The sequence below is a fragment of the Cydia pomonella genome, chromosome 4, assembly GCF_033807575.1.
Source record: "Cydia pomonella isolate Wapato2018A chromosome 4, ilCydPomo1, whole genome shotgun sequence".
NCBI lineage: Eukaryota > Metazoa > Arthropoda > Insecta > Lepidoptera > Tortricidae > Cydia > Cydia pomonella.
This window is the reverse complement of record NC_084706.1, coordinates 4,551,890-4,684,760: the sequence shown is the minus strand read 5'-3', so window position 1 is coordinate 4,684,760 and position 132,871 is coordinate 4,551,890. Positions and strand designations below refer to the sequence as shown.

Genomic DNA, 132,871 nt, shown 5'->3' with positions numbered 1-132,871 from the left:
AAAGCTTAAGATAATTGGTGTTTACCTAACCTTCAACTTTTAATAGATACCTATTTTCTAATTCAACATCTAAAAAAGTATGTTTATTGCATAAATTTATCTTTCGCTTTGCTATGGTGTCATCATATGCAATTTGTTATGTACAAATATATATGGCGTGGCGTATCAGAGTTCGGATACCAACAGGGCGAGATTCCGACACTTCACAACCCACATAGACCACGAGGCGAGGCCGAAGGCCAAGCTGGTGGACGGTACGATATGGACACGTCTCAATGGTTAAGTCTGTTTGATACGAAACGGAGGGTTTTGAAGGAACAACGCCACCGTGTTCAATATCTTGTTTAACATAGGTACCTACATAACTGGTGTGCCATGTGTGTGCTATATCTAGGATGAAGGAGAGATCTTGGCTCTCTGGGACCCACTTATAGGCTATGTTAAATCCGAACCCACGCACCGAAGGCTCGATAGCCTTCGCGGCTATGTGAAGGTGGAAAACCAAGTTCCGTGTAGCCGCCGTGCAGGTCAGGATCTCGACGACTCAAAAAAAATTTTTAATTTGTAGTATAAACTGATATGATCCAAAGATACTGGTTTACAGGGGTTTAATTGCCAAAACGGGCCTTAACCCTTTTCCAGGCCGCACCAATCTACAAGGTTTTCCCAAAAAATCCAAATATATTCCAATTAATCCTGCTTTGATGATTCATTTGACGAAAAGTAAGATTTCCTGAAAGTGTAATGTAATTTGAACCTTAAATCGGAATGCTAAAGTTGAAATTCTAATGGCGCGTATGTGGTCGATAAATCGTACTATGCCTGAAAAAGGGTTAAATGTAGAAAGTGGTTGATTGTATGGAGGATGATGAAAGAGTGATTTGCAATATTTGATCAGTAAAATGGAACACAAGAAATAACGAAATATCGACGACGGTCGGCCGCCATTTATGTGACGGTGCGTAGTTAGTGACCCATGCTGACCAAAATTCATCATTACTTGGGTATATAATAAATATCATACACCAATAAAACTTATATTTTTGTAAAGCTAATGAAATGCCTCGTATATTTTGTAATTAAATTAATTGCGGTATAGTTATAATTTATTGAGTTAGAAGCATGTTTTTTCAGTACTTATGCCATCCATGCACGGTAATTATCGTCTATTTTCAAATATTTTGTAAACTTCTAAAGTTATGACTACGGTTATTAAGAAACAATAATAGTAAGTTTAATTATGTTTGTAGGTATGTGTGACACTTTATTGCACATAAACAGGTTAACATAAAACAGACAAAACTAAACAAGAGAAACAAATGTTATGTACAAAGGCGCCCTTACTCCTAAAAGGGATCTCTTCCAGCTAACCTTTGAGAAAATGCGAAAGGATCAAACACTAACAGATGAAAGATAAATCAATATTAAGAGTAGCAATATGAGAATGTTACTATGAGTAGGACGAGAGCATTCAATAATAATAAAATAAAATAAAAAGTAGAAAACCCGTAGGATGAATACACAAACTATAACATATACATAAACCTATAATATATGTATATATATATACATAAAAAGTGCTCAGTTCTAATATCAGGAGTCTAATAACCACAACTTTTTCAACTTCTCCTTGAAGAATGTTCTCCTTTAATAATATGATCTTGCATAATATTTTCTTCTTTTTCTTTTTTAATTAAAATTAGTAGTGACTAACTAAAAAAATATTTTAGGGAATTTTCTTAGTTTTTCGACTTCAGTTAAAAAATGGGCCAGTATATTTAACACTCAGGTTTGAAATATACTCTTCAACATATTCCAGCTAAGTGGTTAGGATCTTGAATATTTACATTACGCTGGGCTCGATGGGGCGACGACGATCGTAGGAACTTACATCGACTAACGACAAACGTAAAGTAAATATGTGTCGGGATCAGTGTTGCCAGATCTCCCGATTTTCCAGGAGATCTCCTGGTTTCGGGGTGTATCTACTGATCTACTGTTTTTTCCAAATAGCGTGAAATTAAAATTTTATATGGAATACGGGCCCTTCGCGCCTATTTTTAGGGTTCCGTAGCCAAATGGCAAAAAACGGAACCCTTATAGATTCGTCATATCCGTCTGTCTGTCCGATTATGTCACAGACACTTTTTTCCGAAACTATAAGAGCTATACTGTTCAAACTTAGTAAGTGGATGTATTCTATGAACCGCATTAAGATGTTCACACAAAAATAGAAAAAAACAATAAATTTTGAGGGTTCCCCATACTTAGAACTGAAACTCAAAAAATCTTTTTTCATCAAACCCATACGTGTGGGGTATCTATGGATAGGTCTTCAAAAATGATATTGAGGTTTCTAATATAATTTTTTTCTAAAATGAATAGTTTGCGCGAGAGACACTTCAAAAGTGGTAAAATGTCCCCCCCCCCCCCGTAACTTCTAAAATACCAGAATTAAAAAACTAAAAAATATATATGATATACATTGTCATGCAAACTTCCACCGAAAATTGGTTTGAACGAGATCTATTAAGTAGTTTTTTTTAATACGTCATAATTTTTTTTTTCATCAAACCCATACGTGTGGGGTATCTATGGATAGGTCTTCAAAAATGATATTTAGGTTTCTAATATCATTTTTTTCTAAACTGAATAGTTTGCGCGAGAGACACTTCCAAAGTGAAAAAATGCGTGAAACCCCCCCCCCCCCCCCTTAACTTCTAAAATAACAGAATGAAAAATCTAAAAAATATATATGATATACATTACCATGCAAACTTCCACCGAAAATTGGTTTGAACGAGATCTAGTGAGAAGTTTTTTTTTAAATACCTACGTCATAAAATTAAAAAAAAATTTTTTTCATCAAACCCATACGTGTGGGGTATCTATGGATAGGTCTTCAAAAATGATATTTAGGTCCCTAATATCATTTTTTTCTAAACTGAATAGTTTGCGCGAGAGACACTTCCAAAGTGGTAAAATGTGTGTCCAAAGTGGTAAAATGTTGAACAAGATCTAGTAAGTAGATTTTTTTTTAATACGGCTTAAATGGTACGGAACCCTTCATGCGCGAGTCCGACTCGCACTTGGCCGCTTTTTTAAAAGTTATCTAATGCTTTCATTTTGTGCACTACATATAAATCATATAATGCGCTCAGATTAATTGCGCGTACTCAAAACATTGCAAAAAAGAACGTCGAGCATCTGAAGACGAGCATCTCAATTCTCAACTGTCAACTATTCTGCAATTTTTCAAACGTAACTTTGTTTTACGTGATTCACAGTTTTAATTATAACACGTTTCTGATAACGAATGTCACTACCTAAAATAAATAAACTTCCTAGCAGTTGCCATATGAGGTTACATTCCAAAATCAGTACAACAAATGCGGCAAAAATAAACAAGGAACCAGTTTGAGTCATTAATTTGGCAAGCAAGTCATGTCCATACGAATGGATATGAAATGACAAACGGTGTGACGCTTGTGTGTGAGCTAGGTGGCGACAGATGTGCCAGTCTCAGAGTCTGCTATATGCGGTCACCGGCGTAAGTCACCCGACCAGGAATAAATGACGAGATTATTCTTTATTATGTTGACAATTAGTCCACCGTTTCATATCACGACATGCTCTGCCAGCGTACCCGCACCTGTCGGCTTATTAATATTTTTCTAAAAATAACTCTGCGTACATATATCTAGATTATGATTGTACCTATATTTATTCGCGTACTCAATTTTTACATTGTAAATATGAGCTCTTTGGGCTTAGATTTAATGTCATTCATAGCGTAGCCTACTGATCCAAGCCTGGTAAGGGCTTTTATTTTTCTCATGAGCGCGGAATTTTTAATTTCGTCGCCTCGTACCTATTCATTACACAAGCCTTATTATTGAGTCCCACGCTAGGTCAATATGTTTAAAGTTGTTCCATAATATTGGTTAGATTTAGGTATTTAAGTATCATTGCTTCTAGGTAAGTAAAAATTAGCTTAATCCGTAATCTGTCTCAGTGCCTACCCTGAGATAACAAGTTCACTAGATACCTAGTGAATCGCCGCCTTCAAAAACTAAGTAATTACCAGGATGGTTATTAATTTTCTTATTATTAGGTATTAATTACTTTTTGGCAGAAAATTGCTTTACGACGGGATAGAGACTGGACAAGGATAGGGGTGGGTTATATAAAAATATTTTCTTACCTCCTGCTCGACAATGCCAAATTATATATATATATATCATGCAAACCTTACCAAAGCAAATCATTATAGCCCTTGGCTTTAACCGGGTAGTAATGTTGTACTGAATTTCATTATAACCCGCCGGGTGATTTCACTTCTCATAGTTCTTATTGTTATGTTTTTAAAGTCTAATTTCGCGAAGCCCGTACGGCGGCACCCGTGGCGTGCGGCCGCCGCTCTGATTTGAAAATCGAAATTATTAAATCGAAAATCGTACTGGCCACCACAAGCTGAATATTGTTTATGAAGAATAAATAAATTGGAAAAAAATGTCTTTCCACAATTGGACAAATGTATCAACATTCATTTTCATTTTTGATTTATTGTTTCTAGTAGCCTTAGTTTTTTTTATTGTTTCGCAGGAGGTAAGCAGTGCCGGATTAAGACATTTTGGTGCCCTAAGCATTTCTAGACCATGGTGCCCCCTCATCAAGATTACATTGAATTTTCTTGGGAAATTGAGTGACGTTTATTGCCGCATTACTTCTGAGAATAGAATTTTCAATTCGTCACATCATTTTATCACGGAAATTGACAGAACTGCAGTAGTAATGTTCCAAGAGTAGGTAAGGTCAAGTGTAAGCAAATTCGAAGACCGTGCTTCGCATAAGTCCGGAGGCCGAGCCAACCATGGTCCAAGTGTAAGCGAAGACGTAAGACATGGGCAGTATTCCGCACAGGATTTTGCAACCTCTAGAGCTTTCCTGCGAAGCTCATTCATGTGAGGGCAAAGGCCGAGCTTCAGTAGGGGCTTAGCCATTGGCCATTGGTTTTAGTCAGAACAAGTACCAATGGCCACAAATGTCTTAAATAGCAAATTATTGTTTACGAAAACGGAACTTAATAGGGTAAGTTTTAAAATTACCTCTGACCCGACGTTTCAAGGACGGCGTTGTCCCCATGGTCTCGGAGAAGACTGTGTAAAGTCGCCATCATTATTTTGACGTTGGAGGTAATTTTAGAACTTAATCAAACGCGAATAAGTCCCGTTTTCTTAAATAATAATGTGTCACAATTAGGCCAATACAATTAGATTTTTTCGACCTAAAAATACGTGTAATCTGAGTTTGCTCCATTCCAGGAGGTGTGCATAAATGTTTCCTCTTTTTCAGTTGTTTTGGTTGTAAATCGAAAAACGGTACGGCCGACGGAAAATTTGTTCTAATTACGAGTATTATTAAAATTGATATCTGAGGATCCGAAATGTAATTTAACTATGTTCTTGCAATAAAATATATTGATTGGTTGATTGATTGATTTAAGGTACCTTAATATGTATTCGTAGTACCTAAATTGTAAAAAAAGGTCGATATTTTTATTTTTGGTAAAATCATGTTAATAATCCGAAAACGCTTTCTTACCAGTGTCTGATCCACCAAGTGCTATTGTAATTGATAGTGGGTTCCTTCTACATCGAGTGGTTTGGCAATCCAAAGGAAAAAATTATCTCCTAAGGATCACAAAATGTTTGCACACCTCCTGGGATTGAGCAAACTGGGATTACACGCATTTAGGACCAAATAAATCAAGCAGCAACTCGGCCTGGCCGACACATCTGGTGTGCAAGAGACCAAAATACGCTACAAAATCGGTAATCTACGTCGAGAAAATCGGTTGGCCACAAGCCCGACGGTAAGATTTTTTGGCCATGAGTTTTGATGGCCTCCTCGTAAGGTTGGAGATGTGCTTACGTGTCCTCACTCTCTTACGACCCTTCGTTATTAGATGGGTACTTGCACACGTATCAAGAAGTTTCGTGTACATAAGTACTACACTACGACTGCGATGCTGATGCAGCCTGCGCGTTTTTTTTTTTCCTATGATTTTGGTGCCCCCCTAGACGTGGTGCCCTAAGCAAGTGCTTATTTTGCTTAATGGTTAATCCGGCACTGGAGGTAAGAAAAGTGAAGTATATTCCTCGCCCTCGGAGATGAAGCTGTTTTTGTCTTGGGCGCGCTTGAATCCCTCACTGCACTCAGGACTCAGTCTTAATTCCCTCGCTTCGCTTGGGAATTAACTAATAACCCCCTCGCTACGCTCGGGAGTTAAATCTGAGTCCTTCCTTGCGTTCAGGATTCAATATGGCGCCCGTGACATAAAACAGTACTTTATCCCCTTGGTGTATAATCTACTAATTGTACTTTTCAGTGGGTTGGGTGGGTGGGTTGAAGGCGGTTCCCTTTTTTTAAATGATATGAAATTAAGTTATCTTGGTTTTGCTTTTTTTCTATTTTGTATTATCTTTTTTATATTTTAAATATCATGAATAGTAAGTACATAAGTTGTTAAAATCAATTTCGTGCCTCGTAGTCGTAATAACGGATATTTGAGGCAACCTAATGGTCGCTACAGAGGGCCTACCGCGAACCACGTTCGACGTGTTGCCTCCCTGTCACACTTACGTACAAATGTACAAGTGCGTCAGAGAGACACGTCGAACGTGGTTCGCGGTAGGCCCTCAGGTTACTAAGCGTGGAGAATACACTTAAAAAGGTAAGACTGCACTCCTTATAAGGTGCTAAAATCTCTGCACCAGCGCATCCCTTTTATGGGCCGTTATTAGATCATCGTAAACATTGAAACCATATGTTGCAGTTGATCGTTTTGGTATGATTCAAAATACTTGCTTGCTTCAAATAACAAACAATGACTCATTTGAAGATAGCAAAATGTGTAACCTACCTTCGTGTTAAGCTTTAATTTAAAAAGTCGGCCAAGAGCATGACGGGGCATGCTCATTGCTCAGTGTAGGATTCCGTATTTACCAATCTGTCAGTCAGAATAGGCTTAACAAGCGCTATCTTTAAGTATCATGTACAATTGTACATTACAAGCATAAGGGAGTACAGTCAGCATCAAAAGTAGCGGATCAAATAACGCTTCATAAGTATCTACCATTCTGCGACAGCTTAACAAAAAGTAATGTATTTAATATAGAACAACTAAGGCCAATGCATTCCACGACTCTTCTCTTTCCGAACAGACTCAATTAACAATATTTATAGAGGTAATTTAGTGGTTGTAGTCGTGATAAACCATAGTTAACAATTTTGTTTTAAATATGAAAGTGTTTACTATTTTTATTCAATGTAAGCAGTCGCCGTACTCTATGGACGCCTGCAACTACAGGGGTGTTATCTACGCGTTTAAAAACCCTTTAAAAACCTATAGATTTCTAGATTACCATGGTGAAACAGACTCATTAAATAAATCGCGAATGTTGAAAAATCCTGAAATGAAACCATGAACCTGACAGACAAGAAAAACTTTGAAAATCATATGCGCACACAATTCATACATAGTGCGGGTTTTTAAGGAAAATAGACATAATCTGGCATGTATAAAGCCCATTTAGGGGTTGACCGACCGAATCACTAAGTGCCACTTATAATAATAATTCGTAAAGCTGTGGCAGATTGCACATTAAGAAAATAATATACCAACGTGCCCACGAGGTATCTTCTTGATCATATTAAATATGTAATAAAAGAATATAGTCAATATAGTCTTTAAATTTTAAAGACAAAATTGCCGATTATAATTTATCATCTTCCTCGCGTTGTCCCGGCATTTTGCCACGGCTCATGGGAGACACTAGTTTCACGAAAACGACTGCCATCTGACTTTCCAACCCAGAGGGTAAACTAGGTCTTATTGGGATTAGTCCGGTTTCCTCATGATGTTTTCCTTCACCGAAAAGCGTGTGGTAAATATCAAACGATATTTCATACATAAGTACCGAAAAACTCATTGGTACGAGCCGGGGTTTGAACTCGCGACCTCCGGATTGAAAGTCACACACTCAATACCGCTAGGCCACCAGCGCTTTTCTAGGCCACCATCGCTTCTAACTATTTTGTTCAAATTGCCGATTATTATAATTTTTTAGAATTCGCCTAGTTTCAGAGTTAAAACCAGTTAATTTTATTGTCACTTAGTGCAAAGCGCCTTTTTAATGGCGATGTTGCCATTTTGGGACCTTTTTTATTTTATTTTTTTTTTCCAGAGGGGAAAATGCATTCCGCATACCACCCGGGTGCGGGGGGTGACCCGAGTGGTTATGTGGGACTCCCGTCTAGGCTAATGAGGCCCACGGTATACCCACTAAAAACCCCCCATATGCCACCTCGCCGCCTTATTGGTGGGGTTACGGGAACACTTGCGTACTCATCCGCGACCCCACCGGCGGCAGCCGCCCGCGAGCGGCTCCATCGCGGATGCCCGAAGGCCCTTCACGCGAGGCGCGCCAGATGGTTCGACGCGCCTTCCTCCTCGGCCTCCGTCCTGCAGTGTAGCGGACCCCCCCGAGCCCGCCACAAGGAGGCCACGGGCGCCAGAAAACTCCCCAGCGCCCGGCGGCAGATGAGGTCCATGGTTCTGCCGCAAACCACAACTCGGCTGCAGAGGACAGGGAGAACGGCACACCGTAACACCGACACTCCTCTTCCTCTGCAGCCCCACCAACGCCGCTACAGCGGAACGGCCCCGCCAAGGTCGCAGGGGATAGGGAGAGTGGCGCATCGTGATACCATCACGCCTCTTCCCCTGCGATCCCACCTCGGCCGTCGAGGATAGGGAGAACGGCTAACCGCAATACCGACACTCCTCTTCCTCGACGGTCCACCTCCAACGCGTCACAAGCGGGCTTATCAAGCCTACTTGGAGCGTCCTCCTCGGGCCAGCCCGCACCTCAAACAGGCCGGCCCTGGTTGCCTCTTCGCTTCACCGTGGGAGGCCAAGCCACGGCTACTAAGCCCCTCCACCACGACAAGGTGGGCAACCCTCGGGGGGCGCCATTTTGGGACCTAACCCAACTATCCTTATTGATTGATAGGTGACAAAAACTAGGTTTTACAAAAAAAAGTTAAAATCTTTTCAGTGTCAGTTTTACAAATAGCATTAACATTTTATGTACAAATACAGACAAAAAAAAATTTCTTTATTGGGGAAACAAATAGACATAGTCAGATGATACAAAAAAGAGGATATTGGTTATTACCCAACTTATGATAGTTTTTTGTTTACAAGATATCAAACAAAATATTTACTTTTAAGGCGCCCAAGTAGGCCTAATATTATGCAGGACGACAGTACCTACACACATGTAGATGTGCACGCACACATACATAGTTCGATTCGGATCCAAATTAGAGATAGCGCTTCGAAATAAGTTTCCTTAAAATGCTTCAAGAGGGCTCTCTTTACCTATAAGTATACTTACTTTACTCTTTGGCTATAACTGATGCTATGGAAGGTGGGTAAGGAATGAAATCTCCATGGACCAAAAAGTATCATCAAAAAACCTTAAATAGGTGGCGCTATAATACCTAGAATACTTGAACAAAAAAATCAAATCATAGACAGCGCACTTCACTCCGTTAATAACACCTAGGTTCTTAGCTACTCTAGCGCTACTCTTGAGAGGTTTGGAACTATTACTCGTATTTATAGCTAACAGCTGGACACTTTTGCAACAGATCTACCATAAGAGATCTCACTCCTTTTAATTCCACACTCCATAACTGATGCTATCAGCTATGACAGTTATTTTCAAAAAACCTCACGGTTTCGGTGAAGTTCAGCTTTATGGCAATGCTAGAAAGACGTTGACGACGGCAATTTTGCTGTTGTATATGTACGAATAGAATCCGACCAAGACAAGTCTGCAACGATTTTGATAACACACGCAGAGCAAGTGTTATTTTAAACCTCAATTTTCTATGAAATTACAGGTAAAAATACCACTTTTTTTTTTATTTATACTACGTCGGTGGCAAACAAGCATACGGCCCGCCTGATGGTAAGCAGTCTCCGTAGCCTATGTACGCCTGCAACTCCAGCACTTGCTCTGCGTGTGCTATCAAAATCTTTCCAGACTTGTTGGTCTGATTCTACTTATCTTATCTTAACCTCTATATTCTTCAATATAATATATCGAATTACGGAAAAGAACAATATGTCATTATTCCCGTTTCATTTAAACTCAATATTACGTCTATTTCCGTAATAAAATGCGTATTTATTTAATTCGCATTTTATTTACATAATATTCTGTAAGACATATGCGATGGGCCCAAAATTTACATATAAAGAGAATTAATTGTATCCTGTTCCCTAAATAAGCATAAGGATTCTCAAAACGAAATGTAGGTATTTTGCCAGACAACATGCTTCCAACACAATATCTGAGAACATCGCTATTTCTGTACCCAACTTTATAACACGCAACATTAATTTTATGGCAATGAAACGCTTTCCGAAAAACGTTTTTCTTAACATTTTTCCTGGCGCTCTTTCAAACTAGTCCATATCTCGATCTCATTTCTTTGTAACCACCTGCTCGGAAAGACAATCACCCACGATCGCACGTCAATTACTTTTACGTTACTTTTAAATAGGTACTATGTTTTAGTAAAAATATTGCTGGCAACGGATGAAAAACAAACTTATTTACCGGAACAATTGTGCGGATCAGAATTCAACAGCTTTTAGTGTTTTTCGTAACTTTTAGGACTATTCAGTGCTATTAAGCTGTGTGTCATGCCATCTCGTAAGCTCCTGCTGAGCTTTAGCTGTGAGAATGTATATGTGGCCATAAATAATAATAAACATCGGTCACCGAAACGACTGAAATGATTTACCTGCCTCTATAACCTCATTTAACATGATTCTCAATAACTTTAATATTAAATTACTTAGTTCGAAATGTAAACGTAGTTTTAACTCTTCATTGATTTTGACGTTTAATTGTTTAATCGAATATTTATGAGTCATTTTCCATCGGAAGGCCTATGATAACAATCGATTGCGATTTTATAACAACGAATGGTGGATTCGGTATTGAATAACATTCAGGTGTTTACGAGTCGGTCCGCAGGTGTGGTAGCTCTTCATGGATACGCGTGGGCCGGGGCTAAAATAACATGAAAACGGCGACGCAAGCCGGTTAGTCAGCGGACTCCTCTGGCCAGCATTACTCACTCGCCGCCGTGGGTAGTCTCACTCCCACGCCATATCAAAATTTCATACCCCACTTTTAGATGTACGCACCGTCTAGTGAAACGACTTTCGGATGTCAATTCTTCAGATGCACTGGGAGTGCAAATTGTGCAAGGGAGAATTGAAAACTCCTGAAAACTTTGTGCCCTACCTAATAGTTCCTTCACCAAACACCTACTGATGATGCTTGAATTTTCTTTTTAGGGTTCTGTAGTCAACTTGGAACCCTTATAGTTTCGCAATATCCGTTTGTCTGTGTGTCCGTCTGGGGCTTTGCTCTGATTGTTATTGTTAGAAAACTGCAATTCAACTGGAATTTGACATGTTTCAAAAAGAAAAAAAAGTGCCCCCGCCCCTCTAACTTCTGAACCATGGTTTCAAAAATATGAAAAAAAATGTGAAAGTAGAGCTTAATAAAGACATTCAATGAAAACTATAGCGAATATGATCAGTTAAGCCGTTTTGAGTTATCGCAAAAAGTCTTCCCTTTTTAGTAAAAAAACGTACAGAAAGCTGCGAAGGCCCTATAAATTGCATGTTATCTACATGACATGACATTACATATACATGATGTTACTATAAATGTTGTATTGACTTGTAAAAGAGCCCTTGAGGCCTACTTACATAATATTTTTTGAATTTCGAATCATTTTATATAATACTCTAATTAACCAAGACGGTTACAATGTTGTAAGTACATTATTTTTCAGGTAGGCTTCAAATGGCTTCAAAGGCGTCAAATTTTATATAAATTTCTCGATAAATCCATTTCTGGGGACTACGTTTGTATGGAGAAAACGCCGTCCACTTTCGTCATAACATTACTTTTTTGTTAACCGTTTGTTATTTCTAACAGGAACTATTTCTAAAGTCCGATCTACATGTTGAGCCGATGCCCCGGCGAGTCTGCGGGACCGAGTTATGCGTTCGAATGTAGGATGCGGGTAACCAAGGTAGGCTCACCTCGTCGATTATAGCTCAATCCAGATGCTCGGCCATCTACGACGATCTATGGGATGCCGTTGTGATTTACAAGGAGCAAGCCTTAGCCTTATCAACCTCATTCCATTTTGTAACTGCGACTGAATACACATCATTTGCTATCAGAACTAAAGTGTAAATTATAAATATGTTTAAAAATAACTAATCTCGAAGGCAACCAACGTAAAAATATATGATCTTGATGCTGGAATTAACCGCGACCTCAAGCTCGACATATCATTTCCATAGGTAAATTTATTGGGTATACTCCATATTTTGGGAATAAACGAGAATCGCCGAAAAGTTGGCACAACCGTGCCAGACAGAAGTGAGGAAACTATATCAGTTAATCCGTAAGTACTTATTCCGTCGGCAAATTCCATCGATCTCGTAAACAAACAGACAGACGTATTGATGAGACGACCGGCTTTTGTGTTCAGGATTTCAGTAAGCCGCGCCCATTTCAGAAGTAAAAAAAACGTGCTGAAACCGGATAATATTGCTGCTCGTTCCAACCCAAAATAGAAGCATTTGAACAATTTGATTTCCTGTTTCTGGTATTCTAATCGTCTGTTGCGTAACACGCCGCTGTCATGACATATATCTTATTCAGTCTGATGATTTTAGAGTAATAACGGGCTTCGTCAGACTTTTTCGTAGACGCTGCTTTGTAAGTACCTATAGGTATCCATATTTTTTTGGGATCATAAAGGCATTATTTTATATTCCAATATGAGTATGATTCTTTTATGAAAGTGCATCCTACTGAGTCGGTGTGTAAATAGATACGTACGATGATGAAGAAACAAAGGTGACTTAAAAAAATCAAAAACATTTATAAGCATCATCAATAAAAGTAGTTATTCCAAATTAATTAGGGAACACCTGTAGGTTGGTTCAAAGAGACACGTTTTCAATAAATTAGGTAAGTGCCGACCTAAGTCTGGAAAACTAAGTAATATAAGAATGAGCTGAAGGTGAAAATAGAATTAGATAGTTTAGTATTTTGGTAAGTAAATCAGTAGCAGGATTAAATCATGGTTTTTACGATTTATTTTATGAGTTTTACTAGTTATCAACAAACCAAAACCTGGCAATAAAAATAAAAATGACGCAGCTATCTAATATCCAGTATTTTTAAATTATAGATACATTGGTATAAGTTATATATTTCATTTGAACTCGAATTACACACCAAGGCAAACACGCACCTTGATCAATTATTTAGGTTAGCTTTTTCTCAGTTTAGTAAAAGTTTTATGTAAAACTGGAGAGACTGGATAGATAATGTTGTCTATTGATATAAAATTCTTTTTTTTTAAATCTAACTTTCTTCCTAGAAACGTTTTGAACACGTGTTTCTTGCAGCACGCTCTCACCTGCAGCGCTACCTAATGTACCTAGTACCTATGCCCAAATTCCTTGATATCGAAGGAAAACAATCAAACTATTAATCTTTGATTTCATGTAGGTAATTTATGCTGTATTTAGTTGTAGTGTATAGTTTTGGTATATTTTACCGTTGATGATTAATTAATTTTGTTCAATATTTCGACCTCATGTAATTTTAAGTAGAAACACTACCTCTTATGTTTATTATATACAGGCTGTTTATTTATGCACTTACAATAATTTACGGGGTGAATATATAGGTCATACTGAGTAATTTTTACTTCGGGACCAACCTCGAAATCGCGAAATAAAAATTGGCGGTTTCATACATTTTGACTGTCTGACCTTGACTTATTCTATGGGAAAGTAATCCCAATAAGTCCCATAGTAAAAGTTGCTCAGTATGACCGATATATTCAGCCTGTAAATTATTGCAGATGACTAAAATAAACATCCGGTATACATAGTCGTTAGTGTTTCTACTTACCTACTATGAATATTTAGAGACATGACATTCATAAATCAGAAATTATTTCATTGCATCGATACAGTATGGGGATGTAACAATACAATACAGTGTTACAGTTCATGTATCTTCCACGCAAGCGTGCAAATTTATAATCAGTAAATTATATTTATTTTTAATTTACCATATCGTTAGAAAGATTGTGTATTTGTTATATTTTATGTATATTCTTTAAGTTGTCCGAATTGTAGGAAAAGCTCTTAAGTAATTTAAAGATAAAGAACAACTTAAGATTAAATGAAAGAGTATAAGAAAATGTAGTCTTAGTACTCTGTACATTTTATGAGCTTCCTGTAAAATTGCAATTTAACAACCTGACAACAGACTATTATAGGTCAGGTGGCAGACGCATGAAAATAGCACCAACTCGCGGAAATTGGCGCTATTTTAAATGAACTGCTCATAACTCAAACTCTTCAGTCTTGATACATGTGGGTAGGTAGGTCGTTCTTTGTTTTTTTTTAATCATATTATTATTATAGCAGTCTTTGCTGCATGGATAATTTAAGTAAGTAACCTAATAATTAACCTAGTAAGTAACCTAGTAATTTAAGTAGTAACGAGGGGGGGGGGGCGGGTTTAGGGTCGGCAACGCGCATGTAACTCCTCTGGAGTTGCAGGCGTACATAGGATATGGAGACTGCTTACCATCAGGCGGGCCGTATGCTTGTTTGCCACCAACGTAGTATAAAAAAATAAAATAAAATAAATAAATAAATAATAGCTCACCAAACAAAGCCCGTGATGCATAGAGGTGACGCTAACGTAATTGTTTAAGGGTCTCTTTTTAATTTTTCGTAAGCAACACGTAAACTGACCCATAGCAGATGATGATGCAACAATGCGAAAAAGATGTGCCTCCCTGGTGCGCAGGGTGAGAGCTAGCACCAACAGTATCCTGAAAATGATCTCGAGCAGACTGGACTGTCCGTACATGAATCGGTGCTGTGCAGTCTCAAGTGGAAGCCATCAGTGCTGATCCAGGAATAGACGCCAGTTTAATTTAATTTAATTTGATTTAATTCACATTATTATTATAAACCTACCTACTAACCTTAGTTATAAGGAAATCAAAAAAATATGTAACTAACAATATGTGGATCCTAGTTATCTATATAAATACAGAACTTTATTATATTATTATTATCTCTTTATTTATCTTGGGTCTTAAGTAAAATACAAAAAATCATACAAAAAGAATACAAAATCGATATAAACACATATTAAAAAAACCTAACCTAGGGTGCCGCCAGCAGCGGGGCAGGGCCGCAGAGAGAGGAACCGCCGCACTATCCGCGTCGTGTCCAAGATCACCTAGCGAGAGTCTCTCAAGGTGTTTGTCGAGACTCTTCGCTATGAGACCGTTTGCTGAAACGACTATCGGGACAATGATCGTCGAATCAACATCCCACATGGCGGTTATCTCGTGAGCCAAGTCTAGGTACTTGCTGGACTTCCTTCTCGGCGTTCATGAGATTCTCATCATGTGGGATGGTGATGTCAACGAGCATGGCCCGATGTTGCGATCGATCTGTCAGCACGATGTCAGAATTATTGGCTACAATATAGTCCTGTCAGTGATGATATATCGATCCCAATAGAGCGTGGCACGACCATTTTCGGGAACTGGCGCAGGTGAGTACTTCGAGGTCCACAAGGCCGTATAGAAGAGCAAGCTGCTGGTCGATAATCCTATGGCTACGAACTTATGTCTGTGCAAGTACTCGGCGTTAGCAAAATGAGGACAACCAGAAATGATATGCCTAAGTGACTCTCCGGGACGGCGGCATGCCCGACAAATGTCGACCGTACCGTCTTTCAGGATATATTTCCGATAGTTGTTCGTGATCATAACTTCGTCTGCAATTGCACAGACAAAACCATCGGTTTCTCCGGAGAGGTCCCCGAATCGTAACCAGTTCACCGACGCGAGCCGGTCCACGTCGGGTCCCGTGAGGGCCTTGTAGAACCGCCCGTGTAGCACCTTACTCTCCCATGCCGCCTTGCGGTCCGCAGTACTTAGTACCACAGGTTTGTGCTAGTTCTCGTTTGCCAAGTAGATCGGCGTGAGGTTCCTGTCTACTGCCACCACATCACGATGCATCCCACACTGGTTGTTAAGGAAACAATTCCTTAGATTGCACACCTCGCAGTTGTGGAGATCTTTGGCGTTTAGGAAGCCTCGACCTCCACACTTCCGTGGGATGTATAATCTCATAACTGACGCGCGTGGGTGTAGCATACGATGTGTGGTGAGCAGTAGCCGGACCCTCCGATCCAGGGCATCCAGCTTGGTCTGAGTCCACCTTAGTATGCTGAAGGAGTATGTGAGTAGGGGCATTACCTAGCCGTTGAAGGCGCGCACTTTGTTGCCTCCTGACAAAAGACTGTTAAGAATTTTTGTGAGCCGACTGAAAAAGCGCTCCTTCACCGACCATCTAATACCCTCGTCCTCAATATCCAACGACTGTGACATACCAGGCAAAAAAAAAACCACACTGGCTAATGCGATTTTGGTACGCTAATTTCTATATAGTATTTTATTTTTCTTGAAAAAATCTTGGATAAATGTAGGAATTAAAACTTCAGTATTTTTTCTTGCTTTCTAGAAGAGCGACACCAACAGTATAATTTTTTTTTTCAAAATAATCCTGTTGCATACTAGAAAATAGAAAAATAAAGGATAAGGGACCTATACCCATACCAGATAATTTAGTCGCAAATCAATTTGTGTAAGAATGTCCCTATAATATTTATTTATTTACTGCGGGTGTCTCATAAATAATGTCGGTAAACGAAACTGAACATTGACAGTTTCGTTAATTAAATAATAATATAAAAATAAAAAGCGCATCGTATTCTATAATGTTACCCAAACGTTCAGCAAGCTCTGTGAGTTCTTGATAAAACCATTCTTTGGGCTTAGATGCAAAACACTGTCGTACTGCACTTTCAACATCTTTTGTCTCGATTTTTTCCCGGGATTAATTATTCCATGGATCTGAATAAATAGTAATCAGATGATGAAAGGTCCGGACTAAATGCTGGATGTGGCAGGAGTTCAATACCACCAAGTTCATTGATCTTAGACCGTGTGACTTTCGCAGTATGTGGCAGGGGCGTACCTACCGCCGTATCTGCCGTATCAATTATACGGGGCCCTCGGGCCACGGGGGCCCCCAACGTGCGTCTTTGTGAGAAATCTTTACCTTTCCTAAGGGCCTCCAAACAATTTTTATACGGGGCCTCGACAAGGCACGCTACGCCACCACAGATGTGGTCTATAAGGTCCGACCGAGATCTCGGTCTCGGTCTCGGTCTCGGCATTCTCGGCCAAAAATCGAGCCGAGATCTCGGTCTCGGTTCTCGGCCAAAATTGGCCGAGATTCCTGCCGAGACCGAGACTACGCAATGAACTAAACTAGCCATTGGTGATTTTGAATTTACCGCGCACGAGCGTCCGTTTCTAAGCCACCCGTTAGTTGCATCGCCCGGTTGGTGTGACGTTTTTGGTGATTGTGATTGGTTTCGTACTTACCTACATTTTAGGCCAATTACTTATCAAATACTACCTGTTGGGATCGGACAGGCGCGGTTGGAAGTAATGACTTGGTCATTTGGTTCTTTTCGTTTTGTGGTTGTTGTTATTGCGGAAGAGTTAATAAATGACTGTATATTGTTATCGAGATGTAACTTAAATTAACTTGATGTGAGTGGAAGATGACACTGGATATTTTGATACTTAATATATTTGTGTTTACGGGGAAAAGCATAGCAGTAGGTGAGTACAATACGATACCGGAGGTGGATTACTGTTGTGGAAAATTAGACATAATTTCGTGCGAACTTTGCGGATGCTACTCAATAGAATTTTGACGAAACTCGCGGTGTGGTTGTTGTTGGGTCATAGGTTGATTTTCATTTGATGTGGCTTATGTGGCCAGCGAACATCTTTTTAGTAAGGCTGGTCAGTTAAACGACGAGAGTCGTCACAGTTTAACGGACCGTAACGCTGAAAAATTACCTTTTTTGGGTTATAATATAGAACTGTTTCATTTTCGTACATCATTGTTATTGTACCTCTTTTTGTGCACATCCGTACTGACAAACCCGGCCAAGTGCGTATCGGACCACGCATAATGGAGGGTTCCCTACCTTCATACAATACAAAAAGCCGTACAAGCAAACAAGCGTATGTTGGTGGCACTTTCGTCGCGTTGTTTTAATCAGAAGATCAGATGATTAAGCTTTTATTATTTAAATATTTTCCGATTTGTTGCTCTCCCAGTTCAAAAGTTAGAGGGGAGGGGACACCCTATTATTGGCTTTCGGAGTGATTATTTCCAAAATATTTAATCAAAAAAGGTTTTTAGCAATGTTGTTATTTTTAAAGACCTATCTAATGATGTGCCACATGTTACTTTTATTTGAATTTTTACTTTTAGTTGCATGTATGGAGTGCCCCCTTGATTTTTTTTCTAAAGTACTAAGTAGCGATTCACATAATACACCTACGTTCCAAATTCGTAATAAAATATATCGTATAGTTTTCGAGTAAAATGACATACGGACAAACAGACGGACGTGACGAAACTATAAGGGTTTCGTTTCTACGGAAGCCCAAAAATACTATTAATTAGCGCTAAGAACTGATTATGATAACTTTTTTCTGATAAATCGTCGAATTTCGACTATTAAAACATTTTTAGTGCAAAATTCGTGTTTTTTCTTCTATTTTATAAATTCTCGGTCTCGGTCTCGGTCTCGGCCGAGAATGCCATTGAATCTCGGTCTCGGTCTCGTTCTCGGCCGAAACGCAAAAAGCGTTCTCGGTCGGACCTTAGTGGTCTAGCATTGTCTTGTTGTAAGAGCACCCGTTTTCGATCTACTAAACCAGGATCTTTTTGCGATAAAACCTCATACATTCGTGTCAGTTGGCCAGAATATATCTCAGTAGTTCGTCCCTCTGGAATTATCTCAAAACATACTAAACCTTTATAATTCCACTACACACATCATAACAAGACTTTTGACTCGAATCGACTTCTTTTCGTGATAGGTTTATAGGTTCAGGTAATTGATTCCTGTCGAACCACTGATGTGCCGTGTCTGGGTTGTTAGTATAAATCCATTTTTCATTACAAGTAACGATTCATTTGAGAAAGCGATCGCCTTGCGGCAGGGCAAATAAATATTTTTTTGCAAACCTCTACTCGTTGTTTAGGCTGAACTTCGTCTAATTCATGGGTTATACTATCCGCCAACTTTTATAGGTCTTACCTAATGATTTTGAGTGGCGATGTAGGTATAGTATCTTTAGAAGGGCCAAGTCAGTCCAACAATCGACGAGTGCTTGTACTGGGTTAGTTTTCAACAGCGGCTTTACTAGCCTCAATATCCCATACGGGTGGCCGACCAGAGCGCGGTCGATCTTCAAGAGTCAAATCTCCACTATTAAAATGATTAAACCCGTTGCCGTTGGTTTACGTTCTGTGCCGTACGTTCATTTAACACGTCTTCCCCTTCAACTTCACATATCTTTCTTGCTGCCGTGGCTGCTTTGTATTGTATTATTATTCGTTTACCTTGTTAGAGTTCGAAGTGAAATCGAATGGTGGATTAATAAATGTAAATATTATAGGCACTGATGCCGACGTTCTCGGCGAATTTATGACGTAGAGATTAATTATTTAGGTACACTTGCAATTACTCAATGTATTATTAACATTTTTTTTATTTGTGGTCTACCGTAGGTATCTAATTTTCGAAAAAATAAACAATATGCGTAAAGTCTGGTTTTAAGTATTACTAACATAAGGATAATATTGACTAAAACTGTTATTTTTTATTAAGTATTTACATTTGCGCGTCGCCTCTATGAGGAGCTGTCAAAGCGCCTTATAGAGGCTTCTGGTGACCAGAGGGCTGGCCAATATTTTGCCCAACGGATTAGCATTGCCATCCAGTTGGGCAATGCGGCCAGCCTTCTGGGCACCCTACCGAGCGACTTCGACTAAGACCAAATTTTTAATTTAAGTGTTTTTATTATGTTGTGAGAAAATAAATCAATAAGTATTTACATTCTAATTTATAATTGTTGTTTTGTTTTTTGATTCATCGGTAACCTTAACATGGCGCTATAGGCTTGCCTCGTAAGTAAGATTCTAATAACGATATAAAATGTACTCAGGTTATAATAATGCTCACCTGTGACTACAAGATGTAGATAACAGCGACCCATAACTCCTATATTCGACTGTAAGTCATACAAGGGAGTTAAGTAACATTAGCGATACAAGAAACTTTAAAAATCTTTTTCATTTCTCATTCTCTGAAAGTGAGTCATTGTTATTCTATGAAGTGTGCAGAAAGTGATACGTTACTTCACTAGAGCATTTTACAAACCAAGAACGTTTTTTTTACGATAACCTGAAGTTGTCTCGCGCTAATTTTAGGGGCCGCACCCGTTAGCGCGAAGGATATATATTATTTACCTACAATTCTCAAATCTGAGAAGGGGCTCACCTCCCCATCCTCTTAATACGACTACGATTGCATAACTGACAATCCATTTCTGCACCAAATAACAAAGTACTAACGAATCCAATAATACCCGTTCTATTTCGATTCGTCTCATTATTGGCGCGGGAAACGGAATAGGAAACTAAAACAAAAAAAAAAGAAAGCGGGGTTCCTGCGCGAGCGCCGGTAGGGTGATTCCCAGTAGTTGCCACAGTCGTATAACTTGGTATCCAGAATTAGATTGAGTCCGGGGTCAAATACCGATACTATTTTATATAGATTTTTTTCCCCGGTAACATGATATGCGCAGGCGCGGCGCTGCCGCGCCGTCTGATTTCAGCCGGCGCGCCGCCGCTGCAATTTTTTTCGTCGGCACCCACCTCTAATTGGGCCCCAGTTGCAATAACATTGTTTTAAATGATAAACTAGCAGACTTAGCGTAGCTATGTAAATAAGCGCGAGTGAGATGCAATGACGCCAATGACAGCATACAAATTCGATAACAAATCAACAACAGATTTTTGAAAATCTGAAATCAGCTCCAGTTATTTTTTCACAAACTATTCAAAATCTCAAACATCGCTCACAGTCCGGCCGATTAAGCCATTCAGCGCTTAACACAACACGTAATTTTGCCTCTACGAAGTATTTTCGCTGCATACCGGAAACACATGTTATCAGCTACAACTTAGCGGTACGACCGTAGCTTAGCGGTGAAAGGTGTCAAATAGTCGCAATTGAACTCTATGTGACTGGAAAAAGAGTAGAAAATGTGGAGATGGTAATTGCTGGCTCATAATTGTTTAGTCATCAGTGAACTCTATGTCATTGGTTTAAGGATGGGAATAGCATGTAGGTAATGCTGGGAATAACCCGCCGGACATGCGTTCACATGTGCCGGGTTATTTTGGACGCCGACACGGCTCTGGAATAGGTATCTGCACTGGCTGGAGTTTTCAGGCCACCCAGATGACAGCTGTGTTTTCGTGTGACTAGTAAAACGTTTGAAAAACTATTATAACATGACTACGGAGATTTTTCGTACAGAATCTACTCTTTTACGAAAGTCGGTTAATAAATAGGGATGTTGGAAAATTGTGGGTGTGAACCCTTCATTGTGCTGTATGGTATATAGAATAGTCAAAATCGTTCTGAAAAATGCTAAAAGATGACTAAACATTCGGTCAGATCTGTATCATATACGGATAAGAGGTGAATCTGGGGCCAGTGGGGCCACCTGAATCGATAGACACCCAAGCCCCGTGGGACAATGGGAGACAACAACACCAACAACACATGTTCATAGACTGTACAAATGTAAATACCTAGGTACCTACACATCCCCTTTATTGCACACCCTAGAATTAAACAATAAATTAGTAGGTAGCACAGTATAAACATCAGTAAACAAGAGGCGGTTTTACTGACTTTTCTTTTGCATATGTCATTCGCATGCAACTACTGGGGGTCTAGCCAACGTGACAATCGTTGATAACACGCCAATCGAAACTTAAATAATGAACATATCGAAATCGAGTATGAAAATTGTCTCCACTGAACGCCATTATTTATCGTCGTTTTATTCCAGAATCGATTGAAATCAGGAAACACTCCAGAAATTTTAAGATAGATAGGGAAGATAGTTTTAGCTTATTGCCAACTTGGGGACTAGCCAGAGGTCTACGGCGCTCGCTCTCATCAGAACGACGGAGATGTTTACCTAAACTTCTCCGTCCCTTAATGTAACGTCATATAGCCTATAAGCCTCTGGCGAACAATCCAAAAGATTCGATTGATACCTCTTTTATCATATTGAGTCTATTTTATCTTATAATTAGTACTTAAGATATCTCATAACCATCTCTCATAATCTCAACCGATCATATTCAAAATATTTTTGGGGGAAAGTATTTGTTAATGGTTTATTTTCTGAATTATTTTCAATTTTTTTGCACGCACGGTTCAAAAGTTATTTTTTTACTTTCGAAACGATTATTTCCAAAAGTAGTTACTTAATTACTTAAAAAAGTACTCACTTGTCACTATGCCTGTCACTTTCACGCTTACATACTTGTTAGAACGTGACAGGCATGGTGGCAAATGATAAAGAGCCGACCATCTTAGACTCACTCACTAACAAGTCACTTTCTAAGAAGTATGTATGCGCGAAAGTGACGGGCATAGTGACAAGTGATAAAAATGGAACGATACTGCTGCCGCTGGAGCTATAACTTTTAATAGCGCTCAAGGTAATGCCGGGAGGTTGAGATATTCTCGAAGGTAAGATGAAAAGGCTAGCTTTGAAACATGCCTTCAAAATTTTGAAAAATTTATATCGCAATTTTAATTGTGTGTTACGACAAACATGTCAAATGACACTCTGACGTCTAAACGATGTCATTCAGTTATTGTGAATTTCGCTTGTACTTTTCCGTACACCAACCTGCATACATCTGCGAAGAAATTCAAAGGTGTATGTGAAGACCCCAATCCGCATTGGACCAGCGTGGGGACTATAGCCCGAGCACTCTTGCGTATGAGAGGAGGCCTGTGCCCAGCAATGGGACGTATATAGGCTGAATTTTTTTTTTTCTCCGTACATGTATTGGCGCGAGAGAGACGCACGATAACTAAATGATATCATTCAGATATCATTCTGATGTCTGTACATTCGAATTTGTCTGTTTATCTCAATAACAACCGCATAAATCTTTCCGCTACCTACAAATAAAAAATATACCTAAACACTGAATCAAGGACTATAAATATTACTAAATGAAAAGCCACTCGGCTCCATTCGAAGAATGATTAGGACACGTTTTTCGATATTTTAAAGATCGATAACTAAATAAACGACATGTCAAAATTGACGTTTATTTCGATTCCGCTGTGATCCCAATAAGATCTATCTACGATATTTCTAACGTCAAAGTGACATTGGTTGCCCGAATCGAGCTGCTTCTGTCAATTATACGACATACAAACGATATCTAAATGAGAAATTATCTAAACCAGAACTTATCGTTATCGTATTTCATTCTTCGGATCGGGCCGACTGTAACAAGGAGATTTCTGTCTTTGTAGTTCAAAATGTATTATTATGCAAGTTTTACAGTTGTAATGATATAGCTATAACGTAGGCGGATCATTAATAATCATAAGTCCGTTATTTGCTAGGCAATGATATCCGTCACTCAAGCCATCAAAATATGATTTAATTTCAGCGGAGTGCACTTCAGAAGGTTTTTCCTTGAAGATAAATTATTGAAAAGGGAGAATTACTGAAGTCTTAAAGGTTTTATTGCATAAGAATATATCAAGGAAACTAAAAAAATATGCTATTTTAAATGCTGTCTGAAAACATTAGCTAACCATATATCAATCAGTAAAATTGTTAACCTATAACAACGATTGTGCTTACTTACTTAGATACGGACAGAAAATTAACACACATCCTATTCTGTTGAAGATAGTACCTGGAAGGATATTTCTGAATGCAACCAATAAAAATAGGATGAAATTTGGGTTGATAGTTTTTAACAACATCTACGCGAACAAAATCTAATAGGGATTTATGTAAATAGATGAAGTAATGCAAGGAAAAAAAAATCATTAATTAGTATTACTATTTATATAAATACCGAACTATTTGAGAACAATTTGATAAAATGTAATCCTTAAGACAAATGACCCGTATTATGAAGAACATAATATTAATTAAGGTCGAAATCGAAAAGCTGCAAATTGCAACGCCCTCGCGCGGCGGCTGCTCCACGACCGTCGCTATAATTAACTTCGGCAATTAGTTATCCACATCGAAATGTTCTAAGAAACCAACCAAATTAGAATACCATGAACTACAGGAAACGTCCTGAGTCCAAACAATGCGTGTTAACTATTAGGTAACTAAATCGTTGACATGTATGTGACTGGGCTATGCGCGTATTGGAGAGCGTAAGTGAAACTTGGTGAAACCTAATCCTACTAAATAATAAGATTAATGAATTAATTCACGTGAGAGACATGAAAACTACTTAGTTACTTATTTTTACAATACCATTTTACTTAAAATAAACTGTATTCATTAACCTAGCACTCACCGTTTGCCTTTAATTGATGAACTAATTACAATTAGATATTAAACGATTTGTACTTACATTTTACTGCAGATGACTCCATCTGTCGGCAAGGGTTCAAAACAATAGAGTACTATTTATTAAAGCTCCATCTGTCGGCAAGGGTTCAAAACAAAAGTCCTTTTTATTACAGCTCCATCTTACGGAAGCGAGAATATTTAAAAGTAATCTAGTAACACACATTTGCGCCATCTGTCAGAGATAGTGCGGAGGTGCGTGAGGCTCGGCTGCCTTAGTTCAATTGAACGTTTCAACGTCGAGCCTCTATCAAATCTAAAAATAATACAAGCCTAAGGTTTACGCGGCATCTAAAGGTTATTTGCGGAACATGAACAGCAAGCGTTCATGTACAAGTATGTCCACAGTGACGCTGGCTGTTGGTGGCTATTTTCGGCATTACTATGTAAGCATGTAAGCTGATCAGGTTTCAGAGTGCACACAGAAGATGGCGGGTGCGTCCTGTTTACGAACATGCAAATTGGTGTAGCTCATAAACAGACAAAATTTGTACATTTGTATTTCAAAAACTGATGAAAAAATGGCATTTTATCCACATCTGTGGAAAAGTATTTTAATGTAACTTTTGAGATCTTTGCTGATGTTGTTCGGTAAAATTGACTTTATGTTGATTTTGAAAGATAAATACATATTTAATAATATTCATTTGAATTGTAATGTTTTACATTCAGTATTTTCTTTGCGTTGGTGTGGTTAATAATGTTGTTTCACTCGGGAGCAAAGTTTGTTAAAACCTCGTGCCTTGAAATCCTAGCAACGCTCAAGACTCTACCTACTTAATTTTGCAGTCTTTCGTTTGCACATGTATCAATATTAGAGGTAAAACAAATAATTATTGTAGCCAAAAATTCGATTAACTTTTTATGATGTCGATAACTATTTTAAATAGGTACCGTAAAGTGGGGCTAATTGTGAACTACGGGGCTATTTGGAAAAGTAAAATATAAGTTTGCCGTGGTAGAAACGTAGATCTTCGTCTGACAATAGTTAATCTAATGTTATATCTTATATCAATTGGTTACTGGGCACAATGACGCCGAGGAATTGAGACACGTGCTTATTTTTTTTGTAGTGTATTCCTGGAAAATCAGTGCATTTGAACCTCGTCCTACTTGTATTCAAATGTTGGTTTGTGGTAGGTACCTATGCCTTTTTGCTTAAATATATGGCTTTTTCATATCAAATGCAGATATTGAAGGTATGACACCCTCTATTAAGCGTAGCCCGATAGGCATTTGGCCGGTTTTTTGGGCTAATTGCAAATAACTGATGTACAGCTACGTACTAAAAAAAAATATAAAGTGGAAAGTAAAAACATATATATTTACAAAAACATCACTTAGTATAAACTTTTACAGTACATATGGGGCTACTTTATAGTACTAGTGCGAGAAGTAGCATATTACGTTACTGTGTCGAACATTTAAAGGGCCATATGTACTGTAAAACGTTGTACGATACATGTGCGAATAGGTAATTCGCAACTCGTGTCGATTTAAAACATTCCCTTCGGTCGTGTTTTAATTTATCGCCACTCGTTTCGAATTTCCTATTTTTCGCACTTGTATCGTAATGTACTATTATAGTATTTCTTGATATCAGAGTGGAATTTGTACAATAAATCCATTTAAAACCAAATTTTAATTGATTATCGTAAATAAACAAACGTAGGGGTCGATGGGTACGGCTGTAACAATTTTACTTCAATCGCTTTTATTATTGCAGTTACAGCTCTAAGAAATAAAGATAATTTTATACTGAAAAATACTCTTTTGGGTTAACATTTAGTTTAAAGTAAATATTATTGGGTTAACATTTAGTTTAAAGTAACCTATTAGCAGTAGTTTTTCTTCAGCAAGTCATTTTCCAAACTGTGTGTGATTGTTACAACCGTCCCCATACTGTGGTCGGTTGTAACAGTGATGGGGGACGGTTGTAATATATCAAAATGAAACTTAAAACCAGTAATTTTGTTTAAATTCTATACCGAAAATATCACATGAAACGATTTAAATACCATTTAGTTTTAGGTACATCTTTAATACTTACTTTACTTTTTTCTTTTATACTTTTTTTTCTTTTATAGGTATTGTTTAAAATACAAATTACAATCTAGTTTTTAATTTTTGTAGCAATAAAGGTTCCAAATTCATAAACAGATTAAAATATGCTAGATTTTAACAAGTTATTAAGAAATTCCATACTTTTTTGTTTTGAGACGTCGAAATGTATCTACACTGCAAGTTATAATCGGATTCCAAAATATAACACTTAGCGGTCTCAGGTCCTTGAAAATACCATTTTGACGACCGGTCTGGCCTAGTGGGTAGTGACCCTGCTTATGAAGCTGATGGTCCCGGGTTTCCTCCTAAATAAATCCTGGTAAGAGCATATATTTGTGTGATGAACACGGATATTTGTTTATGAGTCATGGGTGTTTTCTATGTATTTAAGTATTTATAATTATATATTATATACACCGTGTTTTTATTGAATTCCGTTAACTTCGGGGTATCGGTAAGTACATTTAAGGAAACTAAATGGCATAAGTAGTTAATTTTGAAAAAAAAATATATGGTATTTTGTTATTTTTATTTTCTAATAAAAAGTCATTAAATGTTGCAAAACAATTGAAGATTGTGACATATCAATGTATACACTCGAACTAAACACTAATCAATATGTAAACGGACTCTAAGGCAAGTGTACACGCTCGTAAGGGCCTTATAAGATAAAAATTAAATATTGATTATCTCCGAAATGGAGTTAATTAGAATACCGGTTTCTTTGAGAAAGTTACATAATTTAAGCTCAGGAATGCACATGCACCCTTGAAATTAACGCAAATAAAAAAAAAACACGGTGTATATCGTTGTCTAAGGTACCCACAACACAAGCCTTATTGAGCTTACTGTGGGACTTAGTCAACTTGTCTAATAATGTCCTATAATATTTATTTATTAATTTAGAAGCGATTCTTTGAGAAACGTGATGTTTCTACTATGATTGGCTCTTCTTATCAAGTTTGGGTCCTATTGTTGTTCGTGTCCCCGTGTTGTGCAATTTAGTTAAGTTCGGTATAGTGTTGTCGTTAAAGAATATAAGGAGAAATCGACTGAAGGTGAAGTGCTACCATGTCGCTGCTATATTGCTAATACTTGAGTGATATGAGGCTACACCTATGTCTTATTTTAAAACATCTCATGGCATTGTAATATTTGATAATGGTCGCAACATCGCCACGGAAACCTTCCACATAAGTATCAATGACTATGATAGCCAAGTGGTTTTGATAGCTATGTCACCTCTTGTAACTTTCTCGAATAGAATCAAGTCTCTTAACTTTCTATTCATTATTTGGGCACCAAATTTCAAGATTTTAAAAAGAGGTTCTCAATTCGGTTGTCTGTTTATTTACTTTCTAATTTTGGTTGCTTCATAACACCGTCAATGACAGATTGTTCCCATCAAGCATTTACATTTGATGATGTGGAACTACTGATGATGATCAGAATGGAACTTTTCAACGATGCAATAGTTCACGTTTGGCTATTTTTTCTTTTCATTGTGTTTTGATTTCGAGTTTTTCGAATCTGGATCCGAATCTGGACTTTAAACTGAACCTAGAAACTTAACTGAACTTGGAACTGGATCTGTACTTATCTAAAAAAGTTTTAAACCTATGTGTTGAGGCTAATTGAATAATATAAAATGCATTTCAAACTGTTCTGAGAAGTCGTTTTTTTTTATTCAAGTTTGAGTTAAGTTCCGGAGTGTGTAGGTAAATACGATGTGTAAGTGTAAGATTGTAGGTTGGTAGATATACATATAATTTAGAATCAATATTTTCTGGGTATCCGCAAAATTTCCTGTGTTGCTCTACCTGCGTTCTTGTCCTCGGTGAATGGTGCTCCGAGCCTTATAGGGAAAATATTAGATTCCTCCATTGGATCTATGGAGGCCGCACACTGCTCCGAGGCCAAGAACGTTTGGTCTATAACCTGCCCTAACACGGATCCGCCTGCCAATCCTTGCTCGCAGAAGCAATGAGACGAGCCGCTCTGTCAACAAGTACGGAAAAACCTTTTAGATACGTCAACTAGTTCGACAGACCGAGATCGTCTCCTTGCGACTGCGGAGTGGGAGTCGGGTCTGTGGCTGCAGGCACTACCCTCTCCAAATATTGGCACTTTTTTGTATGACACCACCTTCCGCCTGGCAGCTAGCTCACGTTTAGGGGCATTAACTAACCAGCCATATCGCTGTCAATGCGGCGGCATGGTGGACATCCTAGGCCAACATGGCCTCTCGTGCGTCCAAAGCGCTGGAAGAATTCCCCACCACGCCAGTATCAGTGATGTCATCCGTCGGGCCCTTGTTCGTGCCAGAGTGCCGGCAGTACTTGAGCCTAGCGGTCTAGCCAGGGACGATGGCAAGCGACCCGTCGGAATGACACTGGTGCCTGCGTTGAAACCTTGGGACCATGGGGGCCAAATGCGCGTCGGCTTTATAAAGATTTGTCGGCGCGCCTAATAGAGGCCTCGGGTGACGGGTGAGCGTATAAATATATCGCCATACAGCGTGGAAATACGGCCAGCCTTCTAGGCACCTTGCCCATTGACGGCGATTTGGGCCAAATTTTTTATCTTTAGTTTAAGTACTTAATAACTTTAATTATGTTTGTTTATTTCTTTGTTTTTGGATATTAAAATATAATCTTTTCTCTAAGTATGCTAGTTTTTCCAGTACAATTCTGGACTTATCTAAAAACCAAGCATTTGCATTTAGATAGGGCTATTTGGTAAAATGGAACTGTTCATGAAGACCAGAATGGAACGCCTTTAAGACAAAAGTTTTTCTTAGTCTTGAGGCAAAGTAATTGAAGATGTAAATGCCATATTTCAAATTGTTTTGATAAGTATAGTTTTTTTGTATTAAAGATTATGTTGTTTGAGTTTAGTTCCGTAGTGTGTAGGTAATGAGGTGAGTAAGTAGGTAAAGGTGTAAGATGCAGGTGGGTACTCGTAGTTATAATTAAAAATCGTACTTTTCACTATGCATGAGATTCTCATTCGGTATGTACACGAAACTTTTGATCTGTAATAATTGGTACAATGCCTTAAGGGCCTATTTTAGATTTAAGCTAGTTATATTATAGTAATCCACTGTATATATCCATCATGTATATTGTTATTGCAAATATTTAGTTGGGTTAGGTTGATGTAGTTTGGGTCAAGTAAGATGATGCTGAAGTTCTCATTTTTTATTACAAAATAAATAATAAAATGGAAATAAATAACTAATTAATACAAAGGTAGGTACTTATGCTAACCACTTAGGCATGTAATACAAAAATATGTTTGATTCTGGAACGAATATTCATGGTTTCAGTAGCATTATAGTTTTTGTATAAAAGGCAAAAACCCTGCTACAATTTCAAGAGATTACACACACACAATAGCGTCCTAAAATACACTTATCTTTGTATGAGATTGCTTATAAATAATATCACTTGGTCCTTCGAAGGATGGCGCTCACTTGCCGAGGAGGATCTTGCGGCCGGCTCCAATGTTCTGTCCGGCTTGGGTAGCGCCCTTGTTGGAGCCCGCCTGCAGGCCGACGATGGTCTGGCCGGCGTTCAGGACCTCGTCGGAGAACTCGCGCTTGCACTCGTCAGCGGGCTTGGGGCCTAGGTTGGGGCCGGTCCACTCGGGGTGTCTGTAGGTCTGTAAACAATACGTGTATTATTAGACCGGTACCGACTCACAATGCGGTCAAGACTTTATATCACTTTCACAAGACTTAAAGAATCCCCACTTGGCCTCCACGCAACCACGTGGCCTTGGGTATTTATGAAAACTGAGGTAACGTTTCACGAAAGTCGTAAATTTTGAAATTGGCAATGTTCCAACTTCAGATCTAACCGTATCTTACGGTGAGCAGTCTGTAATCGAGTAATTCGTTTCGTTGCGATACAATTTTCTATTTTGGGAAGAATATGTTTACAAGATTATGGATTACTGAGTAATAAACTTGAATGTTTAAGTCGTGTAGTTGATGGTCTCGCACTGAGTATTTAAATAGATCCAGGGTGATATAATCGGATCACGCCTTTGCGGATGATGTCACTGGAAGGTTTGAGAAGGTTTTCCATGCTCACCTCGCGGCCAAGGGCGAACAGTGTGCTGACGACTTGCGCGATGTCCTTCTTCTCCCAAAGGTCGACGGTCTGGAATACGTCAATGTCGGGGACACCGTACGCTTTGATGGCCGCCTGGAAGCTAAACAAAAAATACAGATTAGCCAAAAAATTCTCAATACGATATCGAGCGTAATACCTCGAGTTGTTGAGATTACGGGATGGTCAAAGCCGTCCCTCCAAGCTTTTTATTTATGGTAAGAAAAATCTCGTCTTGAGTAGTTTTATATTGACTTACAATATTCAAAAGGCAAGATTTTGTTGCAATGTATTACCTGATAGTAAAGAATATGATCAGGTGAGACTAGGACCGAGAACTGGTGAGCTTCTAATAAAAAAAATGAGTAGAATGTTGGGAAAGTGCAGGTCATAAAATAATTTTCTTACTTGGTGATGTTCTCCATCATCTTGAACTGTCCGCCGGAGGTGTTGATCTTGGGGACGGCGCCAGGTTTCAGCTTGTTGATGAGCTGGCACAGGACGGTGCCGTCCTTGAGCACATCTTCGAACGCATCGTTGGGGGGGAACTTGGCTCCCAGGACGGTTTCGATCCAGGTCTGGCACTCCTTCTCACGTTCAGGGTCACGCTTGGAAGCGAGCTGAAATGTTTACGATTATGATAATATATAAATAGTAGAAGGTCTAACAAAAATTTGCTCTAACCCGTTGCTGATTCTTAGATTGTCCATAAAATAAATATGCACTTGTATCAAAGTTATCCAAATTGGCATCTAATGCGATAGTAGATATCTGGTAAGTAGATAATAAAAACACGGTGAGATTAAATCTAGAAGTAAATAAAAAATATATCTTGTGAGAAAATGTCGTAAATTTTTTGAAGTAGCCACTTTGATGAAATTGACTTATTTATTCACCGTATTATGTGTTCTGAAAATAGGTGGACTTATTATTTTTGAAAGGAAAAAACGATTTGATTTTATAATTTTTTGCCAGTATGAGTGTGTTTGTATGAATAATGATGCTGACCTTAGCGCGGACTTGGCGTTCCAGAGACATGTTGTGTGGTTGTGTGTGTGTGCTGCTGAGAGGTAGCGAGCCGTTGGCAATCTCCGCTAAACTGAACTCCTGTAAGCCGAGTCAACGTATTTATAGTGCGTACAGGCTACGTTTCTTCTGGAAAACTCCCGCGCCGCCCAACCCGATCGAACGAAATAAACTTCTGACTCAACAACCTTATTGGTATCACACTTGCAACACATTATTTTATTTGGAATGTAATAATTTTAACTTCGGAGTATTTATACTTCAGTTTTATTTTGAGGTCTTTGTTTAGTTTACGGGTAGGAATATTTTACGCCGACACCGTTACAGTAGGTGATATGGCTTTCATAATTTCCGCATGATTTCTGCGAAAAGCATCGATGTATAGGCAAACAGGTCAAGTCAGTTCAAGTCAAATGATTAAGTAGTACCTACACTAAAATGATTCGCTGAAAACATGTGCAGGTGTACATGCTTGAAATATGTACAGTCAGCGCCAATAGTAGCGGATGAAACAACGCGCCTAAAGTACCTGGAACCCTGGAATACTTTTCCTAATAGAGATGAATCTCTACAGTTCATAGCCAAAAGTATCTGTTGCATTATAATTGTTGTACTTATAAGAGACATAAGGTCAATACGGGTAAGTGTGTGTTTACACATTCATTAGTGTTTATTGCGAGTTCATACATTTGCCACAAAGCACAAGTACCTAGCTAGTATACTCTCAATAAACACTAATCAATGTTTACACAGGCCCCAATGAAGTCCAGCTACACTTAGCCCTATGCCACACTTACCCGTTCTGACTTTTTATAATTTTATTAAGCGGTTAGAGAATGGTGGCTACTTTTGATACTGCCTGTACAGGTGTTTTAACAAAAGGTAAACTTTTTCCATATAAGAAAGCTCGTGAATTTACTCAAAATCTAGAAATATCTACTTTTATGACATCGTTTTGTGACAAACATCATCTTGTTTTACTTGTCAAATACACAAATATTCTGGTTACATCATTCATTATGTAGGTTTTCTGAAAACGTGATACCTATCAAGTCAAGTTTAAATTGTGAACGGGATACAAAGTCAGAAATCTACGCAAAGCTCTAGTTGTTGGAGTAACACTGTAACTTTGCACTGCTCATGAACGTGTCGAGTATTTATTTAGCAAAACTACGAAGGCTAAGGCCGTTTAGTTTTAACTGCGACCTTCATTCATCTGTCAGCGCGTCGTACCGACGAACATAAAAAATATCGGAACCGAGGGCCTACTGCCAACACCGAAGTTCACAAATTGCGGGTGTCTTTCTCTTTTACTCCAATTAAGGCGTAATTAGAGTGACAGAGAAAGATGCCCGCAATTTTCGAACTTTGGTGTTCGCGGTAGGCCCTCTGGCGCTAAAGTGCTGGAACCTTCAGCGCGGTCAGTTTGAAGGCAATGCAACATCTATTCATGCAAGTTTGTAGTCAAGAGTAATACTATTTACAGTACATATGGTGCTACTTTTCCGCACCAGTGCGTAAATTAGCATATTACGTTACTGTGTCGGACATTTAAAAGGCCATATGTACTGTAAAACGTTGTACGATACATGTGCAAATAGGTAATTCGCAACTCGTGTCGATTTAAAACACTCCCTTTGGACGTGTTTAAATCTATCGCCACTCGTTTTGAATTTCCTATTTTTCGCACTTGTATCGTAATGTACTATTGTGACATCCTACTTCTGGAGGCTTCTAGCTCGAGTATATTTATGGTATCATTTTATTACGATCACATTATTTATTATTTATTTATTGTATGCTACCGCGGCCGGGCTGTCAACAGGTGGAATTAGGTTGTTAAATTAAATAAAAATCAGTTTATGGAACCTACCGACTACGACGGATTGCAGTATTTCTTACACTTATTTTGACAAAGAAGGTAGAGGTAGGGTAGACCAAGCTATGTTGGCAGCTATTTTGATAGCCCAGGTGGTGCAAGTGTTATTTTAAACGTCAAACTTCTACGAGACTATGACGTTTAAATAACACTTGCACCGCCTGGGCTATTAAAATCACTGCCAACTTAGCTTGGTATAACTTACATAACACTAATAATCCTATCACTCCATTTTCGATAAAGTTGTAATGTAACTTACAAGTTACATCCGACTTCCGTTTTTTGCCTACACGTATGTACTCGTATATCTCTGGGAAAACGCGCATTTTTGAGTTTCAATATGTTTTCCGAGCAAAGCTCGGTCTTCCAGATATTTATTTATTATTTAACTAAACAGCCATTTGTTTTGCTATGTACATATTGAATATATTTATCTAGATCCGGATAATTTCATACATTTCGGATCCGGATTGCAAACCCTAAGTTTACCGAAGGACCTTTAGTGAAGAGGAACGTCGACGTCGTAAGTGAAATCCCTTAAGCAGTCGAGTTCGCAAAAACTGATGCCTACGGCAGTTTTTGGAATAAGGTCGCCGAGCATACAGCAGAGTCATATTGCACTTAAAAAAATATTAGCCAAACTCATTGAATAATTAAAAAATAACTGAATTTAAGTAAGAATAAAATATTTTTTACTGTTATTATTCTGTGCTGTTATGCAAACATTTCTTTCAGTGTGGATGCCACTAGAAAAGCGCTAATATGAGGAAGAGATTATAAATAGTAGATTTTCTGTCACCTAACTTATACGGTAATACATTCAGCGCTGACAGCCCCAAAGCCCCACCCACACGTCTCCAACTCGATGATTTGTCATTGTGTCGTTGCCTACGCGCTAGCGTGCTTACCATGAGCCACCGGTATATAAAAATACCTATCGCCTTGAATGTTTACATGACGTCGCTGTGAATCTATTAGTCACAGTTTTTAAGTAAATAGCAAAATTAATGAGTCAGAAATATTATTTCAAGGAGCAAGGAAAGCCTTTCTATATCTCCGGTCCGCAGTTCGTTATAATTTTTTATTGTTATAATTCTTTGATATCTGACATAATATATATCTATTTTATATTTCAGCGTATTATTATGTACTCGTATTTGTGTTTCATGAGCTGATTCTTCCCGAAAAGCAAATATGTAGAAAAAGAAAACTAAGGTCTACATTTAAAATGTTCTATACTACCTACTCTCACACCCAACGCATTAAGAGGGGGCATAAAGCCAGGAAATTAGAAAGAAACATATGATATAGGTGCGCCGCGTGAAACTCGCGACAGAACTCATGGCCGTAGGGCGAGTTTTTAGGTACCTATTGACTCAATTACTCAGAAAATATGCTTCTGTTTAAAATTTTACTCGTCAGATCCTTCGGTTACGTCACTAGCTAGTTTATACTTAAATAACACTGCTGGTAGTACGGTAACGATATAAATTGAATGAAAGAAAATTAGACATGTGTTCATGATTTTCTTCTATTGACCCACGTTTAACATTTTAAAGTTGTGGAGTCTGTCTGCCCTGGCAAATAGACTAGTTTCCGATTTATGTCATGGCATTTGCCCTTGATTAAAACGAGTAAAAATTCAACATAAAAAGTATATTTTTGTGCTAGCCCCTTCTTAAACATTTAACATCTGACATCTTCACAAGTGACATATAATCATCATCTGACAAAGTTTCAATTGGAAATGCCATGATAAAAAATTAACATACATATTAATGTGACCAGCTTCTTTCCACCGCGGTACAACAAGCTGTCGATTTTTTAAAAATTAACAATAGCATCTAACAAAACTATCGATGCGATGAGTGCATTTTTTACGTATTTGGTCCCGTCCTTAACCCACAAATGGACCAGCGGCTGACGTCCACGAGGGTTCAATACACATCGCCCTTAAGAGTATAGTGGACGACTGCTTCTCCATACAAACGTAGTCCCGTTTTCATGGCATTGGTAGTAGGTAGTGCATAACAAGCGAACCCGTCAGAGGGTAGATAGCTATGGTGTGTGGGTAGAGCATAATTAAATTCGCAGCACATCAGTAACTCCGTGAAAATGGCATGAAATATCGGGTACTCATAAGAACAAATATCAAGGTGTGTGCCCCATGGCTTTAAAATACAGGCTCGATTCTACTTGCTACACTGAGCTACTTTTATTTTGGGACCAACCACGAAATTGCAAAAATTTTCGTGATCCCCGGGTTGGTCCCATACTAAAAGTAGCTTAATTTTGTGAGTAGAATCGAGCCCTGCATTTAAAACCTCACAATGGTGGGAGATATACTGTATGGTACTTAAATACCCCATATTAAGAGTGTATAAGAATTTATTAAGAATTATAAATCTTTTTCTTGGTAAGGATTGAATAATGTGTAGATATGAATAAATAGTACTAGAATGCGCAGAACGCGCTAACCCTTATCCGTCGTAAATCAGCCTATCAACGACGCGTCAGACTTATCAACGCCCGTCATGAAAGCTTTCCGCTCGCGGGAGGAAAATATCTTTTTATAGCAGATACGTAGAAAATATAGGCAAATCGGCATAATGATTAAAAATTGTCAGTCAAATATTAAACATTGCATACATACATGCATCTTGTTCACTGGTAATATCAGGAGCTCAAAAACAATATAAAAGTTTATCACGGTCCATATCCCGGTCGATTTCAGTCTAGTGAAACTAACCGTGAATCATTAAAAACTGTTATTGTAATAATCATATTGCTATTTACACATATAATATTTGTGTTATTGATATTCTGTTGAATATGTATCCTGTAGCAGGTGCTAAGCGAACGAGGTGTTCAAAATAATCTTAGCCAACTTTATTGGTATGAGCTTATACGCTCACACCAATATGTGTGTGTGTTTTGCTCTTCTGGTTCACAATTCATAATACAAGACACACACACACAGATATATTTATTAGAAAAATTAAACAGCTGTCATATACAAGGCAGACATTTTCTTGATTGGCACTTTCTTTTCATACTAAAGACGCTTTTTTAAACCTCTTACTAGTTTCTAAATAAGATTTGCTAGACAATTAGCAAAAATATTTATGGTGTAAATAAAATAGTTGCGCACTAATTTTAAAGCAGATTTATGAAAACGAATGAAAAAGCGACCAATACCTACAATGACCGAGATCTCTACGTAACTTACTTTCACAGATTTAGTGCTTACTTTCTATGCATTTCGCTCCTAACTGGCATAGAAGCGCAAGCAAGATATTATACAGAATTTAAGTAACGTATAGACGTCAGTGAATGTGGCCGTATAGGCTATACCCAGTTCACCTGGTCACGGCGAAACCCGTCTCAATTCCAGCCAATAAACATTTATTTTCCGTTCACTACTTAAGAACACAAATCAAAAATATTCAATGTAAAATGGTTTATGACGGCTTCTGTATTATTGTACAAGATGTTCTCCATATCGCCGTTGTCGTTGATCCTTCGCCTCGGTCGCCGTCCAGCCATCCTAGACTCGAGCCACACCGGCGAGCGCACTCGCGGACTTCTGCACCGTATGGATGAAAAAAATTAACCAATTCACACTTATAAAAGTACACAATTTTGAAAATAGACAAGCTTAAGCCCTTACTAAGGCCTTACCTTACCTTGGCCGTAGCTTACTACATAATATTGTGTAGTGATCTCGTTAGTTGTTATAAGAAAAACTATAACACAGTGCACCTGTTTTGCTTTGTCTCTTTTTCTCTCAATAATTATAAACATGTTTAAAAAACTAATATTTCAAAAAATCATACGTGTAATTGTAGTACCTTACGATAAGTGTAGTGTAGTTAAATGTATTTCTCTTATAACATGTATTTAAAGAGAGCTGCAAAAAAGTGAATGTTTTTACGGCCCCATCAAACTACTACTATTAGAGATATCTAGGAAAATTCTAAAGATATTTAGGAAAATTTTGACATTTCTTAATGTTCAAATCTGGCCGTTAGTGTATATTTGCAACTTTGGGTCCTGCTTAACTTCTTATTTTTGTTTCCAAAAAAATGTGACTGATATAAATAAAAGTGAATTTTCCAATTTTACTCTCTTTATTAAAACACCCTCCACAAACTCATCAAATATTACATACACTCCGGCAACCCATATGATTACACAACAATTGTTTATTTTTAAATCATAATGGTTCTTGTTACTTTCTATATTACACATTTAATTACACCATTTTTATATTTAAAACAATATATACATTATCATTCCTCAACGTTATACCATTTCAGTCAATTCAATATTTTTATAGATTTTCTAATCAGATCTCACCAAGCTTAGATCTCATGCCACCGTTGGGTCCCCAGCCCGCGTAGCCAACGTGCCAATCGTGTCGCTCCGTAGCGAACGAAACGGAACTGTTATATGAGCGATATATAACTATGCTACGCTACGGAGCGTTAACAATTGGCACGTTGGCTACGTGGCCTGGGCAAGGGAATTTAGGACTATTCTAATCTTGGTGCCCATCTTTTCTAGTAAAGACGACAAGGCGCGTAGCCAACAAGTCAATCGTTAACGCTCCGTAGCGAATGAAACGCAAGTGACACTGTCGCACTAATATGAAAGAGTGATAGATAGAGATGACTACGCTACGCCACGGAGCGTTAACGATTGGCACATTGGCTACGCAGCCAGAACATTACTGAAACTGCAAATATACTTTTGTTAATCTAAGAATACTCAATTTAAACATTTTGTGTTCAATATAAAGGTGTTACCGAGGTCAAATATATTCTAGTTACGGGAAATCATTATAAGGGACTGAATTCTGGCCGAGCTTCTTAAATTACTAATATACAAAAGGATGTGTTTGGTGCCCTTACTATGAGTTTAAAGCGGCAGTAAAGACTAGATTCGAACCACGCTAACTCTGCACAGATTTTGCAATGACAAAGTTTGGGAATGCTACTATAAATGTTAATTTATTATGACAATATGAAGTTTATTATATAGCACTTGTTTGTTCTGATGTATATAAATAAGTATAGTAAAATAATTATATTCGATGACCCACTCGTATTTAAAACAATGAGACTTTCGCACTTGCCCGCCCCTGTTTCACAACCCTGACAGTTGTTACCTGATATTGGGTCATTACCTATGAAATTGGCGTTTTTGTTCATAAGTATTAGTCATGTCATAGTTAATTTATTTTAATAGTAACTTCGAAGTATTTTTTAATTTCATTTGTGCGCTACATAATAACGATTTTACATACAATTATTTGCTGCTTTTATTGTTTTATGTATTCACAATACCGCCCTGAAAACAGCTCTTTTCATGTGCTGCCGGCTCGAGTATTTAAGTGACTTATATATTTCTGAAGGGACATATTTAAAAAAAATATGAGATAGAAAATGTGCCTTAAAAATGTCTCTGATTACTGGCAAAAAAATTTGATTTGAAAATGCCATCACAAAATAATCCGCAAAATTCATTGTATGAAAAATCGAATTTCGTTAAAGTTCTCCATACAAAACGCCAATTTCATAGGTAATGACCTAATATTTACAATTCACTATATATTGCTGGTCCTACAAGTAAATATTGATGTTATGTACCGTCGTTACTTAATGACTCAGAAATGTATAGGGCATTATCAGTGTTAGATGTACATTTTTAAGCTGTTGAAATGAGCGCTAGATTGAAAAAAAATACCTCCAAATCTCATCCAGGGGAGTGAGAACCCCACGATCGAAGCTCAAAGAGGAAAATCGACCCTAATCGACCTCTATAAATTGGAGCTTTTTGAGAATTAATTGACAAAACTTTATCCCATTTGTCCCTACACAGTCGTGTTTTAAATATCTGGAGTAAATAGACGTTTGCGCGCCGTTCTTTCATATACTTTCCAGTTTTAAGGAGAACTAATTTGATCTATTAAATTACCTACTTTACAGTAGTACTTCGAGTTGACTATAATTGTAAATTTTTGGAAATACATTTCCATAGTTAAAATTTAAACTCATTAATATCTAGGTTTACGCCAAAAAGAATGTGCCTGATAACAAAGTGTTTCCTACGAATCCTACGTCATCTGTCACTTTACTCCAGCTCTTAAAAGTACGCATAATAATAATTTCAAGATAGTATCAAATAAATATACTTAAATTACAGAAAACAAAAATCTATCGTATAAGTTTGTGCATTTGTTTTGACTAGATTTGTTGGTGACGAGAATAACACAATTAAATTGCAGTATTGAATATAACAATAATACAAATAAGACCAAGTTTCTTACGCTTAGCTTTTGCTTCTAGCATCGCACTTTTAGTATCAAGGAGTGACTTTACCATCGAGTCTCTAACTCGTTGCTTACTCGTCTATTTTTGACAATTTTTTATCAAATGGATAGGTAATACAGGTACTTAACAAAAATACATTAAAACACAACATCCATAATCTTTAGTTTCTTATACAATACAAAAGGTATACTTCACAAACGTATACATTGTTTTGCGATTGGAATGTTTATTTACAGTCATTATCACATAAAATTGTATTATTCTATATAACGTTAGCTACTTACCCTACTTATATACTAAATCTGTAATATCATACATCCTTGTTTATGTAGATGAACAGTACTTGCTTTCTTACGATAAATAAATCTAAAATTCGTTTTATAAGTTTATTATTGCAATATTATTTAATGGACACAAACTTTTGGCACTTGAAATTGTTTTCACTTCGAGTTTCGTCACAAGTCACAAATCGTTTGAATCTAATTTTCACTTCTAATATTGGAAGAGTGTCATATCACGTGGAATGTTAGTAAGAATGTGGGTTAGTGTACAGCGCGGTTGCGTCGCGGGCGGCGCCGGGGCAACGGTACGGCCATTAGAAAAGATGATTGTTCGTTTTGGCTAGCGGGCCGAGGTGGTCGGAGAGCAGGTAGTTCGGCGGGGCCACGCTGAGCAGCGGGAAGCCCGAGGGCTGGCGCAGCAGCCCGCAGCCGCCGGCCCACTTGCCGCCGCCCGCCGCCGCGCCGCCCCCGCCCGCGCCCCCTCCGATACCGTTCAGCTCTTCACATAATTTGTTTGCTGTAAAACAGAAACGTATTGTATTATAACATTTGTAAAAATATAAGTGTCTATGGATGCCAAAAGGTGGAGGCAAGTAGTAGGAGGCATGTCCTGTGACAATGCAACGCACAATAAAATTTGAATTTATATAATAAATAGGTATGTATTGTTTGCGAAATATTTTACGTTAACTCTCTTATTTGATACAAAAGCGATAGCTCACAATTTGTGGGCGCTCTCGAATAAGTACAAGTTTAAATTAAGTGTAACCCCAATAACGAGTCTTAAGTATTTATTCTTACTACATTCTGCATCAAAACAATAAAATTTATTGGTCTTTGAAATATTCATATTTAAAATCTCAAATGCAACGGAACTCGCATCATCATAACTTATCCAAATGGCAACATCACAAACCGCCAGAACTCATACAAAATCTGTTCGAATATGAAATCAGACTGCAGCCGTCGGGTGAACATGAAATAATCGCGGTAACCCAATTAAGCACTAATCACCTAATCCTTGCGCGCGGCTCCGTTGTTTATTCAGGCCTGAGTGACAATCGCGCGCACAATTAGCGCAAATGAGCCGAAGTGAAAATCTGGCGCGGGCGGTGGGTGGCCCTAATGTGATTAATGTGGCCGCAAGTCCGCCATTACCGCGCGGCACCGGCCCATAAAGCCTGATACGATGGCCACGCAAAAACCATGCACACGGCCGCAGTCGCTAAACATAACTACTTAATAATATTTATGTACGTTAGTGGCAGAGAATTATACCCATTTAGCACTTATAAATCATCCTTGAAAAACCTGGGGTTGATCCCACCACCGGCCCACAATGGTATATATGAGTATTTAATAATCATAGCTAAAATGTTCTTAAATTTTTACCATTGTGTGGGGGTGTTGTGGGTCGTATCTGTAGCGCCAGCAACCGGCCTATTGAAGGCGCTGGTTCTCAACTGATTGCGTCCCATACTCTCACTAGTGGCTCCAAGAAGTTGTTATGCATGCAGCAGCCACACCCCGGTATAGATACTGCGTCGGTTCCCGGGCTAAACTAGTGAGGGGACCCTGCCTTTGGTAGGTTAAATAGTGGAACTCTCCCACTTCTAATGTATATTGTAATACTCGTAGTCGAATTATTAAGTACTTATTTTTTAGTGTCAGTGGCCCAGTGACCGCGTGTTTTCGAAGTGTTCTAAAAAGGGTAAGGCTCCAGCTGCACTAAAAGTAAGTTTTGTGTGTTCCATTCACAACGTTTAACGACTCGATCTATTGGTTTAAAAAGAATTCCGCAACAAGAAGTAACACTCATAGATCTCTTAGTATATTTTTAGAACTAGCCACCATTCGTGCTCCAGTTTGTTTTAATTACTTATCTTCATCTTTATTTTAGTGAATAATAATTTGGTAATAACAGATCAATGCAATTAAGTACGTACCTACGAGCAGAAATTTCACTAGTAAAATATTCTGATGTCGAGTAAAGCACGGTCATGGGCATTTTTAAACTTGACCTAGATTCCTTTGTCACAATAAAAAGAGGTAATAATTCTATTTATAAGCCGCTTATTAGAATTAAACATGACGCGTGTATTTGTCGAAAGCAGCCTTGTTGTGGCCGCCCACGCAGCCTGCGACTCCCCAAAATAGCACACTTCGTGATCGCGTCGGGAATGTAAGAATGACTCACTATGCTATAATTTCGATCAATGCAACATTTGAGAGATTTCAGTTGTTGGTACAAAAATACACGGGGCCGCTAGCCAATAATAACTCCGTTATTAAAACAACATGTTTGTAACATCTTATCCTTAGCATGTTGCGTGTTTTGTACACACCCACATATTTTATTCAGCTAAGATCAAATAACTTATTACTAATGAAAGACAAAGCTGGGTCTCAATATTTAATAGGTGCGCTGAACTGTTGTAATAAATAAAGCAAATTACACATATCATATAAAATACAAATATATTTTGGTGGATGATAATTATGTTTCCAAGAAAACTAAACATGAATAATAATTACTGTGCTCTTATACATTAATTTAACTACTTAATTTCATATTTAGGTACACTAAATAAGTGGCAATAACCATTTAAGTAATACAAGCACTCAAAACCTAAATTCCAACTTGAATTAGTTTTTAAGAGTTAAACGAAATTGCCGCCAAAAGGCCGGTTCCCTACAATCGAAATTACGGTTTTTACTCATTATAAAACGACATGCTGAAATAACATTAAACTTAGCATTAAAATTTACGTAAATATCTCTATGCCTGAAACTAGTTTTAGTTGCTACAACAATCAAAAAACAAAAGTTTTGTATGTTTAACTTCTCGGTCTAATTTCTTTGTATTACAACTTCTATTAACGAAAAGTAGTACCAGGCATACTTATAGGTAGATATGTATTTTACTTAAATGTTTATGTCAAATGTCATGATATTTACAGAATCTCTAATAACTTGGATTATATGGCGGCGGCTAGGTGCGTATACACGCACGTGTTAAGAGTTAAGTAACATAACATCCGTACATTCTGTCGCTACATCGTAAATGTCGAAGTTCTTACATTAATTCTAAATTCTAGCACTGTTAACTCGTTAAATGTTCAAAATACTTTAGGTTTAATAAAAGTTTTAAAGTGTAAGTCGTGTTTTAGCGAATTTATTATTTGTAGCATAATTATGTCAACATACCAAAAAATAACGACAAAAGCATCCTGTGGCGGAAGCTAGGCTTGAACCAGCGTTTTAAGCTTTCGCTACTTTAGGCAAAATTCTAGAGTCAGACCAAGACAAATCTAACTCTACTAGTTTGTCTCATTATATGATTTGTAAGTACACAAAAAAAGTAGTATTTTGGTGTGCAAAAGTTATTTATTTGTGTAATAAATGTGCTCACCGGACTTATACACAATTGCATCAACACAATTCATCACACTTGCGAAAAAAATATTTCTTTTTTTCTTAAATTATTGGAAATGATTCTTCAATACGGCGACGTTTCTAACATTCGGCATATTGTCATTCTTTGACAGGTTAGGTTATTCATTCAGCCACGATTGAAACTTCAGTAAAAATATTTTAAACGTCTCTAAAATTATCAAATTTAAAGTGTTTTAACATAAACACTATCATTTATGTGGTAAAATACAATATTCGTTATTTCAATATTTATTGTGCTATCGTACACAAACATGACAATTTATATTACATTAAAAATTTAACACTTCAGAACTATTACAATTATTTAACATTAAAAAGTTTATGACTCAGAAAAATCAACTTCCATCACCCTGTCTCGAGTCTGTAACCTGTAGCGAGTTTAACACTTTTTCCCCATCACATAAAGTGCCACACAGCGCCGCTAAAGAAGTTTTCACTTCAAAAAACAATAACTTCAGAGTTATAGCTTCGAAATCGATCGTTACAATGTCATTGAAGCCAGTAGAGTAGAGTTGTTGAAATTATGGATGGAAGTTGATTTTTCTGAGAGATAAACTTTTTAATGTTAAATAATTGTAATAGTTCTGAAGTGTTAAATTTTTGATGTAATATAAATTGTTCTGTTTGTGTGCGATAGCGCAATAAATGAATATTGTATTTTACCACATAAATGATAGTACTAATTAAAGCAATTCCAGCAAAATTATTCTCTAACCATTCCAAAATATCAAAAATGCACAACGTTAATACTCAAGTTTTCACTTCTGCCGGCACTCCCAGAGTACAACCCGTTGTTTTTTTTTATATAATCCATAACTCTCGTGGGAACAATACATGCCTTTGTCTTTCAGTACCTGCATGATCTTTTTCGAGCAAGTGTGATTGAAAATTAAATTACCGTTGACTTGCTTTTCTTGTGATCTGGTTACGAATGGAACATGGGAGGTTGGAATGCGCACGGATGTCTGTTCAAATGTTGACAGATTGGTACAAATTCCGCCTCTGCTCTTAAAAAACAATTTGAATGTAAGTAGTTACACAGAAGAAAGATAATAATTAACTACTGATATTTTAGTGAAGACTATATACATGGTGGGCAATATAAGTAAAAAAGTTATGTATCGTATGGTATCATGTAGGCAAAAAACAGCTTTGTTTTGTGTAATCCTAAATTTAAAGTTATAATATTTAGCTTTTTTTTTTGATGTGTCGATGCAGGTTACACGGTCATGTTTGCAGATAACTGACGTCCCAGCAAATGTCAAAACAGAGATTTGTGTAAGTACCCGATGAAAAGCCTATGGAAAAGTTGGAATAAAGATGTTATTTTCAAAGATAATATAATAAGTTAAAAATCCTACCTTTATAACCTACGACCTAAGGCGTTGTTTACAAAATGCTAATGAACAGAAAATCTAGTAACGAAATCTGGCTGGAGTAGGGTGGAGAGGTGGTGAGAGACGAGGACGCCGACGGAGGTTGACGGCGTTTTTGAATTTTCCTTGCAAGCTGCAATAGCTTCTTCTCATATTCATCAGTTTTATATTCACTCTTTCTTTTAGGCAATATAATTTTGGATATCACTTATGACACGTGAACAAAATGAATAAAGATGCGAGCTGTGAATATCACACCATTGCCTGAATATCACGCGAAATCCACACTAGAAAGGTATTAATAGGATTCCGATTATACAAAGAGTGTCTATCAAATCAAGGTAATTACGAGTATGTAGGTAATTAGAATGGCTAATAACATTTTTACTGTTTTACTGGTAATACCGCCTAGAATAATATGCGGTTAAAGTTGGTATAGTTACCCACAAAGTTTATAATTAGGGCCATGCTCACAGCAATTTATTGTTGGCAAGTCTCTCCGTGCGAGTGCTGTTACGAAAAGCGCTTCGATATTAAAAAAATATACATTTTTCATCGTCCCATCGCACCAACGCCAAGATTATCGTGTAAAAATAAATGTTCGGTCACCATGACGTACACAATATGGCTACATAAACACATTTAACTATCACCACATTCTGTGCTTGGAACGTTGACGTAAATACCTAGACACCCTGCCTAGGCCTTTGCTAAACAACCAAAACTCGATAAATACGAGCAAGTAGATACAGCAGCGGACGAGAATACTAGTCGAAAGTATCTACACTATCAAATATGTACATAGAAAACAGATATGTACTCGTTTCTCTATTTGTAAAGCTTTTACATTGTGGCAGATACTTTTGGCGCATTATTCTATACGCTACATTGATGGTGGCTGTAATACATACTTGCCAGAGTATAAATGCGAAAGTAACTACGATTTTTGTGCGGGTAGCGTCCAGTATTTTCCAGTCACAGACTTTCCAGCTCTTCCTTCCTATTCGTTCTTTGCTAGAAATAGGAGTGTATGATAGGAGTTTTGTACAAACGAAACGACATTTATAGCATATCCCTCTGTGGCTAACACAGGGGGGAACACATGCTATAGACTAACGTAGTCTACTATACGCTTAGCGGATACTATGTTTTAATATGAAGTAATTTGTTTGACACGTACAAAAATATTTACCTGCTGACGTGATAGGCTTGAGGTCGGGCGGGGAGAGGTGCGGCAGGGCATGGTGTGCCGGCTGCGGCGCGGGCGCCGGCGGCGGGTGCGGCGACACCGCCGGCGACGCCGGCTTGTCGCGCTTGCCCTCCGCCTTCACTGGGGCCTCGCCTGCCTTTTGCTGCGCTAACCGCTCCTGCTTGCGGAACTTCGCCCGACGGTTCTGGAACCATACCTGAAAATGAAGTTGACGGTGTTATTTTTCATGAGATAATTGGATGACTTTTGCATTGTTTGTGTAACATGAATGTCAACGATTTACAAGGCAAGAATAAATAAGTTTGACCTCGGTCATCTTTTATATTTTCACATTATTTGTTTCATGTGTGTAGGCCAGGCGGTGGACTTGATGATAGGTTAATTTATTTTTAAAAATATAAACAACATCTACGGAAAATGTTTAGCATATAACGGGAAAATATTTCCACGGTCTACGGCGTAGTACCTGCACGTAGTGTTGCTGGGCAGTGAAAACGTTGAACTCATTAAGGGTGCTGTCAGGGTTCGTGTTTTGTATATATGTCTTTCGATGACGAAAATGGATTGGGAGCCACTTAAGTCCTATGCGAAAATGAGAAACGTGGTCAAATTTACGTAATCCAAATATAAACCGGGTGCAGAGATTTTGTATTCGCTCAAGCTTATTTAGTTGCTCTTCTGTGAGATCAAGATAAGATATGTAGGCGTAATCGAGGATCGGAAGAAGAAGAGATTGAGCAAGTGCAATTTTGGTGGTGATCGGCAAGAAATTACGTAGTCGCCTAAGAGAACCAACAGCAGCAAACACCTTCCTACTAACCTCATCCACTTCAGGCACCCAAGATAAGGAGCCGTTCATAATAATAGCAAGATTTTTCACCTGGTGTGAAAATGGAATCTGGGTACCGTCAAAGTATATGGGGGGAAGATTCGCAAGATCTACTCTGGGAATTGTTTGCTACTGCCAATGATGATGACTTGAGTTTTCGAAGGATTCACTTTCAGACCATGACTTGTACTCCATTTCAGAATGCGTAGTCCAAGTCATCATTCGTGCTTTCTACGACGCAAGGAAGATTGCCAATTACTCCCTGCCTATATATCTGGAGATCATCGGCATGAAGGTGAAATTTTGAAGTAATAGAATTAATAAATATGGAAAAGAATAAAGATGATAGCACACCGCCTTGCGGAACATATGTATACATTTTTAGTACCTAATTGCACATATATTTGCCTCTTGACGAAAATTTTGTGGAAGATCACAAGTTAAGTATTAATCTAACTACAAGCTTTTACATGATATATATCTATAATTATAATTTGCTACCTGATATACACGGTTGTATTTTTTAACTCCGTTAACTTCGGGGTATGGCTAAGTATATTTAAGGAAAATAAATGGCATAGTTGACGATCGGTCTGGCCTAGTGGGTAGTGACCCTGCCGATAAAGCTCATGGTCCCGGGTTCGAATCCCGGTAAGGGCATTTATTTATGTGATGAACACAAATATTTCTTCCTGAGTCATAGGTGTTTTCTATGTAACTAAGTATATATTTATCGCCTAGTTCCCATAGTACAAGCTTTGCTTAGTTTGGGACTAGGTCTATTTGTGTAACATTGTCCCCAAAATCCCCAAACAGTTATTTCTTTTTTGTAAAAAGTAATTAATAGCGTTGTTGTAACACGGACATCATATTTAAACCCACCAAACAATCGAAAACTATGACATATCGATGACATTTGATATATCGAGATAGCATGTATTTGCTTTTAGTAGCAAATGTATAAACTCATACTTACCACTAATAAACATGTAATATGTAAAAAGACCCTAAAGCAAGTGTACACGCTCGTAGACGCCTTATCGGATAAAAATAAATCATTAATTATTTCCAAAAATGGAGTTAATACGAATACCGCTTTCTTTCAGAAAGTTACTTAATTTAAACTCGGGAATGCACCTATGAAATTAACTTAATTAAAAAAAAAACACCGTGAAGTATCATTTCGTTCCTATCCTCAGGCATAAAAACTGTGCCTGTGTATTAAATGTATACTCGTAAATAAAATAATATCAAACCTAGTGCTCCCGTACAAATATGTAAATTAGCCTGCTGAGAAGCCAAAGCCGCACGTATCGATTAGTAATTGACTGTCCTCAAACACATTGATTACCTGACTGAACGTCGATGACGCAAAAGAAACATAAACAAAAAGGGGAATAAAAAAAAGTAATAAAAACGTCCGGAACGTACGTGGGTTCGGATAAACAAACAAACTCGACCCGACTAATGGGAACGCATCCCATGCATCGCGCGCCAAATTTTAATGCAAACCGTTTTATATTCGTTCGAATTCGAGCCAATCCGAATTGATCATAATTCGATTTGGTGCGAGAGATAATTGCAACTGCCACGGGCGCTGATTGGGCCGTGATAAAAACTGGGCGCCGAGCGAGCACAATCATACGCGCTCTATTTGTTCATCTCCGTACTGATGATGTTTGCTCGCGTTTATACTCATTTCTTCATTTAACGTTAGACTAAAATGCGAGGAAACCCAGAGCTCTTAATTCCTATTAGTACAATCTCAATCAATAAAACTCGTTGTTTTAGAAGATGCCTTGAGTTTCTCTAAGCTGCCCCTTAAATATTCGGTAAAAATTTGATTAAAAGATGAGAAATTTTGGTACTAACCTCAGCTCGCGACTTTTCCCCCGTAAAAGTCATTAAATTGTAGCCTGTACAACTTATCTTTATATTTCTGTGACCCTGTTCACAGTCCCTATTCCCTTACAGACTTTTATCGCTTATGGTTCAATGAATAAAATCTATATAGTATGGTTCAATCCAGGTTATACTCGTAAGCTTCCTGTTTATCCAATTTCACTCAAATTCGTTAATCTATTTTGATCAACAAACATATCTATCTCCAGACATTGATATTGACTTACCCACAGAATTTTTAAGAAAACATCAATTTCAGAATTTTGTTATTATACTTAAACTTTCATAAACATGAATATTATTTCACACAGTTTTACACATTATAGGCACTGGCCGTCAAAGATCAGAAGGAATGAAATATTACCAGATACTTCATAATACCACCCACTTGCCTGACGTACCCTTGGCAGTGATCGCGACAACGTTAATGACCTACTCGGATATATTCTAGAAACCATTTCACACTTATCTATCTATTGAAGGTTTGTAAAAAAATACAGCTAGCACTCAAGGTTGTTACAGATTTGTATTTGTAAACACAGGTCTGGTGATAGATAAATACCTTCGTCGGTTTTTCATCTGGCAATGTTTACTTTGGTACATAGGTCGGTCATACTGAAAGATTTAACTCGGGCTGAACCCAGAACTCCTAGAAATAGTGTCTGTCTCATAAAAATTAAACGATGTAATCAACTGTCTTTTTTTTTGCAATTTTGGGAGTCGCAGTATAGATGGCTTGAAATTGCCCTTGCAAAACATGGGAGTGAAGCATTAACATTAAATCATACTTAATGGAATTATATGAGTAATTGGTGCAGTTTAGGTTAGGTGCCAGTGCCACGGCACTCTGATAGACAGCTACAACATCTGGAGATGCGCTAGATCAAGTCCTGTCTCTTTTCTAAAGAAGCTAGCGAATGTTTGTGTTACCTATGTTGTTAAGCTTTTCTGTCGATCCAGCATCGCAGATGGACACTGCACTGCCGCCCGCGCGCAACACTTACTACGAGTATGACTGCAATTTGACACTGGCCCAATGGAATATGTCTCTTCAGATATTAGTGTCTTAAGCGAAATGATTTATAATCATAGTGTAATAATTATAATGACCCAATTTATTATTTTAATTTATTTATTATAATTACTAGTAGTTCGCCTCGAACTGAGGGTACTGCGGTTCGCCAAAAAGATTGAACTTTGATTGAATGCACCTGCTTAGTCGGCAAAGGATCGAAAACCGGGTGCGATTTATTAAATAAATAAATAATATTATGAGACAATCTTACGCAAATCGACCTAGCCCCACAATAAGCTCAATAAGGCTTGTGTTGAGGGTACTAGACCGCGATATATATAATAGATAGATAATATAGATATAGATAAATTGTACTTAAATACATAGAAAACATAAACTCATGAAGAAATATTTGTGATGAACACATAAATAAATGCCCTTACCAGGATTCGAACCCGGGACCTCGTGTTTCGTAGGCAGGGCCACTACCGACTAGGCTAGGAGGACGGTAAGCCGTAATCTATCTTGTGAAATGTCAAATACCTACATTATGTTTATTTTATTTCGTTTTTATCTTGCTAATTATTTCATAATCGTAAATTAAAAAATAATTATAAATGTGTAAATCGAGCACTTTCATTAGATACCCAACTCGACCATACTTTCTTGCAAATAAGGTGACCAGAAATAAATAGCTTTTTGGCCTTCTAGGCTCTTCTAGCTTCATAACTCCTTGTCCGAGCCTGCTCATAATTTAATGACTAAAATATAGTGCCCTCAACTACGCGTTTACCCAATTTCATTTAAATTAGAATAAATTCACTTAAGTTATTGTGCATCAAACTATCCTCTGATAGCTCATCTTAAAACATCGAAATGCCGGGCGTGCCCCTAGCCAGCCGTGTGTTCCAAGTTGAATGTAAGAACTTCGCTTCGCTCGCTCGTTCGATTAGTTAAGGAGTAAACTTATTCCTACACTTATAATATTAAATAAAAAAAATAAAAAGTCTTTTATTTCCTACTATTTGTTACATGTTTGGTTAATTTATGTTAGTTATTTTAATTAATTTGGTTTTATTTTTTGTATATTTAATCTTAGTCTGATAAGCAGGAACCCCTTAGGTGAAGGCCTCCTCCAAAGCTAGCCATTATTCTCTGTCCTGAGCAGTTTTTTGCCAGTTAGGCTCGGCAACTTTTTTAATGTCTTCATCCCAGCGTGCAGTTGGTTTTCCTTATCGGCGCTTACCATCAGGCCCTTTCCACGATGTAACAGTTTTTGTCCATCTGCGGTCCTTCAGACGCGCCACGTGTCCACCCCATCTCCATTTTAATTTCCTTGCTTGGGCAAGAGCATCGATTGTTTTTATTTTTGCTCTTATTGTGCTGTGTCTTATATATCATTCCTTGCTGGCATGTGATTATTTTATTTTTACCTTATCGGTAAAAGTCCATGTTTGGCATGCGTATATACGTCGGTAATACAATTATAGAAAGCCACAACACTGCAGTATAAGTCAATATCACTGAAAAATATTTGCAGAACATTTGTTCAGCAAATGAACTCGAAGATGGTCGAGGTTGATTATATCGTCGAATCCGTCTAAGAGAAAATCAGTGCTACGAAGTGGAAAGGTCCCACGTACGTGCCAGGGTTAACAAGCGAGTCGCCGCGCGGCTAACGAACATACCGCGCCTGATTGGCTTCGATCCTGCATGCCGGCCGATCGCCCCGGGCACCCCGACATTATTTCCGAATTGGAAAAAATCAAAGCTCTCGCTACCCATGTGGCATCCGCAAACAAACAAATAATACAAGAGCTACCGCCAATACAAATGAGTACCGATACGATGGCAGTAGGATTGCCAAGGAGTCAAGCCGAGCGCGGCCCGGGGCAAATACACGTCCGCCGATGTGTTTGTTTACCGAGATGTTTATCGAATACGATGCGTGCTTCTTGAATAAATATTTATTGCGTAAATTTCATTTACGTTTTCCTCATTCCATCCACATAAAAAAAATCTATGCGAGCATTTGCTAAAAATGTTCACCTCACCAATACTGTTACTATTATTGATTAACGATTTATTTTAGTGGAGTAGTAAAATACGTAAATGAATGGCGACCAATAAATACGAGTAAATATACAAGCAAATGTCAATAATAAATAACGGGTGGGCAATTAAGCGCGAGTCGGAACAATCGAGCGGAGCATCGAAATGCACTTTGCAAATGAACCGAACGGCGCGGTGCGGGGCGACGAGTAATGTAATTAAACGCGAGATGCACACGCCTGCAGATGCCGTCTCACTGCACATTAACTGATAAGGCCCATCACATTATGATTAAAGTGTTATGATGGACTCTTATTGCCTCATTCACTTGAGCCCAACAATATATCAACATGGTGTTCAAGTGGCTATATTTGATCTATAGTGATAAAGCCGCGTCGAGTGCCCAATTCAACACATGAACCATTGAATTAAATTTTTTTTATACCACGACGGTGGCAAGCAAGCACACGGTCCGCCTGATGGTAAGCAGTCACCGTAGCATATGGACGCCTGCAACTCCAGAGGTGTTACATGCGCGTTGCCGACCCTTTAAAAATCTGTATACCTACTCCTTTTTTGAAGAACCTCATACTGTGTGTATTTACAGTAATAACTACTAAGTATAATAAGTTATAGTAGGTTTAAAGCTTATTTCTAACTGCGATAAACTAATGACATCAGTTATATTGAGGTAAGTACATTACATGTTAAATTTCTGAATTTTAATGAAATATATAGTTATTTATTCGTCATTAAACCTTTAATAAGCAGTCCATATAGTACCTGGTTCGCTTTATTTTGTGTCGTGTGTCATTTTTGTATATAAAGTAGATGTAGTATATGTATGTACATCTCCAGTTTTACGTAATTAATCCTTACTTTGTAAAAAACTTTATTTTAACCTGATAATCCCAAAACAATTAATTCAATTGAGGTTAGGTGATCATTACCTACAGTTGTTGTATGATTATTACGTTGTTATTTTTCACCATAGTGGCTATAACAAGCAAGTTCAATTCATTAACACAACAAGATGTTTGTGGAGGCAATAAATAGTAGGTACCCGAGTACCGGATAACAGTAGAATATTTTCGCAAAAACAAATGAGAGATCTACGCTCGTACCGTTTATCTAGCGTCAACCACCTCTCACAAACCCGCAAGGGGTAGTTTAATACAGTTCCCTCGGCAAACAGACGAGCGACAATGACTGAGTATTAAAATAAACACGGTCCTGCGCCATGTGGCGCTGTCGTGGCGAGCAAACACCAAACAACAGCTAATATATTCAGCAGCTCGGCTTTGCTCCGCCAGGACCGCGGCCAGGCCACTCGCAAACTTACACTGACAACTTCATCTTTGATTTTCCAATAAATGTTCTAAAACTAAAACATCCAGTGCGCTCGCTACGTCCCCGTCTTATTTATCTTTCAGCAAACTACCCCACAAATTTCTACATACGCCGAATAATAAAATTGGAAAATCATTTCTCGCAGATCATTTGTCATTGAATTAGGCGAGCAGGGGAGCGTCATGTGTTCAGCATACTATTTGGCTCGTGGATGTAAAAAATGCTTGGAGTGTGCCAAACGCAGCGGAAAAAATCAGAGAGGACGTTACTTGAAGCGTCATGGTTGCATTTACATGATCAGCCATTGGGATAGTTGTTTGTCATATTTCACCTCTGAATATACTACTTATACTGTACCTGTACATAATAAGAGTAGATAATTTATTTAGAGGGTAGATAAAAGTTTCTGATCTATCGGTAAGCGTATATTGTAACTACAAAGTGTTTGCAGTCGAAAAAATACTTGACTAGATGAGAAATAGGGCCGGAACATCAAAGGAAAGTGTTAGCCAAAGCTTGGAAAGCAAACATTAGGCCACCCGGCAAAATTGCCTACTCGGGAATTTCGGGCATGGTAAAAATATGCTGTGAAACTTGATAATCGATGAAAGCTCGCTTTAATACAATTTATAAGAATCAATGGAACTCTAGATAACAATGATTTAGGACGGTATTAATTTACTGAAAATCCCGACTGCCCGTCACGCCAGGGTGCTCTAATTAGATAACACTAGAATTTTCCACCATACGCCGCGTAACAGGTTGGCGATGTTTGCGATGCCAACTAGCGCTATGTGCAGAGGCTCGTCTTGACACGTTGGGGGCGCTCGGAGGCCGGGAGGCCGCGCGGAATGATCTAATTGTATTCATTAGCCCGGCCCGGGCTCGCAAATATTGACTGAAGCCCCGGGCCTGGCCTCTGCGCCGCAGAAAATATTATATCACACAAATGCGAATGCTAAAACTGGTCTATTCGCACTTCTGTGAAAGATTTTAATTTGCGAAAATGTTATAAGTAGTAGGTTTAACTTACAGGTCAATTCTAGTTTAAGTTTTGACACTGACAGTTCAGTAACATAGAAACAGATCTAATAACTAAAATTAGGATCGGCCTGATATTCATTGTCGGCGAACCGCTAGGCGGATTCTCTGTTTATAGGCACTAATCTTCTAATCATTTGTTAGACCAAGTCGTGAAAATGTTATTGTATGTTATAAATTAATAATCTACTCACAAAGCCCTTACATTTGGTACCCCACATGGTATGTTTAAAAGAAAAAAGTAATAAACTTAGCGGCAGTACTAATATGTCAGTACTTAATGACGTCACAGTAACTACTACCTCCATTTTTGCACTTGTCATCTCACATATTTGCATTCAGGACATCAAACTGAATGCATTGATACCATACTCACCATATCCGAGATGACATGATGCAAGTAGATTTCTAGAAGACTTTCTAGACAAAATATCGCCCTACTAAGTAGCAATCGGCAATTTTTTGTCATGTCACAGGTAAGTGTTTCTCTTGTAGGAGCCTATTCGCCGCCTATCAAGTCAGAGTTCTGTTATTATTTTCTGTGTCCACTTGTACGTTGCGCACCGCACCGTAGGTACCTTCGTGGTATAGGTAATATATACGTATGTACAGTGCGGGACACACATAATCTAAAACAAAGTATTTAAATATTTTATTGCCGTCTAGCTGCCGACTCAAACAGGGCCAATCTTATATCTTCGTTCGGTGTCGTAAAACAGAATAAGGGATCTACTGTGACAGGTCTAAAATAATACCTATATTTTATTTAACAATGTACTTAATTCAATCGGTGAAGCTGGCTAATTAAAAGTTGTCATATTAATTCATAAAATAAATATTGTAATATATAATCATAATAAATCAGCCTATATACGTTCCACTGCTGGGCACAGGCCTCCTTTCATGCGCGAGAGGGTTTGGGCTATAATCCCCACGCTGGCCCAATGCGGGTTGGAGACTTCATATACACCTTTGAATTTCTTCGCGGATGTATGCAGGTTTTCTTTCACCGAAAAGCTAGTGGTAAATATCAGTTAACATTATGATAACAATGATCACAGTTCAGTTAAATTATAATTGATTAAAATGTCAACGTTTCTATTTCCCAAAATTTTCCGTCAAACTTACGGTAACCGAATTATCCCATGTTCATGGACACCTATCCAAAAGTAAATCAATCGCGCAGCGGTCGAGCGCTCAAACACGAACACACCCCCCTGTTTATACTTAGCGGATGAAAAGGCAACACCGAACGCCCCGGAATAATATTAGCTACCCTCGATAATCCATCCAATTCCACCACCTTAAATACACATTGGTAAACCAACCCTATTCAAGTAACATTCAGCTCACTTTAGCTTGCATCGTCGTTTAAACTTAAATCGTTCCGATGTCGCTTGGCTTTTTTACTAACTGGTAACATGTGTTAACATTTGCTGATAATCCAGGATTAACACATCATAATAAAGAGATGAATGCGCGTTTATTCAAGCCGTATGGCGGCTATTCGACGGCGTTTAGCGACAGGTGCGTTGGCGCAACTCATCTATTTTAATTGAGTTTTGTTTATTAATAAACAAGGATCATCTGGTTAGTTATTTATTAACTTAAATGTATTTAATGTGTAGTAGTTATGAATATTATACTATACTTCGTGTTTAATATAATGTGCCATTTTTACGTAGTTTGAGATGTTGGTGTCATTCAAAGTGTATATTAAGTATTCACTCGGAAGTAGATGTTGCTATACGAATGCTAAAAAAATTAAAATAGTGCTTCAAACAAAGTTATGGTAATATATGTAGGTAATAGGTACATTAAGATGTACATATTTTATTTTCCTCGTTTTAATTCAAATTAGGTATGTAGGTATTTTTTTCCTAAAGTACAAAAATAAATTTTATCACGAATAGTGCATAATCATAATACTATAAATTTTACAAGGGTTGATGAAGTTCAACCTCGAGTCAGCTAGCGATTTATATAATTAAAGTTTATTGAACCTTCGAGTTCTAGTCACAGTCAACTCCATCTATCAACCTGTATATTTTCAACCGGAAATGATTTATGATATATATTTTTTGGCGTCAATGAATATAATAGTGACAGAAGAAGCAAGTGGCCAGAGTCCGCACTCCGCACCCTCGACAGATGCGCGCGCGCTCACGCGCCATTACCCCGCCACCCCCCACTTCCATAAATAAACACCAGTTGAGCTAAACTAATGATGAATCTCATAAATTACTTAATAATACACTGCACATTTCGAGCCTCACTATTATTTTCAAATAATTTAAACAATATTATAAAGAGGGTATCTATCATAAGGCATAAAAATTGCAATATAGTTAGATGAATATAATTTCCATTAACAACTAAAACTACCAGCTCGTCTTATATTACTTATCTTTCGGCATCGCTTTTTCTTTTCGGATTAAAGTCTAACAGGAATACTTTTTCAACAGAGTATCCTAATAGGCATTAATGGCGTTATTCATATCTCAAAACGCTACGAAGCTCAATTAGCTCGGAAAGGGATAAAACATACATTAAGCGACTTCTATTTTTTATGAAGAAGGGGGTATGTATTTAAGAGACCAGTACACGCTAGAAAATTAATTTACTCCTATAAACCATCAGAGAAACGTGAAAGTGGAAAATTTTGCAATATTTACAAAACTTTATTTACTTACATATAAATTTACTAACGATCCTTGTAAGAAGAGTTTGCACGCACTACTTATACAATTTAGATCTAATAACATTACAGTAGGTATAACTTCAACTGAAGTTTTTTTGATAAGCTGATTTCTTATAATATCATATAGCTAACCAATAAAACTTATCGATAACCTACAATGCCAAAACAATTGAGCCCATAAATAACAAACCGATCTAAAATCGCAACAATTAATCACCCGTGACCAATACAACTGCCGCTTCCCCGTTGAGGCCTTTTCAATTAAAAATGGGTCGGATTTGAATCGATGTGACCCATCACCGTGATTAGCGACATCCGACAATGTCGCAATCAGACGATCGCTGCGACACGCGACTCGACAAATAAGTGATAGCGATCGGCAGATGTTTCAATCGAATCAAAAGCCAGGCGGGAGCATTGTCCACATTTTAGACTAGTATCAAGACAGTACCAAACTTGCAGAACATTAGAAAAATAATAAATTCTATGACTAATTGCCATAACACTCTTAGTAGAATGTAAGTGAATACATATCTTAATGTGCAAATTTTGTTTATGGAAATGACCCGAAAAATCACACAGGAGCCTAATTTAAAATAAATTATTGAAATAAAATATAAATATGTCATTTACGTTATATTTTAATAAAAAGTATTGTAGAAATCATGTTATTAATAGCTAGGTACCTCAAACAAAACAAACAGTGAACGGAAACGCGGTTAGTGGCCATCTATATTTACGAGTATTTCCTTGTAAGCTTATTAAATTAAATTAAATATCATTTATTTTCAAGCAACTAAGGCCCATATTAATTTGGAACACTTGACTTAAACACTATACTATCAATACACATGCATTAATACAATAAAATAAAATAAACGTTTTTAACGCATCAGTTAACACATTGACATATATCACCTATATCTCAATGTGTTAACCACAGTACTGCTGGGCGCATGGAATCCACAGCAGAATGACATGTACGGGCAAAACTTGTCCGCAATCATTGCCAGGGGGCCTACCGCGAAAACCGAAATTCGCAAATTGCGGGGATCTCTCTCTTTTACTCTCACTAAGACTTAGAGTGAAAGAGAAAAATGCCCGCAGTTGACGAACTTTGATTTTCGCGGTTATAGCCCTAGACGCTGTTGGAGCTGGCGCGCATGCGTCGCACCAGAGATGCGGCTCGCAAGCGAATGGTAGCTTTAAAACACGCCACCTGCGCCTCCGCAAACATCGCTGATGCGCTGCAGTATCGCGGCAGCCCCATCAGTGCCCTGAACGCGTTATTGTAGTGTACTTGTAGGGCTCTATACGATTTCAAGGTGTACCTTCTCCATAGACTACAGGTGTAAAATGTTGAGCAAAAAGCTCTGAATAAAGTCACCTTACTTTCTTTTGAGCATCGAGCAAATCTGCGTGTTAGCTCATGTTAGCTCTGACCGATAAGGCCCTACGTTCCCGTTCTATATCAGCAACGTTCTTGAGGTCGGTAGTAACCATATGACCTAGATACTTGTACTGGTACACCCTTTGCAGGACAACCGTATTACGTTTGATAGGTGATATTACAGATGGTATTTTAGACTCGACCCCAAAAACCTTTATTAATATATTTTACTTGAGTCCGTGCGTGTGTGCGTAATCCTCACATTTAATGGATTTTTGGCATGGATTTATATCCGAGACACTAAAATGATAATTCGATTAGACAATTTAATGTTGTACCAAACTTTTACCAACCATACAGATTTCGTACCAAAATAACAAATCAGCTGGACGAATTAAAACATCAAAAACGTCAGTTTAGTATCGAGATATAAAAATCAAGTTAAGAATTTGAGTTTCTCAATAACAAATAATTCCTAGCACACCTAAAGATATGAAGTATTAAATAAAGAATGCATTAAATACAAACAAACATTCAAAATGCAAAGGCAAGAGTCTAAAGTGAGCAGAAGCCCTCATTTGTTTAATATATTCATGTACGATACTAAAATATTTTCCACGGTCCGACTCAATAAAACGGGTTCGAAACGAGACGATGAGCCACATGATAAATGTGGCGAGCGGGGAGGATGATATAAAATAAAGTACAGTTAATGTTCAGACAATAATGGCACTTGTCCCTCGTGCTTATGGTAAATGGTTTGTAAGCAACGTGTGTATGTGGACGAAATGTGGGGCGGCGTGTCAGGCTGCTAAAGAGATTTAGCTTGTATTTTGTGTCGAAGAAAGAAAAAGAACAGAGGGCCTACCGCGAACCACGTTCGATGTGTTACCTCTCTGTCGCACTTGTAAATTCGTACGTAAGTGTGACAGGGAGGCAACACGTTGAACGTGGTTCGCGGTAAGCCCTCTGGTTACAGTTGTTTGACAAAATAAAATAAAAACTTAGTTATATTTGCTAGAATATCTTGTATTCACGTCATTTTTAACTGATATCCGGCTAAAGAGAATACCTAGTCTAGTAATCTCACTGTAGGTACAGTCACGTCTGAAAATATCGATACGAAAAAGTGTCAAAAATATGTATACGCTACCTTAACAAATATGGGCAGTAATCAGTCGATCTTTTATTACTGTAAAAAATAACTTACGGCCCTATTCGAAGGATGAGATACGATAACGATAAGTTCTGGTTTAGATAAGTTCTCATTTAGATATCGTTTATATGTCGTATAATTAACAGAAGCAGCTCGATTCGGGCAACCAATGTCACTTTGACGTTAAAAATAGATGTGTGGTTTGGTTATCGATCTTTTACACATCTTTCCAAGATCTTAAACGTGTCGTAATCATTCTTCGAATCGGGCTGTTAGAGAATTCTACAAACCGAAATAGATCTGTTTAGCAAAATGCACGGTATATCAAAGTAAATTGATACCGACGCTCGAGGACGCAGTTATGGAATGATATGTGCCGCATCATGCCCCGCGACAGCGCGCCTATGCTGCCCCCGTGATGGGGGAAAAATGAACTTCACCGATAACAATAGCTAACAAATCAAACAAAGCAAGTCAGTCGTTTCTCTTGTATCATATCCTATGTAATTTATATTATTTTGAGAAATATAACTTTTTCATGGAGTTATATTAGTGTATTACTGTAATCTTAACCAAGATATGCGAGACTGAGTGATATATATATTTTGTTAATACACATTAAAATATAGAATGAATAACTTTGCAATATAAGTTAATATTAAACAACACAAATAGAGCATTCATGAATGCTTAAATAAATAAATAAATATTATAGGGCATTATTACACAAATTGACTAAGTCCCACAGTAAGCTCAATAAGGCTTGTGTTGTAGGTACCTAGACAACGATATATAAAATATATAATTATAAATACTTAAATACATAGAAAACACCCATGACTCAGAAACAAATATCCGTGTTCATCACACAAATATATGCTCTTACCAGGATTTGAAATTTGAACCCGGGACCATCGGCTTCATAGGCAGGGTCCCTACCCACTAGGCCAGACCGGTCGTCGGTCGGCTTGTCTTTATAATTTTGTAAACTCGAATAAAAAAGTAACATAAAAGTGGCCTGGCGTCAAACACACTGATGGGTACTCTGCACTGATGCAATTTTTTATGCATTACTTCCTAGATCTTTAGGATAAGCTTCTTAAATGTCAACCAAATGCTAATTTACCGTGTGAACAAAGTCCTCCCGCAGTGTGAATTACAATTAACAGTGTTCTCACACGAACTCTAGTTACCGCTAGTACTTAGCCCCCAGAGGATCGGCACTTGCCCCGCGTCTCCGGGGACCAAACAAGTCGCGGGCTAAATGAAAAATAATCGCGCCATAGAAGGGTGACACCAATATTGAAATCACCCTAGCGTGAAAGGGACAGATTTAACACCAATCTAATTCCTGCAGCGAATGTTAGGAATGAGTATGTAATGGATAGTGGCACCGAGACCTCTGGGACCTGCTAATGTGAGAAACTAGGAAAGTTTCAGGTTCACACGTTGCATCGTTTTAGGGGAATTGTGCAAAAGTGTTATAACCACGAGGGCATCATTTTGAAACAAATTACTGGTATGTTTCATATTTTCTCAATCAAAGTTTAACTCATATTTAGATGCTTTTCCGCTATCGAACAATTATGGAAAACATATTACCTAGTTTATATCCTCGATTAAATTATTATGAAAGAAATGAATTAACAATCTTGAGGATCTATCTATCTAGTGACTTCATCGATTCTAATCATAGTTTTTTGATTTTCGCTCCATAGAAAAAAAACCCGAACATAGGTTTAAAATGCAGTTTAAAAATTAGTATGAATGTCTGCACAAAAGCTTAAAATATCAACATTTCTTATAAAAATGCGCAACTTTATTTTGGAGAGAACTCATTGATTACATTTTTTTTAACTTATAACAACTTTTGACGACCAGTTTGGCCTTGTGGGTAGTGACCCCGCCTACGAAGCCGATGGTCCCGGGTTCAAATCCTGGTAAGGGCATTTATTCGTGTGATGAGCATGGATATTTGTTCCTGAGTCATGGGTGTTTTCTATGTATGTAAGTATTTATAAATATTTATATATTATATATATCGTTGTCTAAGTACCCTCAACACAAGCCTTATTGAGCTTACTGTGGGACTTAGTCAATTTGTGTAATAATGTCCTATAATATTTATTTATTTAAACAAGTAAAAATTATACATCCATCTCGGTCACGCTTACGCTCAATGAGAGTGTGAGAAGAACACGAACCGATGGGGGCTTAACTTATGTTTTATTTACATTTAAAAGTTATGGTACGGTACTTACGGTCACGCTCCGTGACTATTGAGCCATTTAGGGTCCTAGCTACGTTGGTTGTTGAATACTTACGCTAAATATGTCCAATTTAGATAGAACCCTAAACAGCTCGTCAATCACGAAGCGTGAATGTACTATTTAGGATATTAGTGTATGACATATAAAATGTAAAAAGTCAAATATATTAGAATAGACTTTCTTTTTTATAACTAGACTGTTCAAATATCCTTATAATATTAATACATAAACTATATGTTATTAATATCAAGGTAAATGGTGAGCAACCTCAGATACATCAATACAGTAACTGATGATAAATATGCTAAAGGTTACAGAAAAAACTAAAAGCGGTGCGGCAATCTCCGTAGACGTCTACACACGCGTAGCCCCTCTACGAAACCTCGCACCGTTTTTAATCACTTTAAGTGCTTGCTACGATTTGCACTACTTTATCGTGGATAACTAAAGAAGAAGAATTGGTTATTATGAAAAATAATGTGGAATAGGTAACGACATCGTGACTATTTGTTGTCTGCAATGTAAATATTAATATTTTCCTGTTAAGCTTAAGTTTTGGATCTATATTTCAGTGAAAGAATAAAAAAGTATTAAAACCAATTGCACAAAATAAATTAGTTACAAAGATTACAATAAATCGATGCAACCTCATCGATTATTTATTTTGAAAAGAAAAATCATTTCACCAATAAAAAAACTTATTTTTTTTTATATGGAGGTGTTGGATTTAGACAGTTACGGCAAAGGTGCATTTAGTCTGGATTATAAGTAGGGTCAGGGTAATCTGTCCCGTCATCCAGAGGACAGTAGTAACATAATTGTTCTAACTTTCATTCGCTCACACACACACATTCCCATTCACTAACATTCTTGGTAAATGATTCATCTCTACCCACTCAACCACTTTCAATACAAAGCCACATATGTCAGTCTCCTTCGTCTAACTGCCTATGTCCTTCTCTTGCTTTGACCTCTAGTATAAAGTATCTTGGAGTTGTTCTGGATCAAAAACTAGATTGGCGTACCCACATACACTCTATGAGTGCTCGAGTCAGGAAACTGATGTACATCTTTAAGCAACTTCGTCATTCAGCCGACTCCAGAATCCTGATGATGGTGTATAAATCGCTATGCCAAACTCTCCTCACGTACTGTTTACCACTCTGGGGAGCAGCTGGTAAGACAACTATGATAACAATTGAACGTGCACAGAGAGCATTGCTAAAAGTGGCAACTTCCAAACCATTTAGATTCCCCACCGCTCAATTATACGCAGAGTGTAGGGTCCTTACAGTTAGACAACTATTCGTTCTTCGTGCTATTCTTCGCCGACATCGTCACCTCCCTCTCTGTGCCAAAGTAATAAGCAAGCGAAGTAAGCAAACTTGTTGCCCGGTGGTTCCCCAGCGAACAGTATTTGCTAACCACCAATACATATCAATGAGTGCCCGTGTTTATAATAAAATTAATAAACAATTAAATATTTACCCTCTAAACTCCTATAACTGCAAAGCAAAACTAACTGCCTTTTTACAAACACTATCTTATCAGGAAACCGAAAACCTCTTGTCATGTCTGAAATAACCTTTGCTATCCTTCTTGCTCATCATGTTTTTCAGTTACCTCATTATCTACACCCACACACACACTCACACACACACACACACACTCACATGCACATACCTGATCCACACCACCACGACTTACACACATACTTACACATATCTGCATTAGTTGGCTTTAATTAGTTACAATCTTTGTCATTTACCTTTTTTCCAGTCTACGGATTTCTATTGCTGATACCATTGTTACCAAATCAAGGAGGAATCGCTGACTCCCGAGTCACAGGCTTAGACCTAGTTCGGGAGGCAGAGGCTCAACCCCACTACCTAAATGTGTTACAAACCTTATACACCTGTCTTACCTACAAAATTTTACAATATGAATTGTAATGTAAGGTTTAAAGCAATAAAGATTTTATTTATTTTATTTTATTATTTATTATAGAAAGGGCTTATAATTACGAACGTAACCATGACAACGAGTGACAAAAAAAAGTTAATTGACAAAACTTTTTTGCCCTATTATTATATTATTTGTTACATCATATGTAGAATTGTAGAATACTGGCGTGGTATCAACGTGAGAACATCTCTTCGTGTGCGAATCGATTCGCGCCGAATTATCGCTGAATCTGTGACAGCGTCCCGTGGGACGACACGGTGCGCCAGCGCAGTGGCCCGTGCGCGCGCGCTCCCACGATGTAGGGGTCATGTCATGAGCTCAGGAAAACAATGAAATTCGTGGATAATTGATTTTTTGCATTTAGAGCGCCATACTAGTAATGTTATTGAACTACAGTTATATTAACAAGATACGAAAATTTTCAAATTAGGTAGCAAAAACCAATATTTTGTTTTATAGAATGTACTCTTTGGGTACGAATCCTAAAAATAATTCTCAACGTTTTACCATGCATACAGATACTTAATATCTGGCTTTAATATCGGGATCATACTTACTTTACTCTTTGATCGGGATCTACGTGTAATTTTTGCCTGGTTTTAATACCTATTTCGATAAGAATCTCTAGTTGGATCTGTGTGACAGAGCGAAATCTCTTGGAACGACACGGCGACTTTTCCTACGCCGTCACGCCTTTAGTTGCTGATAATCCGATGGAAATATCAACTTCTTTTTTTTTTATCCTACAGGCCAATTCGAACATACACTGACTAGAGGTGGGTAGTGAGTAAATACAGCGATAAAATTAGCTTTTATAGAAGTAATTAATTAGTTGGTGCTATTGGTATGAAAACAGGGCACTTCAAAGCGAAATCGTAGTGTTTAATTTCTATTTGTTTATTTTATTTGTTCTTGAACTATTTCTGAACGTGTATTTATGTATTTTAAATTTTCTGCAGCTTCAAAATTATGAAGTGAAATGTGGGCAACATTTCACATGCTAAACTCTTTGTTGCAAGAGAGCAGTCATATTCTGAAGTGCACAAATTGGCAAAAATATCCGATTCATCTAGTCGAAGAAGCGTGATAGCGTGTAATTATGAGTGTTCACTTAACATGACTTCCTGTCATAGCTTCAATTTTATATCGTGCGGGTAGATATTAGGGTTGAAAATGCGAGTATGACAATAGCCCTGACTCGGGCGCAGCAGGTGCCCGGCACGCGCCGCCACGCGGCCCGCACGCGCTCACGACTCTCATCTGATTGGACGCACTTGCCACAAATGTTTGTTCCCAACTATACGGAATAAAAGCTCCATTGTGGTGTTTGAATTGCAGTGCTACATGGAGCATCCATAATATTGTTATTGCTTAATTCGAAAGGGAAATAATAATAAGATAACGTTGACGTCAAACAGTAAACGAATATGATAAGTGAATGTTGCTTTCTTTGTACAGGCTGAAATACTTATTATTGTTAATTGCAATTCTTGTATTGATGTTGATTTTTAACATACTGAACGGTGTGGCCTTTTCTCTTTCGTTTTGGTTTTAACTGCATTCATAAACCATCAAAAATCAATTTACTTACATATAAGATCACAGACAAAGATAGATATTTACTTAAAAATACATATTTTATACTGAAATCCTGGCAGGGCACGTTTCGTCGCACGTAAAATCTTTTTCTCGTTGCGGAATGCTATTATTAGGAATTGCGGTACACTACCCCATTATCTCGGCTGTCCTAACCTAAACAATATCGAAATACCTCTATTAGGGTGGTAATGGAAAGGCTTAGTTAACCCTTGGTTAATCGCGTTGATTGCCGACGTTTAGCTGCAAGTGGATTAGGTAATCACTTAGCGGGTCTTGTAGTGATAGCCGCCGCCCACAGACCAAACAGGCACACATGTAGCGAACAATGTAGGATTTCAAGTTGACATGGACATTTGCATTATAAATATATTTAATACCTACTATTGAAAATGGGGTACCTATTTATATTTACCATGTAGATGGCATATGCAACTGTACCGAAATATTGGGAACCATATCGTTCCGATAACATGGATGTATGACGACGCACCCGAACATATAGCTGAAGGTTTAAAAGGCTAACTGTCGCTAAAAAGTTTAATTAGTGATTCATATTTTAATAGTCTCGTCAATAGCGCTTACTAGAACTCATTTAATTTAATTTAATCTCCAGCAGCCATTGTACTAGACAAGTTTGAATACTGCCAAGTCCGCAGGCCCTCATGAATTAGCAACGATCATAACACGTGCTGGAAGATTCAGGCGGTTACATCACGAACCGGGCAGACGGGGTATTCCCAGCGGCGGGCCTAAGATCGAGATCGCTGGATTGACATTTTGCGGCCCCTGATGCCGCAGCGTCAATCTTTATTGCATGCTCACGGGCGCGGCTGGCCGCTGTAACTTGTCAGGTGACCACAGACTCTTGCCTTCTAGGTTATAACAAATAATAAAATGTCCTTTGACGAAGATTGATGTTCAATGACATAAGAAGCTTTAGAGGTAGCTCCTTTAAAATGTACATCAAATTTTTATTTACGTAAATGTTAACAAATTCACTGCTAAGTTACTCTTGTGGAGCAGCATCGTACACTGTACCTAGCGTAGTTTTCCCGATATGTAGCAAAAATGGTTCGTGAAGACGTAGGTAGTCAATTTGCAATAAGACGTGAAACCAAACCAATTGTCATGTAACAAAACGTGATAAGAAATTAAATTTTTATGGTCCTATTATTATAGAGAGTCAATTGAATTTAAATTACATCAAATATTCATTAAAACAAGAAATAAACCTGGCCAAATCGCAGAGTCTAATTCACTGCTGTAACACATAGTCGCATTTTCTCGTTCTAATCTCTTTTGCCATGCGGGGATAACAATAAAACCAAAATAGCCCATGATAATACAGAATTTATCGACTCGGACCGTGGCGCGCACCGCTTGATGGATTAAATTGCCCTGTCCCTATGACAACGTGGGCATGGAAAAAATACCCAGTATATTAAAAAACAGCTGGTAATTTTTCAAGCGATTCCTTTTGCTCTTGCGGAACAGGTGGCTGGTTTTTGTTTTATTCGGACGGTTTTGGACAAATTGTGCGTTTGCTTAACGCCTGCGCGGCGACCGCTGTTTGCGCTCCGCCCTTGATGAATTTGAGCAGGATTCGCGTGTTGAATTAGGTTACGCCGTTCCGTTTACAATTTATTTTTGAAATTTACATTCTTTGTTAACTCTTGCCGCTCAACAATTTAAATTCATCGTTTCATTCTGAAAACAGAATAGATTAAGACTACCTATCTTTCAACAAAGTTGACCGAAATTACCTACTTATAAGCCAATTTCTGTTATGTGTTATATTTTATCGTTAGCATGTAATGTATACTTATAATGTTGTAAAACTATCATACACTTACCATAATGCCATTTTATATATCTTTACTTATTATAATGTAATTATTATTATAAGTTGATTTTGTTATAGGTAATTATGATTTAATCTAAACCGTTATTGATATTCTGCCTATTTTAATATAATTTGTAACTAGTATAACGACATATTGTATAATGGCTTTTGTTATATTGTATTTTAATATAACGTTATACTTTAAACAATCAAAACAATTTTTTTTATGCGGGGTTGCAGTTCTAACCTAACCTTACCTTTTCTGGGAGCCTTTTATTTCTATCGAGTCCTGCATATCGAGGCGCAGCCACAGTGCGATTTGTTTGTGAGTGCGATGGGGCGAGTGATAATGGAATGCAAGAGGATATTAGAAAGAGAGATGCCTGAGAGTACTATACCGTTATGAATTCCTGTGTCTTAGCTGCTCATGTGTTATTGCTTTATAATGTTAATGCTTTATGTTGTTAATGTATTCCAATTTGTGCCGCTTTGGCATTAGCTGTAAGGTGCAATTTGTTATTTAAAATAAATAAATAAATAAATAAATAAATATTATTGTATTCTACATGTAACACTAGTTATTTAGAACTAATATGTTTTAGTGTACATGTAGTATATAATATTACACCAAGAATAAATTTATGTATATCGTTGATTAAGAAATATAGTAGTCTGCTTTGTTTTACGTTATTCAAAATGAGGATATGTCAAATTATAATATATGAAAAGTAATTTTTAAAAATGTAGAGCACCCAATGTAATCGTCCCGTAGGTATATACTCTGCTTTCATCCCAACTTCTCATTAACCAGGAACACATTAGCATCGCACACAATTAGCCATTACGAAAACTTTCCGCCGACCGTTAACGTAAATAATGTTTTAAGCGTTCGCGGGCTACGTTTACAATTTTAATTGCTGCACGTAATGTATATTCGCATTGTTATATGTGAAGTGTATTCGCATTTTCCAGCGAGTTTTAATTATCGGGGTACACGCGGGGTTACGCGGGGATACGCTGAGTTACGCGACCGCTCGCGATATTTATGACGCCCCGCGTTCCGATACACTTTTTAACGTAATGAGCGCGAGGGTGCCACCCGCTTATGTACAATTGTTTTCTCATTACACTTAAAGGCACGATTTATGTGTATACAACAGGAGAGAAAGAATGTCACATACACGAATTTATAATAGATACCTACTTTGATATTCGCCGATTAGCTATACATTAAACCTATGTAATAATGAACTTTATATATTAACGTTTTTTGTGTTGCCTCTGAAGCCAGATTTTTACTAAATCGTACGATACATATATTTATTTTTGATTCTTACTATCGTTGTATTGCAGAGCTCAACGATGGTGCGCAGTGTTAGAGTCGGCAACGCGCATGTTACTCTTCTGGAGTTGTAGGCGTACATAGGCTACGGAGACTGCTTACCATCAGGCGGGCTACAGCCTGCTTGTTTGCCAGCGATGTAGTATAAAACGGTTAATTACATTATTCTGTTTTTCGCTAGCTAGTAAGTACTTACCTATAAATAAATATAGTTTGAGTGACAATTTATATATAGGAGTGTATTGTATATAAGTTTTGCTGACATATAAAAAAATAATTAGACAAAAAGGCGACATGCTCCGCACAATAAGAGCTTCGTCTCAAGCGTCATCCCCCGGAATACGAAATGACTGTCGTGCAACAGAGGCTGTACATTTTATACGTGATCAGATAACCATGGCGCGACGCCGCGCTCACCGAATCCAGATTCCATTAAATATTCAGAGGGAGCACACGTCGCCGGCGCTCACATAAAAATGAGCGCTTATTATGAAATTAGCTAGAGTTTGTACCGTGTTTTTTGCGAAGGCGCGCCGTCAATGTCAGCCGCCGCCGAATTACTGGACACTAATTGGACTGTGGAAATGTGACGGACACCACGCGGGAGCTACGGTTTTTTTTCCCGAATTGACACTGCCCGATGGGAATCGTCCTTAAATCGAGATTTTATCTCGTTACGCTGCTTAAGGGATCAAAATCAATCTTTACTATGTTTCTTTATCGGATGTTAGTGTAGCAAAATAAATAGGTAAAAAACATTATCAGATTTGGACACATCATTTCAGAAATGCAGAATGTCAGATTAGTAGGATCCTAGAGTAGCAGAAGGGTCGGGTCAAAAATAAATAAATTTAAGATGGCAATCGTTTCTTCCAATTTTGACTTCAGAATCGTATTAAGAGGCCTCCCGGGTCTTCAGATATCGATTTTCATTGTGATCGGGTCAAAAATAAAGAAATTCAAGAAGGCAACCGTTTCTTTCAATTTTGACTCCAGAATCGTGTTAAAGAGCCTCCTAGTCTTCAGATATCGATTTTTATCGTGATCGGGTCAAAAATACAGAAATTCAAGATGGCAACAGTTTCTTTCAATTTCAACTTCAGAATCTTGTTAAGAGGCCTCCCGGGTCGTCAGATAACGATTTTTATAAAGATCCGGTCCAAAATAAATAATTTTAAGATGGCGACCTTTTCGTTAAATTTCGACTTCTGATTCGTGTTAAGGGGCCTCTCGGGTCTTCAGATATCGCTTACAAAAAAAAACAAGATAATGGCAATTGTTCAATTTATCACTCTTCTATAGACACGCTGAACGCACAAGTGTCATAGAATTCGAAAATAGCTGTCAGTATATTTTCGAATTTCATATATTCTAAATCTCGCTATCGAAAATTTTCCTGCCGTGTATACGAGTATATACCTCGAAGTCACTTATAGGGAGGCTGGTCGGGGAGGAGGGATTTGGTCTCTGGTCGTGGGCCGCTGGCATATATATAAGTGCCTCGCGGGCTCTTACAAGGTCGGGCGCAACCCCTTTCTCTAAAAGGTCGGGCTCAGCCTTGAGCCTTGAACCTTCACTCTAAAAGGTCGGGCTCGGCCCGACGTTCAGAGCGCGTGAAGCGTTCTTCACTCCAAAAGGTCGGGCGCAACCCAACGTTCTGATCTTACATGCAAGGCACCTTTGGCACCCTTCACTCTAAAAGGCACAGCCCGACCTTCAAAGCACGATTCGCGCGCTCTTACATACAAGGCGCCTGCGGCACTTTTTCACACTACAAGGTCGGGAGCGGCATTGCAGTGAAAATCAATCTAGCTTTCTTCGAATCTGGCATATTGCGAATTTGACATTTTACTAAGCTGACATTCTGCTCATATGGCATTCTACTAATCTGGTATATTGCTAATCTGGCATATAGCTTCAAAATCGCTCATGATGTAGGTAACGTGCGATTTTGAAGCTTAAGGTAAACTTAATGACCTTCTTGTCTCTTGAATATGAACATTATCAAGCACTGTAAGTATGTACACCACGTGTGCACTAACCTGGACCCTGGCTTCCGTGAGGTCTATCTTCATGGCGATCTCCTCCCGCGTGTAGATGTCGGGGTAATGCGTCTCCTGGAACGCCCGCTCGAGCTCCTTGAGCTGGGCGGACGTGAAGGTCGTCCTGATCCGCCGCTGTTTCCTTTTCTCCGTTAGGGAACCTTCGTGACCGCCGTATACTTTGTATGGTAATCCCGCTGGAACAAGATCAACGTTTGAAGTAAGTATGGGCTTTTAAATCAAAAACTATGTTGAAACTTACGATTTAAATGAACAGGGGGCCTAGGCAAGTTATAATCTTTGATAGGAAACAATCGTTTATTGTCAAACGCCAATCGTAAAGTAGGCATGTATCAGAATGACAGATGCGACTGAAAAATCATTTCTATACATCATCAAAGTACAACGTATGAAATTGCTGTAAGAAAATAACAGGTATACTGGTATTTGAAAGAACAGCTTCTAGTAAGTATTAACCAGTAGTATCAAACCCCTGTCGTAAATCCATACGCCCTAAATTTCCATATTTCCTTCGAAATGAGCAAAAATATTAAAACCAATACTAAGATCCACCAAAAATATAAATGTGAAATGAGAGCCAAGTTCAATATGAAGTACGAGTATATGCGTTATTGTTGACTTCGCTGACAAAAGAGTTGAGATCATGGGTGCCAAGTTCTGTGTAGAAAATAATTTTTACAATGCATTTATTTTACTTGGGATGTAATTCTAAAGATAAAGATAGTTTATTATTCAAGTAGGCATATTACAATGCTCTTATGAACGTCAAATAAAGCTACACCGGCTCTAACCCTACACCTCTGACCCGAGAAGAATTAAATCCGCCCTCAATTGGAGGAGGGTATCCCAATATGGACCGGCAAGAAACTCGGCGGGACACATCTTTTCAAAACATTGCACAGGGGTTTGATACTACTGGTTTATACTTACCTACTAGAAACTTTTCTTTCAAATACCAGTATACCTGTTATTTTCTTACACGCCATTTTATACGTTGTACCTTATAATCATTACTACTCATTGATGAAAAGCACGGGTGGCCTGGCGGTAAGAGCGTGCGACTTTCAATGACCAATGAGTTTTTCGGAACTCATGTACGAAATATCATTTGATATTTACCAGTCGCTTTTCGGTGAAGGAAAACATCGTGAGGAAACCGGACTAATCCCAATAAGACCTAGTTTACTCTCTGAGTTGGAAGTTCAGATGGCAGTCGCTTTCGTAAAAACTTGTGCCTGCGCCAATTCTGGGGATTGGTTGTCGGGCGGACCCCGGGCTCCCATGAGCCGTGGCGGAATGCCGGGACAACGCGAGGAAGAGAGAGACTACTCATTGATATACTATAGCATGTAAGGTTATACATTATATTTGTTTCTGAGTCATGGGTGTTTTCTATGTATTTAAGTATTTATAATTATATATTACATATATCGTTGTCTAGGTACCTACTACACAAGCCTTATTGAGCTTACTGTGGGACTTAGGCAATTTGTGTAATAATGTCCTATAATATTTATTTATTTAAATTGATATATTTTCTCGTTATATTTAATCTGTATGGAATGAATAAAGCTTTATTCATTCATTTACTTTTCATTCAGTACCACAAAACGGCCAGAACATTTTTATCAGGGACGATGTGAATTCCGCTCGAAATATAAAACAATTAAAGGCAGGTACGAGGGAAGCGGCCATTTTCGGCTCCCCTCCCGAAACCCTCGCGGCGCTCGTGTGCGGGTAAATACCTACCGCTCGTTTCATTATGTTTTACTAACACTTATGTCGTTTATTTGTTTCTTTGTTCAGGTATTTTGTACATTGTTATAAAATTAAATAAGTATCTATATCAAGTGATAAATCTCGATGTGTGTATTTAATGTAATATATTGAACTACATTTTATCGACTACGTCGCGATTAAAAATACATATAGGGTTAAATTAATTATATACACCACCGTGGATAATGATAGAGGAAGAACAACCGAATTTAACAACACATTATTCTCGGCACGATGTCAGAATTATATACCCTAGTGGTCCTTAAATAATTAAAAGTTTTGTATGTTTATTACACACTTTTATTACAAAATTAAACGGACTTACATGTAAGTGAAGTTCTATTAGAATTATACAATATTAGCTTCACCGCTTATATTTACTTATATACTTGAATATATGCTTCAAATTTTGTAACTTCAATTTGAACTACTTCCCGGTGTTTGATTGAGCTGTAATGTGGCAATATATTTCCGATGACAAGGCAATAGTATGCTAACATGGGGCTGATTTGGTGATTTAGTCGGAAGGTAATCAAAACAAAACATAAAACATTGAGTTTAGGCCCATTAATAAGATCTCTAGAAGTACTTGATCATACAAAGGAGACCAATACAGTCGGCAATAAAAGTGTGTATCAAAAAATTATTTTGACGGTAACTTGTTAAATTCACGGAGTAGTAAATACATTGTATGACATGTTTTTAATTCTAGTTAAATATATAGGGGAATATTATTTTTAAAAAACTCACTTCCTTGTTTTTGGAAGCTTTTAAATGAATATCTACTAAATAGGTATACTAAGAACATATAGCTACGCACCTTACAAGCATAAACAGTTTACCTCTAGCTTTATGTTCTTCAAACGTATGCTGAAAATCTTGCAAACACACACCAAAACAGAAACAGAGACACTAAAATACAAACCCTTCGTAACATTTTAAAATGCGCACGCCATAACAATAAGCAGGCATTCTGACCCGCGATCTGCAGACTCAAATTAAACATCTTATGAACGGAAACATCTTGGCGAGATGCTCTTCATTAGGTTGCGAGGGGGGAGTGACACATCCCCCCTGCCCCCGAGGTTCTATTAATAATGCAAATGAGACCGCAGCTCGGCCAAGAAGCGAGGCTCGATTAATTCCGGTTCATTTGAGGTAATTGTCGTTGCGGGCCTGCGGTCTGCGGGCTTCCCGCACGTCCTTTTCGCTGAATGTGCGCAATACAAGATCCTGTTGTCCTAATTAATATTTGAGCATTACATTCCTAACTTAAATTTCGAGGAGAGGAGGTGCCTTTATTTAAAGTTCTGAAACATTTTAATATAAGTTTTAGAATCTTGCTAGGATACTATGTAGTACTTTGTAGCAAATAACAACATAACATTTAATAATTTTTTTAGGATGCGCAGGTAAATATGTGGGTTATATTATACGTGCACGGCATGTTGTACATATATAGGTATGGGTATAATACGTTTTTGTAAGAAGTGTGTATAACTACTATAACAACAACAATTGAAGTGGGGTGCCTAATTTTGACATGTATATATTACTTGGTTTTTAGCCCATTAGGGTTGTTTCTTGGATCATCTTTTTTATTCTGATAAAAAAGATGATCCAATTTTTGATTATGATTTTTTTTTTAATTTAAAATTTGTTTTTACCTTTATTTTTCTAATAATTATTTATTGGAAAGCCCTTTTATTTTTTATTAGAAAGCCATTAAAGCCCTTTGTTTATTTTTTACTGTAACTTTTTGCAACAATGAAACGATTTGCAAAAAAGTCGTAGCATAATGCCTCGTAGCTCCACGCTACGCCGTAGAAGCGAAGGCTACGATCGATACGCTCCCGCGCGACAACCTGCGCTACGAGTTTTCCTACCGCACTCTATATATTTATAGCAAGATTCAATATCTATGTATCTATATATATGCACCTGGTACCTACAAGGAGGGTCCCTTCTGACTTTTGATACCGTTTTGAGAAGCGTCAAAGTTGTGGTTTGTTGAGTCCCTTAAGGTTAATATAATATGTATACGTCTGTTGTTATTTTATTTAAATATATTCTTATTTTATTTAAATGACTGATGTAAACGTTATGATTATGTATAAGTGTGTCCATAGTTATTATGATTTCTTGGGGTTAATTTGAATTGAAAATTGTTTTGTAGGTAGTTATGTACCTTATCTAAAACTTCCGAAATTTAATTTATAGATATATTTTCTTCATTAAAAAAATATGTTCTTATTCAATGCACCAACAAGTGAATTAATAGGTGCAGCACAACCAAAAAAACTACCCAGGACCGAATATATGGCCAATACGCACAACAGTAATATTCAATTATTGCTATTAGTGAAAAAAGAGGAAAAGGAATGTACAAATTTATAAAGGGTTGGAAACGTGCATGTGCCACTTCTGGAGCTGCAGATGCTTGTTGCCACAGACGTGGTATAATAAATATTTTTCATTAACTAGCATTTACGTTAGATCACATCTAAATGCAAGGTATGGTCACAACATTAATTTTAAATAAATTATACAGTAAAAAAAATGAAAAAAGTCGAATTCGTATGACTTCTTAAGTACAAAAATTTGATGCGAGAATCATCTATACAAAACGCACAAAAACATCAGCAATTCGGCAATGATTTACATCTCGCAGCATTTACAAATTATACCTCTAAATCTAAATTTACAATCAATCGAAACGCAATCCCTTCGCCTGCCGCCTTTCATCAAATCCGTGTTTACCAACACGTTAGTCGCACGTGTTCGTAATTAATCGTCAGTTACCAATTAATTCACAGGTGATATGATCCGAGACCACCCCTCCCACCCCCCACCCCCTCGGTTAATTACCAGACGGCGAGACTTGAAGGGCGCTAAGGACTTACTCGTATCTGGGCAGTACACGGGGGAGGCCTGGAACATACCTGCTTCTTTGTACATAGAGTTACATGCAAAGGTAAAGCAAACGGGTTTTTTAACCAGACTAAGTTTTGGACATGAACTGTAATAGGGTTATGTATTAAATAAAATCTACATTTTCTAGTAAACAATTCAGAATCGTCAATAAATATTGATCGTTTCATTTCAAGTAGTATTCAGCGTTAAAACAGTGTAATAAAAAATATATTAAATATAAGAGATCCCTTTTAGGGATAAGTTCGCCTTTGTTCATCTTGTAAAAGAGCCCTTGAGGCCTACTTGCAGAATAAATTTTTGAATTTTGAATTACATAATACAGTTTTTGTTTTGTTTTGCCTGTTTTATGTTAACCTGTTTATGTGCAATAAAGTGACATACATACATATATATATATTACAATACAATACAAATCCTCTTTATTGGACCTCAGAATAAAAATAATATATAATATATTGTATTTCTGGCGGCATCATTTATTTAAAATCAATAACAAACACATTCCCTAAAACGTACAGTTATCCACAAACAGTTTTTAAGATTTTCTGACTTTTTTTTTAAATTGTTAATTGTTGCTAATAATCTTATTGCCTTATTGTGTACAACATTTTTATATTCTATGTTTTTACAGTTCAAACCGTATTACCAGTGCTTATTTAAATCGGATGTCTGATTATCGCTAGTAGGTACATATGTAAGCAAGGAAACCTGTAAACCAAAAACCTTCAGAATCGCGCTTTCATACATAAAAATCCATCCAGTAAATTGTATCGCCATCCATCTAGCCGGGCCGTGGTTCATTTTTCTCGCGTCACGAAGTTCGCGGGCATCCATAATGCACAACGTCGGCGCATCATCGCGGCATATTGTTACAACTATCCCAACTTCCTATCTCACATAATCCTTATAAGGTAAAAGCAACCTTTGGGAGTCCAAAATAGGGCTTCAACTTGAAATATATTTGTAGAGAATGCGTGTGGGTTGTGGAAGTTACCGATAGTGCCCCGCCCTGCCGAAAGGGTTCTACACGTAGATTAATGAAGGCACTGAGAAGCCTTATTGCCGCATCGTCGCCTTCATATATCACGCCTGGTTGTTGAATCTGACTCAAGTTTGCTGAATATTGCGAGGCCGTCAGCGGTTTTTAAGCAGAACTAGATTGAGTAGGGATCAAAAGGTTTCCTTCAGGTATCGATACATTTAAGCGTGAAATAATTTTTATTTTATGAGACAATTATTCCATAAATAACAATGTACTTATAAAAAAATCAAGCACTTTGACTTGACGCTTCCAGTGTACGTCTTATAATGCATTTTCACGTTCCACAAAATGCAAATGAAACTAGTAATTAATGCATGAAAATATATACGCCATATTGCCACTTTGCCTCTACGAAGCATTTTGATACATACCGGAAAATCATGTTATTGGCTACGACGTAGCGCTGCGAGCGTGGCACAACAGTGATTCTGTCCAATTGATTTCCTGTCTCTGAAGCATATTTTATCATCCGCGGTCACATGTAACATGTCGCCCCGATTGCGAGTACATGAGTTTAACCGTTGCATTTAAGTTTTAATATTTAAGCACATTCAAATTCTTCATTGACGGAGCTAGTAGCCGGCGAGTGTTCCGAATTACAATAACAGCGGCTATAATTTTTACGATTACCCACTCGCCAACGACCCGCTCGCGGGAAACGTTTTTACGGCAGCCATTACGTAAATTTACCCATATGTTTATTTGCAATATAAAACATATTGCCCTTGTACATTGCTGGAAGCTTTTATAGGCTCTAACGTTACTTGCATTACTTGTAAAACGTTTTTATCGTAACGGATCTGTTATTAGCTGAGACTGAAAAATACAGTTTATTTATTTGTAAAATGACCTAACATTTTGAACTTTAGTAATTGGTCTTATATTGTTCTCTTATTGATTCATCCGCAGTGCATGTTGCATGTAGGTGAGGTGATTTTTTTGCTGCGAGAGGATTTTTGTGAATATAATGAATTCATTTCTTTTCTACAGATGTGCAACAAATACCTTTGTGTGCAGTATGGAACTCAATCTTTCGTGCAATTAGTTATATATACACTGGTGAGTCTAATTAATTTATAATTAATCTTATTTAATTTAAGGTCTTATTATTTTAACTAAACGGGACTTTGTCACATGACATGCGCTTAAATCTTTTTTATGTGTGCATAAAGACTTTAGTCTTCCTATGAGCAAGGACGTAAAACTTCAGTAGGTAATAGTAACGAGTTACAAATGGCAAAGCATATATAATATAAGTAATTAAATATGAGCACGTACCTACGATACTTAATTAAAGAAAATCAGCGTCGGTTGGCGTCGCGTACATACATACATAGATAAGTTAAATTTAATATATAGTATAAAGTCTCGTTTACTATCGTTTACACTAACTCTACATGCCTTTATAACAAGTTATTTATATATGTTACCTGTTATCCATCCAATGGATACTCTATCATTTTTCAGAACAAAAAATCGTATAGCGAAAAGTCAGCGTATCGAGCAATAGTTTATGTGCCGTGGACGGAAAGAGCCACATCGAGCATTACTCGCACGATATACAATGTTCTTTAAAGGAAAACAATTCCTTTTCTAAAATAAAAGTGTGTTCTTTCGTCGAGTGTACCGCAGTAACATTGTAGAAGTTACGATCGCGGCTCCCGGCGCAGCTCAACTGTGAGATATTGCCTTTTTTATGGCCCACTCTACTATACTATACTGGGACAGAATAGATCACATGATGCGATAAAATATTGCCCTCGGTGTTCGCACCAAATCGAATTAACCCGTCCACTTGCATACAAAGGCGACATGAGAATAGAAATGACAATATCGGGTTATTCTTACCGATTCCGAAACGTTCGCCCTCTTTATTATGTAAACATCTACATACGTAGCTCGATTTGTTGAAAAAGGGAGACAATGTAAAAGTACCTACGTTTTAAGTTGTTTTGTGATTGTATAATTTTAAAGATACAATTCTACAACAATAGCCGCAACATCCAAACAAGAATCATCTTAATCTTAACCGTAATTCTTGTAATTGTACTACAATTAATACACAAACTTGTAATTAATTTCCGCATGATTAACGGGCATAATCCGAGCTTACTCGAGATTACGTGAGCGCCCGCTGTGAGTTATCGTGCCGTAGGGCGCCGGCGGGGGTGAAGCAGCGCTCGAGTTCGCGGAAGCGGGGGGAGGGTCATACAAGACGGTAGAGAAGGCTCGCTCGAGCTTTGCTGTCCTCCCCTCAAGATTCTCGCGGACGCCGCTGCCAATTAGGGGCGCAATCGCTCACGCGGCGAGAATGCGCCCGCCGGCGCGCCGCGCACCCCCGCGGCCGCCCGCCCCGCCCAGCACCACTCTTTGTGTCGTGACCGTCGCAACTTCACCAAATGAAAACGATTTCTTCTAAGTACATCGTATACTTTCTCCGAAGGATCCCCGGTCACTTAATGGCAACGTTTCAATTAAGAAAAAAAGAGTTGCCTACCTCAACTTATCGACGTGTAGGGTTTTAAGTACATTGGCTGTCATGCGGCCTGATTCGAAGAATGATTAAGACACGCTTAAGATCTTGCAAAAATCTTTAAAAGATTGATAACCAAACGACATGTCAAAATTGATGTTTATTTCGATTCCGCTGTGATCCCAATAAGATCTATTTACGATATTTCTAACGTCACATTGACATTGGTTACCCGAATCGAGCTGCTTCTGTGAATTATACGACATTCAAACGATATCTAAAATGGAACTTATCTAAACCAGAACTTATCGTTATCGTATATCATTCTTCGAATCGGGCCGATGGTCGAGTAACTTCTGAAACTTGGAATTTGAATAATTTATGAGTCGCCAATAAATATGGCGTTTATACTTTTTATTATTTAATACTAAGAGATGTGACACCAAGGTATAATGTAATGACTATTTAGAATAGGTGAAGTTTCGTAGTTCGACTGCATGTTTTTTTTTTACTTGAGAGCTTCAACTCCTGAAATATCACATCAATATAAATCTGACGAAGAGATCGAATTGAAATCGACGGAACTACTTTTATTACATTATAGCTCCTCTACATGATGGGCAATCGTACTGGCCCACTAAGATGGGCCAGCGTGTAGAGAGGGTAGTGATGGCTTATGGCGCGGCGGGATGGCGATGGGATGGTCACGGTGTCGGTTTTTCGCCCGTAAATCAAAGGTAATGGACCAGCAAAGGCAGTACGCATCTACACGTGGCTCATTCCAGGACTATATCGTATAGTTGCGTCTCAACCGTCGCACGGCCATCTCGCTGAGCCATCGTGAAGAGAAGCCATTAAAGATATAACGCATGTAGTTTTTGCCCGAAACTAGAATAGTTTTTATTATTCTAGTGGGATAAACTAGTTTATTCCCTGAAACTAAAGTTTTCTCCATACCATATTTCATCGGAACAGTTCAGCGGCTTAGGCGTGAAAAGATAAACAGACAGACAGAGTTATTTTCTCTAGCAAAGAATGATTATTACGTGCAGTTTGTACTGTTCGCCTGACACAGAACTACGCTTAAAAACAACTGAAGTGTGTAAAAGGGAAGCCATCAACGTATTGGTACATTACTATAGAGGCCGGTAAACAAAGGATTGCAGGTTTGCAGGCATAGGGATACGCGGCCGGCAACCCCGTTTGTCGCCGAGATTTTTATAGTGCTTTTCTCAAACTTGCAATGAAAAAATAATGTAGTCGATTTGTTTTATTCGTAGGTTTACATAGTTACAAACAAATTACGAATCGACTACTATTTGATAGTTCAATACCAAGACGTTGTGTCACAATTTGTTTTGTTTAGAAACAAAAGAAATGCTCTACAGGCCTAGGTGTGTAAGGCTGTATGAAATTCCTTTACATATCTTCTTCACACATCGCATCGAATGCGTAGTATTTCTGGACCTTATTTGAAATAATTAATGGCAACAGTTCATTGCAAGTTTAAGAGCGAAGCAGAATCTAGCAGCATGATGCAATACAAATATTAAAAAAAAATCCTCTATTGAGCTTCATATCGGCCGTTGTATAAAAACGTGAGGTTGGCGGGCTAGAAAATACGAAAAGCTGTATTCAGAAGATGTTGTGGGCGGTTATATCTTGGAATAATATACTATTACGAGTACTAAAGCAAATTATAATGTACGCAATCACATAATAATATTTCTGAATTTATTACTTCCAATGACACTGGAAAGTATTTCGATCTTGGTCGCACTTTTCATATTACAGGCGATCTTGTTGACATTTTTAGGGTTCCGTAGCCAAATGGCAAAAAACGGAACCCTTACAGATTCGTCATGTCAGTCTGTCTGTCCGATTATGTCACAGCCACTTTTTTCGAAACTATAAGAGCTATACTGTTCAAACTTGTTAAGTAGATGTATTCTATGAACCGCATTAAGATTTTTATACAAAAATAGAAAAAAAACAATAAATTTTGGGGGTTCCCCATACTTAGAACTGAAACTCAAAAAATCTTTTGTCATCAAACCCATACGTGTGGGGTATCTATGCGTAGGTCTTCAAAAATGATATTTAGGTTCCTATTGTCATTTTTTTCTAAACTGAATAGTTTGCGCGAGAGACACTTCCAAAGTGAAAAAATGTGTGTCCCCCCCCCCCTAAAATAACAGAATGAAAAATCAAAAAAAAAATATATGATATACATTACCATGCAAACTTCCACCAAAAATTGGTTTGAACGAGATCTAGTAAGTAGTTTTTTTAATACGTCATAAATGGTACGGAACCCTTCATGGGCGAGTCCGCTTTTATTGATGACACGTGGATTGAACGAAGTAAATGTAGCTTGCAATGTCAATTATATTAAATACTGATTTTTTTATACCTACTGTGTCGTCGAGTCTAATTTAGTGGTGGTAATTTACTCCCTTAGAACTTTAGTTGACGTCAGGGATCGGTAACCGGTATTTTTTGTATGGGAACGAAAACGGTATTTTTTCGTTCTTTGTTAATTATTTCATTTCTAATTGGGCAATCTAATAATACGAAGTCGTTATCTAAAAACACAACCGAGTCCTGTATTTGGAGTATAAAATAAACCAAAATATATGTTTATTTCAAAGTTTTTCCAAAAAACCGGTTCCGATCCCTGGTTGACGTGCTTGATGTATTACACATCTCCAATCTTGATGTAGTAACTGTGGAGAGCAGATATCTCAGTAATATTTTACATATAATATATAATACTTGACTTATTAGATACATATTAGTTATGTATTCTGTAGCATTCGTTTATAAGACTGTTAGGTTAACAGTCTTGACGCGATTTATTTTATTTAATATAAATTTTCATTTAATATTATTTTCCACTTTTATTCATTCCTTTTAAAGCTTAATTTCCCTATTACTTCTTTGTGTAATATATGTACATATGTTTATAGTCTCTACTTTCTGGTACCTTGTTGTACATGTTGCTGCATTTGTGACCCTTTTCTCACTCTCTCCTCTCATCTACTCAAAGGTTAACTGGAAGAGATCCCTTAAAGGTATAAGTTCGCCTTTGTACTTAGCATTTCATAATTGTAAGTTACTTTTATATATATTACCGCCCTCGGTGGGCGAGTCCAACTCGTACTTGTCCGGTTTTTTTTTTATCTTCGGAGTGATATCAAACGATAAGTTTACGAACAGCCGTCAGAAACAGCAGTGGAGCTACATCAATAATTAAGTGCGTTTGATGTAGTAAGAGCCGATGTTTCTGTGTTAAGGCCTAGCTGTAAACAATAAGCTATGGGCAGAATTGCGTTTCCAAGTCCAGAGAAAACACTTTCAATGAAATCAATTGTCAATACGTGTAAATAAAAATTGAGTTTATTGTAAATCGTCTCTTCTTTAATGTAAGGGAAGGAAAATTATTCAGGCGATAAATTAGCATTTGTTAGACGGCATGCACAATGATATCAAATCTTTGAACTCAAGGAAAAAATCATTTGTAGTCACGTGGTTCGAGTAGGGTGACCATAAAAGATGGTAAGTGGGGATTACCTTTCTTTTTTTAACGATAATTAAATAAGTAGCGTATTAATTACGATAAGCACTAGTGCTTCGTGTTTGTCTTCAGCAGCAGTTTCAGAAAACATAGTCTCTACAGTATGATTTTTTTTAAATAAATCGTAACCATGTTTACATTTCTGGTTACATCTCTGTTATATTGCAGTAATTATTCATTTTTAAGATTATTACAATGTAATGTTTACCCTGGTATTTGCTGTTGTATTTATAAAGGTTACTATGTGTTTTTCATGTCAGTATACAGTGTGTCCCTAGCCATTGGACAAAGCCGGAATGTACATATGCATTAGGGTATTTAGAACCAGTGTACAAAGTATCATACCAACCGGTGCAGCGGTTTCGAAGAAATTAACAAATTACCATTTTTTACTTTGGAACAGCCTGTATGTGTTAATAACTCCTAAGGTAATATCCTCAAAGAATAGTATGGAACCTTCTTCGACCTTTTTGATTATCTTTTTTATTTTTATTTATTTATTCGTATGGCATTTACAGAGTCGCTTAATTATGAATTATAATACAATATCTAAGTTCTTCACCCATTGGGCAGCGTTTGCATTAGGTGAGTGAAGATCTAGGGCCTCTCCAACAAATTTCCGTATCGGGCAATTATGTATAATGTGGTGTATAGTCTGCACTGGGGCCCCGCAGTCGCACGCTGGTGAGTCTCGCCAACCACACTTAAACAAGTAGTCCGCACAGCGTCCATGTTCGGAGCGGAGTCTGTTTAATTGGCACCATTCCTTCCTAGATGCTGAAAAGCCATACGGCTTTTTGGTAGGGTCGTAGGTATTTAGGCTGGGCTTTGGCAGGTTGGATTTCCACTCATCTTTCCAAGCGTCTTGTATATTGAATCCGCCTTGCGTCAGGTTTTGAGCGGTTTGATAGGGCGGGTGTCGAGACTTCAGACGATGCTGTGGAGGATTAAGGAATTCCTGGCGGATCGGCAGGTTCGGGTCGCTGTGAATTTTGTTCGCTTCTTTTACCAGTGCCAGCTGTCGTCTAAGATGAGGTGGAGGGATGTGGCTTAGGGCTGGGAGCCATTGTATGGGTGTGGATTTGACCGTACCTGATATACATCTCATAGTATTACGCAGTTGCACATCAACTTTCTCTGTGTGAGCACTATTGAGCCAGACTGGTGCGCAGTATTCGCCAGCAGAATAGACTAAGCTCAGCCCAGTTGTACGAAGAACGTCCGCTTTTGCACCCCAAGTCGTGCCAGTTAATTTGTGGAGTATGTTGTTCCGAGTCCCAAGTTTTTTGCTCAGCTTTTGAAGGTGGGGACCGAAAGTAAGTGAGCGGTCCAGGGTTACACCAAGATATTTAGGGTGCGGGTTGAAAGTTAATATTTCACCATCAAACCCTACCGTTGGGATAAAAGCAGCTTGTTTGTTGTTGAGGTGGAACGTCGAAACTTCCGTTTTGCTGGCATTAGGAATAAGACGCCATTTCTTAAAGTATTCAGTTAGAGAACCTAAATCTTTGTTGAGCTGTTCTTCAGATACCTCGAATGTCTTGTGCTGGTGCGCAATGGTGATATCATCGGCATACACAAATTTCCTAGAGACTGTTTTGGGAAGGTCATAAGTATATAGATTAAAGAGCAATGGCGCCAGTGTGGATCCCTGTGGTAAGCCATTGTTTAAGGTTCTAAGGCGACTCTGTTTATCTCCTAGATGGACTACAAATTTCCTGTTCCTCAGCATATTGTCAATCAGCCTAACAATTTTACGACACGGGACAGCCCTCATCAACTTATAGTAAAGTCCCTGTCTCCATACGGTATCATAGGCTGCACTTAAGTCAATAAAAGCAGCTACGGTTTTCAAGTTCTTCTGGTAGCCAGCTTCTATGTGCGTTGTGAGAGACAGCACTTGATCCGTGCAGTTGCGGCCAGTTCTAAACCCTGCTTGTTCGACGGGGACTATGCGATCAATGAGAGGGGTGATCCTATTCGAAATCTTTTTTATTTATGACACTAATAAGCTTCTGACTTTTGAAAAATGTCATCATTATCAAATATGTCGAACAAATTGTAAAAAACACTGCCAAAGATTAACACAGTGTGTTTCTTTTTGTTGTTGATTATTGCAAATAATTTTTGTTCGAAAAAATTTTTTTATATCATTTGTTTTAATTAAAAAATATTAACGTCAGAGCATTCCAGAGAAGTAACCCTACGTGGGATTTCAGGGTTTGTCCAATGGCTAAGGTCACCCTGTATGATATTACTGTCAATGTGTTAACTTGTAAAAGAGCCCTTCAGGCCTCCTTGCAGAATATTTTTTTGAATTTTGAATTTTTCATGGGACCTACCATAAGAAATGTTTTTTTTTAGAAATGGGGTTGATTTTTGTAACTATCTAGTACTTTCAAATAATTTTCCAAATCGGTTCAGAAATAACAGAGTTCTGAGGTAACATATCGTCAGGTGACAACAAAACTCACTAATTACTACAAAATAATTAAACAGAAATCAAACGTATTTTATTAGTAATATGGTTCATTATGGCTATGAACTTGTGGTGGTAATTAGTGAGTTTTGCTTGTCACCTGACGATATGTACAAAAAAACGTTCGAATTGATAACATCCTCTTTTTTTGAGTATTTTTTTTGAAAATAGCTCTGATTGCTCTTCGTGAGCTTTCATAGAAAACTGAAGACCAATCACATCTCTAGCGCACTTTGTTCAATTAAGAAAGTTAAAATCACAATAGTGCATCAAGTTCAGGTTTCAAAAATTATATGCAATCATGAACACAAAAAGACATTTTGTCCACTGTTTAAAAAACTAAAGAGGGCCTTTCCAAGCTAGTGTGGTTATAGATAGATAGATGGACATGACCAATCTATAAGGATCCTTTTTGTCATTTTGGCTACGGAATACTAAAAATGAAATACTAAAACATCCTTATATCTTGCGTCCCGTCATTTTGCCACATTGGCTTGGGAACATGGGTCTGTTCGGTAGCCTAAAATCATGATACTCGCTAGAAAAGGTTTTTTAATACATATACAGGGTGACCTTAGCCATTGGACAAACCCTGAAATCCCACGTAGGGTTACTTCTCAGGAATGCACTAACGTTAATGTTTTTTTAATTAGAAGAAAAGATAAAAAAATAAAATTTTCGAACCTAAGTTATATCAACAACAAAAACAACAAAAAGAAACACACTGTGTTAATCTTTGGCAGTGTTTTTGAAAATTTGTTCGAAATATTTGATAATGATGACATTTTTCAAAAGTCAGAAGCTTATTAGTGTCATAAATTAAAAAAAGATAACCAAGGAGGTCGAATAAGGTTAAAAATGGTAATTTGTTAATTTCTTCGAAACCGCTACACCGGTTGTTATGATACTTTGTACACTGGTTCTAAATTCCCTAATGCATATGTACATTTCGGCTTTGTCCAATGGCTAGGGACACACTGTATAGCCACACAATATGTATAATCACACAATATGTATAGCCACTGTAGGCGACGCATATATGTTGTGTAAACAGTATCTTCCACAACACAAGCTTTCTTGAGCTTGCCGTGGGCCTTAGTCAATTTGTGTAAGAATGTCCTATAATATTTATTTTAAGACCAATATAATGTATTATTTATTGGGCTAGCGTGGGGACTATAGCCCGAGCCCTCTCGCGCATGAGAGGAGGCCTGTGCCCAGCAGTGGGACGTATATAGGCTAAATTATTATTATTATTATTATTATTATTTGGTATTATGCAGTTCATACTATGCACATCTTATACCTGTTCAGGTATAGATATTGGTCTGCTGATAACATAAATAGATTTTTGCACTAAAAAAATGGTTCTAGTCTTTCACCTGGGCAAGTCTCCCGGATTCCACTTACCCACATATCTACATGCCACTCACTGTAATATTGCAATAGGTCAAAGAGATTTACATAGACCAGCTACCTACATCTCTTAGGAAAAACAATGATACCTATTTTATTACCTTTGATAAACCAAGAATTGTGCGAATAAATACAAGATAATAAATAGGCATCTTCAAAAGAACTGTTGGTGAGGATATGAAGAAGTAATTACTAAAGTAGTAAAACAATATACTGGTAAGCTTTAGACGTAGGCTATAAAATAAGACAAAGCTTCTGATAAAAAAATACGGTAAGTACTTATTATTCAATGTCATTGTCAATACAATGTATAATTGTTAAGTATTGCAGTTGCAATTACAATTGCCATAAATTAAAAAAAAAAAAAAAAAAATTCACTGGTTCAAGGCACATTCCGTGAAGTCAATAAAACCAAGGCCGCATGAAACTGTAATGCATGACATATGCACTGGCATGCATTTTAAGAGAAAAGGACGACGGTTGATAAAGCTTGCCACTCTCACGACATGACGGCCAAAAGCATTAACCACTTTGTCAAGAGCGTTACGGCAAAGAATAAGAGGGAAGCGTTCTTGTAAATAAATACCTAAATGGAATAGGGCTACATAGCTTCCAACCTACCCTAGGTTGGAAGCTATGTAGTACCTACTTTCATAAACACACTTATGACATTCCGTTAATTGACAATTTTATTAAATTTCACGTTTGAAAAACACGCATTCAAAAACTTACGTTGCAAGTTCATAGTTGGCGGAAATATGTGGTGGTTCCTCATGGCCTGGTCCTGCGGGCGCGCGCACTGCGGCGGCGGCGGCTGGTAGCGCATGCCCTGGTACCGGTAGGCGGCCTGCGACATCTGCCCGCACGACGCCAGCTCGCCCCACGACAGCTCGCCGCCGCCCGAGCCCAGGCAGCCGCCCTCGAAGCCACCACCGGCACCGCTTAAGTACCCGTACTCCATGATCACTCTGATCTGATCTTCACCATGGACCAAAGACCGGCGGCAGAGCGCCGCGCCGCGCGGGGCGCGTGCGTCTTCTGTCAGAAAGCGCGAAGGCTCACAACCACATAATTGGATGAGCCGCGAGTATATCGAATTATGCCGATTACAGATGGTATCGGATCGCAACGTTAGTTTTTGCCAGCGCAGGACCGCGCTCTCGCCCCACTCGAAATCGAATGATAAGCCTAATTCAATAAGGGCGAGCTTCGAGGACGGGGCGGGGCGCGCACCCCCTGCGGGCGGGCCAATGGGCGCCGCCGAAGGCTCCGTTCCGCGCCGCGATAGGCCAGCTGGACACCCCCGCTCTTCGCTCCTCGAGGGGTGCGTGTCACGACACTTGTCTACTTTTCTTTTCGCCGACTGTTCCTTTGTCATTGAGGAAAATAAAAAAGTTGTAATTAACGATCCAGGTACTTAATGAATGGCTTTAGGTATTTAAATTAGCTGGGCTTCCTTGTAAGTTTGAGTAAACTTGCTTTATGGCAGCCAGCTTATTCCATTCGATATCAAAATGAAAAATTACAAACAAAAGTTGTGATGCTGCGTCCTTGTCGCGCCCAAAGGCCTTTAATTGTTTTCCAGAACATGTGTGCAGGCCAGTTTTTGTATCGGAGAAGCGCTTCTATAAACATAAAAATATTGGTCTGTTAGTTGTAAACCTCTTTTTTCGCAAAGACATTTTAAAGAAAATAACTGATCTTATTTATCGTATTTTAATGACATAATCATAATTTGTTAAATGAGTTGACATTTTTGTGGTTCACTAAGATTCTTAAATACTTTAAACAGGTAACCTATTAACAACATAATCGAATTTATTGTCTTTGGAATGTTCTGGATTCTATTGTAAATTTGTCTCTACCTGCGACTTCGTCCGCGTAAAGAAAGGTCGTTTAACTGCTCACCCGCAAGCAAATATAAAACGTTCACATTTGTCATGGCTGCCTACGATTATTAAAACACGGACCTACCTCTGCGAGCTAAAGTACAATGTAAACACGGTTGCATTGAACTACCCCCCTCTCGGTCTCAGCGTCTGCTGCTTAAGTCGGAACTCTCCGACTTTGTGATCTAACTTGACTTGAGTACTTCATGAATCATCAAATTTGATATGTTAAGGTACGATTAAATTCACAAACATCTTTAGAAGCCAACGTCACAAAAATATATTTACACGACTATTATCAGTGTCAGAGGCGTCAAACCACGTGTTTTAGTACCTATATTTGTTCACAGATATTTGTTCCTGAGTCATGGATGTTTTCTATGTATTTAAGTATTTGTATATTATACATATCGTTGTCTGAGTACCCACAACACAAGCCTTCTTGAGCTTACCGTGGAACTTAGTCAATTTGTGTAAGAATGTCTGTATAATATTTATTTATTATTTATTAATTGTTAAGCAAATAACATAAGTAAGTACCTACTTACCTAAAAGTATTTCGTTTGATCCAGTCAACCAAAAAATAGCTAATACGCATGCCCTGATGACTCCAACATACAATTTCCATTTTTATTTACTAATACTTAGAAATAATACTGAGAAAAAAATAATAGATTCCTGGAACACAAATCTTTGCCCTTACACAGATTTGAACCCGAGACCGTCAGCTTTGTAAGCAGAGTAATTTCTGGTTAGTAGATAGGTACTCTGGCTACGAAGCTGACACATTAGCAAAACATGTATTAAAGGTGAGCCATATAAAATATATTGATTATTATTTTTAACAATTACCTAATTGAAATTGCATTATTTAATTTCAGAAACCTCATCCTCATCTTACATTTTTACTTTTATATTAAGTATCCTATGCATCTCTTGTATCAAAATAATGTCTTGTTTATAGTTTTATAAATGCTAAAATTTGTTACCAGTTATTTTTCTATAGACTTTTCTACACCTAAGATACTGTGAACTAATCGCGTGGAAGAGCTGTGCTCTCTTAGCACAAGTGTTTTCTCACTTAAAAAGAGGCACCAGCGCAGATACTGTAATTTATTTTTTAAGCTACTGAATAAACATATTTGATTTCTTATTTTATACACCCGGTTCGGACACCGGTAAGTCGATACTCACAAAGTATAGGATTAACCTACTTTGATTTAAAAAATGTGTCGTCGGATTTCGTTTTAACAATCAATCAATAAACAAGGAAACAAAAGTGTATTAAGCAGGCAAAGTTTTCAATTTCAGAGCACATTTTATTTTCGGCCGTTAACCAAGTTAGAGGACATTAAAACAGCAGGACGTCTAGGGAGAGCGAAGGAGCTCACGTGAGAAAACGCGTTCACATTGTAAATGTGACTCAAAATCATATTACACAAAATTTTGTACTAATTTAGACCACATTTCAACGTAATAAGGTTAAGATTTCAAGTTAATTCGTAGGTGGGAGCATGCAGTCGAGGCCCATGGGGCTAGGACGCATGCTACGACTCTCGAGGGACGAAGCGCGCTCCATGACAATATTTATTATTTATTTTAATTATCTTTTACTTTTTGTACGATTCTTTGTGAGTTACACTTAAAATAATGTTTTATACTTAGATTAAAATCAGGCAAAAAGTGAACGTAGTCAAAATCGTTGCAAAGCCAAATAGCATCTCTCTTTTAAACATGTCACTCACTCCAATGGACTGATTAATACTTTACCACACAAGTTGGTCTTGCATATGGTCAACAATAAACACCCCTACGTTTCATTAATGAAACGTAAACCACAAATCCTTTTTTAGGGTTCCGTAGTCAACTAGGAACCCTTATAGTTTCGCTATGTCCGTCTGTCTGTCTGTCTGTCCGAGGCTTTGCTCCGTGATCGTTAGTGCTAGAAAGCTGAAATTTGGCATGGATATATAAATCAATAAAGCCGACAAAGTCGTACCATAAAATTTAATTTTTTTTTTAGGGTACCTCCCCTACACGTAAAGTGGGGGTGAACATTTTTTTTCCTTCAACCCTACAGTGTGGGATATCGTTGGAAAGGCCTTTCAAAACTAATAGGGGTCTTCAACAAACATTCCTTGATAAAGTGAATATATTCGGAGATAATTGCTCCGAAAGAAAAAAAAATGTGCCCCCCCTGTAACTTTTGAACCATAGGTCCAAAAAATATGAAAAAATCTTGGAAGTAGAGCTTAAGAAAGACATTAAAGGAAAACTATAGCGGATATGATCAGTTTAGCTGTTTTTAGTTATCGCAAAAAGTTTCCCCTTCATAGTAAAAAGATGTACATCTTTGCGAGTACAGTCTGCTGCAAAATTATGTATTGAGAGAATCGTCTCATATAAATACAGCACTATGGTCTTATTACACTGGAATAAGATGCTATGGGACATATTTTTGAGTAAGATGTGTACACACATATTTTTACACTTGACTTTACAGCAATATAAACCGACCTAGTAAATTAACAATAGGAGCGGAAGAAAACCTTTACATCTCGTTTGCTTACATATTTCGATCGGATTATCCTAGGGATTGTGTTTTCTAATAACGTTGCTGTATAATTGAGTATAATGAATGTTTTAGTCCTACTAATCCCCTCACTTTTTATCTGTTTGCCCAAATGATTTTTAGGCGAGTTGCCCTGTAGACGACCTGCGTTTTTGACCATATGATACTCGTACTAACCCGCCTAATTCATAATTTTTTGTCACTATCCGTTTACTTTTATAGTTATATTTATATTTAAATATCCTATTAAATTAAATTATTTTCATTTATGTAGGTGTATTTCAAATGTATATTTGTGTAAGTATAGTATCATAGTAGTCTAAATGGAGCCCAATACATTCCACAACTCTTTTCTTTCTGAACAGACTATGTTACTCTTTCTTTGTAAATTTATGCAATAAAGTTTAAATAAATTAATTACTTAATTTATTTATATAAATCATATTTCTTTGACATAATATGATAATAGGCAAAACGTACTTTTTTCGTTGATGAAAACTTTCATAAAACGGAAAGCCACTCTCCTAAATTTTGAACGGTCGGTGCCTATTGTCATTGTGACCCTGCGTGCTAAACTAAGAGTAACACACTCGCCTAACCTTGTCAGACCTTACCCCTTTGTAATAAGGTGTACTATTGGCTAATCAACTGTGTGTACGACTCTCAGATGAAAAACAAAAAGTCCCGCGTAAAATATGTGATCACTTAGCAACCTGCAATCAAACAACAACAACTGGCTCGTAGTTTTTCACTTTCCCTGAAATTGTGACTTTCTTCCTGCATTCTATAGTGTTTTGTTATATTTACGAGCTTTATTTGTATGCATCGTGTTTAGAGTTTCGTAGCCAACAAGAAACCCTTATAATATCACCACATTTGTATGCTTGTCAGCAGCTAAACTCAAAAAGAGAGATGACATGCTTATCTACGTAGTGAAATTGAAAGTCTTTATAATCGAGATCTAAGCTTTTGGCCCACTTTACATCGAAGAGTAAAAGGTGGATGCGTAGAACGGGTAGAAGATTATCGACAGCAAAGAGAATTGGAAATAGAGGTGGATTGTCAAAGAAAATTTTGTAGCCACAGTTAATTTACTTACTGCCATCTTTCGACACATGATTAAAACTTTTAGAACGCCCTTTGACTTTGATCCTTATGCTTTAACTGATATGTGATAAATTTGATAAATATCAAAACGTGACGCCATCTTAACGGGCATAGGCTTAAGGTTGGGGCTCCATCGCTCGAAATGATGCCGCCAAATATGGCACCACAACCTTTAGCTTATCCCATAGAAATAGGATGAACAAGAACGTTAGTCAGACTTCAAAAGTGCGACGAAAAATGAAATGCAAGTGTGTGCGTAAATTGTCTATGTGAGATCAAATAGACAGTGAGCTTTATCGACTACTTTATCAAATGTGTTTTATATTTGAAAAAAATGTGATGTGAGTATTATTACTATTATTAGACCCTATTAGCGGCCCAATTTTTTTATTTAATTTAAATTTTGCGCCTTTTTCTACTGACAAGTTGGGTTGGGTGTGTATACGCTGTGTACACGTATACGCTGGCTTGTGTTTTATTGTTTTAGCGGCAAAGCCTTGGGAAAGAGGCTAAAATGTAAGTACTTAAGTACTCTGTTGGAAAGTGAATAATTGCACCTTCAAAAAGGTATAAAGGTTTAATATCTTAATGATGTCACGTGACGAAATAATTATGTACCTATCAATATACCGACGAGTTATCGATACTGTCATATCATATTAATATTTTGTCAAGCCCTAGCGTAAAGTAAAAGTTTAGGTTTTTACACAAAATATTCTAAATGATTGACTAATATGATAAAATATTAGCAAACTACTGAAGACAAACTTATAAGATATAATGAATGTAATGTATTAACTTAACCTGTAGGCTTTTTGCGCTTTTTATGCTGTTAATTTGACAAAATATCGTTAAGAAAATTTCGCTCAGAATATCATAATTACCTGTGAAATGAGTATTTGCCTGGGTTATTTGGCCCTGTGACACTACTTACAAACCTGCACACTACACGACACCATCTCTACTACGTTATTAATAGTTTTCATCCGTTACGTTATTAATTTTTTACATTAAAAAATACGGCAATATGCTCTTGGCCGACTGCGGCCGACTTCTAACTCAAAAATGTCACGGTCACGTTTTCTCATATATGTAGTCTGCCTCTTTCGCACTCATGGGATGTTCATATACGTGATGGCTTCCCTTTCGCACACTTCATCTACTTTAAAAGTTAGCGTTTGACAGGTCTGTGGCGTGACGTTCCTATTTACTTGTAATTAACCTATAGGTTAATTACTTAATTAATTAATTAGGTAGTAAATACTAGCACTAGTGGTAAGGTACTTATAGCTTAGATAAACTAACAAAATCTATGAATTGTAAAGATCTGAAACAAATGATAATTTATTTATTTATTTATATCAGTTTGAACTCATTTTGATGTACAGTGATGTTTTGATGAGCAGTAACTGAATGGATAAATTATGAATGAATTCATTAATATATTTACGGCTGATGGTAAAGATCAGTTCGAACGTGCACTGGCCTCGTAATTATATTTGAATGTTATTTAGTTATGGCTGGTATTTAACTGATCACCAGATTTTGTAAAAAGTATCATCAAATACATCGTTTTTACCACCAAACATAATAATCGATCACCAACATTAAAACATCATTTTAACGTGAAATTATTACCAATTTTTTTTTACATTTTGCTATCTTTTTAAAGCAAGTAACACCAAAATTATCATTATTAACCCAAAAATAGAAAATGATAAATCTTGCTATCCTTTTTTTTAAACTACGTCGGTGGCAAACAAGCATACGGCCCGCCTGATGGTAAGCAGTCTCAGATCTGGAATGACATCCACCGCCTGTGCCCTACCACACAAAGGGAGATGACATTCACAATGCCCATACCTCTCTTTTGGACGTAGTTTAAGGACGTACCCGGGTCCGGAAAAATCCTATGTTAACGGCACCAATCATGGGACATTTAAGAGAAAATTTGGAGTATACTCGTATTTGATATTTAGCCAACACCTGTATAATTTCTGCTGCTTTACGCTTTCAAAGTTCAATGTCCAATTCGTCGAAAAGTATATCTATTTGACTTTGAGTTTCAACTACAACAGCTATTTAAGCCATTAGATGCCTACTTCTTGTCCTTGATCCCAAATAAAACATCCAACGTTTATAAAAACAAACAAGTCCCAATCTAATTTGTTTGCATCGGTTATGACGTAAGTTTTGATTTCAAATAAAGGCAAATTTTCACTAGTTGCTCAATCTTCAATCAATAAGGTATTATACTCCTTGACCTAGATCCTAACAAAACAATTATTGTTTAAAAAAAAAAAAAACAAGTGCATAGTTGTGCCCTGCGATCTAATTTGATAATGCGTCTGTTATGGCGTGCGTGCCCCAGTCGCGATAATTCGATTTGCGCCTCCTCTCCCCCTCAGCCACATGCTGCTGCAACGCTCTGTTTTTAATTAACGAACGCGGTTGGAGACGAACTTATTTACTTCAAGAAGGTTTCTCAGAGGCTAGAGAAATTATTTTAACTTTTTAAGTGATTGATGCTTGGTTCGAGGTGAGGAATCAAAAACTATTATTATAGATATAACCTAAATTTACACCTTATGTCCGTATACTTGTAACCATCATTTTTATTTTATTTTCAACTTATATCCCAGACAAGCCTTAATAATAGCCAATTCAATCAACATCAAAATGAAATAAGTGTATAGTGTATTAATGCTTCGTTTTAAGGAAATGTTTGTTTGTACACCTGTAAAGGTAGAGTCTTGGTGAGTCCATGTAAAATTGTTACAATAGTAATTACCGGCAATGTAACCCATTTCTCACAAACAATAAAGATTATGATTATGATTATGAATAACGCAACAAAAAATTAAATGATATCTAAAAAGTAACTAGATGAGGAATCAGATAGACTTAAATATAAGTACCTACAAGTGATTAACTCGTGCTCAGCAACAGCAAAAAATGGATTTAACCTGTTATATTTGTACTGATCATATTGAACCAGAAACAAACACATAATCAAGTACCTAAACATCTTATAATAAAGATAAATATTGCCAATGCATTACAATCTACATTCTAGGTACCTTCATAGATGCAATCCATCATCAAAACCGATAGTCCCTTAAAAATTTACTCCTTAACTTGTAGTGTGCCTTTTTGACTTTACATGTTGTCCACAGAAGTATCAGATACCGGGGGTGTGGGGGTGGGAGGGAAGAGCTGCACCTGGGTTCGTGATTGATGAGTTCGCAGCCATCGCCATGATTGCGAGCTGACGAACCATTAGTGGCTGGTGTTATGATTCTTACAGCAATCATGATTGGTTACGTTGAAACAGTAGGTAATTGTTTTGAAATGTAATAGTCACAAGAATTTAGTGGCATTAACGTGAGACACTTCATTCGGTTCTTGTCTGTTTGTCTGAATTCATTTCAGGTCTTTTAATTATTTATACTTATAAGAATTCAAGTCTTGCAGACCCTTTAAATCTCTAAGGATATTTGAATGATCGTTTTTTTAAATAATATTTTATCTCTGACACTTAAAGACTTTTAAATCTCTAAAGAATTTCAGTATTTGTTGTTTTTTTATCATAGTTTTTTTTGTGTAATTTGATATTCAGAGACTGTATACATACATCTCTAATAAAGTATATAATATTTCATTAATTCCAAATTTGTAATTGTATTTTGTTAATTTTATTGATTGTAAAAAATTGACATGTAAAAGTGCCCCAGTGGCCTATTTGCTGAGTAAATGTTTGTTTGTTTTTTTGTTAGCCGCCGCATAAAGAAAACAGAGGTATATTTTGCTTTTATCAACGATTGCTTGCATTTAATTTATATCAACGAAAACCAACCATAGATTCAAGTTACGTAATTTAATGTTTATTATTATATTTAAGTTTCCCACACACACACACGTACAGTCGAGTTCATTAATATATGAGCAAATCCAAGGCTTTAAAAAGAAATGAGCATAGAAAAGTACATACTTATGCATCTGAACAGATTAACCAATCAAAAATATGTTCACATATTCTGAGGTCTGGGGACCTACCGCGAAAATCGAAGTTCGTCAATTGCGGGCATTTTTCTCTGTCACTCTAATTACGTCTTAGTGAGAGTAAAAGAGAAAGATCCCCGCAATTCGCGAATTTCGGTTTTCGCGGTAGGCCCCCTGGTCTGTCATTGCCTTTTAGTTCGTGTAGCTACCGTTGGCGCTTGTTGCGTATGCAGCTGGATGTTCAGCCAAGGTATGGTTGGACCGGACCGATACAGTGTTATGTTTACGATGCTTGATATAAAAATAATCTTTACTTAATTTAGTCGTTATCTTTTATCTATTTGTTCACTCTATATTATTTTATGTCTTCTTCCTTCTTGTCTGTTACCTTTCGTGATTTTTCTCACTTGATGGTCTCATCGGAAGATCAGCGCTGGAAGCCACCAGCAACATGCTGAGATGAGGCCATTTCGTGGCACTTTATACTTCCTTTGTTTTTGTTATATCATGTAATTTAATGTGTCTTGTTTGTGTTTACGAATAAAAATTATTCTATTCTATTCTATTCTATTCTATATCACCATGTCATATTAATCTGAGCAGGTATCACAATAGGGTAACGGCGGCTATTAACGCGGGTATCAAAATCGACGTCTAACACCGCGGTGTTTACAAATACGCATTTTGCAAGCAAACAGATCTATTCTCTAAGAAATAAAGCATACACAAAACAAGCTCATTGATTGGTCTATCGTGCCCATTAGTGTGCATTTGTGCGAGTGTAACAAAAAACTCGCGATTCGTCAGTTTGTGCGACGGCGGCGCAAGAACCGGTTGTTCCATACAGACGCGTGACTCCACAGGTAAGTTCACTCCAATCTTACTTAGTGTTTTACGTAATAGTTATGGCAAATAAACTAGTGCAATGCCTTTTAAGAGGTTGTGTATTGTTTTCTAGACGATTTTGAATTACTTTTAACTTAGTTTTTGACCGGGAAATACGTTTAAAATTGAAAATAAAATACAGCGGTGATAGGCGCCAATTACTTCTGTGGTAAGTAATTCCGTGGTATGCCACGTTAATAGAAAAAGTGGTAGTTTTGTTATTTACTCTTTAGTTTTGGTACAAATTATCAATTTTATAATTTCTTTTATTTATTCCAATCTTGATCTATTCACGCTATTAAAGAGCTATTTCCGTGGTATGGAAAGTATTCAACTAACCCTTAATTTTTAATAAAAACTTCAGCACCGATTTCCTTGTTTCTATGGGAACCCTTAATCTGTCAACTTTTTTTTATTTTGAGTTAAAACCTAAAATTTACTTGCCAGTTATGTGATTTTGTCTTTACAAGAAGCTTGTAATATACGTGTTTGATTTGATTTGAAAAAACATCTGTGTTTTATTCTTTTTATGGGTCGGAATTAGATTTAATTAAACTCCAAATTAAGCCTATTACCGATGGTATGATCAGATTACCCTCGGTAATAGAATGTATAGAAATCTATTACCGACCCAGAGAAATATCGAATGGGTCGGTAATAGGCTCTTAAAGAGTTATCTATTACCGAGTGACTATTTGGTATTGTATTGAAATATCGCATTTAGGGTACCGCAAGTACAGATTTCGTTGATAAAATTTAGACTTCAGTTATCATTATCAGATTTAAATTCTTCTGTTTTCTGATTCAGTTATTACTCTGACAGACAAGGAAGGGTACCCAACTGCCGGACAATTCCGATTAGATTTTTTTTTATATAATTTTATTTATACAGTAGTCCAAAATCTCAGACATGATTTTTTTTAGCTATAAGAATCAGCAATAAGAAAAGTACTGTGATTTGTTAGTTATAAACGGGTAAATTATAACACATAATATGTGAGAGACTTTATTTAACTTAATTACCTTATCAAAAATATTAGAATTAAAAAATTTCATGTTTTTATATATAGTCGAAATTTTATAATGTGGACGTTTACCATTTCACTGTGGTAAACTTTCACTCAGGTGGTAAACGTCCAGCTTATAAAATTTCGACTATAATTTACGCTGTGCCTTATGAGAAAATGTTACTTACTTGTTTTTTTGTGCAGCTAATTATGTCAGTAAGACAAACTCTTATCAATCTTTATAGCATTTAAAAATTACTTTATTTAATAACAGGCAGGCCTATTTGTCATATACGTCCTTAGTAAAACTTTACTAACAATAATTTTTGTTGTTTTACATGTGAAACATTCAACTTATAACTTGTTAATGTTATACAGGTACTCGTGGGTACTTGGTAAGTTAACTATTTAATAGTATTTGATTGTGCCAAAGTGTAATTATAATCTCTTCGAATATATCTCTTATTTTTAAACATACTCCTATAGTTTTATTTTTTATTTTTGTGTCATTATTAAACTTAATGACACAAAAATAATATACAGAACCCACGTCGTTATTATTGTTTTAACCCTCGGTATTAGGTTTCGAATTTTGAGTTTGGTTTCTGTTAACGAGTGCAGAAAAATCATGCCAATTGTACCCTCGGTAATGAAAGCTTAATTCGCGATAATAGAATCACAGCCTGTCCCTTGCCACGGTAATAGAAGATTTGGTCATTTTGGCTTCAAAAAATATTTTAATACATATAATAACCCAAAATGAATCCAAAAACGTGTGAAACGGAAAGTTCATTAAATGCTCTGATGAAAAAAAAAATCCTGGCTGTTAGACAGCATTGATACCCTTAATTTTTGGATCTCTTTTGAAAAGTTCCTTAACTACCACGGTAATAGGTGCCTTTACCCTAATATATAAGCAACTGAAAACTGATAAATGTGTGTGATGTGTGTTGTGTTTTTGCTAATAAATATATAAATATAATACGGTGATCTAAAAAACGCTACGGTTTGTCAAAAACTCTGCTGACTGAAAGTGCTGAAAAATCACCTACCGGCCAATTCTAGTTTAAGTTATTGGATCTGTTTCCGATATGATAGTGATCTGTCAGTCTAAAGTTACTTTTTTTGGTTGGCATTGACAGATCAGCAGTATCAGGTGAAACCAATCTTGACTTTCGCTTCGAGCGCCATCTTGATAGTTAGCCTCGGGATTAATTCGTTTGTTTTTGTTTTCCTCATAAATATTGTTTAAAGTGTAATATCGATAGCTTATTATACAGTAAACTAATGTGGTAGTGTGCAGTGATTGGAGAATTAATTTTAAAAGAATGAATGTATGAAACCAATCTTAAAATGAACATGCATGTCACATTATTCCTTTGCCACTTTTTGGATTTCGATTTCAGCGTGGTTGTGTGTAACTGTGTGTACCTTCTCAGTATGGTTGTGTGTAACTGTGACGTGTAACATAGACTAACAGGCCAATTCTAGTTTTAGTTATTCGATCTGATCCCAACATGATATTGATACGATACTGATCCTTCAGTGTCAAAAGTGACGTTTCTGGTTGAAGAAATGTCTTGATATATTTGTAATTGTTATATATTTTCTGTAACTTATTTTTCAAAAGTGTTTTTCAATAAATAAACACGTCTTAGATTGTTTGCCATTATTCTTATGCTAAAAACGAGGTATAAATAAGAACTGCGGCCCCCACGAAAACGACTTGTTGCGAGTAAAGTACGAATTGTTGCGAGTAACCCAACCTGGGTTAGGTTAGAGCTAAGACGCCCACAAAAATAAACTATTGCCAGAAATATAGATTAGGTTAGAACCGCGACCCCCACGAATATGAGTTGTTACCAGAAGAGTAGGTTACGTTAGGTTAGAAACCCCCAAGAAAAAGAAATGTTGCCAGAAATCTTGAATTTAATACATTTCCGATTGCTATTTAGGAAGTCTATAGATTTTCTAGCAAAATGTGTATAATATAATTTGTCTCACACATTTCCGGGAGATTTTAAGAATTATATACATTTCCTAGGAATTGTATACACCGACGGATTACATACATTTCCGGTAACATATGTACCTTATAATAAACACACCTATGTAGTCCGACGACAAAGTAGTGACTCCAAGTAAATAAGCAGACCGCGCTATTTGCCAGCAGCTCCTTCCCAAAGTTCAGAGGGGAAGATCGTCCGGTCCGCGTCGCTTGTCAAAGCGGCCGCCGGCTGTTTGGACAACTAATGAGCGGCTCCCAGGAGACGCCGTGTTTGCCCCCGGCGCCCCGAGCCACTGAAGTTAGATACTGCCACCAGAAGGACGTAGGTGATTGGACGTATTTGACATGACGTTGAAACCGAAAAAAAATATATACCTAGGTTAATTGACAATTCGTAAATATTATTGACGAGACACTTTATGTCTTAGCAAGGCCTCCGCCTAGCCAACTGACAATCGTTTATACAGGGTGTAACAAAAATAGTGAGGATCTGTTTAAGGGCATATTGAAGCACGTTTTAGATAACTACAAACTTAGCTCGAATAATGTATGAAAATGATCACGTGTCGTTTCGTTTGCATCTGTAGGAGTAGCAGAGAAAGCACTATTATTGTTTGTTTATATTCAATTCCGAGTAATCTGTAGTGCCCCCGCCAAGACGAGCAAAGCGAAGCGCAAGGGCACTACCTACATTTTCTCAAAGCTCTTTTGCGTGTTTTTGAACCCTCATAACTTGGGTTTGGATTATACCAGATAAACAAAATACTCGGGATATAATGTCAATAGTGGACTTATTAGGCATAAAACATTTCAATTGCATAGCTTTCATACTTTAGATTTTATTCATATCTAATAAAAGCCCGATTTCGTCACTGACTCACTCACTGATGATCATCAAAACCTTTAGGGTACTTCCTAAAAATCCTAGGAAGCTGAACTTTGCCATGTAGATACCTAGTATTAGTACACAAACAACAAAAAAATGTTAGCCCCTAAAGCGGAAAAAAGAGGATAGGAATTTTGTATGGGAAATCATTAACCGCTGAACCGATTTAGTTGAACTAATTTATTTTTTCGTTACCATTATATGGGCGTAACGTGAAACATATCACTTAGGGTTGCACTGGTGGCCTAGCGGTAAGAGCGTGCGACTTGCAATCCGGAGGTCGCGGGTTCAAACCCCGGCTCGTACCAATGAGTTTTTCGGAACTTATGTACGAAATATCATTTGATATTTACCAGTCGCTTTTCGGTGAAGGAAAACATCGTGAGGAAACCGGACTAATCCCAACAAGGCCTAGTTTACCCTCTGGGTTGGAAGGTCAGATGGCAGTCGCTTTCGTAAAAACTAGTGCCTACGCCAAATCTTGGGATTAGTTGTCAAGCGGACCCCAGGCTCCCATGGGCCGTGGCAAAAATGCCGGGACAACGCGAGGAAGAAGAAGAAGAACGTGAAACATATCACTGTTCATTACTTTATTGTTATATAATAGTTCGGCCAAGGAAACGGCCAAGCCACATATTTTGACTAAGGTGTAGATTTTGTGGAGTTAGAAGCTTGGCTCTACAAGAGACCTGATAACTTTTTGACAGTGTGAGCCTTATGGTTTCGTCTTGGCAATATATAAGTTTTTTTTGTGGGATGCTAATTTCTTAAGTATTGAGTATTTAAAAAATAAAAGTTACTGGAACATTAGGTACCTATACCCCAAAATTTTATGTTGGTGTTTTTGATATGGTGTCGAAGGTACTCTAAAATTGGTGTGTTTTCTTATGAATATACCCACACCTATTAATAAATTACCTAAATTGATTTACTATCCGATTTAAACCTGTGTATTTGAGGAATGCAAATAGCATTATTTATGTTTTTTTGACGACTGTGAGACACCACCTCGGCATACCTAAGTGTTATTCTAAAACCACGTCGTTCATAGATTTATAAAGCATAGATGCAAAGTCCGTACACCCCTAGTGACGCCATTTCAACTGCGACATTATGTCTCACTCATTCGAACGGCCCTCGCAGTACTCAAGATCAAATCGGTTGTAAATTAAAAAGTACAGGAAAGATGGCTGTTTGTGCGGTTAATGGGTGTCATATCCCATCACTAAATAAAAACAAATCGCCTGATATTACATTTCACGCGTAAGTATCGAGTTTAATATGATATTTGTACGTGTAAATACAAAAATCCAAACCTTCGTCAGCCGCCATTACTTACAAATGTTGCCAGTAAAATGAATCATTTTCCCTCCAAATGAGGCACGACGTTTACATTCTAAAATAAATACGCTTACTTTAAGTTCCTTGTATTATGAAAGAAAATTACATTTAATTCCAACATGTGTAATACCTTGGTTGAAAACAAATAAATTATTATGATTTCAAAGTATGTTTTTTTTTTATAAAAATGTTAGTTTAAATTCTTATTTTTATTTTATGTAAGTTATGTTAGTTTTAGATTTCCGACAATATAGCCCCGATACCGAATGGAGGTCTCGAGGAACAGTCGGCTCGTGAGGTACATCACTGTTTGTAAATAAATATAGACATTTGGTATAAGTATCATTTGCACATTTAAAATATAATAGTAAAAGCTTATTTATTTAAATCTTAATGCCTAAATTCAGGCGTGGCTCACCCCGCGATTTAGTCGCGCCGCTACAAGCGCGTTACAAATGTCAAAAACTTTGTCGCTGGCAGGATTTTTGACATTTGTGACAGTAATGCAGCTGCTGAAATACTGCTGCCGACAGCATTACTGCCGCAAATTTCAAAAATCCTGGCAGCAAAAACGATTTTGATATTTTCAACAGTAATGTTGCGCTGCAATACTGCTGCTAACTGCGATATTACTGCCGACTGCATTACTGCCGCAAATTTCAAAAATCCTGGCAGGGTCTTCGATTTTGACATTTGCAACAGTAAGGCAGTAATGTCGCGCTACAATATTACTGCTGACTGCATTAATGCCACAAAGCTTTAGCTATAACTACAATCACACTCACATTTAAAAGTTCATTGTGATAATAATGGAACCCTAAAAAGTTTTTGTTACAAAATTAAAAATCTACACACTTCCAAATGATTTATAACCACTTACTTGGTTATCAATAATTTCATGAATGTTGTTAAAATCCCTCTACTCTGACGGGAATAAATAAATACTGGTAAGATATTTTTGTATACGTGTGTGCGTTGCTGAGACCCCAATAATTACGGATTACGCCGATTATGAGCCCTAAATGACTGGCGAGGCCGAACTTGGTCTTAAAGACTCTTTTGCAGGTGTTACAATATACGTATATGAGGGCTTCGGTCTGTTGGCGTTTGGTATCTAAGACATTGAGGCGGTATTCCTCAAACGATTTGACGTGGTCATATCAAACCATATTAGCCATATGGAGACTCAGGGGCGGCTTTTGGGGGTGGCGAACGGGGCAACCGCCCGGGGCCTCGCGCAACAGGCCAAGCATTTTTTGGGTTGGTCTCGGACTGTCTAGAACACAAAATAACTAGTGTAATATTTTGCCTATATCCTTTTTAGTCTACATCGCAAACGGTCTAGAACACAAAATGACTACAATTATTTAGACCTTTATTTATCTACGTATCGTCGATTTACCTTTACGTTAGCGATGTCGACGGAGCCCCGCTACCGCGGGGCTCCTATTTCTGTGCGGTTTGGCCTTCGGCCATTAAAAGATAACTAACTAACCTAACCGACCTATAAGTGGTCATTTTGTGTTCTAGACCGACTACAGACTTGTCTACCCACCATAAAGTTTAGAGCAAAGAGAATTTATATAACTCCTAAGTGAAAAAACCTCACGTTTTGTGTGAAGTTAAGCGTTATGTCAATGCTAATAAAGATGTTGACGACGGCAAAGCTTTTGTTAATAAATATATTAAATCACAGAAATGAATACTATAATGACTTTTTATTTTGTGTTTCTAATTCCCGTTTCATTTTCACCCAATATTGTATCTTTTTCCGTAATAAAATGCGTACATAATTACTGTACGAGTAATAGTCTGTACCATATACCTACATAGGCAGAGCTGCAGGAGGATTGAGTTCGCATATGACAATGGTTGATTTTTTAGTAATGAACCGGAAGGCTTGGCCGAGTTGTAGGACAGCAGACCACGGACACGAACAAAAGGTGTTGTGTTTGGCGGATTGTAAGAATGATCATCAAGGCCCTAGGCGGCCGAAGAGCGAATTCCACGTTAGGCCAGCCCGTTTGCTAGATTCAATTATGATTATTATGAAAGCACAATTTATTACAAGAAAACTTCATACGGTTGAAGACCCAAAATATCCAAGCAAGTTGCTTTTCGAGCGATGCCAAAGGTTGAGCAGCAAGGAGTCGAGATGATATTGGCTCATTTACAGGGTACCTATTCTTTTCCTACCTACCATTTTTTTTATTTAGCACTAAACTCAGGGGCCTCGCAAAAAAATTCCGCCCGGAGCCTCACAAAGGCTAAAGGCCGCGGGCCGCCCCTGTCTATGTGTAATAGGTCAGTGACGTCATTATTTAAAGGTACTAGGAATTCCTGTTAAAGCCGTTTAGTTATTATTACTATAGAGAAGCCATACCTGAAATAAACACCCAAGCAACATTAATACATTTATTTATTTATTCACGTAACAATAATACAAGGAATGAACTGATCGTATTAAGTATAATATGTAAACCATATTATACTTAATACGACCGTGAATGATAAAGCAAATAGGTATGATACAATTATACTCAGGACACCAATGCACCATATGTACAATACTCCGTCGCTGGTGGCTGCTAGATGGCAAGTGGTCGCTCCCGCCTTGTGCTTGCCCTTTTATGACGTTGGGTTTGACAGCTCCGGATGTACGTCACGCGCAGTATTGGTAGGATATAGTCGTCGTGGTGTTGTCAAAATGCCATGGCGACAACATCCGGCCGTCCTGTGCCACGAGTTACTCCTGGAACTCGTTAGGGCCTGATGCGGAAGCTGTGAACAGAAATACACATAGGTATAGCATATGTTAACGATAACAGTGAAATAGCTTTTAGTTCCATAGCGTATGAAGTGTTTGAAAGTGTCTTGGTTTCAACTAAGTAATGTTATAATTACTCTAGTCGCTTATCACCAAACACTATGCAATAGCGTTCATCACAGATTCCTATCGCATGTTATCTTACAAATCATAGCTCATGGAACGTTCAAAGCTTTAGCATTAGGCCTTTTTTTTAAAACGAATTAAAAGGATATCTGTAACGTAATTAATATAGTTATCTGCACGAAAAGACACCAAGGAATGATGAAGCTATAATTGATATTATTTGTAAACAAATTATTTGTATTTAAATTAAATAAAATTAATAATTAAAAATGTAGAAATACCTTTCATCGACAACATCCGGTTACTCCTCTATATGAATCCACGGCTTCATATTCTCCACGCAAGCCGTTCCATCATACCTTTTCGAACTTCTTTCAGCGCCTCTTAGGTCAGCGACCTTGTACCTATCATGTCCTAAAACCTCAGTAATTTGGAAGGGCCCTTTGTACAAAGGTAATAATTTAGTGCTATTACCATCATTGGACTGACTAGGGATTTTCAGCACAACTAGATCGCCAACATTATACTGTATTGCCTCCTTTCTTTTTGAATCAAATGATGCCTTTTGTCGTTCCGCATCTTTTTTTATATTATTATCAACAGTGTTTCTTAATGCAGTAACATCGATATTATTCTCCAAATTATCATCAATAATCGCATCATTATTCATTCTAATTCGGTATCCAAAGAAAACCTCACTGGGTACTGCGGCTGTGGTTTTGTTTACAGTGCTATTAATGCCTTGCTGGATACTTGGTATGTGCGTATCCCATTTATTATTTTCTGTATTAGCTCCCATGCTTCGTAAGGCCTCTAAAATCGTCAAGTTATAGCGCTCCACTTGACCGTTCGAGCGAGGTACGGCTGTCGCGATAATATGACGTCTTATATACCTAGCGTTGCAATATTCTGTAAATAACTTTGATGTAAATGCGCTACCCGCGTCGCAAATCAACCGTTTAGGGTTACCGAAAATCTTAAAAATCTTATTTAATTCATTAATGACTACCGCACTTTTTGTATTTTTAACCGGCGATATGAACACAAATTTTGTGAAAGAGTCTACAAGAACTAATAAATAACTATTCTGTTGTGTTGTTTTTACGAAAGGGCCAAGATGGTCCACGTGCAGAGTATGAAAGGGCCTTGCGTATTTGGGAATTGGAAATAATTTACCGGGTTTTTTACCATGTACATTTTTGTAATAAATGCAATTTATACAATTTTTTATGTATTTTGTGACTGTCTTTTTTAAACGCGGAAACCAAAATTTTGCTCGAATTCTCTCAATAGTTTTATCGACTGCAAAATGTCCTACATCATCATGGTTGGCGCGTATTACATGCCATATACAACTTTTTGGAACCAACCAGCGCCTTCCATACTCTGTACGTCGGTACACTTTATTACCTAACACCTCGTATTCATTAAAAATCCGTTTATTAGACTCGGCCTCACCTGACAACAGAATATCGCGAATACTACAGATAGCTGCATCTTGTAACTGAACTGACAATAACCAATCACCTTCTGTAATAGACATTACGGATTCAGTTTCGTTTTCCTCTTTCAACGGGTTCCGGCTTAAGGCATCTACATGTTGCATTTGACAGCCAGCTCTATGAGTTATGTCAAAAGTGAATTCCTGCGTATACAACACCCATCTACTTATGCGTGGTACTATATTTTGTTTACTTAACGCATATTTGACCGCATTACAATCCGTAGTTATTTTAAACTGAGTGCCTATTAAATAATGACGGAATCGTTGTAGTGCTGTCACAATTGCTAGGAGTTCCAATTCGAAGGAGTGAAACTTCTTTTCGTCTTTTGTAGTTTGGCGGCTATAAAAATGAACTGGTTTTTCTCCATTTTTAGTTAATTGCATCAAAATACAACCTATACCGTCCTGGCTAGCGTCAGTATAGAGATTAATCGGTAATTTAGGGTCAAAAATTTCAAGCACCGCATTGTTAATCAGTTTCTCTTTTAGATCGGTTACAGCTTTATCTTGTTCGGAACCCCAGTGCCAAACGATTCCTTTTTTTAATAAGTTAGTTAAAGGTTTGCAAACTAGGGCGCAATTTTTAATGAATTTTCTAAAATAGTTGACTAGTCCCAAAAATTGGCGCAATTGATGTACTGATTTAGGAGTCGGATAATCTACTAAAGCCTTTAATTTTTTTGAGCTCGGCCGAATGCCGTGTTCAGATATTTCGTAGCCGAGAAAAGTAATGTTATTACGAAAAAATGAGCATTTTTCTAAATTTAAAGTTAATCCGTTAGTCACCAACAAATCTAGTACCTGTTCTAGACAGGCTATGTTTTCCTCCAAAGTTTCTGTGGCTATTAGTAGATCATCCATATAACATATTACCTTTCCAAAACGCAAATCGCCCAAAATAGTATTCATTAGCCTTTGAAATACCGCCGGCCCATTGCAGACCCCGAACGGCATCCTAATAAATTCAAAATGAGAGTCACTAGTAACAAACGCAAGTTTGTGTGTATCCTCTGGTTTTACGCCAATTTGATAGTACCCGTTTTTTAAATCAAGGGACGTGAAAAACTTACAGCCTCGTAACCGATCTATAAGATCATCTATCATCGGCATTGGGTATTTTTCTTTAACTGTTATTTTATTTAACTGCCGATAATCTATACACAAACGTTTTTCTCCCGATGATTTATCTACTAACAAGGCTGGGCTAGCGTAGGCAGAGCAGCTGTGGCGAATGATACCGTTTTTTAAAAGTTCGTCTGTAATTTCCCGTGTTTTTGCCTTCTCTGCTTCCGACATCCTATAAGGCCGTTGACAAACCGGCTTATTTGACGTCAATTCAATTGACAATTCTACACAAGATGTTTTGCCTAAGCTAGTCAACTCTTGCGATGTACACTGAGGGTACCTTGAAAAAATATTATTTACGATAGCTTGATGCTCACTAGATAAATCACTAATCAAACTAATGGCCACATTATTTACGCTTAAGACATGTGCAGGATCAAATGTTAAGGTATCTCCCGCACGCGTGTACATGATGCTTTTGTTTTCCGTGAAATTACGTCCTATTAACAAATTACACCCATTTAACCTGTCAACAACATACAATGTTATAAATAGTTGCACATTGTCTACCTTCAAGTTAGTCGCGACTGCTTCGGTGACTTGGAAAGAAACCTCATCTCTAAACCCTACTAAAGTAATAGGTTTTATTTTGAACGGTTGTAATTGGCAACGTTTTATTACGTCCGGCGTTAAAAGTGAGCACTCGCTCCCCATATCAAAGAACGCATGGCACTCTGTATTATTTAAATCTACCTTTTTATAAAACTTTTGTTTTGAGTGCGAACCGGAATAAATCATTTTGACCTCAACTTCCTTTTCAGTTTTCGATTTTAATTTAGATTTGCAGGCAGCTTCTAAATGACCTATTTTACTGCATAGGGTACAACGAATTGTATCTTTCACAGTACATGTATTTCTTTTATGCCCTGTCTCACCACAACGATAACAAACCATGTTATTGAAATGATTGCTACTGCTAGAAGATGCTTCATTTTTGACCGCGGGGTCCGACCTATCAACACTATTAAGGCTTGATGAACCACTGTTACGATATGAAGGCTTAGGTGCTGTATACGAATGAGCCTTTTGAATCGGGGGCTTATCAGTCGCAACGTACGTTCTACCGTGCAAAAATGCAGCTAAATCTTCACAGTATCTAAAGTTCCCTGCTTCAACCGCCGTACTTATACTGCTATCGCCAATCGAACCGACAATGATTGAATTAATATCTCTTTCACTAAATCTTAACTGTAATCTATCAATTTTTCCCTTTTGTTGAAAAAAAAACTCGTAAAGAGACTGATTAGGCAACGGCTTTGTGTCAACTAATTGTTTAATCAAGTTGTACATACACCGTTTTGTTTGAAATGTATCCGACAACGTATTACGCCATTGTCGCCATTTCCATGACGTCCACCGAGTCTCATTTTTTTGAAGAGAATCTAACCACGTTTTAGCAGAATTACGTAATTTTTGCAACGCTTGGTATTTAATCATATTATCCGACCAACCAAATGCACGAGCGTTAGCTTGAACCACATTGAGCCACATGTCTATGTCGTCTACCAGAGGGTCATATTCGGGGATAACTGATGATAAGACAACGTTTTGACTCACAGTTGGCGATCCCTTACGGCCACGTTTCCTTCTTTTTCTTGAGGCATGGTCACTGCTGGAGCTCGAACTTGCAGAGCGAGAAGACGAACTGGACGATGTGCTTGATATCGATGAGCTTGAGCTAGTGTCACGCTTCTTCCCGTGACGCCTCGACCTCTTCCGATGGCGTGGCATGGCGTGGTGCTACTCTTCACTTCTGATGAAATAAACACCCAAGCAACATTAATACATTTATTTATTTATTCACGTAACAATAATACAAGGAATGAACTGATCGTATTAAGTATAATATGTAAACCATATTATACTTAATACGACCGTGAATGATAAAGCAAATAGGTATGATACAATTATACTCAGGACACCAATGCACCATATGTACAATACTCCGTCGCTGGTGGCTGCTAGATGGCAAGTGGTCGCTCCCGCCTTGTGCTTGCCCTTTTATGACGTTGGGTTTGACAGCTCCGGATGTACGTCACGCGCAGTATTGGTAGGATATAGTCGTCGTGGTGTTGTCAAAATGCCATGGCGACAACATACCAAATAATGAAATTGTGCGCTTATGCGTTTAGGTCGCGAGATTCACACTCCGCTTCCAAAGTTTGTTGTCGGCCGACAACAACTCACGGCGCAAAATACTGATTCTCTGTGCCGGTTCTATACATAGTAATAATAGTTCAATGGTTACAGCCGAGATATAATTATTTAATGCAATTATCAAAAAATGCACGGAAATACAACCAACAATAACCTACAAATCCTAAAATTTCAATACATGGCATGGCACGTGATTTGTGATGGTCAATGTTGTTCGTGTCATCCACGATGACGCGCAGATTAGTCACATCTAACCTTTACTAAAATGACAATACAAGTCGAGGGACGCGTCTTCGTGAATGATACAATCTATATTTCATCAGATGACAAGCAAAACTCATAATAATTACTACCACAAGTTCAGTATCTCTAGTGTAAATTTATTCGATAGCGAGACGTGACGTACGCGTTTGCGTTCTCATTTTGGATTTTGAGTTTCCAAAACGTCCCGCATGTACGCTGTTTCTAAATCCCATAGAAAATGAGACTTAACGCAAACGCGTCCGTCACGTCACACTATCGAATAAATTTACACTAGGGGTTCAGGAACATATTAATAAACCGTATATTAAATAGTAATAAATCTAGGTAGGAGGTACGTAGGTACTTACCTGTTTTACCAATATCCGTTGTTGGCATGTTCCGCTAAAGCACCCATAGTAACATAATTATGGTGTTATTGTTGATGATAATGGTTACTTAATTTAAAATACTATAAACGTTAACGTTTTTGTTCTAACTTCTAAACTAAGTAGCGGCATACAAAATTCAACAATATTTCTTATTTACTTAACATCTAAATGACAGACGGACATCAAAGCCAAAGGCATCTATTTTGACCATTTTCGCTACAGATCCTTTAAAACTTACCGCGGTACAACGATATTCTAGGTTTAATTTGGTTTAAGGTAAGTATTATCAAAGTCCTTAAAAACCCACGTACTGACAGAAAAACCTTTTGGCGCCAATGTAGCTAGCGAACTAAAGCGGTAGTAACTAAATTAAACCAGGTTCTTATAGTAAAAAATATAATAGCAAAAACACATACTTACAATAAAATAAACTAATATCCGTCAGTACGCGAATCTACTCTAAAACAATAAAATATCGTCACTGGCATTAACGTTCTTGAATCTTCATCGAGCCAAACGATGAATCCCGGCAGCAGGTGCTACTGAGGGCTACGCGGGCCCACCAGGCGCAAGCAGATGAAAACTTCAGCAGCGATTGTCAAGAAAATAAGTAGTCTTCAATTTTAAACGAGAAGAAAGGGCTCCGTTGGGGGCAGCCCATTAAGTAAGAAATCTTTTTTAAGTAATAATACAGCGTTTAAGATTGAATAAGTACCATTAGATAAATCTAATTTGAGAAGTGCGATTCGCCTTCAAATTATCGAGCAAATTACACCCGAAGAAAAACAAAAGGCGAAAAGGGCATATTTTTTTTTAAATAACCGGCCAGTGCACGCGGTGACTGCACCATGCAGGTTTGCCATGTTACAAGGTGTATTGTCAAAGAAAATTCTGTACTGTAGCCACAATACATTTACTGTCATCTTTCGACACATGATTAAAGCTTTTAGAACGCTATTTGACTTTAATCCTTATTCTTTTACTGATATGTGTAATGTGTTAAATTTTTAAATATCAAAAAGTGGCGCCATCTAATAGTTCAAAGACAAAGGTTGCAGCATCGTATCGAGACCTCGATAACCTTTAGGTGGTGCCCGGTAATATGGCGCCACTTGTTGATATTTAACAAATTTAACACATATTGAAGAAAGAATAAGGATCAAAGTCAAATGGCGTTCTAAAAATGTTAAACGTGTATCGAAAGCTGGCAGTAAATGTACTGTGGCTACAAAATTTTCTTTGACAATACAACTCTTTTCCATTGATGTAAGTATAATTTCAAATTCTTTGTTATTATGTTAATGATAATGATAATTTTAAAAGTGGCATAATTACTGTCTTGGGTAAGACTTGCTCACTTTAAAACTTTTTCTACTTTTAAATTTATTCTAAGCTTAATAGCATCGTTCGCAGACGTTTCTGCTTGTTAAAAAATTATTTTGATAATGATAATCTTCGAATTTCAGTTTCAAATGCCATCTATCGTGAAAACGTCAACGTTCGAAGTATGGTACATCGCCTTAATAACAAAGTCGCGCTCCCAGCCGCGTAAGCTCACGCTGTGAACGAGTTCCCAAGAGCTTACACATATTTCTAATAGATGGCGGTAACAACTAAATGTCCCTTTGTAACTATTGTTTGTAATCTTTTTATGCTAAGCCAGCCTTTAAATACCAATTTACAGTGAAATCTGGTTAATTGGGACCTGGATAAATTGGCCTAGATAAATCCCGGTACCTTGGTAACAAAATGACCTCCTTTAAACAAAACTCAGACAGAGATTAAATAAGTAAACTTATTTATTTCCTATGCCTCAGATAACGGTGCTTTTTTTTTCATTTTACCTCTGTAATTGAACACATCGCATTCAAGACTTCTATTGAAAAAATCGGCCATAAGCATGTCGGGCCATGCTCTCAGTGTAGGGTTCCGTAGTTAGTTACCATTCTGTCTGGGACCGTGCACGACGACAGCGCCACACATCAGTTGCAACTATAGGCGTGTTTTGTCAACAGATTTTTATGTGGTTTCCTATGAATAGAGCGATTCTTGAGCAAGGTTAAAGTGTATAATTTGTTAAGGGTTTGTTGACCGAAGCGTCAGCGAAGGTCTACGTTTTGACTCGAGCAATCTGAGGGCTGTCACACTTACGTGTCGTAAGTGCGACAGAGAGGCAGTACGTCGAACGTGGTTTGCGGTAGGCCTTCTGATTACGTATCTCTGGATATTCTTCTCTACAATTCGCGTGAAATTTTGTGTCCATATTCTATGATTAAATAGTTTTTTTTAATCCAGTTTTTGGAAATTTTTCTAAATGGCGGAGTGATGGTACATCGCGCCCAAACAAATAGCCATTTCGAAGAGTTTCTTTCTTGTGAGACATGTTTAGAGAGTGCTTTGTAAGAAATTCAGATATTTTAGAAGGCTGGTTTAGGAGGTATTTAGATATTTAGGGTTTTACACCATATAACATATAACGTTGCTTGGCTCAGTTGCAATTGGAATACACTCCGACACAAATCCGAGCGATGTAACTGACATGATTAAGATATCCTTATCATGTCAAGACAAGTGTACGTTCGAATTAGCCAATGTTTCTGTGAACGAATTAATGTTGCTATCTATTTCCAAAACATAATAATGGTGAATTCTTAAGAAAATTTGCTGCATTGTAATAAGGGCTTGGAACCGGTTTCGATATGATTAGTTTAGCTCAATTCCATACATCTCTACATATACGTCAGTCAACATCAACTAGATAGTGATGAAGGCCAAAGTAGTCAAATATATCGGAACACATCGTGACCATAATTCTGGCCACTTTAGCCGTCACTATTTGAAGCCGACTGTGCAAGGTTGTAATAAAACATATATAGACATTTCTAGTTGTATATTTCAACTATCTTATTAGCAATTAACAAAGTACCTAATTCAGGTGGACACAAATAAATAATCTATAAGGTACAAGTAAGTAGTGTGTAGTAAAACATCCTGATCAACCACCCCAATATAACTAGCTCCGATTTAAGTTTATAAACTGTACAACATGTAATACGGAGTAGTCCTACGGTATATTAGGCTCCGCGTGGAGGTGTATATTTACTTAAGTATGTGAAGTTTACGTGGCGTTGTTATAAAATTAAGGGAGAAACTTGAAAGCTCGGCCTTTAATTTAATCTAATTAGTTTAATTAACATCGCGTAACGCCGCCGCGGCCGCTGGCCGTCGACGCGCCGCCGCCGCCATGCTCAGGCGAGCCTACGAGTACCATTTCTTAACTTCATAGCCATAATCTTTACACACGATCATTTTTCTCTCGTAATTTCATTACCACAAAAACTTTTTACAACGTGATTACAAAACTATGAACCTTCTTGTGCAATGCAAATCCAAATTGGTTATCTACCCTAAAACTTACTTAAACGTCTACATTTAAAATAAACCTTAAACATCAAGTTTGGTCGAAAACAGGAATGTGTAAAACATGTGACTAGAATTTACTAAAACTTAACATCAACCTAAATAAATAGATATTACATACTTTCAAGAATTTTAATTCTAAATTAGTAAAAAATTAAAATACTCACACCTTTGTACAGGTAATATACCAACTTAATACGAAGTGAGATCTTATAACTTAAACAATGACACACAAAACAGTAATCAAACAAGTATGAATATTTTTTCGACGACACATACAAGCAGTACATAACTACGTTATTCTTAATTATTTCTAATCGTAATAGGCTTGATGTCATTGCCGATGATCGCATCGTATCATATGATAGGAATAATTTAAACCATGATCATACAACCTAAATACTTGTGCGCAAACTAACATTAGGTACAAAGTCAATGAGTATTTTATTGTAAAACATGTAAAAAACAATAATTTTATATTCAGTCTTATACAGTATAAGCAGCAAATGTAGTTGTAAAAAGGAATGTAAGTAGTTGTACGTTCAAACACTGATATTTATCCAGATTTTTCATTAGCATGTTTACAATTAATAAATAACGTAAATCTACTTTAAAGTAATATTTCGCATAAATAACTTGAGATCAATGGAGAATTTTATAATATTATTTCCTCAGGTGTTCATTTCACGTTTTTAATAGCCACACAAACGTTCATTCAATTTATCGTTTACCTGCACCCAAATGCAGCACAAAAAGTGTCTTTGATGGGACAATAGGCGCAATCTTATTTAGAGATTCAAAAATTTGTGCAATATCACTGCAATTTGAGCAAAAACGTTAACACACCTATTCTCTTGCTCATGTTTTCAACTCCGAGATCATGCATGTATCTATTTTCGACTTAAAACCGATATAGATACGACGCAAGCTATATAAGCTTAGTAGTTGCTGCTATGCGATTCACAACCTGGTCTCAACTCTTCCCAGAACTCTTCCGGATCATAACTCGACTTCTAGATAAGTAACGTAGAAGTTTTCGATGCTGACTGTCAGCGCCTCGCCCTCAAACATTAGACCTTCGTTTTCGAACGAGTTAAGGGATCAGAAATTTGTAATGTTTCGCCATCGACGAAACTGAGACCGAATTTGTGATTAAGCCCCACTATTTGCGGCAGGAGATCAGAAATGTACGTCCTGGACATCTGTGGGGGTGTCGGGCAGCTGGGTGGTGTCGGTGGGCTGTTTGACGGGCGGGGCGGGGCGCGGGCGGGGCTCCTGCGGCTGCGTCTCGCGCGCCAGCACGCGCTCCACGTGGCGCGCCACCAGCTCGGCGGCGGCGGCGGCCGTGTGCGTGAGCGCGCACAGCTCGCTGACGGACACGCGCACGCGAAGCCCGCGCGCTGCCGCCGTGATGCACGCCACTGCGATCAGGGAGGGCGGCACCAAGAGAAACTCGGTTTCTGTGGAAAAAGAAAGACTCACATCAATAAATTGTCTCTGGCAAATATTTATTTTATCCCCATTTTGCTGGATTAACTATTGAACATCCAAGTCTAGACAACTACCGTGCCCTACCTGCTAGTGTCAGCAAACCGATGATGACAGATAAAACACGTAGGTAGATCAGGAAGATTGTACATCTATATAGTAAATCTATTAGGTACTTAAATTAAATGTGTTTTGTCAGTATTCCGAACTCGAGAACGAAATGCCGAACGACCGATTTGCCTTCCTAAACTAGTAAATCCGCTTCATGCAATAATAAAACCGTCAAGAGCATGTCGGGCCATGCTCAGTGTAGGGTTCCGTAGTTACTCTTCCGTCACAATAAGCTAAACTAGAGCTTAAAGTAGGTATAGTAGATTGTTAACCAAGGGATGAAACTGTACCTTCCAACCGAGTTAACCAAATAGGCAAATTTGCATAATCAGTACCTAATTAAAGTAACAGACTTACTTGCAATCGGAGACTTAAATTTGCATGTCTAAAGATAAATATCCCATAGCGAAAAACATTTATGCCAAATAACTTTAACAACCCATTCCAATAACGTTTAACTGTAGATGTACGTCTTTTTACTATGAAGGGGGAAACTTTTTGCGATAACTCAAAAAACGGCTAAACTGATCATGTCCGCTATAGTTTTCATTTAATGTCTTTCATAAGCTTTACTTCCACGATTTTTTTCATACTTTTTGGACCTATGGTTCAAAAGTTAGAGGGGGGGCATTTTTTTTTCACTAATAAAATTCACCCCCACTTTACGTGTACCCTAAAAAAAATATTTTTTATTGTACGAATTTGTTGGATTTATTGATTTAAGTATATGTCCATGCCAAATTTCATTTTTCTAGCACTAACGAGTCTAACGACCACGGAGCAAAGCCTCGGACAGATAGACAGACGGACATGGCGAAACTATAAGGGTTCCTAGTTGACTACGGAACCCTAAAAAGGTAAAATAAAGTCTAGACTAAAATCAATTCGCTGTTTGATTTAACAGGAAAGCTAATTAAAAGTTAATTACAAAAATTCGAAATTACCTAGGTACAGCCTACAATCAAGTTAAGTCTGACAAATCGAAGAACAGAAACTGTGATATTTCAATAAGTAAATGATTGTTGTTGTTTTTTTACCAATCATGCCTTGACATTTCATTGAGATGAAGTATTCGTTCAAACTGATACAATCGTCTCATGTTTAAAGCTGCGAAATACATTTTCATATACTTAACCGGAATCGGCGTGCATCTGTTGAGGCAATTATAGGAACAGGTGGTTCGCGCGGCCACCTTGCATCTCAGCGGCCTTGCATCTACCTGCGCCGCTAGCAACTTAGCATACAACGATATCATAATAAAAACAAACGCGCACTGACCGCCGATCGAATCGAAAATATTCTACAACAAATTTCAATGCACAACGTTTTGCAATGCGCTGTTCCCTCAGCGTAAGTTTGATGTTTAAAGAAAGCATTATTCCCGATCGACTGGAAAGGACCGCAGAAAAAATCGGTGTTACATTTTGCACAATACCGAGCAATCTATTGTTGTTTAGAAGAATGAGGAAGGAGTCGAACTTGAACAGCTGCCCGATTTGTGCACTAAGTCCCCGTCTGCATCTTTTTGTGTGCGCTGCGGGACAATAGCACCGAATAATGGTAATTTACATCTTAAGTCGTCTAGTGAAGGGCACAGCTGCAATTTTGCCACGATCGAAGGAGCGACCCCATTATTTGGGCCCAAGAAAATTACGATCGAGACTACGACTAATCAATAAGGATCCTAAATAAATATTCTATTGAAAATTATGAAAAGTAGCGTTAAGGAAGGCATGTCAAAATTCTAAACAATACATGATTTAAGTCACTGTGCGTATTAGAAAAATAAATTTATCTACAAGACAAGTTTCTATTGAAGCTCCCTCGTAGGTGACTTGGTGACCTAACGGCAGCAGTATTGAAGATTAAACACGTTTGAAGATATTTAAAGTAGTAAGTCGCTGTCGGTAGTGGCCCGCGCAGGCAAGACGGCAGATGTGTCGACACCTGGTGCGACCCTTCCGCTCTGCCTCGACTAACTGCGCTCGTAGGGTCACTGCCCACCTACACCCGTCTGTACTTAACTCGACCATGCCCTTAGACACTTTTCTTCACGCTATCTACTCCTGAAAAAACATATCGCCACACGCGAGCGCTGGCTGCTTATAATTTTAATCAGAAAAAGCGCCCTAGACATAAGTCTAGGTATGTGTAGGTTTATTAAAGGTTCTAACTAGCTAGAGGTTATTGATACTAAAGCGAGTTCATATTTGAAGAGGTTGCCTTTTGGCTCAAAAAAAACGTATGAGGGTCAAAAACTTATTTAGTGCTACTTTCCTGTATACATCATAAAATAAACGGATCTTATGATGAAAGTCTTAAAAAAAAATATCCAAATTGCTAACTTTTGTAATGTCCACAGAAAAGAAGCCGGGTTTCCCGAACGTTTTCGACCTATGACCTATGACAGTTAAATTTCATAAACAGTGTTTTGGGTTTTGGTAACGCATTGCGTAGTCGACAACGATTGCACGGTGCATATCAGAGTAGATCTCAACAGGCATGGGCAGCGGACCGGCGCGATCCGTTGCGCGACAGGTTGCCTGTCAGTTGGCACCAACATCTGCTGGCCAAACACACGCCATGGGGCCACAAGACACCCCCGCGTCTTACAAGCCTTGCCCCTTGCCTTTCTAATTGTACACTTAATAACCCCAACAGTAACAGACATCGAGGACCGTTAAGTTCCGTTTATCAAACCATCAAACCCGTCTCTGATCTAACATAATAGATACGTTACGAAATAGCAAGGGTTGCAAATAGTCAATGTCTAATTGTGCGCAAGTAGTTGTTATCATTTTTATTTTCGCCGTTTAGATTTAATGTCTTATTTTGCAAAACAAGTTCTTTAGTTATTGCATAATGCAGTTTATTGCTTGGGTAATAAATTAGGAGTGGCAGCTTGTGAATAGACAAGTAACTCAACCTTAACGCAACTGTACATAGGTGCTTAACAAAACCAACTGACATTTAAATGTCGTTAACAACCTTGAAATAATTCACTGCGTGTTTTTTGCAGTTGAGTTGTTGATTGAAGAAGAAACCAGGTTGTTCACATGGCAAAAAGATAAAAAGCAATGTAAAAAATAAAAATGAGAACATCCGCATCCACCTCCGAAGCAAAACGGAAACGCGAGATTGTTGGTTCCGAATTTATGAAGAGACACGCTGAGATTTGTGAAGACGACTCGAGCGTCTAACTTAAAACCGAGTTGTTATCTCAGTTAGTCGAATATAGCCCTTAAGAATATGACTTAGGGTTGATGTTTTGTTAAGTGTTTGAATAGGGTCGGGACGCCAGGTGCGCGCCGAGACGATCTTTTGTCGCACAGCTTTTGTCGGGGAGAGGTAAGAGCACAATACCCGCGGGACGTCTTCGATTGTCGCGAGTCAGCTGTCGTGCTGCCCCAGACCCCGCGAGCACCCAAGCGGCCGTGACACGGTTAGAACATCGAACGAGCTGCAGACTCAACCTAACCTATTATGATATTAAACTGGATTTGGACATGATTTCAATATAAGTGGCGTCTACCTGGCTCCTACCCGACATCATAAGTTTTTTTATTTCATCAGTCGAGCCGAGAGTCATGCCGCGAATCGCGATCGATTACATTTAATATTTGCATAATGGCTTTAGAAAAAGGGGCTGATCTCGCTCAATGTCTTTTAATAGCGGGCCATAGCACAGTTATTAAGAAAAGGAAGTTTAAGGTCAAGCCGTGCTATTAACCTTTCACACCTCGTGTGTGCTTACTGTGAGGTACCAACACCGACACTTCCGGCAGCCGTAGCGACATGTGACACCAACGCTCGGTCACCTTTGACAAAGCTCCTTAGTATTTGGTTATAATTTAAATACACGGTAGAAAACTGCATTTACAATTTTAAAATGTAAATTAAATCTTTGAGTATCTGATCTATTTCCATGAGAATCGTTAACTTTCTGGGTTTGTCACATAACAAACCTATTCAAATTCTTTCAATTGCCTAAAAACTATAGAAAAAATACTATATACTTTTAATCATTGACATATAATCTAAGGATGAGCCTTACGGGCAATAAGAATAGTGCTAGTTCAGTAGTGCACTCACAAATTGGAGCCAATCGTGTAGTCTATCACGTTGTGGCGTTAGACTGCTCGATTGGCTCGAATTCTTGTGCGTGACACCACTGTACTGGCCCCATGCTTATTGGCCCGTCCTTAGATATATGGCAATGCTTTTAATGCTTAAATTATTAACACAACTTTTGTATGAGCAATGGAAGGACACTTTATTAACATGTACCCAAAATAAATTCATTTCAAAATGTAATTTACCTATAGTTAAAATACGTTATATGTATAAATAAATAAAATTAATAAATAAATAAATATTATAGGACCTTATTATACAAATTGACTAAGTCCCACAGTAAGCTCAATAAGGCTTGTCTTGTAGGTACTTAGACAACGATGTATTTCATATATAAATATTTATAAATACTTAAATACATAGAAAACACCCACCAACCAGGATTTGAACCCGGGACCATCGGCTTCATGGGCAGGGTCACTATTACCCACTAGGCCAGACCGGTCGTCAAAAAAACTTTATTATAAAACTTTCGATCAATTTTCTATCAACGCCTGTCATCTTGGCAAGACCCACGGCCAATAGCCATTAACATTACTCCAACATTAACTCCGACACATGTGATAGATACCATGGACCCAAAATAAGGGTATAACCAAGCAACTGTCAGCTATAAATAACTGCTATCAGACTCCGATGGACCATACGGGCCTAATCGGACGAAGTGTTAAACATCGACACAACTTGGAGTGGTTAATTAACGAAATATCTTCCAACTTTCACTTTGTATTACCAATTAGGTACTTACATATACAATTCATTTGACTAGAACTTACAGTAGAACTTTAATTAACGAATAAAATAGTAAACGTAATTTTTTTTTGTAAAGTAAAGTAAATTTTAATTCATAAACAAACTTGTACAAAAAACGTAAATATATATTTCGTGTTTAATGCTCTGAACAAAAAGTTTGTTTAACATTAGAAATAACTACAGTATGGGGTTCTTCAAAAAAGGAGTGTACAGGTTTTTAAAGGGTCGGCAACGCGCATGTAATACCTCCGGGGTTGCAGGCGTCCATAGGCTACGGTGACTGCTTACCATCAGGCGGGCCGTATGTTTGTTTGCCACCGTCGTGGTATTAAAAAAATACTGCAGTAGTGAGCATGAGATTCTAAATCGTGCTCAGTACATAAAAAATCCTTTATTGAAGTAAAAGAGAAAGATTACAAATTTCGGTTTTCGCGATAGGCACTCTGCTTACGCTTCCCTGTATATTGCTCCACATTATAGACAACAAACAAGGATTCGTTCGACGTTAGTAAGGCGCGTGTTTCTAAAACGAATAAATGTCGTAAAGCTATGGTTCGCATTTTACAGCCGGCTACCTACAATTTAAATGTCAAGTACTGGCAGTATTAACATGCATGATAAATATTTTATTTTTTACGACGCGCTCAATGATCGTGCAAGCTCAACCCTTCGGAGCTAGGGTCACTGTTGGTCAGTGGCAATTACATAGCATGACCGGTTAGCGTCGAACAAGGGTCCATAATAACGTAACCACGTAAGCCCTAGTGTAACCGACGTAATCTAAATCAAGAAACTTGGAAACATGATACTGGGACGTGCATTCCATAACTCAATCCTTAGCTATAAAGTCTATAAAATGTATATGTTTGTAGGAAGATTCAGATATATATATACTTAAGAGTCGGTTTAATACAAATCCCTTAAATCTTATACTGGTTAGTAATGTCAAAATAGTACCTTCTTTATAACTACAGGTAGCCCTAACCTTAATAAAACACAGCTATTTATTTTCTCTACTTCATATTTCAACAATTTGTACGAAACTGATCTGTGACAATCCTTCACTTCGACACTGACAGATCGGTATCGTATCACTGTGACATCTTATAAGCAATGTTCGGGTTGGGTCGTTAGTCTTGAAACCAAGCTTCATCTTACACCTGCACGAACACGTGGATAGTTTAAGCGGTCATCCCACATTAGAATTAATTATATTCCTTTCGGTCCTAAAACTGTACCATTAAAGTTTTTATGTGTAATTTGACAATACGAGTGGGGTCAGTGGCTGAGGGGCGCAGGCGCAAGGTGTGCGATATCACGGCCGAGCATGTGCGCGTTCCGATACACGCGTCCCTTCGTGCGTCCACTCTACACACGTGCACGCACTACTACGGTATACACAAACAAAGGGACGATTTCTAATTAATCGAAAATATTTTTTTTTGTACGTTCAGAGAACGCTATAATTCACTAAATGAGCTAGAAGACCGATTCGCACTCGCGTTTACCGATTATTTGGTACATTAATATTGTACAGCAGGAAGTCGGGGCCCGCATGTTACACAGTATATAGCGAATTTATGAACTAACAAAATACCCACACATGATACGTATACCTACATGATACTACCCTATCTACCTATCGTGGATAGCGTGCACTAGTAGTAGGTAGACGATAGTACAACGTATCTACACCTAATTTTACCAGACGCTATCATTTGTTGACTCCGAAATAGTTACGTAAATGTGAAAAGTTTAGTCGAATTTTAGAAACTTACCAGTATAGCAGACGGATGTGAGTGTTAGGGCATGTGTGCGCACTAAGGGGTTGGCGCGGCCCCACGGCACCCGCGCCAGGAACGGCTCTATGAAGTCAAACGCGGTCGCGATGGACAGCTGCCAGTTCAGCCGCTGGAGCAGCAACAGTTCCCATTGCTGCAACAAACGGTCACTTTATATTTAGGTTTCCGCAGGTATGTAGCACACAGCCATTGTAACTATCAAGGGAGCAACCCCATGTGAACCTCGTCCCTTGCTACAAAACTACGCTTTTTAATTTCACCCAATGCAATTACCATCCACTTATTTAAGGAGGACCCAAGAAGGGACATGCGTATTCTTTGCAATTGAATCGTAACCGTCATACTCGATGAATCAGGCGGAAACCGCAAAAAGTAGCGAATCGCGTCACATGTGAAAATAGAAATATGATAAGGAAGGATTGTTTATAAAAGGGGAGTTGAGCTATTAGAATAACAAAGAGAATGTGAAGCCACTAAGCTCCACAAAGCACCGTGATAGAGTTTCCGTGTAAAATAATAAAAATGTTCCGTTATCTTAACAAGGTTCATTCATCCATAATAATTTAAAAGCTTATCGGTTATTGAAATACATATCAGCAAAGGTTAAACGTATTATTTGGACTAATTATACGTAAACAAAAACAAAACAACATTATTATAATAGAAGAGATAAACATGGTCACATGATAAAATATACAATGATAATTATAAACTTTAGTTGAAGAAGAGGCATGTGTCGATTGTGTCGCTGGCAGGAGGTGCATAATTCGTAAGGCATGGGAATGTGAAACTGACCCCTACGCCATATGACCTCATTGCGTATGCGTACGATGGGTTTATCGTTGACATCGCACATATTAATTGCAAGGAAGTATGTCCCACGATGCCATACGGCACCTTGAAGTATGCGATACGTTTCTCACGCTCTGTTATATGGTATTTTAATATGTGCTTAATTATGGGACCTATGCATTTAATTTTATCTTTCTAAATATCAAGTAAGATCTCATTTCCCACAAACGTTATGCGGTATATGTAATTGGTCTACTGTTTAGTATTCAATAACCTGGGATGTTTCGAGTCATGAACGTATAGTAGGAAATTATTTTTTTGGCACCCTGACTGAATTACGGTGTCGCATGCGTGTGAATCTAGTGACAGAGTCAACGCACAACGACCGCTCTAATTGATCGAGTCACACCTGCCTCTACCTGGATATTACGCATTAAGTATGATATTTTGGAGGACTGTGGGAATGTTCTATGTGTCTAACTAAGCACAATACAGTCATGTGCACTATACAAATGCAGGATACTACTCGTACAATGTTGCAGCAATGTGTTTAATTGTTAATTTCAACAATAGGAATATCATCAGGAGCTTTCAAGTAACACACATTCCTAAGTCATTACAACGTGGCTGTAATACGTACCATTTTACAGGTACATATAACGTAATGGGAAAGGAACATTAATAAGCCTTATCTTGATATCAGTTCATGTAGCCCACATTTCCGTCGGAAGCCCGTAAGTAACCACTAACCAGTCAGTGCTCAAGTCCGTCACAGGCTGCGAAGTACAATGACGGCGACACAATGATATTTATTTCCCTCCCTCAAGAAAGTGTCGGTCGCGGAAGAAGTAATTACCGGAAACTAACCACACGGGTGACTTAAGGAAACGGGTAATATAAGGGCCATCTCTTTGGGGTGACATTTGACTTGGCTAATCGAGTTCGTTCACAGTGGAGCCGAAACAATGGGCAGGCGCAGGTTGCGGTCGCCGCAGGATGTAGGGCGTGCGGCGTCGGAACCACTTGACCTTTCGCGGGTGACGAGTCACTGAATCACGCGCCTTTATAAGATGCTATCAAAACAAAATGTTGCTTAATTAAAGAAGCCTAAGTAATTATTTAGAGGAGCACGCTTCCCGCTTTCGTATGTAGTAACTCGTTTCCGGAGGAGGATGTTTACAATTAGACTAAGCATATGCTGAGACGCAGTTGACGCAGTACAAGGCAGAGCAGATTTTATAAAGTATGGAACGTCCTTTAGCTAAACACGCTCCGGCGCAAGGACGCACCATATTTTACGCGGTTTTCGCGGTAGCCCCCTGCTCTGCTCTGCGCGACTGCTGCTGTGGAACTGCGTCGCCTGCGTCTCAGCATACGCTAAGCCTTATCACCTTAAAAAATATGCTCACGAATTCGAAGTAACGAAGTTGCTGATGCTGTCTACGTCAAGCGAACAGGATCGCTGAAATTTAGCATTGGTGTGACAGTGGATAGGTAAAAGGGGACTGATTCCACACTCACCCTAACTTCATGAGGGAGAACTGAGTTGTCAGTGTAAGCACAGAGCAGGTCCACCGAGAGCGGATGGCACTGGCGGAACTTGGAGGCGAGTAGCATGGCGGTGGCGGCGAGCAGCTGCAGCTGCTGCCGCGAGATGGCGCGCTGCGCCAGGAAACGGTCCATATAGCTCACTGCCAGCGGGAACACTTGCTCTTCACATTGTTGCTCTTCGCAGACCTGGCGACGAAATTAGATGATAAACTTTGCAATCTTGACTGGTACTTAAGCAGCTGTCTTTTTGCGGTGTTTTTAAAGTAAAGAGGGAACAGTTCAGGGAAACATCGCATCATAGCATTATTAAATAATATATGTACCTAGTTTGTTACGTCTGATCGTCACTTGTATAAATGTTTGACGGTCCCTAATTTTCCATAAACTTAATAGCAAGTAATTTGACAACGACCAGATATCTGCCAATATGAATCCACCTGTTTCAGGGATCTGCGTGTATCTAAACAAATTAGAGCTAAGAATACTATGGTGAAATAAATTGTATTAAATTGAATTGAATGGTTGGAACTAAAACGAGAGTAATGTAATGTGTATAATATATTAACTTTTATAATATGTTAGTATGAGATGCATAGAAGGTATACATTAGCCTTACATCCTTGCGTAAGATATTCTTGTTTTGCCTAATTCAAATGCAAAAATACGAAAGTATAGCGAACATCGAAAACCCCCCTTTTATTTACTGTTCATATAAGTAGGTACTAGAATGGCCCCGATGAAGTACATGCATACCTATAATGTCAATCGTGTAAACAGGCTGTGAAAAAGTGTTTACAAACAAACGCGAAACACGCATTTCTCTGAATTCGGCCATGCTAACTGCGAATCATTATGGGTGGGTTTTGCGTAACAATGTAAATGTTAAAAGAGGGATGAAAACGATTCCTTTTTTTATGTTTAGATAATATTTTTTCGTTGCATAATATCAAAGGATAGGAAAGTTTTTACACTTTTTACCTGAGCTTACTAAACGGTTATAAAGATTCCGTGCGCATTGAAGAGTTAAGCTCAAAAAGCTAATAAAAAAGTTTCCGTTGGTAGGCATTAGTAAGGGCTCCATGCATGAAGCACAGGCGTAAACCTTAAGTCAAAGCTTTAAGAGTTATTTTTGAATGGCTTATCAAAGTGCAATAAGCTCTAAGGCTTGTTATTAACTCCATACGTTACGTAGGCTTCGGCATAAATATGGATCAGGGATTAATTAACTCACAAAGTAGCCTTTTGAGTAACCTGATTAAACATTGTTTTATTGTGCACACCAACATTTATTTAATTTGCACTGTTTAAGTGCATATAGGTACACGGAAATTTAGCCCATTCATAAAATTTAATTAGTATCTACCTACCATGTTTTCTTGAAAATGCAATATCGGAAGATATTATTTTATGGATAGAAAGTATTCGAATAGGTACCTATAGCTATGTCTCCGTCATTTACCTACATTATTTTTTATATTATTGTAGTATGTATTAATACTATACTTATGTGTAACTACGTTTTGCGTAATATATTTCACAATTTAACAAAGCAGGGTAGTTATAAAATTCAGCTCGTAGGTATTAATTGTTACCAAGTTGTACTTATTACATATTAGTTTATCACTTATTATTATAACCCAATTACTTTTTTAAAGAACAAAATTAAAAAGTATTAGCATATTCTTTAGTGTCGTAATTTTAGAAACTCAGGTCAATAAACTTTGTCATAAGGTCATTGACCTGTCTGATAAGATGTCGTTATAATCGAGGTTTATGAAGTTCAATTGTTTATAGTGTTTATACCAGTGCTATGCGTACTAAGTCTTACAATCAATCTCATTTCTAGGTTCCTACATAAACATTAATAGGTACTTAGGTATTTTAAAAAAAGACACGCAAAAAAAGGTAATTAGATCACACGAACGAATAAGTTTATAATACATACAAAAAACATTATCTTCTTTACTTTGATTGTAAGGTTATCATCTATCAGTATCTTAAATATTTTTTAAATTGCCATCTACAACACGTTTTAAAGATACCGCCACAAATGTAAAAACCAGCAGCAGCTAACCTCGAGCATCCAAGTGGTGACAACCTTCCTCATGAAGGGCTGAATGTCGATCTGTACATGCTGGAAATAGTCCGTGTGGAGCGCGTGGAACCTCTCCAGCGCCAGCAGGTTCCCCAGCAGCCTGGGGTCCCGGTCCAGCGCCCGATCGGGACCTGCGACACACATGTCCCGACCCGTGCTCCCAGCAGACACCTGCATGTTCTCTTCACAGGACAAATCCATCACTGATTTTAAGCACTGCACGTTTAGGAGAAAGTCGCTCGAAATTCGGAGCGCGGTCGGCGTGCGACTTACAAGCGAGTGTAAGCCGAACTGAGTTGTGGCCCTCGTGGGGTTTGTTGTGTTGTGTCGGCATGCAAGGGTCTGCCCTAGGGGCGCTCCAGTGTGGGCCCGCGAGTACCTATAAAACACTCTGCTTCGTACAAAACTTTCTTTCTTGTATTCTAATTTTTTGTACGAATTTTATATAAAGAATGTATTTCATTTGCACAAAATATTTTAACCCCATTTGAATCCCTTTCTATTATTATGATTTTCTAAAACGTTTCAAGTCTCGTACTCAAAAAATGTATTCGACCCGGTACAAATTTTTAACCCCTTGGCGAATGAATTAATTCGCTGTTTAGCAATAAGTCCGCCTGTTGTTACCTACACTGTTAGACTCCAATGAATTCTTTGTAACTTTTATTATGTAGTGTGCAATAAAGTATTTTATTATTATTATTGTATCTCCTTGGATTTCACGGGCCTATAAATCCCGGTCTTTTGATAGGCTTGCGTGGAGATATAGATCCAACACGTAGATGCCCCTTTGGAGAGCTTTAATATCATGCAGAAAGCCTGCTGGAACCCGTTCACAGGCTCAACAATAGACATCCATGAACCGGTCGCAGCAGGCATTGGGACTATTGTAGAAAAGTGAACAGTATAATGGACTATGGATTGAAGTTTGGGTGGACAATTATGAGACTGGGTTATTGCAAAGACGTCCGGACACCTGCCATAACAATGTTTTCACTAGTTATCGAGGCAGGCGGTGACTCGCCGCCCACTAGATGGGCCCCTGAAACTGCCGTCGTGAAGACGTAGACGACCAGTAGCAACACCGGTGTGAGCGGCTCAGGGGTATCGAGAAGTATACGCCGCTTTCTACCCAGTGGCTGATAGCAGCCACTGTGCCAATTCGCGTCTTATGCAAATTTTCACTTCCACCCCTGGAGCATTTAGCTTTAACGACTCCTCTCTGGACGGCCAATGAAGGCAAGCCAGAGCTGAGAGTCCTGCGGGTCCCCTTGGGATCCACTCCAACTGACGAAGACACGCCGGAGACGGAGACCCTGACCGACTCTCGGGAGTACTCAGGTCCGTGGGGTCGTTACTCCCCAACAGCTCGCCACAAGCTGCCCTGCTATTATTAAGTCGCGTGCCAAAGCAACCATGTTGTTACAGTTCGTGTCATCCACAATGACGCGCAGATTTATCAAATCTAACCTTTAATAATATGACAATACGATTCAAGGCACGCGTCATCGTGAATGCCACGATCTATAACAAGCAATTTCACTGTCGTGATAGTATTAAGGTTCAAATTTATGTAACAGCTTATTCAAAGAACAATCAGCCACGCGGATGGCAAAAAGAAAAGAGCATTATTTTTGGTGATAACAAAACTTATTATCGCCGAATGGGCTTTTTCATAAATTTGAACTGTATAAATAATGGTAAGATTCGTTTTTAAACGGTTTGTTCCCGTTGACTTATGACGGTGTTTTTAGCAGTAGCAGAAGTACTCACATGCATAAAGGAAACAATAGCTTTTAACAGATTAGGGTCCGAACCGGAAAAATGTATTTCATAAAATTAATATTATAAGTGGTCTTTTTTTGGCAAGTTTATATAACTGATGGGTGATGGCCTAGGAGGTAAAGGGATATTTATACATGTATGATGGGAAAAATATAAATTTTGGTGCTTGGCTTACATTATAGAGAAAGATGAGAAGTACCCCTTTAGAATTGAAATGGGGATAAAGCACGAAAGATACGGCCTCACGACTTCAACATGGACAAACGCTAAATAGTTTACTCAATGAATCTTACGCATGTGACTCCTCTATAGTACCATACAAAAGTTTGTACAGTTAATCTTGTAGTAGTCGCAGTTCAAAACAGGAATACACCCTGGAGCACCCTTGTTGCGACGTGTACAAGTCCTTTGCAACCCCTAATACTTACGCTATTTTTTTATACGTACCTACCTCAAAATGGCTCGTATAAATATTACAGGCAAGTTATACTATTTGCTAGTATTTGCCCAATTATATCTAATTTGAACCATTTAGGTACCTATATCTAATATACTATACAACAGAGTTTTAAAAAAGATAAATTTAAGGAATAGCTCAGTTAGAGAAACAGAACAGGCTCTGAAAAAATGGCTGATAGGTTTACCACACGAGCAACAGAGGAGTTACTTGAAATGATGACGCACTGTACACTTTTTGTTATCTCAGTTTGGTTGTAATATTATAACACAACTCGCGTATCTTCCTTTCAATTTTTAGTATTTCCTAACATATGTATAGTTTTAATTGTAATGTGTATTTTTAAAATAATTATAGTTAACCCCCTTGGTAAGTAGTTCAGTTGTCAGCCGTCCAAGCAATGTATGAAACACATCATGAGCGGGCGCCGCGGTACAGGCTTTTCCGGTGCGGGAACCACCACCAGTACCCCTAAATGTATTGTATTTAAAGATTAGCATAATATTACTACTATTTCCAACTTTTCATTAGATTAACACTCAAGTTTACCAACTTTTGTGTTTGTAATTTATACTCATCGAGCAATAAAGTTTACTTTAATTTAATTTATTTTAGGGTCGGCAACGCGCATGTAACTCCTCTGGAGTTGCAGGAGACTACTACGGAGACTGCTTACCATCAAGCGGGCCGTATGGTTGATTGCCACCGACGTAGTATAAAAAAAAATTGTTCTATAAGTCATAGAGGAATTATTATCTTTCAGAAAATATTTTTTATAAAAAAATAGTAGCTTTGAGAATACGCTAAGTACCTATAAATATACGCAGGGATTAGGTTAACCACGATTTATCACCAAACACATTACGCACACGCCAACATGATTAATAAAAGCTAGCATTTATAATCCTTACCTACTTCAAAGTAGGTTCTTTTGATATCATACACCGCAACTCTTGTAAGCGTTTTTAGCGCTATCGATACAATTATTGACGTTTAAGCGTTCCTAACATTAAAGGACCATCTAAGGAATACGATTGATTAATCTACATAGGGTTAACGAAATTTATTTCTCGAACACAAAATATTATTTATGTTTTCTCCCCATCTAACACGTATATTCACGTGCCACATGCATGATATTATTAAATCAATGCAAATCATCCAAAAATAAAAAATCCAGTTTAATTTTAAATTATTTTACTACCTCCAAAGAATTAACAACGAGGCATGAAATTTACAATGATATAGTTTTTATTTACAATGGACAAAAGAGTTCGGGAGGGCCGTGAGGGCAGCTGCACGCGCCGGCTGTGCGAGGACATTATAACAAATCCGGCCACACCTGATAAATATACCTCATTATTCCATTCTCTTTCAAGATTTCTTTGTCCTCCCGTGGCAACGCGTGCGCAGTGATTTTAAACATAAAATAGCACCTGCCTTAGTTTAAAAAGTTGGGTAATAGCGGGTGACAGCGGCTACTTCTTGGGAGTATCGGAAAATTTACTATTGTAGTATGGAATCAATGTTACGAGCACTTTCCAGTCAGTAACGTATACAACAAATGTGGCAGCAGCTAATCCGAACATCGCGATACTAGGACCGAAGGCGGATAGCTGTTGTATTTGCCTTTTCCCAAGCATTTTTACTTTAATTTTATAATGCTCTGTTACTTTTTGGTTTATGATTATCACATTATTGACGTAACAGGTTGACAGAAAAAAATACGATCACGTCAGTACCCACGTTACTACTTTTTTTTTTATTGGCTATCGCCACGGAGGCATTTGCCAGTACTACTTTACTCTTCTGGTTTCTCAATATATGTTCTAAAGAGGTCTGAATTTAAAAGACGTGGTGTAAAAGACTAACCCCGTCTTGACCAAGGCCTGTCGACTTCCTTAGAAAGATATGACCAAAGAATACAATACTCAAAAGGAGAAGAACGTTAACTCCATACAAAAAAAATGTCCCTTTCAAAACTTCGTTTATACTAGTGGCGCTCTCTTTGTATCCCAGAACTAAAATTGACAAGACAACCGGTTTAGCCTGGCACGGTTTGGTTGGTAGTAAGTAATACGGTTCTATAGCTAGTGGTTCTGGGTTCGAATACCGGCGACGGATTTTATGTTTTTGCTGGGGTGAAGTTTGTAAATAAGCATTTCTCTAATAAAAAAATATTATGCTAGATATTAATCAAAATTACAGGCATCATTTGTCCAAAAAGATAATGATTTCTATATTTTGAAGTTATTTTAAAATAAAAGGTAACAAAACAGTTGTTATTATCAAGTTATAAATATTTTTATTCCTATATACTAGGATCGAAAGAGCTTGATTCGAAAAATCATACGATAGGCAAAAAAAAATAATTTTCTATACAAATGTATGTATCGGACGGGGCGTGTTGAACTAACTGTATATTATATTAATTTACAAATTTAATTACACTGAAATGATGGGCTTGTCAACTTTATCTTGATATCTATATCATTTAAGCTATTCGGCCAAGTTTGGTATCGTTTTCATATAAATCGGGGATTCCGAATTCATTTATCATATTGACACCATTCCGACGTAAAACTAAATAATATATAAAAAAAATTTTTTTAAATTCCCACTCACCCGGTATACAATTTTGGTATCCCTTAAGTGTGTCAAAAGGGAGATGGCAATTTGTATGGGGAATCAATAACCGCTGAACAGATTCAGATGAAATTTGGTATAGAGATATTTAAGTCCCGGAGAAGAACATAGGATAGTTTTTATCCCAAAAATATTCCCTTTAAAGTGAAAAGGAAGGTGTACGTTTGCATGGGGAATCAATAGCCGCTGAACCGATTTAGATGAAATCTACGTGTACCTTTCTGTGTGTATCTTTCTAATCTTTGATTTAGTTATAAATGATACTAAACTTATTAACCTCAGACGTCGTCGACACGGGATCTGGGTGGCTCCACTTCTTAAATACATCTTAGGAACACAAATATTAATTCTGCCAAAGGAATCTTTTATTCCGAGAATGCCGTGTTTGGCTTGTGCAAATACGGCCACTCGTTCTTGTCTGGCCAAACTGGCATGTCACTAAGCATTTTTGCGCTTCGGATAAGTTTGAAGTCTCAAGGTCTAGATCTGAAGCCATCAACACTTGAGGAGTTGGAGCTCATGGAACCCATCATCAGAACTAGACCTTAAGAAAAAATAATTTTTAACAAGCAGAACCGTCTGCGAACGATGCTATTAAGCTTATAATAAATTTAAAAGTGGAAAAATTACTGTCTTGGGTGAGACTTGAACTCACGGCATCTGGATCGATACTCAAGCGCTCTGCCATCTGAGCCACCAAGACCTCGCCCATAGGCAGCAAATTTTCCACCATATGGGTCTAGGGGACCCTAGCGACATCTACCGTAAGAACGTTACACTTTTTAGACGGCTACCGGAGTTCCAACAGTACAGTAATATTTCCACTTTTAAATGTATTATAAGCTTAACAAAAATGTTCCTTCAGAACTTAATACTTGCCTAACAAACATAAAGAAGAGGACAAATCGCCAAAAGTGAAATATGCGTTGTTAAAAAGTTCCGTTCTAGTCATCAGCAATTCCACTTCATCAAAAAAAACCCGACTGCACACTAAAAAGAGGAAAACAAGCCCCACAAGAATAATGTGGGGCTATGGTACGAGTAAGTATCGCA

General features: G+C 37.8%; 3 protein-coding genes across 3 annotated transcripts; all 3 read right to left on the bottom strand.

Annotated features, from left to right (window-relative positions):
- Nucleotides 1-30,065: 30,065 nt before the first annotated feature.
- On the bottom strand, nt 30,066-32,162 carry LOC133516888 (muscle-specific protein 20). The gene is made up of 4 exons (XM_061849915.1): nt 32,004-32,162; nt 31,404-31,615; nt 30,978-31,098; nt 30,066-30,543 (listed from the first exon to the last, which is right to left on the bottom strand). The coding sequence occupies exons 1-4, from the start codon at nt 32,031-32,033 to the stop codon at nt 30,352-30,354; spliced, it is 555 nt and encodes a 184-aa protein (XP_061705899.1). The 5' UTR covers nt 32,034-32,162; the 3' UTR covers nt 30,066-30,351.
- Nucleotides 32,163-37,883: 5,721 nt separating this feature from the next.
- LOC133516887 (paired mesoderm homeobox protein 2A-like) lies at nt 37,884-89,528 on the bottom strand. Its single transcript, XM_061849914.1, has 4 exons — nt 87,509-89,528; nt 71,056-71,252; nt 46,541-46,754; nt 37,884-41,033 (listed from the first exon to the last, which is right to left on the bottom strand). The coding sequence occupies exons 1-4, from the start codon at nt 88,152-88,154 to the stop codon at nt 40,831-40,833; spliced, it is 1,260 nt and encodes a 419-aa protein (XP_061705898.1). The 5' UTR covers nt 88,155-89,528; the 3' UTR covers nt 37,884-40,830.
- A 24,131-nt stretch (nt 89,529-113,659) lies between these two features.
- On the bottom strand, nt 113,660-128,800 carry LOC133516886 (G1/S-specific cyclin-D2-like). The gene is made up of 4 exons (XM_061849913.1): nt 126,910-128,800; nt 124,806-125,021; nt 122,469-122,625; nt 113,660-115,664 (listed from the first exon to the last, which is right to left on the bottom strand). Exons 1-4 carry the CDS (start codon nt 127,129-127,131, stop codon nt 115,384-115,386), a joined length of 876 nt encoding a protein of 291 aa, XP_061705897.1. The 5' UTR covers nt 127,132-128,800; the 3' UTR covers nt 113,660-115,383.
- Between the last annotated feature and the right edge of the window lie 4,071 nt (nt 128,801-132,871).

Bases quoted from the DNA above. Each gene is read 5' to 3' on its own strand.
- LOC133516887 (XM_061849914.1), bottom strand. From the start codon at position 88,154: ATGACAAAGGAACAGTCGGCGAAAAGAAAAGTAGACAAGTGTCGTGAC. The intron at 71,253-87,508 runs GTAAGTTTTTGA...ATCTTGTTCCAG, and splicing joins GCCAACTATGAACTTGCAAC to CGGGATTACCATACAAAGTA. The intron at 46,755-71,055 runs GTTAGTGCACAC...CTTCATTTTCAG, and splicing joins TCACGGAAGCCAGGGTCCAG to GTATGGTTCCAGAACCGTCG.
- LOC133516888 (XM_061849915.1), bottom strand. From the start codon at position 32,033: ATGTCTCTGGAACGCCAAGTCCGCGCTAAG. The intron at 31,099-31,403 runs GTAAGAAAATTA...TTTTTTGTTTAG, and splicing joins ATGATGGAGAACATCACCAA to CTTCCAGGCGGCCATCAAAG. The intron at 30,544-30,977 runs GTGAGCATGGAA...TATTGTTTACAG, and splicing joins TGTTCGCCCTTGGCCGCGAG to ACCTACAGACACCCCGAGTG.
- LOC133516886 (XM_061849913.1), bottom strand. From the start codon at position 127,131: ATGGATTTGTCCTGTGAAGAGAACATGCAGGTGTCTGCTGGGAGCACG. The intron at 125,022-126,909 runs GTTAGCTGCTGC...TTTCGTCGCCAG, and splicing joins TCACCACTTGGATGCTCGAG to GTCTGCGAAGAGCAACAATG. The intron at 122,626-124,805 runs GTGAGTGTGGAA...CGTTTGTTGCAG, and splicing joins TTCTCCCTCATGAAGTTAGG to CAATGGGAACTGTTGCTGCT.